Source organism: Equus asinus, chromosome 26 (genome assembly GCF_041296235.1).
Source record: "Equus asinus isolate D_3611 breed Donkey chromosome 26, EquAss-T2T_v2, whole genome shotgun sequence".
Taxonomy (NCBI): Eukaryota; Metazoa; Chordata; class Mammalia; order Perissodactyla; family Equidae; genus Equus; species Equus asinus.
The window spans coordinates 37,829,407-37,965,122 of record NC_091815.1 but is presented as its reverse complement, the minus strand read 5'-3'; the positions used below and the strand labels follow the sequence as shown (position 1 = coordinate 37,965,122).

The window sequence follows — 135,716 nt, the reverse complement described above, 5'->3', positions numbered from 1 at the left end:
CTACTTCAATGTTGTGGCACATTTTCAGTGAAATCACAAGACCAAAATTCCATCACGTTCAGGAGACATGCAAATAGAAACATGAAAATATTTGTTGTGAGAGAGAATAGTGAACACACAAAATTCTAATTCATTACTTGTAGGAGTGCAAAGTACATCCATCAATTTAGAGAGTAGATGATATTTATCTAGTTAAAGTAAGAGACATACAACTATGAGCTGTAAGTATATACCTTAGAGAAAATGTGTACATATGCACCACGGTCCATTCACAAGGACGTTGACAAGAGAGTTATTCACATTAGTCAAAATCATCTTAAGACTAGATGCACCAGCAAAGAGAGAATTTGGTGTTCTACATAGAAAATCAAATATTATGTCAGTGAAAATGAGTAAACTAAAATTCAAGTGGTTGTGTGTATCCATCTTCAAACAAGATAGTGAATAAATGTAAGAAGTTTCCAAAAACCACATCTTTAGGATTATCCCATTTACGTCATGTTAGAGGGAAACATCAAGTATTAATTAGGGATGTATACCTAAGATAGAATCTACAAATAAAGGAGGGAAGAGAGTTCCATCAAATCCATTATGGCAGTTACAAATAAGGTGAGGTTAGACAGTGTTGTTCAAGACTGAAACCATAGAACTTTCTGGAATACTGGAACTGTTCTTTTGGAAAGTCTACTTTCCATTGCTGGTGGATAGTTCATTTCCATACTAAAAAACTCTCTTTATTTTCCATACAATTTAGTGAGTTTGGTTGAAGTAGGTGGTGAGAGGCACATCCTATACTAGTGACTAATTCTTAACAAAGTGGCTGTTGACCCGTTATAGCAGATACTTCACATGTTGGCATTGTGTTTTCCTCAAAACGTGACCTCTCTCCCTGTCTGATCACCATCACCTGAATCTAGTGAGACAATGAACCTCTTTTCAGGTCAGAAACCGGGTCTGTGAAAAAACACTTTGGCAAATACTAGACCATATGTGATTAAGAATTTAAAGTGTGCCATGAGTTCCTGAACCCGTAATGGCCCAAATACCAGAATTGGTATGAATCCACCCATATGGACTTGGGGGTGATTTCACAGGTGTGATTTTAACCCCATCAGGTAGTGGTTTGGAGTCCCATCCCTGGGGTTGGTTCCAGACTGAACTACACTCAGAATGTGTACTCTTTTATTGGACTTCCATGAGGGGGAATCACATAGAGGTCCTGGGAGGGAAGAAGCTCCCATTTCCTACAGAAAACCTATGTCAGGGTTTCTCATGTGCTGTGTTCTGTCTGCTTCCCTCATCTGCACTGAACCAGGCAAGGTCACCTGGGGCAGTGCCTGGATCCTCACATGCTCACCTTGTGTTTCCAGGAATGGAAATGATATAGACTGCAGGGAAATCAGTTCAGCCCAGATTCTAGGACAAAATCTCCCCATGGAGCTCAGCAGCCATGACCCCTTCCAAATGGGGAGCTTTATCTACCCCTTTATCTATCTGCTTTCTTTTCCAGAAATTCTTAACATCCCTGTCCAGTTCAGCTAAGACTCTTTCACATCTTTCAGCTCTATCCTCTCATTTAGCCTCCTCACGCTTGACCTTCCATGATGCTCAGACTAGTTAGGATCCTCTATTATATACTCTCCAATCTCCAAAGATTTATTCCACATAACACATCAATTGTATGATTACATAATAGTTTGAAATTAATTATTTCGTGTCCATCACATCCCAAAGACTAATAGGGATCAGGAACAGGATCCATGACAGTTAAGCATATATTTTAGTTAAGCATATAGTCATGCTTGGTACATTGTGTGAATATAGTTGACATTTGTTGATAAACTTTGTCAGACTCCATGAGTTGTAAGTAATCTATCCTGTTCAGCTTGGGGAGCAGGGTGCACACAGGGCACATGACCCATTCAAGGGTAGTGGGACCTGAACCTCCACTCTGGATGCTGTGTTGAGTGTAAGCTGTCTTGCCCTCCATGACCTGTTTCTCCAGGCTCCAACTCTGAGATTAAACAGTGGAGAATCTCATCTGCCTGGGTATGTCTGAATTGATCCTGGTGGTGCTAGGGGTGTTGATATACTATGCGTGGCACAGTCAGAGCAAGTCCCTGGGCAAAAGCAAGAGGTAAACTGAGGATGGAGCCCTACACACTCTTCAGAGTTTGTAGAACCTTAGTACAAAATTGCAAGAGGGTATGATGACAAATAAGGTTCTGAAGAGCTGGAGCCATAAGAATGTGAATTCTGTGCTGAGGACCTAAAGGCAACGAAGCAGTATTTCTCAGTGCAGGAGGCAATGATGGAGGCTGAGAATGCTCCTCAGAGGAGGCTCCCTCACCATGAGCCTTTCCCCTTGCCATGCTGTCTCCTCAGAGTCTGGCTTCTCTTATTTCTTTCATCCTCATGACACAGCGCTTTGCCCACATGAAGTTTGTGTCCATAACTCCACTCTGTCTCATACCCTGCTCCAACATTGTGTATTACAAACGTCTTATTTATAACATGCACATTCCCTGATGTAAGTTGTTGCATCTCTGTGCCTCCAGCTGTGAGTGCAGAGACTCAGATAATGTGATTGAGTAACTGATTGAACGGACTAAAATTTATGTCCAGCCTGGAAGGTGCAAGACCAGAATGATACCCCAACATCCTGTCTGGATTCTGCAGGCTCCTCTCTCTTCACCAGGTGTTTCCCAAGGGGCTGCTGCCACAGCATCCACATCTGGAATCAGCAATATCTTGTGTGACCTCCTGTAAGTGACAGCCTATCTGTCAGCCTCTGTTGTCTTCCTGTGTCACTGGTAGTGATGGTGGCTCCTTCAGGACTGTGGTGCCGATTAAGTGAGGTTTGAATTTCAAGATGGTAGACGTGAGTTTGTCATTTGTTCATTTTAATTTCAAATCGCCTGTTGGAGAGGGGACAGAGCGAGTAGAATCTCACACTCTGATGGGATGTATACAACTTACTTCAGCCAATTTGAGGAGTAGCTTGGTATTTCTTGTGAAGAAATGCACAGCTATGACCAAGCAGTCTCACACTTAGGGATGCTCCCTAGGGAAATCTGTGCACATGTGCCCAAGAATATAGGCTCTGGACAGGAAGAGGAGCATTCTTCCAATTAGTCCAAAACTGTAAACAACAAAATTCCATCCACTTAAGAATTAATAACATTTTTGTTTTACTTTTATACAATGGAATATTATACAGCAGTTAAAAATGGATAAGCCAGGACTACAAACAAAAGTACAGATCCTGTAAACATAGTGGTGAGTGAAAGAAGGAAGCCAAAAAGAATGCATATGATGTCATTGTATTATTAAAAACCGACAATGGAAATTACTTAGGTAGGCAAAAACTGTGAAAAGGGGTGAAATGATTAACTTAAAATTATGATGATGGTTATCTATACAGATTATGAAGGAAACTTAAGAAGCTTCTGGAATGCTGTGCTTTTTTTTTTTTTACTTTCTTTTGGTTACCCTTATGTTCAATTTTGATTATTATTAATAATTAATTTTGTTTAATGCTCTTTCTGTAAGTTTTACTCTTCTCAATAAAAAAATTATAGAGAGATTTCAGCATAACCTCAGGGTATAAGAGCAGGATATTATTACAATAGTCGTTATTGCTGGAAATAGCATGGAAGTAACAGATCATCTGCAACCTCAACCAAAGTTCAGGTCTAGGGGGGGAATCCAGTGCCCTGGACCCTAAACGCCAGAAGGGATGGGCTTGCGTGGGGTAGACTTCCGACTTTAAAACTCTTTCAAGAAGGGTCAGTATTACACAGTGATCAAGCACTTCACCTCTGATGTTCCATTTTATTTTTACCTTAAAACTTTTTCGTGGAAATTACCTATTTACTATGTTTAATAAATAAAATACAAAATTGGAAAACTGGAAAGTAAGAGTGAGCTATAAAGAAATAAAACATATACAAAATAACCAACTACCTTATGTACATAAACCTCATATTAAATGTCAAAAACTAAAATGATTAGTTTAAAAAGTTGTGTACACACCCCTGAAAGGAATTTTATTTATAAGACAGAAGAAACTACAATAATGATGCCCAGAAAAATAATATAATTTAAAATATGAAGTAGTGCCATTAATCATTACATGATTGCAATTTGAAAGAAGCTGGGAAAATCACACATTTTTTCAACCCACTTTCTTACCCAGCATTTTATCATGAAATATTTCAAACATAAAATTGAATGACTTGTCTTCTCTCCTTGAAACCTTATAGCAATTTACAGAGAACTTGCAAAGAGAGAGCGAGAGGGAGAGAGACAGAGCAAGAGGGTTGGGGGGAGAGGGAGAGGGAGAGAATGAGGAGGAGGATAATGATGATGATGGTGATGGGGCCTCTCTCATCTGTCCTGTCACTTCTGGCCTGTCTTGAATGCACCAAGACCCTGAACCTCAGCTCCCCCTTCTCTTCTGGACTCTTGCTACATGGCGCAGACATGACTTTATTCCTTATTGAAGAACAGACTGAGTTCTTTTTGGAGACTGGATCTTCCTGCAGCTTGTGAAGCGCCTCCTCTGGGTATTCACACGACTCCTCTCAGGCTCCTTCTACTATTCACGAATCAACGTAAATGTCATCTCCAAGTCTCACCTTCACTGTGACATTGCTTAAAACAGACTTGCCTCCTTCCTACCTAATTTATTTAATGTAATTAACCCAATTTGTGCTGTGTGAATTAAATTACCTTCCTTTCTCACATACATATATGACCAATCCATCATGAATTGATCCTGGGTCTTCAGTTCTTGGATAAATAGAGGCTCTCATACCTAGAAGTTATCTTACATGGTTGGTATCCCAGAATGAACAGAGAGCATACAAGAACTCCATTATTTCTGTATTGGGAGACCATTTTTCTCATCAATCCTGAGAAGTCTTTGGGCACTTCAAAGCTCTGATCCAAAGAGACTCAGAAGCAAAGTCTAAATTCACAAAACAAACGGAGACTGAAAGAACCCATTGAGAAGAGAGGGAATCCTTCCACAGCAGAGAAAGGGTTCATGATGGGAATGCATAAGTTATGTCATGAAAACAAAGGAATTATAAGACCTCATATCCCAAGGGAAAGGGTTGAGTCTCATCAACCCCTCATCCATCCTCACTTTTTTTTGGCTCTAAGAAGGAGCTCACACCATCTGCCCATCATAAAACAAGTCAGACTCCAAGAGCAGCGAGAAGTTTTCAGTCGTGGAGGTGGCACAGAGGATCATATCCTCTTAAGGGGAGGTAAGTGCCCTGGGTGGACAACCAAGGATCTTGGGGTGATTTTGCTCTGCCCTGTCCTCTGTGAACTCTTTTCCCACGATTTCGAGCCTCACACCCCAAGATTACACAGTGGAGAATCTCATCCAGATGGGCATGGATGGTTTGATCATGGTTGTCTTTGGGATTCTGCTATTTCAGGTTCATCACAGACCACAAAGACCCTAAGATGCAGCCAGGAGAGAACAATACATTGTTCAGAGTGGTAGAGCCTTGTAAATAAATCTTGTGTGCAAAGAAGTTTCTGGAAGAGCTTTGGGGATGTATGCTGTGTGAACTGTCTGCAGGTCATTGCAAGGTGGAGGGACAATGTCTGGACTCTTCTTCCATTAAATTGTGGAACTTTCCTTTCTGACCACTGTTGGGTTTTCTTGACTGGCCCCTATCTTTCCCTCTTTTTGTGAAATAAGCATATATCTCACATGGCCTATTTTGGTCCACAACTCCTTACAATTTCATGCCCTTGGACACTTCCATGTAACACATTTTTCTTTGTTTCTAATTTCCACATGCTTTGATGTATAGTAAGGAGTCTCTATTTTTTCTTTCAGAGCATGCAATCTGTTTTAATAAATCAATAAATTGTAATAACAAAGACCCAGCCTAAAAGAGGTAAATCCAAAATGATGCCCTAACACCTTCTCTTGACTCCACAAGCTCTCTGCTTTTCATTGGATGTTACCTGTGTAGTTTCTTTGGAAATATCATGACTTGGAATAGAGACATTACTGTTTGAACTGGTAGTGCATTTCTTAATGTCCCTGAAAGGCCCATTGTTAAAAACACTGATTCAGGAATTTCCCAGTTTCTATGGTATATATACTCACTTCGTGGCCAACTTCAAGGTGCCAATGTGTAAAAAACATAGACTAAATCTTCATAAACATGACTTAACAATAGTTATTAGATATGACATTAAAAAGACAAGATGGAAATCAAAAAAATACATGAATTAAAATTCATCAAAATTTAAAATGTATATGCACTTAAAAAAACACTATCAAGAGTGTAGAAGTCAACTCACAAAGTTGGAAAAAATATTTGCAAATCATATATCTAAGAAGGGTCTAGTATCCACAATGTATAAAGAATGCCTTTCACTCAACAACAAAAATCAATCCAATTAAAGATATAGTCCAGAGGGTTGAATAGATATTTCTACAAAAAAAGAAATACAAGGGGACAGCAAACTTATGAAATAAGGTCAAATCATTAGTCATTAGGGAAGTTCAAATAAAACCACAATGAGATCCTACTTCACTCCCACTGTATTGGTTATAATTTGAAAAAAAGCAAAGAAGTGTTGGTGAGGATGTGGAGAAATCTGAACCCACATACACTGCTGGTGAGTGTGTGAAATGGTTCACCCACTGTGTAAAGCACTTTGGCAGTTCCTCAAAAAGTTAAACCCAGAATTACCATATGATCTTGAAATTCTCCTTGCAAGTGTAAGTTTCAGTTATTCAAGACTAATAAATTATAGAGATCTGCCATGGAACTATGTGCCTATAGTTAACAATTCCATAATGAGCCCAAAAACTTTGTAAAGAGGGTAAATCTCATGTTATGTTCTCTTACTTTAACAAAGAAAAGGAAAATAATTGCAAACTTATATGTGAACAAACACTTATTCAATTGTGTTCATAGAAGTACTGTTTGCAATAGATAAAAAGTGAAACAGCCCAAATATCCATCAACTGATGAACGGAAAAACAACAAAAACAAACCTCTGAATTGTCTATGGCTAGTGCATTTCCGAAAGCATGGAAACAGAATTCACAGTATCAGATGAAGAGTTATTGTCTGGAGGACAAGAGCTAGGGAGGAGGCAGGAATGACTCAGAGGTTTTGAAGGAGAGTGATGAAGAGAAGGTGCTGCTGCTTATAGAAACAAGAAAGTCAGAGAGAAGTGCTTTGGAAAAACAAAACCACAGACCCAGGACAGGAGGGAGGTGGTGATTCCCTCTGTGAGTCAGCTGACAGTATTATAAACATCTCCCCAAGCCTCCTTCTCCTCTTGGGGTCATCCACCCTGTGATAGCCCCATTGGCTCCTCCAGTCAAGTAAGACATAGAAGAGCCCTCAATTCTTCACTCTCCCCCACCTCACACACTATGAGTAAATTCAGCAGTTCTGCCCCTGAGCCCTTCTTTCCATGACCCTGGTCCATCACGGCAGTCAAGTTCAGTTAAAGACTCAAGATGCCTTGTTAGTGCCACATCATCAGCCTCCTTTCTGTCCTCTGCCTCTGGCCTTCGCTCCCTGATGAAGTGTTTTATTCTCATGGCCTCAAGCTTATCTGTCACTGACCCTCCCCTGCACAAAACACTTCCACAGGTCTTCTCCTTCCTTCAAGTGAATTCCAACAATCTCCACCTGACAATCCATGAAACTGATGATCCAACGGGGCTAAACTCTCCAGCCCGAGCAAAATCAGCTCCTCCCTACAAACCAAGCTCATCCCAGTTGACCACCTCCCCTCAGCAGACACACACACAACCTGAGTAATTACCACATTTGTGCCTTCTCATGGGCAGCTCCCTGAGCCAATTTCAACATAGCAGACTCCTTGCCAAACCTCGTAGACCATGGTAATGAGAAAATTTCTTCCTGCCTCACCACATTCAACTGTGAATGTATTTTTGTTGTAGGGTCTGTGTAAGGGTTACATGAGAAATCCTTGTAAAACACTTAGAATACCCATTGAGTCGTCACTAAATTAATGATAGAGTTTTATCACTGTTTAGGATCATTACGGTCCTCCTACAGAATAGTCCCTACAGAATGGTGCTCTTCTGAAAACAGAAAGCTGATCATATGTTCCCTTACTGAAAATTTTCCTGTTATCTGAAAGACAAAATCCAAGAATACTTTCAGGGTACACAAGACTCTGTGTGACCCGGATGCAGTGTTACCTGATTACTCACAGTTCTTTGACTAGTTGTCCCTCTTCCTGGTCAAGGATGTCAATCCCTCACCTCACTTGTGCTAACCCTACCTTGCCTTCATCTCTCCTTCTTCAGAAGCTCCCCACACTCCCATCACTAAGGTTGCTAGACATCCACCTGTTGCTGAACTTTTGCTTTCAGTTTTTCTTTTTCTCTATGACTTACCAAAACTATAGCCAAATTATCCATTGTCTAAATATCTGTATTGCCTGTTGTCACTAACCAGAGCTCCATGAGTCCACCGAAGGAATCGGTCGACTTTACCCACATATCTCATGCCTAGACATGGCAACTACTCAGTAAATACTGATTGATGCCTGGATGGTGAAAGGAAGAAAGAAAATTTGCATTTATGGAGTCTCAGGAAAGGGAGGTGATTTACATCAGGTCACAGAGGTTCTATAAAAGGCAGAGTGAGAGGTTGAACTGAAATGGGCTGGCTCCTAGGCCCTGCCTTGCACCTTCTACCCTCATGTTCTGGGACAAGTGTCACTCTCTGGATTTGGTTTGACACAAAATGGAGGCAGAGTATGTAGGGTCTGGGGAGATTAAGATGGTCTGGATGGCCCACAGTCCCTTCTGTCTCTTTGGCCCCATATTTCAGGGAGACCAGATTGAGTCCCTGGGAGGGGCTGTTCCTCTTCCCAGGAAACCACTGATGAGGAAACCATGACATGTCAAACACGGCCTAGACTTTTTCACTCCCTCTGTGTCTGTCTGCCTGTCGGGCTCTGTGTTCCTTATGCCATATGCACCAGTGGAGACCATTGAAGCCAATACAGAGATCCCCAACAGTCATTGCCCTTCTATGCCTCTATGAGTTTTTTTGAAAAGCAGGGGATAAGGTTTCCTCCTCTCCCAGATCCTGGTCACTGAGACCCCAGGACTCAGAAGTATCAGTGGGGGCAGAAATTCTTGAGGGAGGAGAGATGTGCTTAGCCTTAGATCTGACTCCAGCACTAATGACCCCAGACCAAGCTTGGAGCTTCTATGTGTGGGTGAGTGGATGTGCTCTCACAGGAACCTCACTTCCAGGTCTGTGGTGAGGCCTATGGGACCGGGTACAGGTGGTGAGTCCCCCACCACACCTCCTGCTTTAGACCAGTGAAGCCCCTGGGCATCTGATAGGAGTACAGAGGGTCTTGCTGGATGATGATCAGTCTGGCAGGGACCTTGGAGTGACAGCTGGGGAGCTGAGGTTGTAAAGGGCTCCCCTGACACTTCAGGTCTGATTCCTTTCCAGGACTTCCCCCCACAATCCTCCATCTGGGCTGATCCAGGCCCTATGGCCTCCTTGGGGAGCCCTGTGAGCATGTGGAGTGGGAAGTCTCTGCAGGCTCTACCTGTTTGCCTATATACAGATGTCTTCTATCTCTATGAAGACAGGGTCTCTGAACTCCAGGACACAGAGGCTTCAGAGGACTCCAGCAAAAGGACTGATTTCTTCATTGAATCTATGAACTCCCACCCTGCAGCGCTATTTTGGTGTGCATATTATATCAGCAGGAATGACTGGTGAAAGTAGAATGACCCCTCACCCCTGATGGTAACAGGTAAGGGAGGGAGCCGGGTCCCCTTGCACTGTGGGCTCCTCCTCACAGGCAGAAGGGAATGCACTGTGGCTTCAAGGGATGTCAGCCTTCACAGTCCACACCTGGGATACGTGGGCTGATGATCCCTCCTTTAAAAAGATCCCTCCTTTCTCAGGATTGTAGAGCACACCCTGCCACTCAGCCCAGCCAGGTCCTGTGGTGGCATCACGGGGGAAAGTATGGGGTCAGTATGAGAGGAAACGCACGAAGGAGAAGACCCTCAGGTGAGATGGGGAGGAAAGAGATCTCTGTCCGTGGTGCTGATTTCTAGAGGTCAATGAGAGTCACCTTGCAACCTTTGGAAGAGTAAAGAAAGCCTCTCAATTTCAGGTCTAGGAGGTTGGGGGATTCACTGGAAGTCGTAAGCTGAAGTTGAGTTTGCTCAGCCACTCTTGGTTGAGACATTGACAAAATTCTTCCCATATCTGAAACTTTATTCTCTCATCTATCAAAAGTAGAATCCTATCCTGGATTTCAAAAGGCTCAATTAATTCTGAAGTTCTCCGCCAGTGAATTTCTGTGGAAGAATATGCCAAAATCCTTTTCTTGGGACTTATACACTTCCTGTCTCCACCAGGGACCACAGTCACTAGGTAGAGGAAAGAAGAAAGGCAGGATTTATTCCCAATTTCCATGAGCACCAGGTTGTCAGCCAGATCAGGTCATCCTCCAAAACATCTCTCATAAGAACTCAAGTTTAGTATTCCCCTCCTCTCTCCCAGTGTTACCTGGAATTACTAGGTATTGTTTAGGTCAAATTATCAAAGCCTATTTTATATTTATATGTCCATGCATCCATCTAAATATTTTCTATCGTTTTTCTTTTTTGCTTGTTTCTTGTCAACCTTCCTACCTAGATTACAAACTGAAAGAATAATTAGAAGTTATGGTAAGTCTTTGGTTCAAGAAAAATTGTCTGATGTGTTATAGATAGTCCATCATTTATCTTCTAAAAGAATAGATTGATAGAGAAAAGTAAGGAAAATGATGTGAACTATATAATCCTGAACTAGAGTGACAACGAGCTGGTTAAAATGGAGGAACTAAATGGCAGACCCAACAAGTGACTCCTTCATATTCCTGATTCTCCCTTCAAAATGAAACCCATGATGTTCATCTTTGTATCATAATTAATTGGAAGGTGAGACAGTGGGAACACTCTCTTCAAGGTATTGAGATTGGCATTAGCTAGTTTTTGAGCTCAATTGTAGACCAGAAAAGACATAACCTAAGCTTGCCTAAGTCTCCTCACACAGATTCTCTATTTTTGGTTCTCAGGAGTAGCTGATACTTGCAGACCATCACAAAACAAGTCAGACTCCAAAAGGGATGAGTAAGGAGAAATTCTCAATGTGGGGCTTGGTACAGAAGGCGGGTGCTATGGATGGATGTACAGGAATCCTGGGGTCATTTCAGTCTGCCCTGATGACTATGATCTCTTTGTCCTCAATCTCTAGGCTCAAACAATGAAAATTACACAGTGGCGAATCTCATCGGGACCGGCATGTCTGCTTTGATCACGCTGGTTCTCAGGGTGCTGCTGTTTCAAACTAAGCACAGTCAGAGAAAGACCCAAAATTGCAGCCAAGAGATAAATACAAGAGAAAACAAACCTACCATTTAGTGAGGTAGAACTTTGGAAATAAATATCATGATATCAAGAGGTTCTGAGAGAAAATCTGGGGCATAAAATTGGGGGAACTGTCTGTTAGAATACTGAGAATGTAAACACAGGTCAGACGCAGGAAAATGTCCGGGTTGTTCTCTTAGGGGACTTTCTGTAATGAAACTGTGGCAATTTCCCTCCATACCGTGATTGATTGTCCTTATTTTCTCACCCCTGTGACGTGAGGCTACCTCCACATTGCAAGTTTATGTCCACACCTATATTCGCCTTCGTGCTCTGGTCCACTTTCATGTGATACATTTTTCTCTTTTTTTATTTACCACATTCCCTGATGTTTGCAACTTTTCAGCTCAGAACACAGAACCTCTTTTAAATAACTGAATAAATGGGTGAAAATTGGTTCCCGATTAGAACAGATAAATCCAAAATAATTCCCCGAAACCCTCACTGGAAGCTTTAAACCCTGCTTTCCTCGTCAGAAGATACCTGGTACAGATTCTCCAGAAATACCAACAGTTTTAATGACCACACTGGTGTTTGAACTGAAAGTCAGGTGGTGTACTGGTAAACCAGCTCTCTGAAAAAACCATTATTAAAAACGGTAGTATATTATAAAGAGATGTTGGAACATTTTGTTCAAGATGGAAACCACAGGGTCTTGTGGAACACTGAAAATGTTCTTCTTGACTTTCTTTTGTTGACTTACAAGCTTATTTTTTACTATTGGCAAATAACACAGTTCTAACTGTAACTTATGTTTATATTCCATACCACTTAGTGATCACTGAGTAAAAGGTTCTTGAGCTTCACATCAGGAAAACAGCTTAACTCATACTCAATATTATTTGAAGTCAAACCCATTAAAAGTCTATATTTTATCTATAGCACTATAGACCTATTCCTTTCAATTCATTTTCCTGATTCATTAGGGTCTTTTTGGTAATGCTTTCTTTTCCTGACTGTTGTACATCTCTTGCACAATTATCTTTCCTCTTTGATTTATAACTATGTGAGACACATTACAAAGGCCTCTTGATTTCAAACATTTGAGTATTAACCCAACTGAATAATGTTTATAATTCATTCACATTTTCTGAAATTTATAAGCTAATGCTCATTAGAATTTCTGCATTCATGTTTATAATTAGGGTTGGTCTCTGTGTTTCTTTTCTTTCTTTCTTTTTTTCTACCATCTTGGTTTTCATATCAAAACTGGGTAAGAAGGTCACATGATTTTCTGTTTTTGTGCTCACTCAATATTACAATTCCACTGATTTTCTCTGTTCCTTGAGATATGAAAACCAGAACTGTGGACTTCCCTGGTTCTGGTGCTTTGATAAAGAAGGTGTAGAGATTGTATTTTAAGATAAATATCAAATGACTAAGTACCTCTACTTAATACTTTATCAGACTTTCTGGAGTTTGTCCAAAAGGAGAATGATGATGATGGAGCCTCCCTCTTCTGGGAACCCCTCCCTGACCTGTCTCCAGAGCTATGACCATATAGTTTATACCCTACGTGGAAATGTGTATGTAAGAACAAGGTCGCATTCATAAAAACGTTGATAGGAGACACTCTTATTTCAAAAACATTAATAAAACACAAAAAATATACACATTAAAAAAGAAAGGTAGATGGCATATCCCCAACATGAAATATCATATGGAACTGCAAATTCACAGGTTAAATCTACAAATAGCAAATATATAGATTGTCAAATCTGGTGATGAGTAAATGAAAGATTGTCAAAAGGTGGCATGCAGGGCCTTTTTATTACATAAAGTTCAGAAAGAGACATCATTTGTCATTTAGGTAGGCATACCCAAGATAAGCCCAATAAATAAAAGAAGGGATAGAAACAAAAGTAACCCATTTAGTAATTAAATCTAACGTAATGTTGAAAATTTCTTCAAAATGGAAAACATAGGGACTGCTAGAAATCTGGTCACATCCTCTTTGACCTTCACTTGGTGACTCATAATTCTGGTTGCCGTACTAGTAAACCATGCATTTCTATTTGTAACATATTTTTATTTTTATAAATATTTTACTTTATCATATTTTATTTTATCATACAATGTAGTGAGCTGGAATTGCCATAAGGGGTGAAATCCACAGCCTGAACTAGGCATTGAACTTCCAACAAAGTGGCTGTTGTTGTGTTAGATAGCAAATATGTCACATCTTGGCAATCTGGTTGCCTAAAAACATGACCACCACTTGCCTGACTAGTCTTATAAAGTTCAGTCAAACAATAGGTCCCTGCCTGGAGAGACACTGAGCCTCTGAAGAGAAAACACCTTGCCTAGTATCACTTGACACGAAACTGAAAAATTTAAACACACATTAAAGTTTCTGATTCTACTTTGTTCAAACAATCCAAATTGGGATCGAGGCCACTAATATGGACTTGGGGGTAATTTCAGACATGGGGATAACCACATCATTCATAGTTTCTGGATCACACAGGGATTGGCTCCAGATTGAGCAATACTCAGGTGGTCTGGTCTCTTCTTGGACCCCAATAAGAGGGGGTCAGCAAAAAGCAGCTGTGTGCTGAGGGTGCCAGTTGTTGGGATCAGGCTTGTTTTGATTCCATTCCCAGAGGAAAACTCACTGGATGCTTGACCTTGAAAAACAGACACAGTATAGCTAAGACTTGGTGTCTTTGACAAATGTTGCTGGATAACTGAACGTGAAAAGAAAACATGAAAAAGAAGGAAGTTGGACACTCACCACACACCAAATTTACCTCAACATGGATCTGTATAGCAGCTAATATTATAAAACATGGACGAAAACATAGGGGTAGGTCTTCCAGACCTTGTGCTTCCAATGTTTTCCTAGAAAGAACATCAAAAGTACAATAAACCAAAAAACAAAAACATACATTGGACTTCATCAAAATTAAAAATGGGGGCTAGCCTGCTGGCCTAGTGATTGGTTGGGTTCCAATGCTCTGCTTTGGCAGCCCAGTGTTCATGGATTCAGATCCTGGGCACAGACGTACACACCGCTTGTCAAACAATGCTGTGGCAGCATCCCACACACAAAATAGAGAAGACACACGGAGAAGAGAGGAAGAAATGGACAAAGAGCTTATTCAAAGAAATAGTTGTTTAGAACTTCCAAAGCCTATAGAAGGAACTGGACACGCAAGTACATGAAGGTAAAAGAAATCCCAATTACATCAATGCAAAAAGACCTTCTCCAAAGCATATAATATTAAAACTGTCAAAAGTCAATGACAAAGAAAAAATATTAAGGGCAAGAAGACAGAATAAAATAACCTACAAAGGAACACCCATGAGGTTTTCAGGAGATTTCTTAGCAGAAAACCCACAGGCTGAGACTGGAATGATATATTCAAATACTGACACACAACAACTATCAGCCAAGAATACTCTATCTGGCAAAATTATGCTTCAGATATGACAGAGGAATAAAAGCATTCCAAGACAAACAAAAGCTGAAGGAGTTCATCACCACTAAACCTGACTTAGAAGAAACACTGAAAGGAGCCCTCCTACCTGAAATAGAAAGGTAAAGGTTTACCTTTGAGCAAGGAAATAAGTAGATAAGACAGAATCAGAAAATTGCAGGCCTATATCAGAATAGATTAGTAAACAATTTAATTGTAGCATAAAGAATAAAGGGAAATAAATTATCAAAAAATAACTATAACCAGGAGCCAGCCCTGTGGCCAAGTGCTTAAAGTTCCACACACTCTGCTTTGGGGGCCCGGGTTCATGGGTTCGGATCCTGGGCACAGACCTACACCACTCGTCAAGCCATGCTATGGCAGTGAACCACACACAAAGTAGAGGAAGCCTGCACAGATGTTAGCTCAGGGCTACTCTTCCTCAAGCAAGAAAAGAGGAGTATTGACAACAGATGTTAGTTCAAGGCCAATCTTTCTCAATAAATAAATAAATAAATAAAATAACTATAACCATATTGATCTACTCACAAACCCACAGCACAAAAAAAAGAGTAATTTGTGACAACAAAAACAAAGAAGGGGAAGAGGGAAGGGATGGAACCTACTTAAGCTAATGGAAATAAGAGGCTATCAAAAATGGACTATCTCACCTGAGATCTTTTATATAAGCTTTAGTAACCACAGTATAAAAAATCAGAACAGAGTTATAAATCATAAATAAAGAGAAAACTGAGAAAACCACCAAACTGAAATGTCAGTCAGAAATACAACGGAACTAAAACATAGATGAACCAGAAAACAAAGATAAAATGGCAATATTAAACCCTCATATATTAATAATCACTCTAAAGATAAATGGATTGAATTATCCAGTCAGAAGACATGGAGTGGCTGGATGAATTAAATTCAAAGCCCAACAATATGATGCCTCCAGGAAACACACATCAGCTCTAAAGACAAACATAGGCTTTGAATGAAAGGACGGAAGATGATACTCCAAGCAAACGGCAAGCAAAAGAAAGCAGCTGTAGCCATACTTAAATCAGACAAAGCAGATTTCAAGATGAAAAAGATAATGAGAGACAAAGATAGACATTATTTAATGAAAAAAAGGAAATTCCACCAAGAAGACATAATACTTATTATTATATATGCACCTAACACAAGAGTACCAAAGTATATAAAGCAAGTAACGACATAACTAAGGAGAGAAATTAACAGCAACACAATAACAGTAGAGGACCCCAAATCCAACTTACATCAATGGATAGATCGTCCAGACAGAAAATCAACAAGGAAATAGTGGTCTTAAACACTAGAAAAGATGAACTTAATAGACATATACAGAACATTCTATCCAAACAGAGAAAGATACACATTCTTCTCAAGTACACAAAGAACCTTCTCAAAGATAGACCATAGGCAGGAAAGCAATGCAAGCCTCAATAAATTTAAGAAGATTGAAATCATATCAAGCATCTTTTCTAACCACAAAGTATGAAATGAGAAGTGAATGACAAGGATTGTCACAAATATGTGGAGAGTAAACAACATGCTACTAAACAACCATTGGATCAGTGAAGAAACCAAAGGAGAAATTAAAAAATACCTGGACACAAAAGAAAATGAAAACAAAATACCAAAAATTATGAGACGCAGCAATAGTGGTACTAAGAGGGAAGTTTATAGCAATTCAGGCCTACCTCAAGAAACAAGAAAAATCTCAAATAAACAAGCTTACACTATACTTAAAAGAACTAGAAAAAGAAGAACAAACAAAGTCCAAAGTCAGTCAAAGGAAGGAAATAATAAAAATCAGAGTAGAAATAAACAAAATAGAGACTTAAAAACAATAGAAAGAATCAATGAAACTAAGAGCTGGTTCTTTGAGAAGATAAACGAAATTGACAAACCCTTAGTCAGACTCATTAAGAAAAAAAAGAGAAGATTAAAATAAATAAAATCAGAAATGAAAGAGGAGAAATTACAATGCACACCACAGAAATGCGAAAGATTATAGGAAAATATCATGAAAAGCTATATGCCAATGAATTAGATAGCATATTAGATAACCAGAAAGAAATGGATAGATTCTTAGAATCATACAGCCTCCAAAAACTGAATCAAGAAGAAATAGAGACTCTGAATAGACCAATCACAAGTAAAGAAATGGAAACAGTAATCGAAAACTCTCCCAAAAACCAAGAGTCCAACACCAGATGGCTTCTCTGGTGAATTCCACTAAACATTCAAAGAAAATTTAATATCTATCTTTCTAATACTTTTCCAAAAAATTTAAAAGAAGGGGACGCTTCTTGACTCATTCTAGGAGGCCAAAATTAAGCTGATAGCAAAACCAGACAATGACAACACAAACAAGGAAAATTACAGGTCAATATCACTGATAGAACATAGATGCAAAAATACTCAACAAAATATTAGCAAATCGAACACAACAATACATTAAAAGGATCATACATCACAATCAAGTGGGATTTATTTTAAGGGTGCAGGCTTGACTCAAAACCTGAAAATCAATCAATTAATATTTGCAGTTGACATAATTCTATATATAGAAAACCATAGGAATCCATCAGATAACTATTAGAAACAATCAACAAATACAGTAAAGTTGCAGGGAACAAAATCAACGCAACAAATCAGTTGAATTTCTAGAAATAATGAACCAGCAGAAAGAGAAATCAAGAATACAATCTCCGTTGCAATCACAACCAAAGGAATAACATACTTAGGAATAAATTTAACCAAGGAGGTGAAAACCTACACACTGAAAACTATAAGACATTACTGAGAGAAATTGAAGAAGATATAAAGAAATGGAAATATATTCCATGCTCATGAATTGGAAGAATAAACAAGGTTAAAATGTCCACATTACCTAAAGCAATCTACAGATTCAATGCAATCCCGATCACAATCCCAATGACGTTCCTCATGGAAATAGAACAAAGAATCCTAAAATGTATGTGGAACAACAAAAGACCCCGAATAGCCAAAGCAACCCTGAGAAAAGAGAATGAAGCTGGAGGCACCACACTCCCTGACTTCAAAATATACTTCAAACCTCCAGCAATCAAAACAGTATGGTATTGGCAGAAAAACAGATGCACAGATCAATGGAATAGAATTGAAAGCCCAGAAATATAACCACAATCTTCGACAAAGATGCCAAGAACATACAATGGAGAAAGGAAAGTCTCTTGAAGAAATGGTGTTGGGAAAACTGGACAGCCACGTGCAAAAGAATGAACGTAGACCATTATCTTACACCATACACAAAAATTAACTCAAAATGGATTAAAGACTTGAATGTAAAACCTGGAACCATAAAACTCCTAGTAGAAAATCCAAGCAGTACACTCTTTGACATCAGTCTTAGAAGTACATTTTCAAATACCATGTCTACTCAGGCAAGGGAAACAAAGAAAAAATACACAAAGGGGGCTAAATCAGACTAAAAAGCTTCTGCATGGCAAAGTAAATCATGAACAAAATAAAAAGACAACCCACCAACTGGGAGGAAATATGTGCAAATAATATGTCTGAAAAGGGGATAATATCCTACACATATAAAGAACTCATACTGTTACCAGAACAAATATGGGTCCTTTCTTTGGAGTTAAATCAAACTGCACCAGAAGTGGATGTTTCTCAAAGTAGCATTTTTATTTGCGGCATGCAGCAAAAAAGAATGGAGACCACAGGGAATAATTTCACAAAGCTATGACCTTCCGAGTACAGGGAGGTGGGTCCCTTTATTTGAGGTAGGAAATGAATGTTCAAAGAGGAAATTTCATCGTGGCATGTACAGATGGGCATAAGCTTTCACATGTGTGGTTTGAAATCAGGCTTCTATATACATCGCATGACCTAAAAATGGCTTCCTCACCCTTCCCAGAGGAGGGGAATTTACAATGTTATTGAGGACAGGTTACCTTAGTACAACTCTGCTTATCTCTGCAGGTGTCAGTCTTGTGGTTGTGGTCTAGCCCAGTCTGGTCAAGTTCATAGTAGCAGGGTCCAGGGTGGTCATCCCTTAGAGCTTCTTCTTGGAACATAGCTGAGAACCGCATAAGCTTAAGGCCCAAACGTGTTAGATAAAGGAACTCCTGAACCTTTCAAGAAGACAAGAGACTTAGGTCAAACACAAAGGTCAGAGTTTAGGCAAGACAAAAGTGGGTTAGGGTCCATGTCTGGTGACAAAATAATTCAACAACAAAAAGTAAACAATCCGATCAAAAAATGGGCAGAGCATATGAACAGACATTTTTCCAGAGAAGATAGACAGATGACCAACAGGCACATGAAAAGATGTTCAAGATCACTAATTATTAGGGGAATGCAAATCAAAACTACAATAAGATATCACCTTACACTCATCCAGAATGGCTATAATTAAGAAGACAAAGAGTAACATGTATTGCAGTGGCTGTGGAGAAAAGGGAACGCTTATGCTCTGCTGATGGGAATGCAAACTGGGGCAGCTACTATGGAAAACAGTATGGAGAATTCTCAAAAAATTAAAAATAGAAATACCATGTGATCCAGCCATCCACTACTGGGTACTTATCCAAATAACATGAAGTCAATCATTAAGAAAGATCTACACACCACTATGTTCATCGTAGCATTATTCGCAACAGCCAAGATGTGGAAGCAACCCAAGTGCCCATCAATGGATGAATGGATAAATAAGATGTGGTATATATATAATGGAATACTACTCAGCCATAAAAAAAACAAAATTGTGCCATTTGTGACAACGTGAATGGACGCTGAGGGTATTATGCTAAGCAAAATAAGTCTGACAGAGGAAAACACACCGTATGATTTCACTCATATCTGGAAGATAAACAAATGAGCATAAGTAGGGAGAACAGATTAGTGGTTACCAGAGGGGAAGGAGGAGGGGGTAAGGTGAAGAGGTTAAGGGAGCACATGGGTATGGCAATGGATAAACACTAGGCTATTGGTGATGAACACGATGCAGTCTACACAGAAACAGAAATATAATAATGCACACCTGAAATGAATACAATGTTATAAGACAATACGAACTCAATAAAATAATTTTTTAAAAATATCCAGATTACACTTTAAATATGTATGATTCTTATTTTTCAATAATACCCCAATAAAGCTGGGGGTAAAAGAAACAAAGTTTCTAGTTTACTGTCTTTTTTTTACAGAAGTAAAGAATTTGCAACTGCTATGAGTCCTAAAAATTATTAGTGGGGAACCCATTGGATATTCTTTCTGCAAAGAGTTTGTGTTCAGGGACGTGGCTCAATTCAGACCCTCAACACCAACCTTAGGGTGAGAAGAAGCTGGTCATCTTACAGCGTGACAGTCATCATGTGGACTGTACAAACTGTGGTGTGGGGACCCTGCCCACCACATCCTGTGAACTTGTCAGCTTTGCTCAGCTCCGCCTCCTGTCTGACAGAAGCGGCACCATGTCCCCCAAATTTCTCAGCCTCCTGGGTCTTGGTGAGTCCAAGGAAAGGGAGGAGAGAGTCATGGTGGAAATCTGGGCTTCTCCATGGTACATGACCAGGTTCCATGGATGGTGGTGCATGGAAGCCTGGGATCCACAGGGGATGAATCATCTCTGATGTGGTTTCCTTCCAGGATTCTGTCTGAGCCAGAGGATCTGGACACACATGAGTGAGTCTTCCCCATTCTGTCGTTACTGTGTGGACCAAACACAGTGTGTTTTACCCAGGGCTGTAGGGGATCAGAAGGATTGGAGCTGATGAGGATGACACTGGGGGATCTGTGGTGAGACTTCTGGAAATGCAAGGAGAGCAGCATGCCCTGTGGATCCTAGGTTCTTATTTCGTCTTGGAGGCTCTTCCCAGACTCTCTTCCCAGGCTCAGTCCAACTCTCTATCTTGTGAAGGAGGCTGTGAAGTTCTGAAGCTGTGACCTGGGGCAGATGAGTGTCATCTCTATAAGGAGAGGGAAAGGAAATGCTGGACCCTGCAGAACCTTCCTAAGACCACGTGGTTCATGCTTTCTCGAACCTGCCCTTGACAACAGGATCTACAGGGCCTCCCATTAGACCTACCTCAGGGGAAGGGACTCGTCAGCAGGCAGGGCCACCTGGACACCATGGCGCACTCTGATGTAGGAGAAGTTAACGAAAGATCAGGGTTCATATTTCACCTGATTTTTCGTCAAGTAGAACTCACTCTACTCTCCCATGTATAATTTTGTTGTTACAGAAAATTGTGTTTTAAGAGAACCTTAGTCAATATTTTATCAACACTCTAGGCAAAATTCTTATTCTGGGAAGACCTGTCACGTCTGTGTGGGGTAGGCTGTTTTCCTGACCCCTCAGCAGGTCTCCCTTGGCATCAGGAACTCAAGTTTGCAGGGGAAGCCTTGGAAGAATGTAACAGAGGAAAACCCCCATGAGGGCAGTAGGGGGCGGGAGAGGCTCCCAATTTTCCTCTCTAGGGCTGTGCCTCCTTCTCTCTCAGGTAGACATGACAAGCGCTCCCTGTCAGCCTGGCCGAGCCCGGTGGTTCCCCTAGGAGGGAAGGTGACTCTTCAGTGTCATTTCCATCTTCCATTTGTCATATTCAAAATATTCAAAATACATGTGATCTATGTCACTGAGCTCAAGAGAGGTCTTTTCAAGAACAATTTCACCATGAGCCCTGCGACCACAGCACAAGCTGGGTCCTCCAGATCTTCTGGATCTTACAGCCACAGCCCTGTGTGGTCAACACGCAGCGACTCCCTGAGGATCATGGTCACAGTTAGGAGAAACCCAGAGCAAACTAGCATGCAGACAACCCTACTCAGAGTCCAGATCCCAGTGGAGCCCAAGAGTTATCACAGGATCCCTAGTCAGGCCCTCCCCATGGAAAGGTAACCTGCTCTGAGAATGCAAAGACTGGGTGTTTAATACAGAGAATGGGGTGCCCAGGTGAAGGAGGAGGAGCTAATAAGCAGGAGAGCCAACCTAGGGATGAGCAACAGATGGATGCTGCTACAGCCTGCCAGAAGGACGGACCCAGGCAGGAGCGATGTCATCTGCTCCCAGCATCAGCATCCCACTAGGGAAGTTGTAGCCCTGTTTTGAAAGAGCAGGAGCCTCAGGTATGACACAGTCCCCTCAGGAGAGGTCTCCAGAGGCATGAGGTCTGCATGGATGAGGAAGTACCCCTTCCATCTTCCCCTCCTTCTACAACCTGAAAACAGTCATCCTCTTTGCTCTAGCAGACTCTGAAAGGGGCCTGGGAATGCATCCTGTAGAGTCAGCCTCACCCCACCACAAAATAGATCAGGGAAGAAAGAGAGTGAGAGTGGATCTAACCATCAGAGAGTTTGGAACTAACACAGAGGGGATTAGGGGTTCTTAGCCAAGAGAGTCAGAAAAGCACATGGAGGTTAGACAGTGAGATCCAGACTATAAAAGTCATGAGCCAGAGGATGCAGAATGAGGCTCAGAGAAAATTCAGTATGAAAGGCAAAGGAAGGAACTGAGACAGCTTTGGGCTTGAGAGAGGTAGGAATCACTGGCAGTCTCAGAAGTAGGAAGAGGGTGTGCATGGAAATTCACACTCTCTTTCTTCCCAGGTTTGTTCACAAAGCCCTCCATCTCAGCCCACCCAGGCTCCCTTGAGCATGCGGGAGGGACTGTGACCCTGTGCTGTCACTCAGAACTAGTGTTTGACACATTTATCCTTCTCAAGGAGGGGAACACAGGGCATTCTCAGCAATTTGTAGAGGACCTTCCTGATGGGTACACCCAAGCTCATTTCTCCATGGGCCCTGTGATGTCGGCCCATGTGGCACCTACAGATTCTCTCAGTCACTCTCCCAATGAGTGCTCAGCCCCCAGAGACCCCTGTGGGCATGTTGTTCACAGGTGAGTATGCCCAGCACAGCCCTTGTTCTCTTTGTGCCCTGGAGCCTCAGGGGGTGAAGTGGTGATGGGTACAATGTTAGTATAAGGGGAGAAAGACAGACATACAGAGATACTAACAAATGCATGAGAGAGAGAACATGTAAGAGTAAAGAGAAGAAAGACAGTACTTACAATAAGCTAAGGAGACAACATAGCCTGCGACAGAACAAAAAAGAAAGAATAAGAAAGAAGAATGCAGAAGGATGCCCCAGCACAGGGATGAAGGGTGTCCCCAGCTCAAGCACCAAGGGACAGTTCAGCGCTGGTTCTTAGTTTAACTCCACAGCCCCCCCCTCTGCCATGAGAACGACACACCAGATAGCCCTGCAGCCAGACCTGTGAAAGATCTGAGCAGAGATAAGTACATGGACAAGTTGATCAGCAATGTGGTTTAACACGTCCTGTAGCACAAGCAGGGGGTAGTGATCACTTCCAACCGTCACCACTCAGTGGTCCCTTCCAACACCTTGGGGCACAGGGACACACTGGCCAGTCCCTGCAGTATCAGCCTGTGAGGTTCTTGCAGTTCCTATGGAGATTTCAGCACATTCTGCTACAAGGGGTTGGGAAATAGAGAGACCCACAGTCTCTTAGTTCCTGTCTAGAGTGATGTTCTCTGAGTTTCTGACATGAATACTTATTTCCATGTTCATGGAGGACCCCACACCTCCCATAGCTTTGAGGACGAGTGTACCATGAAGGCATAGGAAGAAAGTAAGAGGATCAAGGCAGTGCAGAGGCCAGGAGGACACACACACACACTCACTGGGTGAGAGGTACAAAGACAAAATAGAGAAGCAGAGAGCCACAGGAAAAGAGACAGGAGTGACTATGATGAAAATAATCCTATATTCATGTCCTAAGATAATTGAGTAAGGTGTATGTTCTAAAATTAAGGTCACTTTTTATACCAGATCTGTACAAGAAACATTTTCTCTGACTCCCCCTTCCACTCACAGATGCTGCCATTATGGGTACAAACTAAGTCCTAAAGCCATATCTGAATGTAATTGAAGATGATAGTGAGGGAGGCCAGGGATTCTGGAGAGAGAGACAAACACTCAGAAATGGTGTCATAAAAAGTGAACTCATGGGGCCAGCCCGGTGCCACAGTGGTTAAGTTCGCACGTTCCACTTCAGCTACCCAGGGTTCACTGGTTTGGATCCCGGGTGCAGATCTACGCACCACTTGTCAAGCCATGCTATGGCAGGTGTCCCCCATATAAAGTAGAGGAAGATGGGCATGGATGTTAGCTCAGGGCCAGTCTTCCTCAGCAAAGAAGAGTAGGATTGGTGACAGATCTCAGTTCAGGGTCAATCTTCCTCAAAAAAAAAAAAAAGTGAACTCATGTAACACTCTGGATTCCCTATCTTCTCTTATGGAGGAAGGCAAAGAGGATCCCTACAAAACCCTTCTTCATGTCTTGTCTGAGGTCCTCCTTGGGTCTTATGTATCCGGGCAGATGGAGACCAGAGTCAGAACAGAAGAAGGAAAGGGAAAAGCCAGACCTTGTTTCAAGAGATCAGAAGTTACATCAGACCCTCACCATTATCCATTTCCCAGAATCTACTCATGACCTCGCCTGAGTGATTTCCAGCAGGTGAAAAGATACTTCTTGTCTCGAAGGGAGATAGTGTTTCTTGATTATGGAACTCTTTGCTCACCAGACATCTCGTAGTCCCCTCTACACTTTGCACTTCAGGGAAGAAGTTATCCCCCAAGGGATGATGGGGAAGGGGTACCAGGATCCCCAACAGTCCTTAGGAGGATGGCAGTGAGGGGTGTGCAGGGGATCAACCTTCCAGAGGAATGGTCCTACTTCAGTGTGCAAGGAAGGACACTGGCTCACCATTCTCTGTCCTTTTCCCTAGGATCTCCTGAAAGTAATTTCCCATTACCCACAGGAACAAACACCACAAAAGATGAGCAAGGAGGCCTCAATTTAATCCATGATGCCAGAGGAGAGAGAGGGCTTCTGTGTGAGTGTTCATTCTGCCACTTCCAAGCTCTGGCTTTGGGCTAGTCACCCTCACTCTCTCACCCCCATGTTCTCCATCAGCATTTGAGACTGTGGTCATCATGGGAATCTGAGGGGACATTTAGCCTCTCATGTTGTGGAACTGAGACCCCTTCCAAAAGGGAGGTAAGGGTCAGAGTGAACTTGACCACCGCCCAGGAGCCATGCTTATCCTCCCTCCATCAAGGTCTGCGGGGATGGGGATGATGGGGGATGGGAAGGATGGAAGAATGCACCATAACTATTGATTGCCCACTAGTAAAGTTCTATGAGTTATGCAACAGCTAAGCAGGAAGAGGCCTCTGTCCTCATGGTGATCATATTCCAGTGTTAGGTCAAAGAATGGGAGAAGGTAAAATAAATGCCTAACATGTAATTAAAATGTTCTGCATAAAACTACAGAAGTGTCACTTGAAAGAGTATTAAAATAGGCTAGCATTATAGAGAAAGCTTAAGTGGATAACCTAGAGTAGATGAATTCCTAAAATTTAAGGAGCTATGTTAATGACAGAGTTGTTCTTAACAAGATTGGTTGAGGGAGAGTATCAACAACTATATCCATGAGCACCATGAATCCAACCAGACCAGTGTGGCTGACGTGTGGGGGGGGAGGTGGAGTTAAGAGAGGTAGACAGGATCCAAATTATGTGAACGTTCATAAGCAGTTGGAAAGAGCTTGGATTTTATTCAGACTGAGATGTGAAGTGACTCACAATTTTTGATCTTAAATGTGTCATGATCTACATTCCATTTTAGAAATAACACATTGGCATAGTTGAAAAGAATTGATTTAGGGGAAGTGAGAGGAAGCCACGGTCCTAGTGAAAGGCTATGACAGTCCTTCTGGGGAAAAATCATGGAGGTCTAGACATGAAGGTAGTAAAGAAAGAACTGAGAAGGTGGATTCAAGATACACTCAGAGGTAGACTCATTAGGAGAGAAATTTAAGAACCTACTTGTAGTAATTTCCAGCTGTGTGATCTTGAACATACTCATTTTCCTCTGAGCCTCTGTTTCACCAGGTAGAAAGTCATACTTGGGGTGTTACAGGCATCTTCTGTCCCTAGGTATCCCTTACTCCCTCTCTACGACTTAATCTTGTCTTTCAGAGAATTGTCATAGAGGAAATTATAGTACTATGTGTGTGTGTGGGGGGGGGGGTGTACATACCACTGTCTCCAAGACCCAAATAAGCCTTCTAATACAGCATTCTACCTCTTATTTTGTGGTAGATGCAAGGACCAAAATGTTTTCCATTACCTAGTAGAGGATACTTCCATGAATCAGAGAAGACCCCCATAAGTTTCACTGACATTTTAGGTTATAAAATATTTATATTTATGTCAAAATTCTATAATCTACAGCACATATGTCTCATCACAGGATTCAGAGAACTTGTTACTTCCTGTTCCTCAAGTCCAATTAAAATCATGTTATCAGTAGAGTGGACAAGAGTAATGGTCTGTAGAATACCAAGATGATCATGGTCCCTTCAGACTATACTGTAACAGAGGACTGGGGGTGAGCAAAGCTCTGGGCATGATGGTGCATGCGTACTGTTGTCTTTATAAAGTGAATGTAGATATTTCTGATCACTCTTCCTGATATATTTTGGAAATAACATATTCAACAAATCAATGACTAAATAAAAATTGTGTTCTGATAAATAGACCCAACAAATACATCAATTAAATATATGCACCCATAATAGTAGCCATATTTGGAAATCTAGTTAAGTTTGTGGTGGTCCAGCATCACCTGCCACAATCCATCTTGATTTTTTAGATACTATGCAACTGAATTAAATGGAGGTCTGATGGTCCCAACATGATTAGCTGTCACTATGTGTGACTTCAAATTTCATCCCCTGCCCAGATCTTTTTCTCACATGCTAGCAAAAACCTTAATCCACTTGGGGAGGGTCAGAAAGAATCTGTCGACCTCAGATCCCAAGTAATGACCCATTGTGGCTGGAACAATGGTAAATTTTTAAAAACCCTCTTCCTCCAGGGGGAATGTAGGACACATGATCCTACACAGATACCATTAGAGATTTGCAGCTTCTGACTGAAGAATAGGAATTTCCACAAGGTTAGAAAAACATACAGGGTTGGGTTTGGCTGCCATGGAGAAGAGGGACAGAAACACTGAGCGAGCCCCATCCTCAAGGCCCAGGCACATAGATCCTGCCTAAAATTGATGTTGAATGAGGACAAGAGAAACCTCTACTTCCTACCATAAGCCTATCCCTGAGGCACTGGATTCTGGAAGTAGGACAACTGCCAGGACATGAGTATGATACCAAGAGAATGAAGACAACTGAACTGAGTACATGTTACTTGATAGGATTCAATTCCAGACTACAGTGTAGGAAGAGAATCTCAGACAGGATATAGTGGTCTCCTGTATACAGCAGATGGAGTTCAGAGTTCAGGACAGCTGAAGAATGTAGAATTTTATAGCCAATAACATGGGAGGAGGGGCTTCCAGATATCTGCATAAGGGTCCAATTGAGTCTGCTGCCAAATACTGGGCTACACAGGCTTAGAGTGAAACTCTACATTTCTGAGCAAAGAATATTTGGGTATTGGAAATCCGAAGACTTCTAAGAACTGAAGCTTCTCTGCAGGGTATCTGACCGCATGCCAAAAGGACGTAACACTCTTTAGAAGAAGACACCAAAATCTAGTACTCAACGACATAACGTTCATAATGTTCCAATCCCAATCAAAAATTGCTAGGTGTTCAAGGATCTTGGAAAAGTGTACATATGCAAAGGGAAGATGATACAATATAAGGGAGTCCATAAATTTAAAAAAATCTTGAAACTGGAAATTTCAATAAATAAATTTTATTATGGATATTATAAATATGTTTCAGCATCAAAGAGAAAATACAATATAATGTTTCAAAAGAATTTTTTAATATAAGAAAGAAATAATTAAGAAATTCTATGAGAAGGATATCAAAAATGAAAAACAATAATTCAGTGCATCACATTAAAAGCAGATTACATATTGCAAAATAAATGTCTAGTAAACTTGAAAATATAGCAATAGAAACTCTCCAAAATGAAAGACAGGTAGAAAAAAGTATTGGAACAAATGAACAGAGCTGCAGTGACCCATGGGCTGTAAGTATGTGGTGTTATATATGTGTAATTGGATTGGTGTTGCATATGTGTACAAAGATGGGAGGAGAAGACAGAAAAATATCTGAAGATATAATGGCCAGGGGCTGTCCCCAAGGCCAAGTGGTTAAGTTCACCCACTCCAATTCAGTGGCCCAGGGTTCCACTGGTTATGATCCTGGGCATGGACATGGCACCACTCATCAGGCCATGCTGAGGTGGTGTCCCTCATAGCACAACCAGAGGGACCTACAATTAGAATACACAACTATGTACTTGGGGCTTTGGAGAGCAGAAGAAAAAAAGAAGGTTGGTAACAGTTGTTAGCTCAGATGCCAATCATTAAAAAAAATAAAAAAGTTAAAATGGCCTAAATTTATTCATTTGCTTCCCATTTTTTTTCTTTTGCCACTCTTCTTCCTTTCATTAGGTTGTCGTGATGATGCACAACTCTAAACACTGTACTGCTAATAGTCAGTGAACTGTATTTGTAAAACAGGCTAATTTTACCATATGTAAAGGATACATCAAAAAAACTTTTAAAACTAAAAGAATGGAAGATTTTATCCATACAAACTCTAAAACCATGAAAGCTGAAGATATAAAAAGAAATGCTTCATAATGATAGAGCCAGATTCAAAAAAGCATATAACCATTCCAAATGCATATAGACCTGAATTTAGAACCTCAAAAGACACCAAAACAAAGACAGGATTGAAAGCAGAATTGATCACATCCAAATTATAGCTAGAGATATCAGCACTCCCCTCTAGGAAGATGACAGACCAAGTAGAGAGAATATCAGTAAGGATATAAAAATCATGAAAAGCAATTCAACCGTTTTTACCTAAATAATATTTAGAAAACCTTCCACCTTAAAGTGTCCTAATTAACAGTCCTTTCTAGTGAGCTTGGAAGATTCAGCAAGATCAATTTCAAAATATTGAATCATAGAGAATATGATTTATAGCAACAGCTGAATTAAAATTGAAATATTTGACCAAGAGATAGCTGACAAGTCATCAGATATTTGGAAATCAATGAACACACATCTAAATAACCAATGGGTCAGAAAAAAACATTGCAAAGAAAAGTAGGAAATATTTCATACTTAGCTAAAGTGAATACTTGCCATATCAAATGATAAGTGATCCAGATAAAAGAGTGCTTTAAGGGACATTACGCTTCATATGTTTGTGTTGAGAAGAAAGGTTTAAATAAAGATCTGAATCTCACTTTGAGACATTTTAAAAAAGAGTAAATTAATTCCAAAGTAAGTTGAAGTAAAGAAATAAATGGTAATCATCAAAAATACATACATACATATACACCTGCACACATGCATACATACATGACGGAGAAAAATAACATGAAACCAAAAGACTGTTCCTTGCAAAAAGCAATAAAATTGATAAACATTGCTCCTCTGATGACTTTTGCTCATATTGGAAGTATTTTGCACTATTTATTAAAGCTGAACATCAACTTGTTCAAAACCCAATAGTTTCACTTCTAGCTATGTATGCCAGTTAATCCTGTATATAGGTACAAGGGATTAAGTGCAAAAATCATCAGAAAGATGTGGGTCATAACAGGGAAAACCTAGAAACAACAAAATTGCCCATTATAAGTCTATATTGATATAATCATGCAAAGAATAGTATACAGAAATCCAAAAGAATGAAATGGAGCTATAAAAATCAGTATATGTGTCGGCAATATAAATGTGAGAACAAAACAGGAAGATTCGAAGTTTATATATTTTTTTAATTTCTAACAACTATGAATGTGGGTACGTAGGTGTGTGTATAAACACACACATACAATTTATAAAAATTAAAAGTTTTACAAATAGATATGAATGTTATATAACTCTATTTAGAACATATAAGGGAAAATTTTATCCAAATTTCAGAAGCTGTAAGGGTCCAACAAAGGACAGAATGAAGGCAAAAACACATAAACAGATTTGATTGTTTGGTTATTGCAATGGTTTTCAAGTAGGTATATATTATCAGGTTTTTTTCTAGAAATGTTATGCAGTTTTTTTTATAGCATTCGTAATTGGCTTTTGTAAAGTTGATTTTCTATAGTATTGTGTTAATGGATATTTATATATTCATATATAATTTAAAGTTAGAGAAAAAGAGAGAGCTAGAGAGAGAACAAGTTTGGATACTTGGGTAATAAGATGAATTCCAGATAAAACTACAATATCCAGAATTTACATGTTTTGTTTATTGCAAAAAAAATGGAACTCTGTGATTCCAAATAAATGCATAAACCTTCTCCTGAGAAATTCAATTATTTTTAACTAGTGCTGCTTCAATACTAGAAATATCAGTGTGGAAATAAATTTTGATTTGTATGTTACAATTGGTATAATATTAAGAATACCTATTAGATATTTTAGCTATCTAACACACACGAAGAGTTTGAAGCTCACATACAAATGACAAAAATACATCAAAGGCCTTTAATGTAAGTACAGTATTTGATCATTCAGCCTAGGAGGGACTGGATCCAAGATTTTATTTCAAGTCTGACCCTAGTAATTTCTCTGAAGTGATGGCTCTAGCCTGAACATTTTCCAGGAAGCTCGATTACGCCCTCAACCTGGCCCCCACCCCTGCCATATGTAGGGTCAGAAGAGCCTGTGTGCATCATCCTTCCACACTGTGGTCAACTTATAAGCTACATGAGCTGGGCTCTTCTTGCAAGATCCTGTGTACTCATCAGCTTTGCTGGGTCGCTGCTTTCTGTTCAGCAGAAGCTGCGCCATGTCGCCCATGATCATCAGCCTGGTGTATCTTGGTGAGTCCTGGAAGGAAACGAAGGGTCTTGAACACTATGATGGAAATATTGGCCTGGAGGTCTGGGTCTCCCCACAGTAGAGCACCCTGTGCATGTGGGGAGAGGTGGGCCTTTATGACTGAGTTTATCTTCTGCCGAGCACGGGCCTCACTGGTGGGGCTCCTAGGCCAGGCAAGGGCAGGAGTAGGAGGCAAGGTCTTGTGTGGAGATGGATCATCCATTATGAGTCTTTCTTTCCAGAGTTCTTCTTGGTTCAGAGGATCTGGGCACAAGTGGGTGAGTCCTCTCTCCAAATCTTGGGTTACCATCCATCCCAAATATGAAGATTTTCCTGTAACAGAAGGGTAGGAGGCACAGGACATTGGGTGATGGGTTGACTTCTGTAAGCCTTGTGGGTGAATCTCTTGTAAATCATAAAATAGGGTCCCTGGGAAATCTACCCCCAATTCTTGTCTAGAGACCCTCCCCAGACTCTTCCTCTTAGTTGAGCCAGGCTCTATGGGCACGTGGAGGAGACTGTGGTGCTCAGGGCTGGTGTGTCTGGAGATGAAATGGTGTCATCTGTAGAGTAAGGGAAGGAAGCAGTGCCAGGAATGACAGACCCTCTGAGGACAAGATGATAACTCAAGTTCTCCAGCATTTCCATGAGGGAAATGCAGGGCTGCAGAGTGGTGCTGCCATCCTTCTATCAGAAGAGGTGGAAGAACTGTATGCCATGACCCCCTGAAATTCCAGAATGTTCTGTTGCAGGATCAATGGTTTAATGTGCTTCATGTGTTAGCTGATGTGACTTCATTTACATAGTTTATTATTGTTCTGTTCAGTGTCTATTTTGTCTTCTTTTACATTTACGTTTTTTCATCATCAACACCTAGTAAGAGTCTTTTATTCAGTCAAAATTCTCAGTCAATACATGTTGTAGGAAGCTGCCATGTCTATGTGGTGCTGGGGAGTCTTCATGTAGCTCTGAGTACCCCCAGGTTTGGAAAGGAGCCTTAGAACTATGGGAAAGAGGAGGAACATCCCCATTTTCTCCTCTAAGGCTGTGCCTCTCTCTCCCCTAGGTGGTCAGGACAAGCCCTCCCTATCTGCTTGGCCAAGTCCTGTGGTTCCTCAAGGACAGCATGTGAATCTTTGGTGTCACTCTCATCTCGGGTTTGACACATTCAGACTGGACAAGGATGACGGAGCCCACATCCCTGAGCTCCAGGGCATAATATTCCAGAACACCTTCCTCATGGGCCCTGTGACGCCAGAATATGCAGGAATCTACAGATGTCATGGTTCTTACAGGCACTCCCCCTCTGTGTGGTCAGCACCCAGTGACCCCCTGGTGATTGTGGTCACAGGTCAGAGAGCTCTTACCCAGAGTGGCTATTCACTGTCCCAATCTGCCTAATCCCAGAATTTTCTCATGGGAGTGTCAGACAGATCCAGTCAGAAGTACAGGAACCCCTCAAAGTATTTTAGGGAAAACAAGATTTAATACAAGGAAGAGGGTACTGTGGTGGGCAGAATAATGACCCCTTGATGATGACTACATCTTAAGACTCCAAATATACCAATATGTTATGTTGCAATCCAAGGCCAATTCACACTTAAGATGGAATTAAGGTTGCTAATAAAGAGACCTTGAGATACGGAGATGATCCTGGATTATCTGGGTGGGCTCAAGGTCATCACAAGTGTCCATATAAGAGAATGAAGAAAGCAGGAGAGTATCAAGTCATGCAGCATGATAAAGACTTCACCAGCCATTGCTGGCTTTGAGGATGGAACGAGGTTATAAGGCATTCAGGTTACCTCTATAAACCAGAAAAGGCACAGAAACTAATTCACCCCTTGATCTTCCATAAGGATCATAATCCAAATAAAATTTGACATCTTTATTTTAGCCCAGTGAGACCCGTGTTGGGTTTCTGTCATCCAGAACTATATGATAATACATTTATGTCCTTTTCAGCCACAATGTTTGTGGCAATTTGTTACAGTATCAATAAGTAACCAATACAGATACCCAGGTGAAGCATAAATTAGGAAGCCCAACAGGGGAAGTGAGGCTACTCAGCAATAGGGAAGGACAGAATGCTGATGCCACCACTAGATTACAGTGACACAGGGAGGTGTCAGTGCTCATGGAACCAGCCCCAGGGGCCACCCTATGAAGCTTGGACCATGGGGAAGGCACAGACATGACAAGAGATGTGCCCCTCTCCCCGAGGCACAGATTGGGTGGACATTGGGAGGTACAGTGGTACCTGCCTTACTGCTTAACTTTTACCTTCTACCAGGAAACTCAATTCATCAAAAAAATGTATGACCAGGATGATAAGAGAGCCTGGAAATGCAAACTGCAGTGGTCACACTCCTGCCACCATCATGACGGCAGGAAAGGGCTCTGTGGAAAACAGATACAACAGCAAAAGTGCCAAAGACAGTGCAGTGGGAATGGAGTCTGGTGCTGCTAGAGACAGAGAAACAGAGAAAAGGAAAGAGAGAGAAAGAAGGGGGCATTCACATAGAAAGGGCACAGAGAGCAAGGAGAAAGACAAACATGAGGAGAAATTCTCGATCATTCCAAGTCCCATGGAATGGGGTGAGGAAGGATGGCTCCTTCTAAACTCACAACATCTACGTTCTTAGGAGTCTACAGAAAACCTTCCTTCTTGGCCCAGCCGAGTCCCCTGGTGCAATCAGGACAAAATGTGACCCTGCAGTGTTGCTCAGAGATCGTGTTTGACAGCTTCATTCTGCACAGAGAGGGGGTAATGGAGAGCCCCTTACACCTTGTTGGGCAGCTCCATGATGGGGGCTCCCAAGCCACCTTCCTCATGGGTCCTGTGACGACAGCCCATGCGGGGACCTACAGATGCTTTGGTTCTACCAATTACTCCTCCTATGAGTGGTCGACCCCCAGTGACCCACTGAACATCACGATCACAGGTGAGAGTTTCCAGACCTGCCCCTGTCCTCTTTGGGATGCAGATGGGATGTTCCAGGACTTGGAAGCTCCAGGTGGTGATGAAGGAGATATACATTGGTTTCTTATGAAGAGAGACAGACTTGGTGACAACTACACCAAGAGAGACAGTGAAAGAAGAGAAACAATATAGAGCATTTGTTACGATATAAAGGAAAGATATAGGGGCAGAGACGGGGGAGTCAGAAATGGACATAAAGAGTGAAGGGAGATATACAGACAGATATGCTTATATCAAAGGGAGGGTGCCCTTCCTCTCTGCATTTGTTCAGACACCTGGGACAGTTTAGAAGTTTGGTTTCCATTTTAAATCCGTATTCTCTTCCCTATCAGAAGAACTCAAAGGCACACCACGTACCTGACTCACATTTCAGGGCCAGGCTGACGTGTCTCAGGCTGATTCTCCATGAGTCCTGTGTCCTCTTCCCATGTGGCACCCAAAGATGCTGTGTTTACTCTGACATGACTTCATTCCATGTGGTTGAGCCATATGTGTCCCAGGATACCATGGTCCTGGGTGAAGGAGCCAAACACCAACCCCCTATATGTTGTATGTTTTATGGGTTCCCAAAGTTGTTTCTCAGGCACATGTTCTGAGGTCACCTCGATGTTGCAGGATTATTGATGTCAAAAGCCCACAGAGAGAAGTAGTCAGAGAGAAAGAAGAGTCAATGAAAATCAGAGACATAGAAACACACGTGTACATGTGCGCACGCATGCGCACACACACACACACAGAATGGGCCAGAAGGATGGAAGAGAGAGACAAACACTAGGTCAGAGATACATAAAAAGAAAAAAAGAGATGGAGAAAAACAAAAAGGGATAGACAAGTAGAGAGAAAGATGGGAGGAAGAAGATAAAAACCCTAAAAAGCAGAGACCTGAGTGGGGGACACAAAGATAGAGAAAAATGGTGATGGGGGGTGGATGATAGATTCCAAAAGAGAACTAGAGAGACAGAGAAGCAGAGAATGTCATGGAGATGGAGACAGGTAGGCAGGTAGATAGAGAGATAATGGATGGATGGTTGGATGAAAGGAAGGATGAATAGATACATACATACATATATACATAGACAGATAGACAGACGGATAGATAGATCTAGATACCCAGATAGATGCAAAAAGATAGGGTCAAGACATAAACAGAGACTCAGAATGAAAGAAAAAGATACAGATCAAACCAACCAATCCAAGGAGAGGCAGAAAGAGTAAAAAAACACAAAAAAGAAAACAAATAGGAGGGAGGCAAGGTCAGAGACATAGAGAGAGAGAGCAAGAGACAGAGAAAGTAGAAGGATAGAGATAGACATGAGAGCGAGAGGGAGAGAGAAAGACAAAGAGAAGTCATGAGAACAGGGAGAATGAATTCTCAGTTCAGGTCCTTCAGGTGTTAAGGATACGGTGCGTAAGGAAGAGCCTCTCTAATTAAACTGTCTCTTTTTCTCCCAGGTCTATACAAAAAACCTCTCTTAACCCAGTTGAGCCCAGTGGTGAAGTTAGGAGAGAATGTGACCTTGTTCTGCAGCTCCGAGAGCTCATTTGATGTGTACCATTTATCCAGGGATGGGGAGGCCCATGAACATTGGTTTGCTGGAGGGCAGAGCCATAATGGTGCATTCCAGGCCATCTTCCTTCTGGGCCCTGCGACCCCAGCCCACAATGGGACCTATAGATGCTATGGCTCTTTCAATGACTCTCCAGGTGTGTGGTCAGACCCAAGTGACCTACTTTACCTTTCTGTCACAGGTGAGGAAGCTCTAAACTTGCCCCATGTCTTGCGACTCAGACTAAATTTTAAAACTATATCTGAGAAGTATCCTTCTGATAATGAGGGGATGCTTGGGAATTCTGGAGAGAAAGAAGCATAGATAAAGTGGAAGGAAAAAAGAGACTGAGAATGCACCTCCAAGATCCTCCTTCATATCTTGCATGAATGCCCACATTGGGAGGGTCTGTGTATCCAGGCAGATGGAGAAAGGGGTCAGGGCAGAGTTAGGAAGAGGAGCAACGAGGCCCAGTTTGGGGAGATCAGAGCTTGCATCAGCCTCTTCCTATTATCCATCTCCCAGAAGCCCCTCCTGGCCTCTCACCCACAGAGTGATTTCTATGTGGTGCAGATGCCTTTAACGCAAGGTAAGAGACCTCCTTTTGAGTACAGGCATCTTTCATCATCAGCTTCTGCTCCCTCTCTGCAACTTTAAGGGAGGGAGTCAAGTCCCCAGGGACATGGGAAGGTGATCCCAGGACTCCCAGGAGCTCAGCGTTAGAAGACAAAGGATCTGCAGTGGGGTAGAGGATGGGCAGCTTCATTTCCTCATCTCTCTCCTGTCCTGTTTTCAACACTGGTGAGTACCCCAATGAGGGCTGTAGATCTCCATCATCACTCACCACTTGGGTTCAACATGGTTACACCATACAAAGAGAATAAAACCTACTAATTACCTTAATAACCAGTTAGGTAGCTTCAAGGCAAATTTTCCATTAGCTCTGAGACTCCAGAATACGCAGAAACCAATAGATACCTTGATTCTTATCATCTGTCTCTACACAGATACTTGGATCCCTGTGATTCCTGGAGCTCAATGGCTTCAAACTCCTTAGGTCATAGAATGGCTATTATAAGCCCTGTCCTATGGGGATTCCTGAGCAGTAGAGGTGGGAATATGAGGGCTATCTCAGTCAGGGTTTTCCAGAGAAACAGAACCAATAGGATGCATATAGACGTATATATAGATGTATAAATGGAGAGAGAGAGATTATAAGGAATTGGCTCATGTGATTATAGTACCTGAGAAGCCCCAAGATCTGCAGTCAGCAAGCTGGAGACCCAAGACCACTGATGTGTAGCTCCAGTCTGAGTCCAAAGACCTGAGAACCAGGAGAGTCTATGGTATAAGTACCAGTTTGAAAACCAGCAGGGTCAAGACCCAAGGAGAGCTGATGTTTCAGTTTGAGGCTGAGGACGAGAAAAGACTGATGGCCTAGCTCAAAGCAGTCAGGCAGAAGGAGTTCCCTCTTCCTCATGGGAGGGTCAGTCTTTTCATTCTATTCATGCTAAATAGATTAGATGAGGCTCACCCACATTGGGTGCTTTACTCAGTCTACTGATTTTAGACTGCTTTACTCAGTCTACTGATTCAAATGGTAATCTCACCCATAAAACCTTCACAGACACACTCAGGACTATGTTTAACCAAATATCTGGACACCCCATGCCCCAGTCAAGTTGACACATACAGATAACCATCACAGAAGCATATTACAAGCAGAGACAAAAATTCAAAATCAGGTAGAGAAACAGTAAGAGATAACATGATGCTCAGAGGAAGATAAAGGAAGACATATGCAGAGAGAATAAAGCAGAGAAAAAAAGACAGTAATAAACAAAAAATATGCAAAAAACACAGAAAGTGGGGACTAGGATCTCTGTTCAGATACCAAAGGACAATATGAAGAATGAGTGACACCGTTACTACATGGGCTTCTCTTTCCCAGGATTGAACACAAAACTCTTATCCTCCACCCAGGCGTGCAATATTGCAGCCCAAGGAGAAGATATTCCACTGGAATGTAACCCAGAAGCATGTTTGTCATGCTCATCTGGTGCCAGGATACAGCAACCCTAGCATCTTCCCTGGAGGATCTAAGACATGCTCTGAAGATGGACATTTTTCAGATGTTTAGCAATTGATTTTGTTTTGTTCCTTCTTAGCTGCAGGACCTTTGGCAAAGCCATTTTTCTTAAAGACTCATTTTCCTTATTTTTGAAATCAGGCTGTGACTGATGCCAGCAGAGGAGAGAACCACACCAAGTAGGAGTGTGGACGGTGATCTTGGTGCTAAATTTGGGTTCTTCCTCTGCTAGGAGGCAGAGTGGTACAAAAGAAGATCAAAGTCATTGGAGTCACAGTTCCTGCCTCCTTTTAAGGCATGATATCTTGAGAAGTCCCAGTTGCATCCTCCTTAATTTGGTGCCATTACCATCTCCCTCACAGGGGGCTTTATCAGAATCTAACGGGATCATAAAAGTTAAAAGGCCTCAGGAACAAAGCCTGGCACTTATTTGCTGCTAATGAAATAGTAGACTTCATAACCCTTCTCCTTCCCACTCCTAGAATATCTTTCCTCGGTCTGCCTTCCTCCCAACACGCAGACATCCTAGGGTCCCATACGACCCCTAGTAAGTGAAAGAAGGGTTTAATGAATAAGTAACTGATCTTCGCTGGAGGCATGAGGATAATATAAAGTCATCCAAGTACAAATCCAGTCATTTCTCAGAAGTCTCTGTCTAAGTGGTCCAAGAACCCATTTAGAGACAGACAATAAGAATCAAGGTATCTCAATTTAAATAAAAAATAATTCTTCCTATATGTATCCTTACAGAAGAAAAAAATCATCAACATTAAGGAAAAAAGGTAAAATAGCATCAACAGTAAGAGATGCAGACTAGTATGGAAACAATGTCAGTAAAACGTATGTGAGGAAATACTGTTTCATATACTGGCAGTGGTAATAACCGTAATTAACCGTGTATTCTTTCACTTGTTGGCCTAAGAAAACACTCTAAGAGGTGTATAATTTGTTTTGAAAAAGGAAAACACTTAGGAAAACTTTTCAAAATAATACAGTCCATATGTAAGGAAATTTCAAGAGAGAGCCACCTGCCCAAGACCACTAGTCATTTTTTTCCCCATTTATCATACTGAGAAATGTCAGAGCTGATCAAAATGTCTCTGATGGTATAAATATGGCCCTAAAAGCCAATCCACATGTGCACCTGATCCTTACCAAGACTGCAGTCACTTCTTTCCATGAGGCTGTGGAGGGACCAGTGTTCATTCAAACACCACAGCAGAAAACAACAGAGCCACTAACCGCCTATTGCAAATAAGTCCAATAAGATGGGCTTTGGAGAATGGAGCCAGCGATCTACAATGTACAGGCCAAATATGAACCCCTACGTATTTTTGAAAAAGAAGTTTTACTGGAATATGGTCGTGCTCATTCATGTAGTTATCAATGGTTAGGTATCATGTAGGTATCATGTGGTTATCAATTGATAACTTCCATGCTGCAACGTCACAATTGATTAGTTGTGACAGAGATTGTATGGTGTGCAAAGCCTATGATATTTATTTTCTGACCCTTTACAAAAAAAAAATTTCCTAACTCTTGGTACATAGCTTGGGGTTGAGTCTCGAATCCATCCTGAAGTCTGGGCCTACACTTAGGGCCCCACCTTTATTCATCTGGACTCAGGAGAGAAGAGAATCTAATGAAATTGAAATTAATGGGCCAAAATAGTTTTGAAAGAAAGAGCAAAGAAGCTGTGGGAAAGATTCTAGAACACTTTAAAATTCTTCTTCCACAAGAGGAAATTACGGAAGAACCCCCCGGCCCCCACCAAAGGTTGTGGTGAGTTAACACAATGTGTCCCTGCTCATTAATAGATGTGGCTCAGGCCAGTTTCTGGAAGTCAACCAATTAATATTCCCTTCCCCCTAGAAAGCCACTTCGTTTTCAAGCAATAACAATAGTATTTTTAATCAGGTCATTCTGCCTCTATAACCCGTGTATTTTCCCATTACTCCTCTATTCATTTTAAATACCCAACTGAGAGCACAAACATTATTTTTCCTCCACCCAATCCCATTCAAATGAGAGCAAAGAAGGAAAGAAGCCATAAACCACAAGAAAGAAAATTGGGTTGTGGGAAATTTTATGCAATCTATATCACTGAATTCACAGGTGACTGAAAGTGTATATATGGAAATGGATGAAAAGAGATACAACTGAAATTTTCACAAAATGAAATAGTTAATGCGGGAACTGATTTGCCTTCCAAAAGATGGGAGAGGCTCAGGACTTCAAAATAGTTGGAGTGTTGGAAGGCAAGCTTACTGGGGGCTAGGGAGTGGGGGAAATTGGGAGATGTTGATCAAAGGGCACAAACTTTCAGTTATGAATAAGTTCTTGGGATCTAATTTACAATATTGTAAGTATAATTAACAGTACTGTATTCTATACTTAAAGGTTGCTAAGACAGTAGATTTTCCGTGTTCTCACTACAAAAAGGAAATGGTAATTGTTTGAGGTGACAGAGGTGTTAACCAGGCTACAGTGGAAATCATTTTGCAATATATAAATGTGTCAAATCAACACATCGTATACCTTAAACTTACACAATGTTCCATGTCAATTATATCTCAATAAAGGTGGGGAAAAAGAGTGATGTATTGCAATGAAAGTGAGATAGTCAATAGAAAGTTTGATTCAAAATATTTGACTTCCCGTACTTGAAGAAGCAGTAATAGCCATAATAGCCAGGAGTCTATAACCAAATTATCTGTCTGTCTATCTATCTATCTAATTTATATTCTCTATCCATCCCTCATTTGTTGATATAAATATAGATAGATGTAGATATAGGATATTCTTTCTTTAGAAATGATGAATAGCTCCTGAGAAAATTCCTCTACGTGCTGGCACTGGGATAATCCGCAGCATAAGAGTATACTGCCTGCCTGATCAAGTCCAAGAGGATATACTTAGTCCATGAATTCCAGAGAGGACACATGGGTCTATAACAGAGAAGGCCATGTGGCTTTTTAATGATGGTCCAATGAAGAAAAATCTCTGTCTGCATGGCACCCATCTTATATTTTGTCCCGAGTCCTTCCATTTGGATGTGGGACCTTGTCCAAAGAAGGATTTGAGCCCCATTAGACGTTGGTTGAGGAAAATGCTCACTTCTGATATGAAACATAAACAGAAAGATTGGTCTCCTCTGGGACCCCACCCAAGAGCTACCCAGTACTACGTTCTTTGGATGAAGCCATTTCTTGTGAAGAAATAGGTGTAGAAATTCTCTGAGGAGGGGCTCTGATCTCATACTTCCTCTAGATCTTACTGTCTTATGAGAATCTTCCATCCTGCTAATATGCACCAACAAAAGGCAAACTGGACTGAGGCTATATCAGAATCATGACCCCAGAGATGGCACTCTCTTCTGTCTCAGTAAGTCCTGAAATGCAAGTGGAAAAGAGGGGAATATGGAAGAATCACAAAGTTGTCAGGGTCCCTCTTAACATGAGGACTTGGTGATTTTAGTGGCTGCCAACAAGATTCTGATCTCCTTAATGGAGAGATTGTCTTTACCCAGATATCTGTAGCTGCCTCTGCCCAAGTCCAAGCTATCTTGTGGGGCTCAGTAATCAGGTTTTCAAGTTGACCTTGAGGGGCTCATTCAACCCATGCCATGCTGTCTGGGGACACATGATGCTTTCAGAGTTCCTACAGATGAGAGCCTTAGAGACTGGAATCTAGAAGACAAAACTAAAAGATGAGCCTCGGAGCTATGTTCACTGTGGAAGAAGAAATGGCACCCTGTATGTCATTATGTAGAGTGATTTATAATAGAGATCGGAAACTGGAGGATTGCTTTTTCCAGACTCTCTCTCTTCCAGTGCTCGGTCTGAGCCAGAAGATTCAGGCACAAGAAGATAAGTGTTTCCCTAAGTCTTCCCAGCCTCCCTAAACCCTCATGGCAGCTCTGAGATAGAAGGGCTGAAGGGATAGTCTAAAGCCCAGATTAATTCCAATTATATTTCCCATTCTGATCGTCTCTGCTATGTCCCCCTTGCAGAATTTGTATTTCACTTTCTATCTCCAGACCCCTCAAATTCATCATGCTCAGACCTGGATTGAGTCTTTGCCTCTGTTAGGCTGTCTGTCCATCAAAGACGTGTGCACTACTGACTGTTCACAGCTGTGGGGATGAGGAAGTCAGGGGTCGTTTTTGATTGTCCAAATCTTTCTCCTGTGTTGCATCTACTTGCTTTCACAACCTCACTCTCCCCAGTCTCTCCTCTTTGCTTCAGTTAAAGGGACACTGCCTCAGCCCAATGCTACTGTAGGATCTGTGTATTCTGTACCAACTACAGTACAAAGCATTAAGCAGTACTAAATTACTGCCATATATTCTGTCCCTCCAGCTATTATTTGATCTCCTAACGGGTGTAACCCCATATCTATCCATCTAGACACTGTAACCTGTGTCTTTAAAATACGAATATCTTTATCTCTCTCTTAAAACTCCCAGTAGTCTATCTTCAGATAAACCTAGCTATTTCCCCAGGTCTCCCAAGCCCTTGTGTCTACTTCTCCAGCACATCTTCCATTCTCCCTCTGACTCCATGCTCTTCACCCACAGTGACCTTAATTTAGTTTCTCCTTCATCCATTCCACTTTATTACCTCAGGGTCTTGCCTCATTGTCCCTTCTATCTGAAATGCTCCAAACCTTACTATTCACATTGCCTAGGCAATTCCCACTCATCCTCATATACCAGTTGAATTCTTATGTCTGTTATAAGATCTCCAAATTCTCTATTTTTATACTGTAGGCCATATATCATGATCTACAATTATATAACTGTGTACTTTTTAAATTAATATCTGACATTTCCCACACCATCATTCCCTTAAAGGTATTAATCAAGTCTCTTTAGCTCAGGGTTTCTAGATCTCAGCACTATTGACATCTGGGACAATTCTTTGTTTAGAGGGTGGTCCTGTGTACTTTAGGATATTTAGCAGCATCCCTGGCCTCTATGCACTAGATGCAAATAGTACCTCCCACCCCAGTTGTGACAACCAAAAATGTCTCCAGACATTGCCAAATTTTCCCCTAAGAGGCAAAATTGTCCTCTGTTGAGAACCACTGGTTTATGTCTTGATAGTAGATAAACAATATGCCTGAGTTAGTGGAGGCATCATTTCATATGTTTTGGAACAACAAATGCATGATGTGAGTGAATGATACTGAATATAAGGAAGTCCTTCAGGGTTTGTCTTGCTTGAAAACAATCTTTGTGGGGATGGCAAACTCCCTTCTTATCCCCCTTCACAGAGCTGCAGTTGAGCACATCACTATCAAGGTGAAAATAATGATACACCTTAACAAATGGAACCAGCTGGTTTTGAATGTCCCACTCTCCCATTTGCTGGTTTCTGTGTCATGGTTAAAGCTGAAAGCAGAAGTCTTCAAAACGCAACATTACTTGCTCAAAGCCACTCAACATGAATGGATTGGTGCTAAGAAGCTAACCAGAACCTTCTTGTACCCCCAAAACTTTCTCAAATCCCTTTCTTTCCTAAATCCCACTCCTGGGGCTAGGACCCAAGTCTCCAAGAAACTCTTATTTTCCAACTCTTAGCTTCCTGGCTCTCTCTTATAGAACTAATCATCATATTTATCCAACACTTGTGTTAGTTGTCCCTCACGTTGCATTCTCTAACTTCTTCAGGACAGAGAGTAGTCTCCAGCTGCAGAGTAGAAAGCACAGAATCTAAGTGAGATATTTATAGTTTCCAAACCAGTCTGACAACCCTGTAATTTGTGGTCTTGTGTAATTGACACGGTTTCTCCAAACTTCAGCACCCTCACTTTAGAATGAAGAGCAGGAGTGCATGTTGATAAGAATTACATGGGAACAAAACACCAAGCTAACTTCATAGCAGACTAGAGGTTCCCAGGGCTGCAAGGAGGGTAGAATAGGAGTGACTGCTTGATGCATATGTAGTCTCCTTTGGGGATGATGAAGATGGAGCTGGATAGAGGTGGTGGTTGCACAACATTATAAATATACTAAATGCCACTGAATCAAACACTTTAAAAATGGTTAATTGTATGTTATGTGAATTTCACCTCAATAAAAATAAATAAATATATAAAAAGGAAGGAATTCAGTTCTTCAAAGATCACTTTGGTCCCTGACCCATCTACAATTTACCAAATCCTCAAGTCTTAGCTCCTCCTTCTCCTCTGCCCGCTCCCTACAACCTGCAGACAGGACTTTATTCAAGAGCAGACTGAGACTTCATCTTTCTCTGTCTCTCTTTCTCTCTCTTTATATATATATATAAAATGTATATATGTAGTCATACATACATCTGCTATATACATATAAACACAGTTATATATATTTATACACACATCTATGAATATATACCATATATTCATATGTATCTACAAGTGTTCATTTGGATGCCCACAGTTTTCACTGGATGTGTTTTCACACATTTATTATCTATTTTTCCACTTTGATTCACACTCCAAACAAGGAATAATAGTGTTTTAGAAATCTGGTGACTAAACATCACCTTTAGAAAATCTACGCTTGCATGTTTGCCTGTATAGGTCTGTCTGTCTACCATTGTAGGTATTCCTATCTGTATGAAGACTGAATTAATGAGAGAATAAATGGAGGAAAAAGTCAAAGTGATGATTAAAATGCAAATCTCAGAGAGTAAGGACCTGGGTGAGGTGGAGTGAGGGGGACACAGCCTCAGATTCTTACTCCTTTGCTTTCCTGACATCCAGGAGCTTCTGACTCCAATCCTCATCCATGGACCCTGGGACCTCAGGTATTGAGTAAGTAGAACTCTCAGCTATACAGAATAAGCCTATGAGGTCTTGTGTCCCAGACTAAACAGGGAACATACAAGGGCTCAATTGTTTTTGTACTGGGAGACCATTTTTCTCTCCAATCCTGAGCTCTTGGAGCACATCTGAACTCTGTTCCACTGTGACTCAGAAGCAGGTTTTGAGTTCAAAGAAAACAAAGAGCCTGAAAAAATCCATTGAGAAGATCAGAGGGAACTCTGCTACAGTAGACAAAGGTTTATTGAAGAAACTATGTATGAATTATGTCATGAGAAATGGGAGGATATAAAACCCAGAACGCAGAGGAAAGGCTGGACTCAGATTTCTCCAATTCCTCAGCCACGTGCTTTTTTCCCCTCAGGAGTAACTGATATCCCCAACCCATCACAAAACAAGTCAGACCCCAAGAGTGTTGATTAGGAGAAATTCCCATAATGGGGCTGATCTCAGATGGTCATGTCCTGTCAAAGGGAGGCAGGCGCCCTGGGGGGATATCCGGAGATCCTTGGTGATTTTGTTCTTCCCTGACCTTTTAATTCTTTGTCCACAATTCCTAGCCTCACGTCACCAAGATTACACAGTGGAGAATCTCATCCAGTTGGGCATGGCTGGCTTGATCCTGGTAGTCCTTGGGATTCTGCTATTTCAGGCTCAGCACACCCAGAGAAGAGCCCAAGATTCTGACAGGAGGTAAACAGAAGAAGGATAACTGCACCATTCAGAGTGCTTGAGCCTTGGAAGAAATCTGATGATCCCAGGAGGTTTAAAGAAACTCTGGACCATAAGTTTGGGGATCTGTCTGCTGAGAATGTTGAGGGGTCTAAACCTGATTTAGATGCAGGAAAACGTCTAGAGTGCTCCCTGTACAGGACTCTAAAGCCATTAAATGTGTATTTTTCTCTCCCTATCATTGTTGGCTTTCTTTGACTGGCTCCACCTTTTTTCTCACCCTTATGCCTTGAGGGTACATCCCACGTGGCCTGTGTAGGTCCACATGTAAAACATCATGTTCTCATCATCTACTTTTATGTAATATAATTTTCTTTATTTCTAATAACCACATGGCCAGATGTACATTGTTGCATCTCTATCTCTTCAGTTCACAGGACTTAACATTATTTCAATAACTGAATAAACTAGCAAAAATCAGATTCTAGTCTTGAAAAGATAAATCCAAAATAATACCTACCACCCTCTCTGGACCTCACAATCCTTTCTCTCTTCATTAGATGCCACCTGTGTCATTTTTCCAGAAATGTAATCACTTGGAATCAAGACAGTTCTGTTTGCAGAGACAGCCTAGTGGCGTGCTGCCCCTGAAATAGCACTTTTTAAAAATTCTTGATTCATGGCATTTTCCAGTTTCTGTGTTGTAAATCCCCCCTTCAACGCCAACACCAAGCTGCCTTTGTGACTTCACAGAATGCAGAATTGGGAAGAGATGAACAGAATCAAATGTGTAAGAGCCACCTGCTATACACCTCCTCACCAGCTTCACATAGACCTCTATTTCCTTCTCTTTTAGAGATAATGATAATTTCTACTGTCACGTTATGGCACAGTTTCAATGAAATTATGACACCATAATCTTAGCACATCAACATGAGAGGCAAAAGAAAAAAAAATACAATGTAGTAAATAACAGGGCTCACTTAGAATTCCACTATATTAGTGATGATAGTAAAAATTATTTCAGCACACTTGAGGAATATATTGGAATTATGACATAGAGCCACAACAATAAAATTTATACTCTAGAGGGAAATGTGTATGTAAGCTCAAGGTTACACTCACAAGAACTTCGATATAAGAGGTTCTTATTTAGAAAATATCCATGAAACACCCATAAATTAGTAAAAGAAAGATGGGTGGTCTATGTCCACCATGGAATATCATACAGCACTGAAAATGCACAGATTAAATCTACAAAGAGTGATGTATATTGATCTTCAAGCATGGTGGTGAGTAATTGAAAGATTGTCAGAGGAGGCATGCAGGGCCATTTCATTAGTCTTTTAGGTAGCCATACCTAAGACAAACCCAATAAATAAAACAAGAGAAGAAACCCCATGTAATCCATTTAGTGGTTAAATAAAATGCAATGTCCAAAGGTTAGTTCAAAATGGAAAACACAGGGACTGCTGGAAAGCAGGTGATGTTCTTTGTGAGCTTCATCTGGTGACTCATAAGTCTGGTTGTCATACTGGCAAACAGTGCATTTCTATTGTAACCTAGTTTTATTTTCCCAACAATTTAGTGAACTTGGGACTGAAACGTGAGTGGAATACACAGCCTGAACTGGGCATTGAACTTCCAGCAAAGTGGCTGTTGATGTGTTTGATAGCAAATATGTCACATCTTGGCAATGCGGTTGCCTAAAATCATGGTCATCACCTGCCTGATTAGCCTCACAAAGTCCTGCCAAACATGGGTCCCAGCCTGGGGGGGGGGGGGGAGGGGGAATTGGCCTCAGAGCAGAAAACACCTTGCCCAGTATCTCTTGAGATGCAGATGAAAAATTTAAATTGCTATTAGAATTTCTGATTCCATTTTGTTCAAATAATCTGAATTGTGATGGAATACAACAATATGGACTAGGGGGTATTTCAGAGATGTTGACAACCCTGTCATGTCATGGTTTAGGGATCACACAGGGATTGGTTCCAGATTGAACAATACTCAAGTGGCCTGGTCTCTTCTTGGACCCCAGTGAGGGAGAATCAGCGAAAGGCAGCTGTGTGCAGGGGGTACCAGTTGTTGGGATCAGGCTTGATTTCATTCCATTCCCGGATGGAAACTCACTGGATGCTTGACCTTGAAAAACAGACACAGAATAGCTAAGACTTGGAGTCTCTGACAAATGTTGCTGGATAACTGAATGCAAACAGAAAACATGCAAAAGAATGAAGTTGGACCCTCATCAGACACCCTACACTGAAATGACCTCAAAATAGGTCAGTATAGCAGCTAATATTATAAAACACAGAAGAAAACATGGGGTAAATCATCATGACCTTGGGTTTCCAATGTTTTCTTAGAAAGAATATCAAAAACACAATTTGCCAAAAAACAAAAAAGAAGTAGATACATAAGACTTCATCAAAATTAAAAATGTGAGTGAATCAAAGGGCACTATCAATAAAGTGGAAACACAACCTACAGAACTGGAGAAAACATTTGTATATTATATATAGGACAATGGTCTGGTCCAGAATATATAAAGAAAACATACAACTCAAAACCCAAAAAGAAAATCCAATTTAAAAAATTGGTCAAAGGACTTGAGGCGTCATTTCTACAGAAAAGATATTCTGCAGAGAGTGACGTCAGCATCATGATGGAGTGAACTTGCCTGGGACTTTTTCCCCTCCAACATACAACAAAAAGGAGCAACCATATTCCAACAGAAAATACCCTAAAAGCACAAAAATCCTTGGAAAGTCACAGCACCCACATGACAGAGGGTGGACAGGTGGAGTACCCCTCGGAGGAACTGGAATGGGGTAAGAGAGAACTTTGCTCCCACTCCTAAAGACTGCAGTCTCTGACACGGGAGGCTTAGTGAGGGAATGAGTGGGGGAGGGGTCGCACACCCATAGGCTCACCCAGGACTCCCTAGGGTTCCTTGCAGCCTAGAGGGAAGCCCTCTAGTGGGGCAAAAGCTTTCACACGGGTGACATCATCAAACCAAGACCCAAGGAGAGCAGATAGCAAGAGCTGATTGGGAAACCCAGGTCTGCACAGAGGAGAAAATGCCCCTCCCCCAAACCACGCCATGCCATCTCATCTGAAGGTGGAGGGCTCAGCATACGCACCTCTCGGCCCCCATCAAGTGGTGATAGGCTACAACTGCAACCAAATAATATCACAATGGGAAAGTCCCGTCCTTCCAACATCAGGCACTTCATCAAATCTCCAGACCAGAGAGAAAACGACAAGCACCCAGAACTCAGTCCTGAGGACACAGAAATATGTAAGGTAAAAAACAATGAATTCAAAATAGATATCATCAGAAAGTTCAGTGAGGTAAAAGAAAATATAGAGAAACAATTCAACGAGTTCAGGAGCTACTTCACAAAAGAGATTGCAACTATGAAGAAGAATCCATCAAAAATACTAAAGATGAAAGACACAATGAAAGAGATAAAGCAAAATACAGATTCCCTGAATGCTCGTGTGGACACCATAGAAGAGCGAATCAACATAATCGAAGATAGACATGTTGAAATGCTCCAGACAGAGGAGGAGAGACAACTAAGACTAAAAAGAAATGAAGAAAGTCTCCAAGAAATATCTGAATCAATGAGGAAATGCAACATAAGAATTATAGGTATTCAAGAAGGTGAAGAAAAGAGGAATGGAGCAGAAGGCATGTTCAAAGAAATAATAGCAGAGAACTGCCCAAATCTAGGGAATGAGAGGGAAATATGTGTGGAGCAAGCTTCCAGATCTCCTCGATTTGTCAATGTAAAAAGACTTACTACAAGGCATATAGCAGTGAAACTGGAAAAAAATGAATGACAAAGAAAGAATACTAAGGTCAGCAAGGCAGAAGAAAATAACCTACAAAGGAACCCCTATCATACTTTCAGCGGATTTCTCTGCAGAAACCTTACAAGCTAGGAGAGAATGGAATGACATATTCAAAACTTTAAAAGATAAAAATCTTCAGCCAAGAATACTCTATGCAGCAAAAATATCCTTCATATATGAGGGAAAAATTAAATAATTCCCAGACAAACAAAAGCTAAGGGACTTCGTAGCCATGAGAACCCTCCCCCGCAAGAAAACCTCAAGAAGGGCCTCATACCTGGAAAAAGGAAAAAAAAGGGAGAAAGGGGTCACAAAACACAGAATAAGGAGACAGATAGACAGAATCAGAATAGGATAGCAAATATTCAACTATAGCCTTAGGCTAAAGGGAAGGAAAACACCAAAAACAAAGAAAATCTCGTCAATTTAACAATAAACCCACAACACAAGTTGGAATAAGATATGAGAATAATAATGTAGGAGGAGGAAAGGGACTGAATCAGTTTAGATTAAGGAAATAAGAGGCCATCAGAAAATGGACTATGTTATATACGTGAATCTGAATACAAACTTCAAGGTAGCCACTAAACCAAAAACAGAACAGAGACACAAAAAATAAATAAGGAAAAAACAAAGAAATACATCATAGAAAATTACATAATTCAATGGGTAGACCAAAACACACAAGACGAGAAACAAAGGAAATGCAGGAAAACTGGAAAATGAGTGACATAAAGACAGCATTAAGCCCTCATACATCAATAATCACCCTCAATGTAAATGGATTGAACTCTCCAATAAAAAGACATAGAGTGGCAAGATGGATTAGAGAACAAGATCCAACAATTTATTGCCTCCAGGAAACACATCTCAGCTCCAATGACAAACACAGGCTCAGAGTGAAGGGGTAGAAGACGATATTCCAAGTTAATGGCAAAAAAAATAAAGCAGGTGTCGCAATACTTAGACAAAGTAGATTTCAAGATAAGGCAGGTAAAGAGGGGCAATATAAAATGATCAAAGGGACACTCCATCAAGAATAAATAACACTTATAAATATCTATGCACCTAACACAGGAGCTTCAAGTTCATAAAGCAACTATTAACAAACCTAAAAAAAGACCATACAAATAACACAATAATAGTAGGGAACTTCAACACCCCACTCACATCAATGGATACATCATCCAGACAGAAAATCAACGTGGAAACAGTGGAATTAAACGAAAAGCTAAAACAGTTGGGCTTAACAGACATATATAGAGAAACCCATCCAAAAACAGCAGAATACACATTCTTCTCAAGTGCACAGAGAACATTCTCAAGGATAGACCATATGTTGGGAAACAAGGCAAGCCTCTATAAATTTAAAAAATTGAAATAATAACAAGCATCTTCTCTGATCATAATGCTATAAAGCTAGAAAGTAATTACAAGAAAAAAAGCTGAGAAAGGGACAAAGATGTGGAGACTAAACAATATGCTATTGAACAAGCAATGGATCATTGAAGAAATTAAAGAAGAAATCAAAAAATATCTGGAGAGAGATGAAAATGATAACACGCCATACCAACTCTTATGGGATGCAGCAAAAGCTGTATTAAGAGGGAAATTCATCACAATACAGGCACACCTTAACAAACAAGAAAAATCCCAAATAAGCAATCTCAAATTACACCTAACTGAATTAGAAAAAGAGCAAACAAAGCCCAAAGTCAGCAGAAGGAGAGAAATAATAAAAATCAGAGCACAAATAAATTCTATTGAAAAAAAGGCAGTAGAAAGGATCAATGAAACAAAGAGCTGGTTCTTTGAGAAGATAAGTAAAATTGACAAACACCTAGCCAGACTTACAATGAAAAAAAGAGAGAAAGCTCGGATAAACAAAATCAGAAATGAAAGAGGAGAAATAACAACAGACTCCACAGAAATACAACAGATTATAAGAGAACACTACGAAAAACTATATGCCAACAAAATGGATAACCTAGAGGAAACGGATAAATCCTTAGACTCTCACTACCTCCCAAAGCTGAGTCAAGAAGAAACAGACAATCTGAACAGACCAATCAGAAGGAAAGAGATTGAAACAGCAATCAAAAGCATCCCAAAGAATAAAACCCCAGGACCAGATGGCTTTCCTGCAGAATTCTACAAAACTTTCAGAGAGGATTTAATACCTATCCTTCTCAAGCTATTCCAGAAAAAATTGGGGAAGACGAAACACTTCCTAACACATTCTACGAGGCCAACACCACTCTGATACTAAAGTCTGACAAGGACAGCACAAAAAAGGAGAACTGCAGCCCAATATCACTGATGAACATAGATGCAAAAATTCTCAACAAAATTTTTGCAACCTGAATTCAACAATGTATCAAAAGTATCATACACCATGATCAAGTGGGATTCATACCAGGGACACAGGGATGGTTCAACATCCACAAATCAATCAACGTGATACACCACATCAACAAATTGAGGAATAAAAACCACACCATCATCTCAATAGATGCAGAGAAAGCATTTGACAAGATCCAACAGCCATTTATGATAAAAACTCTTAACCAAATGGGGATAGAAGGAAATTACCTCAACATAATAAAGGCCATATATGACAAACCCACAGCCAACGTCATACTCAATGGGCAAAAATTGAGTGCCATCCCCCTGAGAACAGGAACGCGACAAGGATGCCCTCTATCACCACTCTTATTTAACATAGTACTGGAGGTTTTGGCCAGAGCAATTAATCAAGAGAAAGGAATAAAAGGAATCCAAATAGGGAGGGAAGAAGTAAACTCTCGCCGTTTGCAGATGACATGATCCTATATATAGAAAACCCCAAGGAATCCATTGGAAAACTTTTAGACATAATCAACAACTACAGCAAAGTTGCAGGGTATAAAATCAACTTACATAAATCAGTAGCATTTCTATACTTTAATAACGAACTAACAGAAAAAGAATTCAAGAACAAAATACAATTCACAATCGCAATGAAAAGAATAAAATACCTTTGGGTGAATTTAACCAAGGAAGTGAAAGACCTATACAATGAAAACTACAAGACTTTCCAGAAAGAAATTGGTGACAACATAAAGAGATGGAAAAACGTTCCACGCACGAAGGATAGGTATTGGATTGGAAGAACAAACACAGTTAAAATGTCCATACTACCTAAAGCAATCTACAGATTCAATGCAATCCCAATCAGGATCCCAATGACATCCTTTACAGAAATAGAACAAAGAATCCTAAAATTCATGTAGGGCAACAAAAGACTCAGAATTGCTAAAGCAATCCTGAGAAAGAAGAACAAAGGTGGAGGAATCACAATCCCTGACTTCAAAACATACTACAAAGCTAAAGTAATCAAAACAGCATAGTACTGGTACAAAAACAGGTGCACAGATCAATGGAACAGAATTGAAAGCCCAGAAATAAAAACACACATCTATGGACAGCTAATCTTCAACAAAGGAGCTGAGGGCATACAATGGAGAAAAGAAAGTCTCTTCAACAAATGGTGCTGGGAAAACTGCACAGCCACAAGCAAAAGAATGAAAATTGACCATTCTTTTCACCATTCACCAAAATAAACTCAAAATGAGTCAAACACCTAAGGATAAGACCTGAAACCATAAGGCTTCTGGAAGAAAATACAGGCAGTACACTCTTTGACATCAGTATTAAAAGGATCTTTTCAGACACCATGTCTTGTCAGACAAGGGAAACAATAGAAAGAACAAACAAATGGGACTTAATCAGACTACAGAGCTTCTTCAAGGCAAGGGAAAACAGGATTGACACAAAAAAACAACCCACCAATTGGGAAAAAGTATTTTCAGGTCATATATCTGACAAAGGGTTAATCTCCATTCTATATAAAGAACTCACACAACTCAACAACAAAAAATCAAACAACTCTATCAGAAAATGGGCTGGAGACATGAACAGATATTTCTCCAAAGAAGATATATGAATGGCCAATAGGTACATGAGAAGATGTTCATCATCACTGATCATCAGGGAAGTGCAAATCAAAACTACACTAAGATATCATTTTACACCCATTAGAATGGCAAAAATAACCAAAACAAAAAGTAACAAATGTTGGAGAGGTTCTGGAGAAAAAGGAACCCTCATACACTGCTGGTGGGAATGCAAACTGGTGCAGGCACTATGGAAAATAGTATGGAGATTTCTCAAAAAATTAAAAATAGAAATACCATATGACCCAGCCATCCCACCATTGGTTATCTATCGAAAGAACTTGAAATCAGCAATTCCAAAAGTCCCATGCACCCCTATGTTCATTGCAGCATTATTTACAATAGTCAAGACGTAGAAGCAACCTAAGTGCCCATCAACTGATGACTGGATAAAGATGATATGGTGTATACATATATACACAATGGAATACTTCTCAGCCATAAAAAAGAATAATATCATCCCATTCACAACAACATGGATGGACCTTGAGGGTATTATGCTAAGTGAAATAAGCCAGATAGAGAAAGACAATCTCTGTATGACTCCACTCACATGTGGAAGTTAAACATGTAGACAAAGAGAACAGATTAGTGGCTACCAAGGGAAAGAGGGGTTGGGGGTGGGCACAAAAGGTGAAGTGGTGCACCTACAACACGACTGACAAACAATAATGTACAAATGCAATTTCACAAGGTTGTAAATTATCATAAACTCAATAAAAATTTTTTAAAGTATGGCAGCATTTTTCTAGCAAAGTGAGGAGTAAATTCTAAACATAATGAGGATTTGCTCCTTGCATTAATTGATCATGTTAAGAGTTGGACATTCTTTTAATAAATATTGCTCAGCTCTATAAAAAAAATCGTATGCATGCAAAACCACAAATAATATAAAGATCTATTATTCTAATTTGGAAAGGATTGATCCAATGTCACTGGATACATCATCAATATATAAAAATCACTTGCATTTCAGACTTCCGGTTTTGGACCAAGTGGAAGTAGAAGCTTGGGTCCCTAACCACCCATAAGGCACAGTAAAAGTCTTGGACCTTAGAATACACCAAAAAACAGAGAGAAGGCAGCAGATGGACTAAGACTGTTCGGACCCCAGGAATGACACAGTCAATGCCCAAGGAGCCATGAGTGGGACCTGGACTTTACCCTTCACCTGGCAGCAATGAGTCATATCCCATGTGACATAAAAGGCCTTCTATAACAAAATATTTAAATAAGATACAAACTCACAACATGATAGCCAAAATGTCCATGATTCTACTTAAAGAGATCAGTCGTCATAACAAGAACCAGGAAAATCTCATCCTGAGAAAAGACCGTTGTCAACAGATGCTGACACCGAGATGACAGAAGTTGGAATCATCTGATTGTAAAGCAGCCATAATAAAAATGGTTTGATGAGCAATTACACTTATGGTTAAAATAAATCTAAAAAAAGGAAAGTCTCAACAAATAAAGAGAAGATACAAAGAAGAAACCATTGGTAATTTTAGATCTGAAGAATACAGAAAGCAAAACAAAAGGTTCCATGGATGAGCTCAACAGCAGAATGGAGAGAAAGTGGAAATAATGAATAGAACAATAGAAATAACTCAATATGAACAACAAGGAGCAAATGAACTGGAAAAGAAGGTGAACAGAGTCTTGGGACACATGAGACTCTAGCAAAAGATGTCACATCCTTATGATCTGAGTCCTAGAAGCAGAGGAAAAAGAGGATGAGACTGAAAAACTATTCAAGAAATCATGGCTGGAATTTCCCCAAACTTGAAAAAATCATAAACATACGTGAAACTCAGCAAACCCCAAACAGGATGAACTCAAAGAAAGCCATGCCAACTAATGAAACTAAAAATGAGTTCCTTGAAGGCAGTGAGGCAGAAATGCCACCTGACCATAGCGGGAAACCATTCAGATGACAACAGGCTTCCCATCAGAAACCATGAAGGCAGGAAGCAAGTGAACAACATTTTTCAGCTGCTAAAAGAAAAGAGCTGTCCATTCCGAACTCTACAGATGGTGACATTATCCTTCAGGGATGAAGGGGAAATAAAAACATTCTCAGGTGAAGGGAAAGCTAAGAGGATTGATCACAACCAGACCTCCCCTAAATGAATTGGAAAGGAAGTTCTTCACCCAGAAGAGAACTGATAATGGGGGGAATCTTGGAACATGAGGAAGGAAGAAAGGAGAAAGAGAATAAAACATGTGGACACTGGTACATGCAGATGACAGAAAGTCAAAACTCCCCAGTTATTTCCCTCCATGAGCACTTACCTCACATTATTTTCAAATTTTGAGGGACCAAAAGCAAATATGCATACATTAGCATGCAATGATGTTTGCATCTTGTGTTAATCAACATTATTTTAGAAAACAAGGATAAATTAAAGTTGTATTTAATTCCCTGAGCTCACGCAGTGAAGGGAGATGTTTGAATTCCATGCAGCCCAGGGAACCTGGGGAACATTTGGAGCCATCAACACACCCCCTGAAGAGCCAGGCCTTGGTAGTGAGACCAAATGAGCTGCAGGATACGCCTAAACACAGATTGTTGTTAAGCCTTGAAAGGCAAAAATAACCACAAAATTGTTTAATCAACTTTAAAAAACAGGGCGGGAAACAGAATCTGTATACTCAACAGTATAACTTTCATGTTCCCTATTATCAAAATCAAAAACAACCCTGCACTCAGGTGGACAGCAGAGGTTAGTGCCACCCTCAAAGGCTTAAAGGAGGCAGCAATGGGGCCACCATAATACACCAGCCCGGCCCCTGCAAAAACTGGATGGATCATGGGTGGTGGATGGTGGAGGGCACACACCTCGCCTCACCAAGTACTGACTCCTGTCACAGCTGCTCTGCAGGATGGACGCATTTACTAGGGCAGAATTCTGCAGCCTATGGTCACTTCTATGCAGCTGTGGATCTGGTAACTAAGCAGCAGCTCTTCTTCACCTGGGATGGACTGCAGTACACATTCACTGTGTCCAGGGATAAACTCACTCTCCCTCTTTCACAGCATCGTCCAAAGGGACTGTCAGCATTTGACATTGGGGAGAACATCACATTTGTCCACAATATCAGTGACATGGTGTCACTTTGACCTGAGGAGTAGAGGGTGGCAAGTACTCTGCATGCCCTGGTATGAACTCCAGATAGTGGGAGATTTAAAAAAAAATGAAAAAGAAGGTCAAAGACTCACGTTGGCAAACCAGTGTACTTTATAGAGGTGCTGCTCTCTGAGCCCTGCCAAGACATGAGATGTATTGCACCTCACAATGCCCCACACGAAGAAAGAGACACAATTCTAGGTATGAGAATTCAGATGGTGGAAGCAGCATATAACGTACTTGAAAAAAACAGATTGATCAATTATCAGATGACTGAGAAATCTGTGGGTTTGAGTGGAGCCCAAAGGAAGATAGGGCTCTGCAGTGTCGGGACCCTACATCCATGGCCATGTGATCTGCCAAGTCCCGTGGTGCTATAAGCACCCATGTGTACTGGGATGCTGTGTGAGGTCCCTCCTGTGCCCAATCATCAGATTTGAAGTTTATCCCCCTTATGTTCCTGCCATCACATCACATGCAATAGTGAGTAGATGCCATTTAAAAGCTGCTCCTGACATGCTACTGGTTCCCAATAGAAAGCGAATGACTGACAAGGAGACATCAGTTGTCTACGCAACTGGAACCATCCATGATGAGCTGGCTATTGTTGTTCCCATAAAATCATAAGATTGCAACCCATTGTTGGATGACAGTGGCAGCAAAGGGGCCATGGACAGGTCCAGAGGAGAAAGATGAGTCACACAAAGATGTGGGTTAGATGCACATGATGCCAGCATCTGTACCCATCATGATGGCGCCCCTCCTCAGCCGTCATCTACAGCTCTATGGCCTGGGCCATGCCTGGTTGGTGGGATGTTTTGGAGAAGCATCTCTCTACAGCTCCACTCAGGAGTCTCTGATGAGAGAAAATACATTCAGGAGACAGACATATGGGTGATAAAAAAGATAATGCATTTTTTGTGTAAAGAGATCCAACTAGATATAAAGGTGTACACGGACTCAAGGATAGTAGCAAATGCCTTTTCTATACGGTCAGGGGACTGGAAGGAGCATAACTGGATGGAAGAGACAAGGATATCCAGGAAGGATCCATACAGACAGATGTACAGGAGAGGGTACAAGGCACTGGATCTTTGAATCAGATATTAATGTCCCCAGAGAGCCCCACTGTAGACAAGGTCCTTAACAACCCAGGGGACAGGATGGGTCATTCAGAAGATATTAGGCAGCCTCTGCTCTTCATCATCCCAGTGCTTACATAGTGGCCTATGAAGGACAACCATGGTGGCAGAGATGGAGGCTCTTCATGAGCCTGGTGTCATGGACTGCCTTTCACTGAGAGTGATGCAACAACAGACGCTGATGGATGGCCATCGTTCCAGCAGCAGAGACCAACACAGAGTCCTTAATATTGTATCATTCCTTATGGAAGCATCAGACATGTGGCTGCAAGTTGATTTCAGCCCTGGTGGAATGGACACTATTTGAGCTTAACTAGTATGTATGTTTTGGAATATTGAGGCATAAAATGTACCTCCTTTAAGTGCATAGTTTGATCAGCTTTGGCAAATGGAGAGATTCATGTAACAACTACCACCACAATCAATATACAAAACATTGCCATCACTCCTAAAATTCCACAGTACCTTTTTAGACAATCTATTCCTCCCAAACTGAGACTGAAGTAAACAGCAATCAGGTTTCTTCACTACGTGTTAGTCTTGCCACATCTAGAATTTCATAAAAATGGAATCATACGGGATGTACTCTTCTGTGTCTGTCCTCTTTTGTGCAGTATAATGTTTCTTAAAATTTATCCATTTTATTGATATCTCATTTTAGTTTTACTTTCCTTTCTCCAAAGTTTATTGATGTTGAGCATTTTTTCATGTGCTCATTGGTCATTTAAGTATCTTCTTTTGAGAAATGTCTCTTCAAAGTATTCTGCTCACGGGGGAGGGTTTTATTATTATTTGTACACGTCCTTATTTATTCTACATTCAAATCTTCTATCATATACACACACAGTATATATATATTTTTTTCTCTTAGTCTGACTTCTTTCTTCCATTATCTAACACTGTCATTTAAAGAGCAAAAGTTTTTAATTTTATAAACTCCAATTACACTTGTTGTTGTTGTTTGTGCTTTCTGTATCTTTTGAAGGAATCTTTGTCTAATCTAAGATTGTAAAGATTTTCTTTAATGTGTTCTTCTAGACAGCTTATGGTTTGTACTTTGGCAATTACATCTATGATCCATTTCATATTACTTACTGTGTATGGTGTGAGGTAATGGTCAAGGTTCATTTTCTTCCAAACAGATATCCAGTTGTTCCAGCACTGTGGAGAAGATAATCTTTTCCTCAATGAAGTAATTCTGTCTTTTGTTAAAAATTGGTTGATCACCTACATGATCTCTACCTTTGGGATCTCCAGTCTGTTTATTTTTGTACCTCTTATCCTTATGCAAATACCACATTGCCCATAACATTTGTTCCTTCCATGGAAAGTCTTGGTTTAAGAAGTTGTCGAATTACATTCCTGTTCAAAATTGTTGTGCTATTCTTGCTCTTTTATATGTCCACATGTATTTTAATATCAGCCTGTCAATTGCTAAAATAGCTAGTTGGGATTTTGATTGGGGTGGCTTTGAATACACATCTGTTTACAGAGAGCCGAATTCTTAACAATGTTGAATTGACAATTAACAATACTGAATCTTTTAATCAATGAACATGGTATATTACTTCTTCTTTTTTTTAGTTCTTTAATTTCCTTTAGCTAAGTATCATAGTTTTCAGTCTTCAGATCTTACACATCTATATTTATATTTATTCCTACACGCTTATGGTTTTTGGAGCTATTGGAAATAGTATTGCATTTTCATTTTGCTTCCCAATTGTTCCTTGTTAATTTATAGAATGAAATTCAATTGATTTTTGAATACTGACCATATATTTTGAGACCTTGCTCCTTCACCTATTCGTTGTAGCAACTCCTTTGTAGATTCCTTGGGGTTTCCTCTATACATGATTATGAGGACTGGGAACAAAGACAGTTTTATTCCTTCCATTTCAGTCTGTATGCCTTTTATTCCTTTCACTTGTCTTATTGCACCAGCTAGTTCTGAATAGAAGTGGTGAGAGAATCGTTGACTTGTTCTCAATCATAGTGGAAAAATATTCAATATAATGTTAGCTAAATTTAGATCCTAGATGCTTTTAATCTGATTAAGGAAATTCCCTTCTATTCCTATACAGCTGAGCATTTTATTTATTTTATCAAATCTTTGTGTGAATGTATGTATGTAACAGTGTTTTTTCTTTGTTAGTCTCTTCAAATCGTAGATACCTCTATTGATTTTCAAATGCTGAACTAGCCTGGCATCTGAAGATAAATCCCATCTGGTTGTGGTGTATTGTCCTCTTCCTATGTTGCTGGCTTATATTTCCCAATATTTGCATCTATGTTCCTGAGGGACATTGGTCTACACCTTTCTTTCCTTGTACCATCTTTGTCTGATGAGTTTTTGGAGTAATCCTTGCCTCATAAAATTGTTACAAAGTGTTCTTTTCTCTTGTATTTTCTGGAAGAGACTATGAAAGATTGTATTAATTCTGCTCCAAATGTTTGGTGGTACATGCCAGTGAGACAACGGTGGCCAGGAGTTTTCTTTGTTGGAAAGCTGTTTGAACTACAAACGAATTTAATATTTTTCAAGAATATCAGATAATTTCTTTTGAGTGAGTTTTCATAGTTTGTGTCTTTCAAGAGTTGGTCCATTCCATTCAAATTGTCCAATTTATGGGCATTGTGTTGTTTGTAGTAGTATTCTATTATCTATTGATTATTCGTTAATCAAAAATAATCCTACTTGTAGTGATATCCCATCATTCATGCCAGATGTTGGCAAGTTGTGTCTTGTCTATTTTTTCTATGATTAGTCTGGCTAGTAGTTTGTCAAGTTTAATAGTGTTTTTAAAGAATCAACTTTGGGTTTCATTGATTTTTGTTCCTGTGTTTTGGTTTCCATTTCATTGATTTCCATCCTCTCTTATTATCGCATTATGCTAACTTTGGGGTGAGTTTGCTCTTTTTTTCCTTGTGTCTTTGATCTAAACCTAGGGTTGCGTTTGGAAACCATTCCCTGTTTAATATGAGCAATTGCTGCCCTTCCCTTCCTTCTAAAGTCTAATTTGGCTGCACCCCACTGATCACAGCCCCACCAGGGCTGTTAATGTTTCCAGATGTAACACACTGAACAGCTCCAGCATGAGGGGGTGAGGGTGAAAGGACCTATACGGGGGTAAGGCTTCTTCATTTCTCTTGAAGAAGTATAATGTTAACCCTCTGTGGACTCTGTGAAGTTAGGTGTGTATATTATAATACCTGCAACAGCCGTTTATTATGCTGTATTTTGATTCTCATTCAGTTAAAACTACTTTCCAATTTTCCTTGAGTCTCTCTTCAGCCCATAGAGTATTTACAAGTATATTACTTAATTTCCAAATAGTTGAAGATTTTCCAGATATCTTTCTACTAATAAATTTGTCCTTAAATTCAATTAGAGTAAGAAAAGAAATGATATATGATATTAATTCTTTTAAATATGTTAAACTTTGTTTTGTATCCAAGGATATGGACTATCTTGGCCAATATTCCATGTGCACTTCAAACGAATGTGTATTTTGCTGTAGGTTAAGTTTTCCCTGTGTGTCAATTACATCAAGTTGTTGATAGTGTTGTTCAGGTTTTCTGTGTTCTTCGTGCTTTGCCATTTGTTAGAAGTGTAAAATCCCAGACTGTAATTGTTAATTTACCTATTTATCCTTTCATTTCTGACTGTTTTTCCCTTACGCATTTTGATGCTCTTTGGTTTTGTGCATACACACTTAAGATTGCTATGTCTTCCTGGTGAGGTAAACTTTTTATCTTTATGCAATATCTTTCTTTATCCCTGATAAGTTTTTTGTTCAAAAACATATTTTATCTGACATCTTTTATTGTACTGTCTGATACAGTAGCCACTGTGGTAGATAGAGAAAGGCTGCTTCCTCCCCATTCCTGAAGATGTCTACATCCTGATCCCTGAAACCTGTGAATATGTTACCTTACGTGGCAAAAGGGACTTTGCAGATGGGACCAAATTAAGTATCTTGAGATGGAAACATTTTCCTGGGTTATATGGGTGAGCCCAAGGTATTCACAAGGTTTCCTGTAACAGAGAGACAAAAGGGTCAGACTCAGTGGCAGGAAATGCGATGATGGAACCAAGAGGTTGTCGTGACCAAAGGAAGGAGTTGGGAGCCAAGTATGGCAGGCAGTCTCTGGAAGATGGAAAAGGCCATGAAATTGATTTTATTCTTCCAACCTCTAGAATAGTAAGATGATAAATTTCTGTTGTTTAAATCCACTAAGTTTGTGGTAATTTGTTACAGCAGCAATGGATAACCTTGGCAACCACTAAAGCTTTCCTTTAATTAATTTTTTTTTAAAGATTTTATTTTTTCCTTTTTCTCCCCAAAGCCCCCCGGTACATAGTTGTGTATTCTTTGTTGTGGGTTCTTCTAGTTGTGGCATGTGGGACGCTGCCTCAGCGTGGTCTGATGAGCAGTGCCATGTCCGCGCCCAGGATTTGAACTAACGAAACACTGGGCCGCCTGGAGCGGAGTGCGCGAACTTAACCACTCGGCCACGGGGCCAGCCCCTCCTTTAATTAATTTTGCATAATATATTCATCCTCTTACTTTTAATGTATTTACATTATTGCATTAGGTGAACCTCTGGTAGAGGACATGGAGTTGGGTCCTGCTGTTGTTAATCCATCCTGTAATCTCTGCCATTTAAGCGTGCCTGTACCATGAAGTTTCCTTTCAGATTTACACTGTATTGTTTGTTTCTGCTTGTTGCCTCTATTGTTTTTTCTTCAGTTTCCCCTTTCCTGCCTTCTTTTGGCTTTTTGGAATACATTTTAGTATGCCATTTTAATTGATCTATTGGTTTTTTAACTGTAACTCTTTGCATGTTGTTTCCTGAGTGGCTGTTGTAGGTATTATAAAATACACACCTAAATTCACAGAGTCAACAGAGGGTTAACATTATACTTCTTCAAGAGAAGTGAAGAAGGCTTACCCCAGTATAGGTCCTTTCACCCTCATCCCCTCATGCTGGAGCTGTTCTGTGTGTTACATCTGCAAACATTAACAGCCCACCAGACAGTGTGATCAGTATTGCTTTTGACATCCAAACACACTTGAAGGAACATAAGAGGGAAAAATATGCTATGACATATATCTAGATATTTTCCGTTTTGTGTCCTTCCTTTATTCTTGAATGTTCACGTTTCCCTCTAGAATTATTTCCTTTCTGCCTGAAGAACATAGCTTATTTCTTTTATAGCAGGTCTGCTGGCAACAAACTCTCTGTTTCCTTCCTCTCAGGATTACTTCATTTCAGTTTCATTCCCGAAGGATGCATCCAGAAGAATTCCAGGTGGCTCTTCTTGTCACTCAGAACTTTAAAATCTTCTGACCTGGATGTTTTCCGATGTGAAATCTGTCATCATTCAAGTTATTGTTCCTCTCTGTGTTTTGCACTGTTTTTCTCAGGATGCTCTCAGTTTTTTTGGTTTCTTTCTGGTTTTCACTAGTTTGATTATGCATTAGGATGTGTGGGCATGGTTTTAAAGCTCATCCTCTTTTGCATTTACTGAGAATCTTGGACATGTAAATTTATAACTTTCAAAAATTCATGAAATTGTAAGCTATTTATTTCTTAAAGTATTTTTTCTTCATTAATGTCGATCTCTTTTTGATGGGAGATCAACGATGTAAATTGTTTCAGTGATCCCTGAGTCTGTGTTCATTTTTAAAAATCAGTTTTTGCTCAACCCGTGCTTTCCCCCAGTGCCTGAGAAAGAATCCACAGTGTGAGAAGAAGAGCTCTGCCCAGGGGAGGGAGGAGCACTGAAGAGGGAGAAATGACTCAGAGTTTTTGAAGGAAGATGATGAAGAAAAAGATGATGCTGACTTTAGAAACAAGGAAGTTCATGACGGGAAGTGTTTGGGGGAAAGAAAACCCACAGCCCCAGGTCAGGAGGCAGGACCATGGTTTCTTCCGAGAAATGGTGATTAGTCTTCTAAGCATCTTCCCAAGCCTCCTTCTCCCCCAGAGTCATCCTCCCTGTGAGGGCCCCACTGGCTCCTCCAGGCACCAAGGCAGAGAGAGGAACAGCCCACAGTAACTCTCTCTCTTTCACTTCACATCCAATCATAACATCCACACCACTATGCCCCTTGATCCCTAAGTTCTTAACAATATTCCTCACATTTTGAAAGACTCAGAGCATCTCGTCTGTGTCATCACATCAGCTTCCTTCCTGGTCTTCCCATCCAGGCCCCCATTCCTTTCTCCAATTCACTCCTTTCACTGAATCAAAAGGACTCATCTAATAACCCTGTCTGGTCTGATCCTGCCCTGCTCAGAACCCTTCCAACAGTTTCCATCTTCAAGACACATCCAAGTTGTACCATCTGATGTTCAGGGCTGTGAATGATCAGGCCTGAGCTAAACTCACCAGCCCCAGCAAACACAACTCTCCTCCTCAACCAAACTCATCACGGTTAACCACACCCCCCCAAGTACATGCACAAACTGAGCTACTTAACAATTCTGCACCTTCCTTGGGCTGCTCCCTCAGCCATCTGAACCTAGTCAACTCCTTTCCAACTTGAGGGACAAAGAGTCTATCCTGTCTCATTCCACTCAACTGTAAATGTATTTTGTGTTATAGGTTTGTGCAAGGGTTATACGAGAAAACCACATAAATGACTTAACATACTGATCAACACGCCATCCAGAGGCCAGATTAATGTTGGAGTTTTATTTTATCAGTACAGCCTTCCTGCATTACATTTCTACATGGTGACCTTCTTTTAAAACAGAAATATGTTCACACTGTCTGTTGCTTTAAATCTTCCCATTGTCTTAAAGATAAAATCTAAAATACTCGCAATACTTGCTCAAGGTCCTGTGTGACAAGGCCCAGCCTTCCCCTGATTGCTCTCAATTCTGAAAACAGCTCAGGTCTTTCTGGTCAAAGATGCGCCACCACCACCACCTCTAGGCTAACCGCTGCTCATACCTTGGGTCACTCCATCCCCAGAAGGACCTCTCACAACCAGGACCCAGGTTGCATGATGTCTACCTGTTATTGAATCTCGTCGTCCCCTATTTTCTTTTTTCTACCAAATTGTAACAATCTCATAAGAAGATTATACTTGAATTTTGTGCCACCTAAATATTTGCAACGTCTGTCTTCACTCCTCTGAGCCCCATGAGTCCAGGGAAACACTCTGTCAGCTTCACCAATGACTCTCCAGCTCCTGGCGCTGTGACTGGACATGGGAACTGCTCAAGAAATATTGACTGATTGCCTGGCTGATTAAAGGAAGGTATAAAAATTGCATTTCCAGAAGCTCAGCAAAGGGAAGTGATTGGCCCCAGGTCACAAAGCCTCTATAAGAGGCAGACTCAGAGTTGGAATGGAATTTGGGCTGATCCTCTCCTGCCTTCTCCAAGCCTCATGCTCTGGGAGAAGTGTCACTCTCTGGATTTAGGTTTTGGAATGGGGTAGAGGCAGTGTTTGGGGTGTGCAGAGATTCAGAGCTGGTCTACAGGGTCCCCAGAGCCTGCCATCTCCTTGGCTCCATCCTTCAGGCAGAGCAGAGCGAGGCCCTAGGAGGGGCTGTTTTCCTTCCTGTGAGGCCAGAGATGAGGAACCTGTCAAATGTCACACAGACCCTGTCACATCCCCTGCATCTGGCTGTCCTGTCAGGTTCTGTGGAACTTATTATAGTCGTCCACACAGGGAGGGATGATGGGAAGCAGTACCAGGGCCGCAATCCTCACTGCTCTTCTCTGCCTTGGTGAGTTTCGGGGAAAGAGGAGGGATGGAGTCCCCTCCTCCTCCAGGTCTTGGTCCCTGAAAGACCTCAGGACTGAGGAGGCTCAGTGGGGGCAGAACTTTGGGGGTAGTAGAAATCTGCTGATCCCCAGATCTGACCCCACACGCAGGGGCCTAGACCAAGCATGGAGCATCTATGTGTGGGTGGGAGTACCGGCACTGACAGGGAACTCTCTTCCAGGGCTGTGTCATGTCCTGTGGAACCAGGTGCAGGCAGGTGAGTCCTCCCCACACCTCCTGCTTCAGCCCAGTAAACTCCCTGAGCAACTGGAAGGAGCTCAGAGGGTCTGGGCTGATGGTGACCAGTCTGGAAGGGGCCTTGAGTGACAGCTGGGGAAGCTGAGGGGAGATGGGCTCCCACAACACTTCAGGTCTGATTCCTTTCCAGGAACCCCACCTAAACCGTCCATCTGGGCTGACCCAAGCCCCATGGTCACCAAGGGGAGCCCTGTGACCATCTGGTGTCAGGGGTCTCTGCAGGCTAATGTCTACCATCTATATAAACAGAACATCTCTAAACCTGTGGAGACAGAGGCCCCACAGGACTCCAGCAACAAGACCAGTTTCTCCATCGAATCTATGAGCACACACACTGCAGGGCCGTATCAGTGCATGTACAACACCAGCATGAACAGCTCATCAGAGCTCAGTGACCCCCTGCCACTGGTGGTGACAGGTAAGGGGGAGGAGCCGGGTGCCCTCCCACTGTGGGCTCCTCCTCGCAGGCAGAAGGGAAAAGAGTGTGGGCTCAGGGGACCTCAGCCCTCACAGTCCACACCTGGGGTACGTGAGCTGATAGTCCCCCCTTTAACACAGCTCCCTCCTTCTCCCTCAGGAGCCTACAGTGCGCCCTCCCTCTCAGCCCATCCAGGCCCTGTGGTGGCATCAGGAGGGAATGTGTCCCTCTCATGCAGCTCCAACTTGACATCTGGCACTTTCTGTCTGCTGAAGGAGGGAGGAGCTGACCCTCCCAGAAACATGGAATCAAGGACCTCTCATGGGAGGGGGCAGGCTGTCTTCCCTGTGGGCCCCGTGAACACCTCCCATGTGGGGACCTACAGATGCTATGTTTCTCACAGCTCCTATCCCTATGCATGGTCAGACCCCAGCGACCCTCTGCATCTCGAGGTCACAGGTGGGTGCTCCCCTGATGCATCCATTTCCTGGGACCCCAAAATGACTGACCTAAGCTGTGTGCCCAGTGGAGCCCTTGGGGTGATGGGGGTCAGTGACATGGCATCCTGGGGCCTGAACCACAGAGCAGGAGGCTTGGGGAAGGACCCATGAGAACTCTTACTGCAGACCCAGTGGGTAATGTGGGGTGTGCATCCCCTTCGAAGCCACTGTCCCCTTCTCTCCAGGTGTGTACAGGGAGCCCTCCCTCTCAGCCCAGCCTGGCTCACGGGTGCTCTCTGGACACAACCTGACTCTCCAGTGTCTCTGAGAGGCCTGGCTGTGTTTAGGGCTCAGGAAGGACAGACCTCCCTCCTGCCCTTCCCAGATGCACATGCTCCATGTGCACTCAGGTCCCACGTAGGGGTGCCAGACCTCTGCAGAGTAGGGGACGGGTCTGGGCTGGGAGGAGGAGGAGGGGGAGGGATTACGTTTGATGGACAGGTCTCTGCACTCATGTTCTCCCTGGAGGGTAACGGGACAGAATAAAAAATAATAGTAATAAAAAACCCCAAGGAAACTCACATTCTGGGTTCCAGTCCCAGCTCTGCCACTTCAGGCTGGGGGACCTGGGGCACATGATTTACCTCTATGTGCCTCGGTTTCTTCAAGTGGGAAACAAGTGTGCTGGGGACGGCAGTTTCCTCTGTGTTAGAGAAGATGAATCCACAGACCCCAGCACGTGTGTGGCCCAAATAGGTGTTCCCTTAAGTAGCATTATTGGCTCATTCATGATGTCACTCATGCCCAAGGTTTCAAATGGTACCTGAAGGTTCTGATTGGAGTCTCTGTGGCCTTCATCCTGCTGTTCCTCCTCCTCCTCCTCCTCCTCCTCCTCCTCCTCCTCATCCGACACCGGCGTCAGGGCAAATACAGGAAGTCAGGTGAGTAGGGAACAGGGCAACCTGGGTCACAGGAGGAGGTGGGTTTAGGGCACCAGCCGGAGGGAAACCCAATAGATGGGAAGGTCAGCCTGTAAGAGACTTTTCCAGAATCTCAAGTCAGAAAACCGTAAAGGAAACACTTAATAACACACAGGTACACATTTACGGAGTCCTTTCAACTATTTCAGTCTTATGAAACGTTGAAACATACAGGCAAGTATGTATTAAGCTTTCCTTTTTTCCTCCAAAATCACATTTGGAGGGTGAGTGGTCATAACCTCCCAGGGCTGAGACTCTGTCTGTCTTGACCCAGCCCAGAGACAGGCTGATCTCCAACTTCCTGCAGGGGCTGCAGACCCACAGCCCAAGGACAGAGGCCTGCAGATCAGGTCATTCCCGCCCCAAAGACCCCAGAATCCCACCCCGCCCTGGGCCCCCTCTCTGCCCCTAACACTCCCGTCTCCTTCCCCAGCTCCAGCCCAGCTGCAGATGCCCAGGAAGAGACCCTCTGTGAGAGGAAGAAGGGACCGCCCTGGGATTTGAGGGGGCACACAGATTTCAGTGGGCCATGGGGGGACAGGATGGGAGGGTCTGGGGATTCAGAGTGAGAAGGACTGAAATCCCCTTAGTGATCTCGGGCCATCTCCTCACCCCTGGACCTCAGTGGTCCATCTGGGAGCAGAGGAGGGGCCGCAGCCCTCAGAGACCTCAGGGAATCCTGACAAGAGACACACCCCCTGTTCTGCCCCAGCAGATGCTGCCGTGAAAGACACCCAGCCTGAGGAGGGGGTGGAGCTGCACCATCAGGTGAGACCCCTGCCCTGTCCAGGCCACCAGGGACCTTCCTGTTGCCAAACTTGATCCAATGGACATTTGGCTGTCCTCACATCACCCAGCTCTCAGCAGCATCCCACACTGACCTCTTGTCTCGGGCACCTGGGGCGTCCTGCTGTGGCTTCATTCCTCCTGGTTTCGGTGACCTCATGGCCCCCACTAAGTGATCCCCTTTCCTGGTTCCTCATCCTCTGTCTGACCCTCTGGTTGTTGGGTTCATCCCCAGGCCTCAAGAGGATGCATGAATAAGTGAATCACCTATAAGTCCCCTAGGCCCCCCTTCATTCATTCACTCAACAATGTGCACAGGGAGCTCGCTGTTTACCTGGCTCCATTCAGGTGCTGTGGGTACAGCAGTGAGCAATACTGTCTCCACGCTCCTTGAGCTCAGCTCGTGGGGGAGAGAGACAACATGCAAATACATGGGTAGGGTGGTAGAGTGCAAAGTGCTGTTAGGGAAAATAAAGTAAGGAAAGGGGTAGAGTGCATGGTGGGGGCAGAGGGAACAGCAGGTGCAAAGGTGCTGAGGCAGCAACATGCTTTTTCACAAAGACAGGACATGTGACTGGAGCCAAATGAGCAAGAGAAAACATGTTAGGATAAGAATCAGAACCATAGACAGCATCAGATGCCCAAGGCTTAGGAATTCCCTGAAGATTCCATCAGGAAAGTGACCTCACTCTGTAACAGTGTGAACAATTGACTGGAGGAAGTCAGCAGTGGGATCAAGGAGACCCTGTTTCTGTCCCTCTGTCTCCCTCCAGCAGGGTCCCCATGATGAAGACCCCCAGGGAGTGATGTATGCCCCGGTGAGCCACTCAAGAGCAAGACTCAGGCAGGGGGTGGCCACCTCTCCTTCCCCCCGTCAGAGGAATTGCTGGATGTAAAGTACAGGCAGAGGGACAGTCAGGTGGCTCCCATCCTCCCCAAGCTCCCAGGCCTCCCCCATAGCAATGACATTTCTTTCCCTCCACTGTCCCCCTTCTCCAGGCTGCTGCATCTGAAGCCCCCCAGGACGTGACCTACGCCCAGCTTAACCACTCTACCCTCAGACGGGAGACGACACCTCCTCCCTCCCAGTCAGAGGATCCCCCAGCAGAGCTCAGCATGTACGCTGCTCTGGCCATCCACTAGCCCAGGAAGGTCCCAGACCCCATCCTCCAGGGAGGGAGATGGCAGGGATCCTGGAAGACACAGGAGCTGCCCCCAGAGGACAATCTAATGACCTCCAGCCAGCCTGGACTCCTAACGTGGACCACCAGGAGCTTCTGCAACACTTTGGGAGTCACCTGATTCTGCAATCAAAGATAACTGATATCCTCACATTTTGGACATAAAGCTGCAGACTTCTCAATAATCCATGAGTGAAATGGGAAAACCCACACAGAAGGGAGAGAATGTTTAAATTGGATGATAATGTAAACATTACATCAAACCTACGAAATGGGAAAACTAAGAACCATGAACGAATATATTAGAAAACAAAAAGTCTTAGAAAAAATCAATGACCTACGCTGTCGTACCAAGAATTTAGAAAAAGAATAAGAAATTATTCCAAATGAAGATAACAGGAGGGAAACAATAATGATGAGAGTAACTAGTAATGAGGACAAACAGAAAGTCAAGTCAATAAACCCGAAAAACATCATCTCTGAAAACAGTAACCGTGCTCTTGAATCCCAGCCACACGCTCAAGGAAAAAGGAGGGAAGGCTCCCGTTACAGTATGAAGACCGCATCACAGATCCTATAGACTTTAAATAGGTGACAGATCCTTATGAAGCATTTTATGTCAATATATTAAAAGTGTAGATGAAATGGACAATATCCTCAAAAATGCAATTTACCAAAATGAGGGTCATAAAAACAAATAGAATGTCTGATTTATCTTATATATTAAAACTGTTGAATCTGTAATTAAAATTTTCCCAAAAAGTGAACTCTGGGTCTGGAAATCTTCACTGGTGAATGCTTCAGAACACTTATGCACTTGTGGAATACACACATACACACACGTGCACACACACACACACGGACGTGCAGGGATGCATACATACATACACAAAGACACACACACGTGCACAAATGACCACACACATGCAGACAGACACACACACACATATACACCTACCAGACTTACGCTTCCTCCGAAAGTAAAGGAGGCAACATTCCTCCCAACACCTTTCATCAGGCCAGAAAAATAATTGATACCGAAACCTGACAAGGAAACTACAAAATGGGAAAATCACAGGAAGCTCTCTCACAGGATCTCAGCTGTAGATTCCTACACAAAATATTCCCAAACCAGAGTCAGTGATATATAAAATGGATAATATAGCATGACCACGCTGGTATGTCCTTTTCAGGAAGGCATGGTTGGTTCCATATTCAAAAATCAATCAATATATTTCAAACATAAAAGAATAAATAGAAAAATGACCACAGCAACAGGTTCAAAGCTCCTGAAAAAATACATCCCTGGACTGTAATTAGTCTTTGGTTGGTGAACATGTTGTAATCTACACAGAAATCAAAATATATGATGATGTACACCTGAAAAAAAAAGGAATCTGTTAGGGAATATGCTGGTATGTGAAGAAGAACTTCCTACCCATTCTCACAAAAGCAGACCCTGTAGGATAATTGTGGGATAAAATGAGATGTTAAATTAAAAAAGAATATATAAATAATTCTCAAAACGCAGCAGTAAAAAGACAACCTTTTTTTGGTGAGGAAGATTGTCTGTGAGCTACCCTCTGTTACCAATCTTCCTCTATTTTGTACGTGGGATGCAGCCACAGCATGGCTTGATGAGCGGTGTGCAGGTTTCCACCCAGGATCCAATTCCATGAACCTTGAGATGCCGAAGCAGAACACACAAACTTAACCACTACACCACTGGGCTGGCCCCAAAAACAACCAATTTTTTTTTTGAGGAAGATTAGCCCCGAGCTAACATTCACTGCCAATACTCCTCTTTTTGCTGTGGAAGATTGGCCCTGAGCTAACATCCATGCCCATCTTCCTCTACTTTATATGTGGGATGCCTGCCACAGCAGGGCTTGATAAACAGTGTGTAGGTCCATGCCCAGGATCTGCACCAGTGTCCCTCAGGCTGCTGAAATGGTGCACATGAACTTAACTGCTACGCCACTGGGCTGGCCCCCCAATTTTTTTTTTTTTTTTTGATGAGCAAAACATTTGAATAAACACCTCACCAAAGAGAATAAGCAAATAAGCACATGAGATGATGTTTAGCATCATTAGCCCTTAGGAAGATAAAAAAAATTAAAGCCACAATAAGACACCAAGACATACCTATTAGAATGGCTTAAAGAAAAAATACTCACAAGGCCTAGTAGTGGCAGAGGTGGAAGCATCTGAATCTCTTATGCACTGCTGGTGTCTCAGCCTGTCCTGGTGGCTATAACAAAACACCATAGACAGGGTGGCTTATAAACCACAGAAATTTATTTCTCACCATTCTTGAGGCTGGAAATCTGAGATGAGGTCCCTCTGTGTTTGGGTGAGGTCCTTCTTCTAGGTGGCAGACTCTGTTTGTCTCTGAACAGGGTGGAAGGGGTGTTAGCTCTACGGGGTCTCTTTGATCAGGGCACTCATCCACCCATGAGGGCTTCGCCTCCCTCTCATGACACAGTCATCTCCCAAAGGCCCCCCTCCTAATGCCATCCCCTTGGGCCTTAGATTTCAACGTAAGATTTTGGAGGGACACAAACATTCACACGATAACAGTGGTAGAAATGCAAAATTGTGAGTGACTCTGGAAAACAGGCACTTTCTTACAGAGTTTGTCATCTTAATAAATCAAGTCCCAGCATCATCTTTGTGTCTGGCTTCCTTTGCTCATCATTAGGCTCATGAGGTTGAGAGTCATGTGCAGTATTTCATTGGGCAAATGCCCCAAAACTTATTTTATCCATTGTGTTGTCGATGGGTGTTGGGAAAGTTTCTGTTTGGGGCTTATAATCCTGGACGCGCCTGTGAATGTGTCTTTTTGTGTGTCTCTTGGGGAACATTTCTGTTGTATATACACCGAGGACTGGAATTGCCAAATCTTAAGTTGTGTGTGTGTGAGAATTTAGTAGCTGCTGCCAACCATTTGCCAAAGGAGTTCTTCAAATTAAAATTCTCACCAGTCATGGTTCCAAATCCTGGCAAAATTAGCATTTTCATGCTGTTTGGTTTTAGCCTTAAATTATACTAATGGAAACAAACAAACAAAATACATCACCATCTATAATGAAAAAAAAATCTCAGAAATAAAAGGGAACTTCCTATCATTTATGAAAGCACCTTTAAAAATCTACAATGGAAATAATTTTTACAGGTATAAACTTGAAATCTTTCTGCCTGTGGCTGAGAATAAGACAAGAATGTTCACTATGACCTCTTCTATCCAGGACAACTGTAAGAATCAACCAAACAAAAAAGGCAAAAAAAAAAATGTGATAAGCAGTGAAGGGATGGAATAAATGTGTATTACTCACAGATTACACAACTGTGTACATGGAAAACCCAAAATGATATAAAGATCTATTATTCTAATTTGGAAAGAATTGATCCAATGTCACTGGATACATCATCAGTGTATAAAAGTCACTTGCTTTTCAGACTTCCAGTTGACACCAAGAGGAAGTAGTGGTATGTCGCTCTAACCCCCTATAAGGCACAGTAAAACTCCTGGACCTCGTACATACAAGAAACATGAGAATACTCCAACAGTGGAGAGAAGGCAGCAGATGGGCTAAGGCTGTTAGGACCCCAGGAGTGACACAGTGGGTGTCAAGGGAGCCACGTGGGAGACCTGGACTGTAGCCTCCACCTGACAATAATGAGTCAGTAAGAGCGAGACAAAAGGACCAGAGTCAGTGGTAGGAAACACAATGATGGAACCAAGAGGTTGCGGTGATGGAAGGCAGGGCTCAGGAGCCACGTACAGCAGGCAGTCTCTGGACGCTGGAAATGGACAGGAAGCTGATTTTCACAGCAGAGTCTCCAAAATCAAGCACCACTGTGCCATCTCAACTTTAGCCCAGTGAGACTGACGTTTTTACTTCTGACCTCCAGAACAGTAAGATGATAAATTTGTGTTCTTTAAATCCACTAAATCTGTGGTAATTTGTTACAGCAGCAATGGGAAACTTAGGCAGCCATTTATGTTCTTTTAATTAATGTTTCCATAACATATCCTCTCACTTTTACCCTACCTACCTCATTGTATTAAAGTGAACCTCTGGTAGACCGCCTGGAGTGGGGTCATAGTTCTTGTTATTCCAGTCCTACAATCTCTGCCATTTAATTGTACTTGCACTGTTTATATTTAACGTAATTATTGAAGGTTCTTTTTGGGGTTTACCATCGTATTGTCTCTTTTATGCTTGTTGCCTCTATTGGTGTTTCTTCAGTTTTCCTTTCCCTGTCTTATTTTGGCTTTTTGGAATACTTTTTAGTATTCCATTTTTAATTTATTTATTGCTATTCCAGCTGTAACTCTTTACATGTTGTTTCTTAAGTGGCTGTTGTAGGTATTATAATGTACACACCTAATTTCGCAGAGTCCACAGACTTAACATTTCACCTCTTCAAGAGAAACGTAGAAGTCTTATCAGCACCATATAGGTCCTTTCACCCTCACCCCTTTGTGCTGTAGCTGTTGTGTGTTACACCTACAAACATAAAAAATCTCACCGCGCAAGGTGATCAGTTTTGCTTTCAACAGCCCAACACATTTTAAAGAATTGAGATGACAAAAATATGCTATGACATTTACCTAAATATTTACCATATTTTTCTCTTTCTTTGTTCTTGAATTTACAAATTTCCCTCAAAATTATTTTTTTTCTTCCTGATAAATTTACCTTATTTCTTTTAGGACAGGTCTGAGGACAAATTCTCTCGGTTTCCTTTGTCTCAGAATGACTTCATTTTGCTTTCATTCCTCAGGACACATCCAGAAGAATTCCAGGTGGCTCTTCATGTCTCTCAGAACTTTAGCATCTTCTGACCTGGATGGTTTCTGATGTGAAATCTGTAATCATTCAGATCATTTTTCCTCTGTGCGTTTTGTGGCATGTTTCTCTGGATGTTCTCAACTTTTGTGGGGTTTTTTTATTTCCACCAACTGGATTATGATTATGAGATGTGTGGGCATGGTTTTTAAAGCTTATCCTATTGTATTTGCAGAGCATATTGAATGGGTATATTTATGACTTTCAACAAATCTCTGAAATGGTCAGCTACATATTTCTTCAAATGTATTTTCCTTCATTAGTATCATTTTCTTTTGCTGGGAGATCAACTATATAAATTGTCTTACACATTCCTGGGTCTGTGTTCATTATTTAAATTTTTTTGCCTCCAACAAGTGCTCTCCCCCAGTGCCTGAGAAAGAATCCACAGTGTGAGACGAAGAGCTCTGCCCAGGGGCAGAAGGGGCACTGAGGAGGTAGAAATGACTTAGAGGTTTGAAGGAAGTTGATGAAGAAAAAGGTAGTGCTGACTTATGGAAGCAAGGGAGTCACTGAAAGTAAGGGTTTGGAAGGAAGAAAATCCACCATCCTAGATCAAGAGGAAGGGCTCTGTTTCTACTGAGAAATGATGGTCAGTCTTCTAAGCATCTCCTCAAGCCTGATTCTCCCCCAGGGTCATCCTCCCCATGAGGGCCCCACTGGCTCCTCCAGGCACCAAAGCACAGAGAGGAACAGCCCTCAGTAACTCACTCTCTTGCACTTCACATCCAGTCATCACATCCACACCACTACGCCCCTTGAGTCCTTCTTAACAATATCCCTGATCCACTGCAAGACTCAGGAGGTCTCATCTGTGTCATCATATGAGCCTCCTTCCTGGTCCTCCAATCCAGGCCCCCACTCCTTTCTCCAGCTCATTCCTCTCACTGGCTCCAAAGGACTCTTCCAATAACCCTATATGGTCTGATCCTGCCCTGCTTATAACCCTTCCAACAGTTTCCATCTCCAAAAAAGATACAAGTTACACCATCTGATGTTCGGGTCTGTGAATAATCAGGCCTGAGTTAAACTCACCAGCCCCAGCAAACACAACTCTCCTCCTCCACCAAACTCATCACACTTAACCACACACAACCCCAAACACACACAGAAACTGAGCTACTTAACAATTCTGAGCCTTCCTCTGGTTGCTCCCTCAGCCAGTCTGACCTAGACAACTCCTTTCCAACCTGAGGGATCAAGAAGCTGTCCTGTCTCGTTCCACTCAACTGTAAATGTATTTTGTGTTATAGGTTTGTGCAAGGGTTATACGAGAAAATCAGGGAATGACTTAAAACAATGATCAACACACCACCCATGGGCCAGATAATGTCGGAGTTTTATTTCAATAGAGTTAATTATCAGCAGAGCCTTCTAGCATCACATTTCTTCTTGGTGGTACTCTTTTTAAAACAGAAATCTGTTCAAACTGTCTGTTGCTTAAAATATTCCCATTGCCTTAAAGGTAAAATCCAAAATAGTTGCATGGTGCTCAAGATCCTGTGTGACAAGGCCCAACCTTCTCCTGATGCTCTCAATTCTGAGAAGAGCTCAGATCTTTCTGGCCGAGGATGCCTACCACCACCACCTCTGGGCTAATCCCTGCTCATGCCTTGGGTCACTCCTTTCCAGAAGAACCCCTCACAACAAGGATCCAGGCTGCAGGATGACTACCTATTACTGAATCTCACTGTCGCCTGTTTTCTTTTTTATGTCAACTTGTATTAAAACAAGGCTGTAACTGAATTCTTTGCCACCTAAATATTTGTAATGTCTGTCTTCATTTATCTGAGCCCACGAGTCCAGGGAAAGAATCTGTCAGCTTCACCAATGACCCTCCAGCGCCTGGCTCCATGATTGGACATGGTAACTGCTCAGTAAATATGGACTGACTGCCTGACTGAGGAAGAAAAGGAAGAAAATTTGCATTTACAGAAGCTCAGCAAAGGGAAGTGATTGGCCCCAGGTCACAAAGCCTCTGTAAGTGGCAGAGTCAGAATTGGAACAGAGCTTGTGCTGGCTCCTCTCCAAACCTCATGTTCTGGGACACGTGTCACTCTCAGGATTTGGGTTTGGTATGAACTGGAGGCAGAGTGTTTGGGGTATGCAGAGACTCAGAGCTGGTCTGGAGGGTCCCCAGAGCCTGCCATCTCCTCGGCTCCATCCTTCAGAGAGAGCAGAGTGAGGCCCTGGGAGAAACTGTTCCCCTTCCTGTGAGGCCACAGATGAGGAACCCATGACGTGTCACACAGAGCGTGGACCTTGCCCACCCTCTCCGTCTGTCTGTCCTGCCGGGCTCTGTGGACTTTCTCAGTTGTCTGCACCACTGGGGACCATGGGAGGCAGGGCCAGCACACCTGTTCTCACTGTCCTCCTCTGCCTGGGTGAGTTTGGGGAAAAGAGGAGGGACAGTGTCTCCTCCAACCCCAGGTCCTGATCCCTGAGACCCCAGGACTCAGGAGGCTCAGAAGGGGCAGAACTTCTATGGGGAGGAGAGTGTGCTCAGTGCCCTGAACAGACCCCAGTGCTCAGGGGCCTAGACCAGGCCTGGACCTTCTCTGTGTGGGTGAGTAGACGTGCCCTCACAGGGAATTCTCTTCCAGGGTTGTGTTGGAGTCTGTGGAACCAGGTACAAGCAGGTGAGTCCTCACACACACCTCCTGCTTTAGCCCTATAAACCTCCCTTGCCTCCTGGGAAAAACAGAGAGTCTGGGCTGATGGTGACCACTCTGGGTGGGGTCTTGAGTGACAGCTGGGGAAGCTGAGGGGAGAAGGGTCCCCCAAACACTTCAATTATGATTCCTTTCCAGGAACCCCCCCTAAACCCTCTATCTGGGCTGAGCCAGGCCCTGTGGTCACCAAGGGGAGCCCTGTGACCATCTGGTGTCAGGGGTCTCTGAGGGCTGAAGTCTACCATCTGTATAAAGAGAGGGTTTCTATACCCGTGGAGACAGAGACCCCACAGGACTCCAGCAACAAGACCAGTTTCTCCATCGAATCTATGAGCTCACACACTGCAGGGCTGTATCAGTGTGCGTACAACACCAGCATGAACAGCTCATCAGAGCGCAGTGACCCCCTGCCCCTGGTGGTGACAGGTGAGGGGGAGGAGCTGGGTGCCCTCCCACTGTGGGCTCCTCCTCATCCGCGGAAGGGACCAGAGTGTGGGCTCAGGGGACCTCAGCCCTCACAGTCCACACCTGGGGTACGTGAGCTGACGGTCCCCCCTTTAACACAGCTCCCTCCTTCTCCCTCAGGAGCCTACAGTGTACCCTCCCTCTCAGCCCACCCAGGCCCTGTGGTGGCTTCAGGAGGAAATGTGTCCCTCTGGTGCAGCTCAGAGGTCACATCTAGCACTTTCCATCTGCTGAAGGAGGGAGGAGCTAACTCACCCCAACAAATGGAGCTGAGGATCCATAATGGCAGGTAGCAGGCTGTCTTCCCTGTGGTCCCCGTGAACACCTCCCATGGGGGCACCTACAGATGCTATGGTTCTCACAGCTCCTACCCCTATGTGTGGTCACAGCCCAGCAACCCTCTGCACCTCGAGGTCACAGGTGAGGGCTCCCCTGACCCATCACTTTCCTGGGACCCCAAAATGACTGAGCCAAGCTGTGTGCCCCGAAAAGCCCTAGGGTGGTGGGGGCCAGTGATTTGACCTCCTGGGTCCTGAACCACAGAGCAGAATATTTGGGGATCAACCAGTGAGAACTAGCTCACTGCAGGCCCCAGTTGGCAATATGGGGTGTGCTTCCCCTTCAATACCACTGTCCCTTCTCTCCAGGCGTGTACAGGGAGCCCTCCCTCTCAGCCCAGCCAGGCTCGCTGGTGCTCTCTGGAGACGACCTGACCCTCCAGTGTCTCTCAGAGGCCGGTGTTGACAGATTCGCTCTGACCAGGGATGAGGGGCTCACACCCCTCCAGCATCTTCATGGGCAGCACAGCCCTGACTTCCCCCTGGGCCATGTGGACCACACCCACGGGGGCCAGTACAGATGCTACGGTGGATACAACCTCTCCCATGTGTGGTCAGCCCCCAGTGCACCCCTGGACATCCTGATTGCGGGTGAGGAGCCCCATGTCCTTATTTTCAGCTCAGGGTCCTGGATCCAGCGTCATTCCTAGTGGTGATGGGTTCCAGGGAGAGGGCTCTGGAGCAAAGGCTGAGATGGAACAGTGGTCCAGGAAAAGGGAGCAAGAAAGGGCGAGTGAGGGTCCAGGATAGAAAAGAGACCCACCCAGAGGGACTGAGAGGAGCTGAGAGGGGGTCACAGACAGAGTCCCTGGAGAGAGGATGGTGGCCCCTCAGCTCAGGGTTAAGGCTGTGTGGGGAGGGGGCAGCTCTCTACATATCACAACCTTCCCTTCACTCAGGAATGTACAAGAAACCCTCCCTCACAGCCCAGCCGGGGCCCTCGGTGTCCAGGGGAGAGAACGTGACCCTGCAGTGTCGCTCTGAGATCTGGTCGGATACCTTCCATCTGTCCAAGGAGGGGTCACCTGCTCCTCCCCAGCTCCTTCGTCTGCAGGACACGGCCGCCCCCTTTCAGGCCAACTTCACCATCGGTCCTCTGACCTCAGACCATGAGGGGACCTACAGGTGCTACGGCTCACACAGCACCTCCCCCCACCTGTTGTCACTCCCCAGTGACCCCCTGGAGCTCCGGGTCTCAGGTGAGGAGCCCCAGCCCTGTCCCCTCTGTCCCTATGACCTATTTGGGGTCCTGTCCTCCAAGAGAGCTCAGGGCTGTGATGGGAGAAAGGGGGCTCTGAGTGAGGGTCATCCAGAAGGGATCTTCCCCTCAGAGACCCTCCCACCCCTGCACACCCGCTTCCCCCTCACCTGGGTCTACGAGGTGCGTGCTGGGCTGAAGGGTCTTGGGTCCCACAGGGCAGATGTGGGAGAAGAGTGTGAATGAGGTGGGGACTCCAGGGTCAGCCCCAACCCCTCTCCTTCATCAACTGGTGAGTCACCGAGGCCCTTTGCTCAGAGGGAGCACGGACCACCCCCAGGCACTTCTGAGAGTCTCTCAGAGGATGCGATGTCCCCTTGATGCTCGAGGACGGGCTTGTGTCCAGGGGAGCAGGGATGGGGCAGGCATGCAGCGGAGCCACGGGCCTCCAGGAAAGAGGCAGCTCTTGCCTACAGAAATTTACACATTTAGGTTATAAAGATTTATGTCTTAAAAATAGGCAATTCTATTCCTGTTTTCATGGGGTTAGGGTAAATCTATACATTCATTGTGGAGAATAATTTCTTATTCATATCAAGTTTTCTTATAAATGACACTTAAAAGGGAGGTTTATTAATGACTTCAGCCCCCTTTTGAAGGTTTATTCATATAGTCATCTACACTCGTAGCTTAAGAATTGTTCAAGCACTTTATTTATAAGTAAGATCTTTGATTTCTTTATAATTTCTAAATTACAATTAAGTACAGATAACAATGATACTGGTTTGGTTACATTAATTTTATACCCTATTATCTTACTACAAATTCTCCACATTTCAATTGTTTTTCAGTTGATCTCCTCTGATTCACTGACAATAAATATATTAACCTCAAGAAAACTGAATTTCTACTTCTTTGTTTCAAGATTGTACACATTGTTTTTGCATCAAATACCTTATCATGATGATGACAAAGTAACATGTTAAGATGTACCTGAGTATCACTTCAACAAAACATCTTCATTTCTTGCCCAAACTTTTTTATGTCAGACGTATCAAAAATCTGTATTTTATATATATTTAACACTATCGACCTACCCATGTCAATCCTTTTTTTTTGTTACATTCAGGTTTTATTTGGAAAAAATATTCTTTTCTTAATAGAAGTTAGGAATTTTTCTAGGCTTTTGTATTATCTTCTGTATTTTTTCTCTTTGCTTTCAACCATGGTGACATACATTTAAAAAACTTTTTAGTATCAACATCTTGATATTAACCGCACTGAATGGCCTCTATTGTTCATTCATGCTTTCTGATTTGTATAAGCTTATTTAGAATTTTTACATGGAAATGTATAATTAGAATTGATCAATTTGTTTTTCTCAATGTTATTTTAATTTCAAAACTGGTTCTAATAGATTTGCAGGATGACCTATTTTTGGGCTCACCCAATTTTGCAATCCCACTGATTTTCTCTTTTCCCCTAAAGCATGGAAGACCAGAACTGTGGACTTCCTTGGTTCTGGGTATTGTTTATGCAGAGGGTAGAGGTTATCTTTTTTCATTCACTTTTTGTTTATTGAGTGCTATTAACTACTACATGATTTTAATTTCAATGAATCTGGGAGACCCACACAGACTTACAACATTGTTTATTACCCAGCATTTTAGCATGAAAATTTCAAATATAAAATTGAATGAATAATCTTCTCTTCTCGAAACCTTATAGCAGTTTCCAGAGTTCTTCCAAGGAGAGAGGAAGAGTGAGACAGAGAAAGAGAGAATGATGATGATGATGATGATGATGATGATGATGATGATGATGATGGTGATGGTAATGATAGTGATGGAGCTTCCCTGTTCTGTCCTTTCTGGTGTGTCTCGAATACACCAAGCCCCTGAAACTGAACTCTCCCTTCTCCTCTGTACCCTCCCTACATCCCACAGCCGTGACTTATTCCTTATTGAAGAATAGACTGAGATTTTTCCGGGCACCTGCTCTTCCTGCAGCCTGAGACGCACCTCGTCTGGGTCTTCACACGGCCCTCTCAGCCTCCTTTTTCTATTCAGGAATCAGCTTAAAGGTCATCTTCAAGTGTGATCTGCACTGTGAAACTGTTCATAACAGCTCTGCCTCATTCTTATCTAATTTATTTCACGTAATTCTCCAACTTAAGCTGAAGGGTTGGAATTTTCTCTTTCTCTCCTTCTGTGTGTGTGTGTGTGTGTGTGTGTCCAACCAACACTCCGTCCTCAATTGTCGAATAAATAGCTCTCATATCTAGAAGTTATCTTACATGGTCTGTGTCCCAGAATGAACAGAGACCATACAATAACCAAATTATTTCTGTATTGCAAGATCATTTTTCTCATCAATCTGACCTTTTGAAGCACATCCAAACTCTGTTCTACAGTGACTCAGAAGCACGTTCTAAACTCAAAAAAACAAAAGGAAACAAAAAAATCCAATGAGAACAGAGGGAATCCTTCTATAGCATAGAAAGTGTTCATTAAGGGACTGCATAACAGTTATGGCATGAGAACAGAGGGAATTGAAGACAGAGCCCAGGTAAAGGCTTGAGTTACATCAACCCCTCATCCATTCCTCCCCTTTTTTTGGTTCTTGGAAGGAGCTGACACCATCAGCCCATCACAAAACAAGTCAGACTCCAAGAGTGGTGAGCAGGAGAAATTCTCAGTTATGGAGCTGGTGTAGATAGTCATGCCCTTTCAGGAGGAAGCAGGTGCCCTAGGGGGATGTCCAGGGGTTCTTGGGTCATTTTGGTCCCTTCTAACCACTGTACCTTCTGTCCACAATCCCTAGCCTCACATTCCAAAGACTACACAGTAGAGAACCTCATCCGGATGGGCGTGGCTTGCATGATCCTGCTGATCCTCGGGATTCTGCTATTTGAGGCTTGGCACAACCCAACAAGATCCTAATATCAAGCCAGGAGGTACACACAAGAGAGACTAATGCACTGTTCGGAGCAGTAGAGTCTTGGAAATAAATTTTGTGTGCCCAGAAGGTTCTGGAAGAGCATCTGGGGCTTATGCTGTGTGAACTGTCTGCAGGTCATTGTGAGATGGAGGAATCATTGCTCATGTGCAGGGACAATGTTGAGATTCTTCTGCCATTTGACTGTGGAACAATCCTTCCTGATAACTGTTAAGTTATGCTGACTGGCTCCTATCGTTCCCCATTTCTGTGAAATCAGTGTATAACACATATGGCAGATTTGGATCCACACCTCCTTACACTTTCATGCTCTACTACACTGTCATGTAATACATTCTTCTTTATTTGTATTCACAACGTACCTTGATGTATATTAAAGAGTCTCCACCTCTTCAGTCAGAGTATGCAGTCTCAATAAATCAGTAAACTGCCATAACAAAGACGCAGCCTGAAAGAGATAAATCCAAGATGATGCCCTAACACCCTCTCTGGACTCCTCAAGACCTTCACTTTTCATCAGATGCTACCTGTGTAGTTTCTTCAGAAATATCGTCACTTGGATTCAAGACATTGCTGTTTGAAGTGATAGCACGGTTCTTACTTTCCCTGAAAAATCCATTGTTAAAAACGCTGATTCAAGCCTTTCTCCAGTTTGTCCAGTGTTACACTCCCTTCATGGCCAACTTCCACGTGCCAATGTGAGGCCCCTGATGCAGAGCTGGTAAGTGATGCACATTACTGACATTCACAAAACACTCCAAGCCAATAGGACAACTTGAATTACACTCCAAAATGCACTTAAGTGTCCCTGTATTTTACATGTAATTATCATGCCTATGTCAATGTTGTGACACAGTTTCAGTGAAATCACAAGTCCAAAATTGCAGCACATCCACATGAGATGCAAGGAGAAAAATGGTAATATCAGTTGTGGTAGAAAATAGTGAGCATATAGAATTCTGATTCATTACTTGCAAGAGTGAAAACTACATCAATTAATTAAGAGAGTAGATGATACCTATCAAGTTAAAATAAGAAACACACAGCTATAATGTTTAATTACATACTTTAGAGAAAATGTGTACATATGCGGCAGGATCCATTCACAGTGCATTGACAAGAGAGTTATTCATACTAGCCAAAAATCATGTTTATTGGCAAGAGAGTTATTCATATTAGTCAAAAATCACTTTAACATTACATGCACCAAAAAAGACAGAATTTGGTGTTCTTTGTAGAAACTTTAATATTAAATAAACATCAGTGAAAATGAGTAAACTAAAATCCAAAATGGTCATGTGTATCCATCTTCAAACATGATAATGAATAAATGTAAGAAGATTATAAAAACTGTGTGTTTAAGATTATCCCATTTAGCTAAAGTCAGTAAGGAAATATCATATAATATATACATAGGATAAACTCTACAAACAAAGGAAAGGAAAGAATTCCTTGAAATCTATGATGGTGGTTACAAGTAAGGCAATGTTAGATGGTTTTGTTCAAGATGGAAATGATAGACTCTTCTGGCAGTGTTTTTCTGGACTTTCATCTGGTGACTCATAAGTCTACTTATCATTACTCGTAGATAGTGCATTTCTATTCTGTAAACTATGTTTATTTTCCATACAATTTAGTGAGGTGGTGTTGAAGTAGGGTGGTGATGGCCATATCCTACAATAATGACTAATTTCTAATAAAGTGGCTTTTGATCAGTCATAGCAAATAGTTCACAGGTTGGCATTGGGTTTTCCTCAAAATATGATCTCCTGCCTGATCAACCTCACCTGAACTAGTCAGACAACGAGCTGCTTTCCAGGTGAGAAACTGGGTCTCTGAACAGACACTTTGCTCAAGAGCAGACAATATGCAATTACAATTTAAAGTGGGTTCATGTGAGTTCCTGGACCAATAATGGCCCAAGAATCTGAACTGGGATGGAGCCCATGATATTTACTTGGGGGCTACTTTGGAGATGGTGTTCAACCCCATCAGGGAATGAATTTGGTCACACTTGAAGGGTTGGCTCCAGACTGAACCACACTCAGAATGTCTGGTCATTTCTTGGACACCAATGAGGGGGAATCAGAGGTCATGGGAGACAAGCAACTCTCCTTTCCGATAGTAAACATATGTCAGAGGTTATCATATGCCCTGTTCTGTCTGATTCTGTCTGCTTCATCATTTGCACTGAACCAGAGAAGTTGGGCTGGCACAGTGCCTGGGTCCCCACATGCCCACCCTGTATGTACAGGGATGGAAGTGGTGTGGACTGTGGGGAAATAAGCCCAGACCTGATATTAGACAAAAGGATCCACATGGCGCTCAGCAACCATGATCCCTTTCAAAGGGACCTCTATCTATACACTTTCTTCCTCCTGGAATTCGTAACACTCCCAGCCACTTCAGCTATGACTCCTCCACATCTCTCAGCTCTCTCCTCTATTTCACCTTCTCTAAGTTGACCTTCCATGATGCCCAGACTAGTTATGACTCTCTGTTATGTATCTCCAAGCTCCAAATATTTATTCTACACAACACATGCCACAGTGTATAGTTACATATAGTTTGTAATTAATTATTTTATGTCCATCACATCCCCAAGACTAGTAGGAATCAGGTACTTGAATACTGCTGTCATAATAAAGATGAAATCATCCCATTTGCAATGACATGGATGGACCTTGAGGGTATTATGTTAAGCGAAATAAGTCAGACAAAAAAAAGCAAACACCACATGATTTCACTCCTAACTGTAAGATAAACAAACACACGAATAAAGGGAACAGATTAGTGGTTACCAGAGGGGAAGGGGGTTCTGGGGTTGCTAAAGGGGTAAAGGGGCACATATATATATGGTGACTGACAAAAATTAGACTATTGGTGGTTAGCACGATGCAGTCTATACAGAAACTGACAAATAAAAATATACACATGAAATTACACAATGTTGTAAACAATTATGACCTCAATAAAAGAACTGGCAAAAAATAAAGCAAAATGGAAATTTATTCTCTTATAATTCTGGAGACTAAAAGTCTACAATCAAGTTGTCAGCAAGGCCATGCTCATTTTATAGGTTCTAGGGAAGCATCTTTCCTCTTCTAAAAATGACATCAGAAATATTGGAATGAAGACTGACCCTAATTCAGTATAATCTTAATCAATTTTATTACATCTGCAAAGACTTTACTTTCCAAAAAAGTCGCATTCACAGGTTCTGGCCATGAGAACTTCAACATATCATTTTTGGTGACACAATTCGACTCATAACAGCATCCTAAAGAAAACATACATAGGAATGAATACATCAAGGGAAGTGTGACACATACACTGTAGTTTAGTTTTGGGGTTTTTTTTAATCTGCTCAAAAAAAATTTGAAGACCTAAATCAATGGAAAAACATTCCAGGATCATGGCCTGGAAGATTTAACATTGTAAAGATGACAATACTCTCCAAGGCAATCTACAAAATCAATGCAATCCCAAGGCCATTTCCACAGAATAAAAAAAAGGCATTTCTTTAAGTCAAGATAATTGTAAAAGACCCACGAGTCAAAATATCAGGAAAAAGAAGAACAAACATGGAGAACTCACACTTCCTGATTTCAAACCTACTAGAAATCTCCAGCAATCAAAGTAATATGCCTGCTTGCATGAGGACAGATGTATACTTGCATGGAATAAAATCGAAGGATGAGATATAAACCTAGACATATGAGTAGTTGACTTTTGATGGTGATGCCAAGACCACTGAATGGGGAAAGAATAGACTCTTCACAAATCGTGTTCAGAAAACGGGATATCCACAAGCAAAAGAATGAAGCTGGATGGTTACACACCCCACATTCAAAGATTAGGTCGAAATTAATCAATAGAAGAGCAAAGATATATAAAACTCAGAGAAAAACAGAGAGTAAATCTTCATAACCTTGGACTTGAAAAGTTTTTCAGATATGACACTAAAAGCACAAGGAGCAAAAAAAAAAGATACATTAATTGAACTTCGTGAAAATTTAACTAGCATGTCCAATAAAAAAACAGAATCGAGTGTAAAAGACAACCTAGAAAATTAGAAAGATATTAACAATTCATATATATAATAAGAATCTAGTATCCACAAAACATAAGAAATACCTTTAACTCAACAACAACAACAAACTCAATTAAAATATAGCCAAATGGGACATCAGCATCATGGCAGAGTGAACTTGCCCAGGACTCTTCCCTCCAACACACAACAAAAAGGGACATCCATACTCCAACAGAAGAAATCCTAACAACACAAAAACCTTGGTGAGACACATAGACACACGATGGAGGGTGGAGAGGCTGGAGCCCCCCTCAGAGGAGCTGGAACAGGGTAAGAGAGAACTTTGGTCCCTCCCCTAAAGGCTGCGATTGCTGCAGTGGGAGCATCCATGAGGGAAGGAGCACAGGAGGGGTCACTCATTCACAGGGTCACCCAGGGACTCCCATGGGCCCTTTCAGCTTAGAGGGAAGCCCTCTAATGGGGTGAAACATTTTGTGCTGGGTGACCTCATCAAGCCAAGACCCCAGGAGACCAGATAGTGAGAGGTGATCGAGAAATCCCCAACAGCATGCAGCATAAAGAGCCCCACTGCTCACCCACTCAGTGTGGCTCCAGCCCCTGGGATCTCGGCTGAAGACAGAGGGCTCAGAATATGCAGCTCTTGACACCCACACAGTGGCAACAGGCTGTAACTGTAACCAAATTTTATCAGAATGAGAAAGAGCTGACCTTCCAACATCAGACACTACATCAAATCTCCAGACCAGAGAGAAAACGACAAGCATCCAGAACTCAGTCCTGAGGACACAGAAATATATAAGCTAAACAACAATGAATTCAAAATAGCTATCGTCAAAAAACTCAACAAGGTAAAAGAGAATGTAGAGAAACAATTCAATGAGTTCAGGAGCTACTTCACAAAAGAGATTGAAACTATACAGAAGAATCAATCAGAAATATTAGAGATGAAAGACACAATGGAAGAGATGAAACAAAATACAGATTCCCTGAATGCTCAAGGGGACATCATAGAGGAGTGAATCAGCATAATCGAAGATAGACATAGTGAAATGCTCCAGACAGAGGAGGAGAGAGAACTAAGACTAAAAGGAAGTGAAGAAACTCTCCGAGAAATATCCAACTCAATGAGGAAATGCAACACAAGAATTACAGGTATTCAAGAAGGTGAAGCAAAAGAGAATGGAGCAGAAAGCATGTTCAAAGAAATAATAGCAGAGAACTTCCCAAATCTAGGGAATGAGGGGGAAATATGTGTGGAGGAAGGTTCCAGGTCTCCTCGATTTGTCAATGTAAAAAGACTTACTGCAAGGCATATAGTAGTAAAACTGGCAAAAATGAATGACAAGGAAAGAATACTCTGGGCGGCAAGGCAGAAGAAAATAATCTACAAAGGAACCCCTATCAGACTTTCTGCGGATTTCTCTGCAGAAAACTTACAAGCTAGGAGAGAATGGAACGACATATTGAAAACTTTAAAAGACAAGAATCTTCAGCCAAGAATACTCTATCCAGCAAAAATATTCCTCAGATATCAGGGAGAAATTAAATCTTTCCAAGACAAACAGAAGCTAAGGGACTTCGTAGCCAGAAGATGCCCCCTACAAGAAATCCTCAAGAAGGCCCTCATACCTGAAAGAAGAAAAAAATGGAGAAAGAGGTCACAAAACACAGAGTAAGGAGATAAATAGGTAGACATAATCAAAATAGGATAGCAAATATTCAACTATAGCATTAGCGTAAAGGGAAAGAAAACACCAAAAACAAAGACAATCTTGTCCCTTTAACCACAAACTCACAACACAAGTTGAAGTAAGATATGAGAAGAACAACCCAGGAGGGGAGGAAGAAAGGAACTGAATCGGTTTAGACTAAGGAAATAAGAGGCCATCACAAAATGGACTATCTTATACATGAGATTCTGAATACAAACTTCAGGGTAACTGCCAAACAAAAAAAGCAGAACAGAGACACCAAAATAAATAAGGAAAAAACAAAGAAACACATCATAAAAAGCTATATAATTCAACGGGTAGGCCAAAACACACGGGACAAGAAACAAAGGAAATAAGGGAAACAGGAAAACAAGTGATATAATGACAGCATTAAACCCTCATACGTCAATAATCACCCTAAATGTAAATAGATTGAATTCTCCAATAGAAAGACACAGAGTGGCAAGGTGGACTAAAGAACAAGACTCAACAATTTGCTGCCTCCAGGAAACACATCTCAGCTCCAATGACAAGAACAAGCTCAGAGTGAAGGGGTGGAAGGCAATACTCCAAGCTAATGGCAAACAAAAGAAAGCAGATGTCACAATACTTATATCAGACAGGGTAGACTTCAAGATAAGGCAGGTACAGAGAGACACAGAGGGTCAGTATATAATGATCAAAGGGATGCTCAATCAAGAAGAAATAGCACTTATAAATATCTATGCACCCAACACAGGAGCACCAAAGTTCATAAAGCAACTATTAACAAACATAAAAGAAGATATTAAAAATGACACAATAGTAAGGGACCTCAACACCCCACTCACATCAATGGATACATCATTCAGACAGAAAATCAACAAGGAAACAGTGGAATTAAATGAAAAGCTAAACCAATTGGACTTCAGGGACATATACAGAACACTCCACCCAAAAACAGCAGAACACACATTCTTCTCAAGTGCACATGGAATATTCTCAAGGATAGACCATATGTTGGGAAACAAGGCAAGCCTCTATAAATTTTAAAAAGTTTAAATAATAAAAAGCATCTTTTCTGATCACAATGCTATACAGCTAGACACTAACTACAAGATAAAAGCTGAGAAAGGGACAAAGATGTGGAGACTAAACATCATGCTATTGAACAAGAAGTGGATGATTGAAGAAATTGAAGGAGAAATCAAAAGGTATCTGGAGACAAATGAAAAGGATAACATACTGTACCAACTCATACAGGACACAGCAAAAGCCATATTAAGAGGGAAATTCATCACAATACAGGCACACCTTAACAAACAAGAAAAATCCCAAACAAACAATCTCAAACACCTAACTACACCTAACTGAATTAGAAAAAGAAAAACAAACAAAGCCCAAAGTCAGCAGAAGGAGAGAAATAATAAAAATCAGAGCACAAATAAATTCTATTGAAAAAAAGGCAGTAGAAAGGATCAATGAAACAAAGAGCTGGTTCTTTGAGAAGATAAACAAAATTGACAAACCCCTAGCCAAACTTACAATGAAAAAAAGAGAGAAAGCTCAGATAAACAAAATCAGAAATGAAAGAGGAGAAATAACAACAGACTCCACAGAAATACAACAGACTATAAGAGAATATAAAAGAGCCAACAAAATGGATAATCTAGAGGAAATGGATAAATTCTTGGATTCTTACAACCTCGCAAAGCTGAGGCAAGAAGAAACAGACAATCTGAACAGACCAATCAGAAGGAAAGAGATTGAAACAGCAATCAAAAGCATCCCAAAGAATAAAACCCAAGGACCAGATGGCTTTCCTGCGGAATTCTACCAAACTTTCAGAGAGGATTTAATACCTATCCTTCTCAAGCTATTCCAAAAATTTAGGGAAGATGGGACACTTCCTAACACATTCTACAAGGGCAACATCATGCTGATACCAAAGCCTGACAAGGACAGAACAAAAAAGGAGAACTACAGCCCAATATCTCTGGTGAACATAGATGCAAAAATCCTCAATATAATTTTGGCAACCCGAATTCAGCAATACATTAAAAGGATCACATATCATGATCAAGTGGGATTCATACCAGGGACACAGGGATGGTTGAACATCCACAAATCAATCAACGTGATACACCACATCAACAAATTGAGGAATAAAAACCACACAATCATCTCAATAGATGCAGAGAAAGCATTTGACAACATCCAAAAGCCACTTATGATTAAAAAAAAAAAACTCTTAACAAAATGGGGATAGAAGGAAATTATCTCAACATAATAAAGGCCATATATGACAAACCCACAGCCAACATCATACTCAAATGGGCAAAAACTGAGCACCATCTCTCTGAGAACAGGAACAAGAAAATGATGCCCACTATCACCACTCCTATTCAACATAGTACTGGAGGTTTTGGCCAGAGCAATTAGGCAAGAGAAAAGAATAAAGGGAATCCAAATAGGGAGTGAAGAAGTGAAACTATCGCTGTTTGCAGACAACATGATCATATATACAGAAAACCCAAAAAAATCCATCAGAAAACTAACAGAAATAATTAACAACTACAGGAAAGTTGCAGGGTATAGAATCAACTTACAAAAATCAGTTGTTTTTCTATACCCCAATAACAAACTTACAGAAAGAGAACTCAAGAATACAATTCCATTTGCAATCGCAACTAAAAGAATAAAGTACTTAGGAATAAATTTAACCAAGGAGGTGAGGGACTTATACAATGAAAACTATAAGACACTACTGAAAGAAACTGATAATGACATAAAGAGATTCCTTGCTCATGGATTGAAAGAATAAACATAGTTAAAATGTCCATACTACCTAAAGCAATCTACAGATTCAATGAAATCCCTATCAGAATCCCAATGACATTCTTCACAGAAATAGAGCAAAGAATCCTAAAATTCATATGGGGCAACCAAAGACCCTGAATTGCTAAAGGAATCCTGAGAAAAAAGAACAAAACTGGAGGCATCACAATCTCTGACTTCAAAACATACTACAAAGCCGTAGTGATCAAAACCTCATGATACTGATACAAAAACAGGCACACAGATCAATGGAACAGAACTGAAAGCCAAGAAATAAAACCACACATCTACGGACAGCTAATCTTCAACAAAGTTGCCAAGAACATACAATGGAGAAAAGATAGTCTCTTCAACAAATGGTGTTGGGGAAACTGGACAGCCACATGCAAAAGAATGAAGGTAGACCACTGTCTCACGCTATACACAAAAATAAACTCAAAATGGATCAAAGACTTGAAGATACATCCTGAAACTACAAAACTCCTGGAAGATAATATTGGTAGTACACTCTTTGACATCCAACTAAAAAGCATCTTTTCAAACACCATGTCCTCTCAGACAAAGAAAACAAAAGAAAAGATAAACAAGTGGAAATTCATCAGACTAAAGAGTTTCTGCAAGGCAAAAGAAACTAGAATCAAAACAAAGAGACAACTCAACAATTGGGAGAAAATATTTGCAGATCATCTATCTGACAAAGGGTTAATCTCCATAATATATAAGGAACTCACACAATTGAACAATAAAAAACACTAACAACCTGATCAAAAAATGGGCAGAGAAGATGAACAGACATTTTTCCAAAGAAGATATACAGATGGCCAATAAACACATGAAAAGATGTTCAACATCACTAATCATCAGGGAAATGCAAATCAAAACGACACTATGATATCACCTTATGCCTGTTAAAATGGCTATAATCACTAAGACTAAAAATAACTAATGTTGGAGAGGGTGTGGAGAGAAGGGAACCCTCATACAGTGCTGGTGGGAATGCAAACTGATGCAGCCACTATGGAAAACAGTACAGAGATTCCTCAAAAAACTAAAAATAGAACTGCCATACGACCCAGCTATCCCACTACTGTGTAGCTATCCAACAATTTGAAATCAACAATCCAAAGTAGCATATGCACCCCTACGTTCATCGCAGCACTATTCACAATAGCCAAGACATGAAAGCAACCCAAGTGCCCACTGACTGATGATTGGATAAAGAAGATGTGGTATATAGATATATACAATAGAATACTACTCAACCAGAAAAAATAAAGATAAATTCATCCCATTTGCAATGACATGGAAGGACCTGAGGGAATTATGCTAAGAGAAATAAGCCAGTCTGAGAAAGACAAACCCCAGATGATTTCACTCATATGTGGAATATAAACAAATACAAGGACAAAGAAAACAGTTCAGTGGTTACCAGGAGGAGGGAATAGGGGGCGGCACAGGGGGTGAAGGGGAGCACTTGTGTGGTGACAGACAAGAAATAATGTACAATGGAAATCTCACATTGATATAAACTATTATGAACTCAATAAATATATATATATAGTCAATGGTTTAAATAGACATTTCTAGAAAAGAGATATACAAATGGACAGCAAATACACGAAAGATGTTCAACACATTAGTCATTATGGAAATGCACATAAACCCACAGTAAGATACCACTTCACACCCACTAGATTGGCCATAATTTGAAAAAAATAAGTGCTGATGAGAATGTGGAGAATCTGAACCCAAATACATGGCTGATGGGAATGTGAAATGGTTCAGCCACCATGGAAAGCAGTTTGGCAGTTCCCTAAAAACTTAAACCCAGAATTACAATATGACCTAGAAATGCTTCTAGATCTCAGTTTCAGTTATGCAATATTAACACATTCTAGAGACTTGACAAACAACTATGTGCCTATACATAACAATACCATACCAAGCATGAAAATGTGTAGAGAGAATAGATCTCATGTTAAGTGCTCTTATCACAATAAAGAGAAGAAAAGAAAAAGAATTGCAAACAGGTATTTGAACAAACTCTTATGCAAATTTGTTCATAACAGAACTATTCACAATAGACAAAAAGCGACAACAACCCAAATGTCCATCAACTGATGAATGGAAAAACAACAGCAAACCTGTGAATTGTCTCCAACTGGCACATTTGCCCAGAGCATGGAGACAGAATCCACAGTATCAGATGAAGAGTTATAGTCTGGGGGGCAAGAGGTGGTGAGGAGGCAGAAATGACTCAGAGCTTTTGATGAAGAGTGATGAAGAGAAGGTGCTGCTGCTTATAGAAACAAGGAAGTCAGAGAGAGGAAGTGGTTGGAGAAACAAAACCACAGAGCCAGGTCAGGAGGGAGATGTGATCCCCACCGTGAGTCAGTTGAGAGTTGTATAAACATCTCCCCAAGCTTCCTTCTCCTCTTGGGGTCACTCATCCTGACAACCCCACTGGCTCCTCTAGTCAAGCAAAGCAGAGAGTGGAAGAGCCCTCAGTTCCTCACTCTCTTCTACCTCGTATACAATGAACAAGTTTAGCAGTTCTGCCCCTGACCTCTTCCTTCCATGACCCCTGTCCATCACCTTAGTTAAGCTCAGTTGAAGACTCAAAACATCTTGTTGATGCCACTTCATAAGCCTCCTTCTTGTTCCCTAACCCAACTCCCTTGTCCCTCACTCCCTGATGGAGTCTTTTATTCTCATAGCCCCAAGCTTATCTGTCACTGACCCTCCCCTGCACAAAATCCTCCCACAGGTCACCTTCTTCCTTCAAGTAAATTCCAACTATCTCCACCTGATAATACATGAGGACAATGATCAGGCTGAGGGGAACTCTCCAACCCTGCAAATCCAGCTCCTCCCTACAAACAAACTCATCCCAGTTGACCATCTCCCCTCCCCAGACACACCCACAACTTGAGGAATTACCACATTTGTGTGTTCTCATGGGCAGCTCCCTGAGCCAACTTGAACATAGCAGACTCCTTTCCAAACCTCCTAAACCACCACAACGACAATGAAATCTTCCTGCCTCATCCCACTCAACTGTGAATGCATTTTTCTTGTAGGATTTGTGTAAGGGATACATGAGAAATCCTCATAAACCAGATTACTGATGGACTCATTATCTAGGAGTTGGATGAATGATGGAGTTTTATCACTGCTTATATCAACACAGTCCTCCTACAGAATAGCCCATACAGAGTGGTGCTCTTCTCAAAAGAGCAATCTGTTCATACGTTCTTTTTCTGAAAATGTTTCTGTTGCCTGGAAGATAAAATCCAAGAATACTTGCAAGGTGCACAAGAGCCTTGTGACCAGGACGCAGCAATATCTGACTACCCAAGACTAGCTCACCCTCTTCCTGGTTGGAGGTGCTTGCCCCTCACCCGACTTATGTAAACCCTGATTTGTCTTGGTCTCTCCTTCTCCAGAAGGTCCCCATACTCCTGTGTCAATGAAATTGTGATGTCAAAATACTAAAACATCCATATTAGAGTCAAAATAGGGCAAAATCAATTGTGGGAGAAAATCTTGAGTACTTATAATCTGCAGATATTTCTGGGAGGAGTAAAAATTGCTTCAGTCAATTTGGGGGAATAGATAGTTAAATTCAGTCAATTTGGAGAGTAGATAACAATTATCAGATAAAAGGAAGAGGCACAAAGCTGTGCATGTCTTCCTCTTTTTTTGTGAGAAAATTGGCCCCGAGCTAACATCTGTTGGCAATCTTCCTCTATTTTGTGTGGGATGCTGTCACAGCATGGCTTGATGAGCAGTGCTAGGTCTGCGCCTGGCATCTGAAACTGCATGCGAACCTGGGCCACCAAAGTTGAGTGTGTGAACTTAACCATTAAACCACTAGGCTGGGCCCATACATCTCTTACTTTTAACTAAAAATTGTATATATATATACACACTTATTTTGAGGAAAACTCAATGTCAACATTTGAAGTATTTGCTATAAGAGATCAAGAGCAACTTTGGCTGATATTCAGTGTCTAGTGAAGAAAAATTGTATATATATATACACACACATATATATGCACATATGTATACACTTTAGATTAAAATGTGTACATATAAACAATGACATATTTATGAGAATGTTTACAGGGTATAATTCATTTTATGTAAAACTACAGAAATAAATCCCACAAATAATGAATATTTGTGTTATATATATGCAATTTAATATTATACAGCAGTAAAATGCACAAACTAAAACTACAGTTAATATAATATGTCAGTTACATCTCAGTAAAAAATAAAATGTCTGAATGTAGAAAAAACGCAACAGTAATACAGATCAATTTTCAAACATCATAGTGTATACACAAAGGGAAATTTTAGGACACATGAGTGTAAGATTATTCAAGTGCATACAAGAAGTGCAAAAGGAGATATTTATTTTTTTAGGGAAAAGTTTGACTTGGGGCTGTCCCAGTGGTGTAGTGGTTAAGTTCATGAACTCTGCTTCAGTGGCCCAGGGTTCCTCAGTTCAGATCCTGGGCACAGACCTACACACCACTCATTAAGCCATGCTGTGGCGGCATCCCACATACAAAACAGAGGACGACTGGCATAGATCTTATCTCCAGGACAATGTTCCTCAAGAAAAAACAAGAAGATTGGCAACAGATGTTAGCTCAGGTCAAATCTTCCCCACCAAAAAAGAAAATTGAGTTTTAACTCTATAAACAAAGAAAGGAACAGAATCTCATGGAACCCAAAATGATGGTAAAGTACAGGTAATCTAGAAGGATTTTTCAAGACAGAAACCACAATCTGGAATATCAACAATGTTCTTCTTGACTTTCACTTGTTGACTCAGAAGTCCATTTGTTCTTACTGGTAAGTAAGACATTTCTGTTCATAACCTATGTTTGGTTTCCATACAATTTAGTGAGGTGGGATTAAGTAGGATGGAGAAAGCCATAGTCTTCACTAGACACTGAATATCAGCCAAAGTTGCTCTTGATCTCTTATAGCAAATACTTCAAATGTCGACATTGAGTTTTCCTCAAAATAAGTCACCATCTACCTGTTCAGACTCATTCGAGTCCGATCAGACAGTGAGTCACTTTCTTCGTGAGAAACCAGGTCTCAGAAAAAACACTTTGCCCAATATCACAGGATATGGAATTAATGGTTTAAAATGGATTCATGTGAGTTTTAGAACCCATCATGTCCAATGAATCTGAATTGGGATGGAGGCCAACAATACAGCCTTGGGGGTTATTTCACTGATGGAGTTCAACCCGATTAATTAGTAGTGTGGGGATCACACATGGTCTCGATTCCAGATGGAACCACAATTAGGATGCCTGGTCTTATCTTGGTCCCCAGTGAGGGGGAATTGGAGAAAGTGCAAGAAGGAGGAGTGGCTCCTTTTTCCTGTGAAATTTGTACATCAGAAGTTCTCATTGGGGCCTGTCCTGGTGGCATAGTCGTCCAGTTCACGTGCTCCACTTTGGCAGCCTGGGGTTCTCAGGATCTGATCCTGGGCTTGGCCCTAGCACCACTCCTCAAGCCACTCTGTGGCAGCATCCCACATAAAATAAAGGAAGACTGGCACAGATGTTAGCTCAGTGACTATCTTTCTCAAGCAAAAGAACACTTTGTTTTGGCATCATTTATCTGTTGTGGTTCCTTCTCAATCCTAGGAACTTTCATTTCTCCTTTTCTGAATTTTGCTGTGGCCACATAGTTCAGAACTATTATAAATAGCATTTTTCAGTGTCTAGGACCCGACGAGGGCTCTTGGGTGGGCACAACAATCATCCACTTTGACCTTGGAGACCGACACCATGATCCTCTTGTGCACCAATTCTCGTACATCTTAATCTGGCCTGGAAATTAACAATGATTGAGCCCTGCCCATGAAGTGGGCTACACTGACCCCCACAACTACTCTGAGCAGTGGGGTTCATGATAAATCATTCCAAATGAGGAAGCTGAGGCTCAGAGATTGGATGTTACTGCCCAAAGTCGCATAGGCAGTGGATGATGGATGAACATGTAAGTAAAAGCCAGTTTTCCCTTCGAATTCAGAGCCCCAACCCAACTCACTGACCCCTAATGCTGGAAGGCAGGATGACAGGATGAGAAGATATCTGATAAAGGAAACAAGAGACACTGGGAGACAGAAATGACTGAGAGGTTTGTTTCCAGGAGGATGGAGTGGATGGTGCTGCAAAATTCAAAGGGAAATCAATGAAGGGGCATGTTTGGTAGAAAGAAAGCTCCCCATCCGGGGCCCAAGGAAGACTCATGTTTTCTCCCCATGTTTCACTGTTTTTCTCCTTTGTGCTCACTGTCACAATGAAGCTGTTCTTGACCTGTACAGTTAGATGTTAAAGGTGTGGCTACTGATCTGACCTCTGCCAAGCATGCAACACAGCACATGGGTTACTGTATTTTTCTTCTCGTGGGAGGAGCAACTTAGGACACCAACAAGGACAAGAAACAACCAACATTCCTTTTCTTAAATGTATTTTCGTAAAGGATATTTTTGGGGGTCAAATACTTACTGCTTTGCAGATATAAAATAAACACAACTTAAGATTTTATTTAACTCATCATTAATGAGGGAACTAGAAAGAAGTTACAACCAATTTACAGCAGAACCCAAAGAGTAGACACATTGATAGATCAAGACTATTGAATGGAATTCCCAAGTCCAGCAGAAAGGTTCCTCCCACGTGCTATGGTCTCCTCCTGGAATTCTCTCTCTCTCTCTCCCATTCACCTTAGGCAGGAAATCCCTCTCAACCTTCAGTTCTGTCCTCAAATGTCACTTCATCAAATCAAGGTCTTCGATCATATCCCAGACGAGTTTTCATCTCCCGTCATCTCTTGTCCTACCTCCATGGGGTGTACCTCCTAACATATAGCTTAATGTGTAATTATGTACTTGTTAATTATAAGGTTACTATATGGATAATCCCCAAATCATCATTTCTGGAAGGCAAGATCAATACCTATTTTTTTTATGCTTTTTGGTGAGGAAGATTGGTCCTGAGCTAAAATCTGCTGCCAATCTTTGTTTTTCTTTTTTTCTCCCCAAAGCCCCAGTACATAGTTGTATATCTTAGTTGTATATCATTCTAGTTCTTCTATGTTGGATGCCACCACAGGATGGCTTAATGAGCAGTGTGTAGGTCTGTGCCCAGGATCCGAAGTGGAAAACCCCAGGCCATCAAAGCAAAGGACGCAAACTTAATCACTTGGCCACGGGGCCAGGCCCCAAGATCAATGCCATTTTATCACATATTCCTGAATTTTTTAAATTACTTTGTTGTGTTCAGGACACTTAACATGAGATCTAACCTCTTAAGAAAATGTTAAGTGCTCAGTACAGCCTGGGTAACTATGCACACAACGTTGTACTGAAAAACCACATCTAAGAAAATAACACAGAAGAGGTGAACACAAGATTGAGAATGCTGTTTATCTTACATAATGTGAAGTTCACGGATGGATAAGAGGTCACACATGAGTTGATATTATTATTATTGTGAATATCCTGGTTTCAAGTTTAGTGATAATTTTACATTTTTATTCTTGAAATAACTTAATTTTTCCGAGAATACTATTTGGCTATTTTAAAATACGTTCATCTTGGTGCAGGTCCAGTGGCGTAGCGGTTAAGTTTGCGTGCCCTGCTTTGGTGGCCAGGGGTTCGTAGGTTCAGATCCTGGGCACAGACCTGGCACCACTGGTCAAGCCAAGCTGTGGCGGCATCCCCCATAAAATAGAGGAAGATTGGCACAGATGTTAGCTCAGCGACAATCTTCCTCAAGCAAAAAAAAGGAGGATTGGCAACAGTTGTTAGCTCAGGGCCAATCTTCCTCACAAATAAATAAATAAATAAATAAAATACATTCACCATTGTGTATACATCTATATGTGTATTCCTGTGCTGTATGTGCATGTGTGTACAAAGTCACATGCTGCACAATGACGTTTTGGTCAAAGATGGCCTGAGCATATGATGGTGGTTCCGTGAGATTGGTATCATATAGCCTAGCTCTGCAGTAGACTATGCCATCTAGGTTTGTGGGAGTATATTCTATGATGTTCACACAATGATGAAATTGCCTAACGACACAGTTCTCAAATGTGCTCCCTATCGTTAAGTGACACATGATGGTATATGTATTATTAGGGTTGTTTTGAAGTGAGAGAGAGAACTTCTAAGTTTGACTCATGAGTCAAGAGGAATTTTAAATAGAACTTCAATAGCCAGAATTTGCGTGTTCTGTTCTGTGATAATAGTGCAGATAAAGTTTGCTTGACGCTTTGTGGGAAAATTTTAAAATTTGCAAATATTTCTCAATTTGCAATTTGCAATTAATAAAGTTTTGAAAATAATAGAATAAGTACTTTATTTTATCTTAAAATATTTTATAACATTAGCAATAAATATATGTTAATTTGGCAGAAGGATGATGCTTATTGTAAATCGAATGAAGCGTGTATCTCAAAAAATGCAGTAAGAGGTGTTACATATCTTTATATGGTTTTATAGGTAGGAAAATTAAATTTGAACTTATGTATGAGGGATTAGTCAGTTATGAGGTTTATGTCAGGCCTTCATTAGGGCCTGTAATGAACCATGAACGTTTTCTGTAATTTATCTACAGCACCTCCCGTATTAGGGTGACAAGAATCTGGTCATCTTCCTGTGTGGTGGGTCACCTGTAAACCCTGCAAATTGTGAAGTTGGGACCATGGCAACCACATCCTGTTTATTTTCCAATTTAGCTCAGCTCCTGCACCCTGTCCAACAGAGGTAGTGCCATGTCCCCCAAATTTGTCAGCCTCCTGTGTCTCTGTAACTCCTGACGGGAAGGGAGGAGACAATTATGATCGAAAACCCTGTCCTGAAGATGTGGGCTCTTCACAGCCCAAGGCTCAAGTTAAGAGCCTGTGGGAAGCAGAGTTCATCTGCTGTCTGAGTCCAGGCTGACTGGTCAAGGCTAGTGTCCAAGATAGGGCATCATTCCTAGGAGGGTGTGATTCTTATGGGACAAGCCATCTCTGATGGGGTTTCCTTCCGGGATCCTCTCTGGTCCAGAGGATCTGGGCATTTATGGATGAGTCCTTCCCCAGTCCCAGGTGGCTGTGTTGGTTGGATACAGATGATTGTCCCAGGTGGGAGGGGTTGAGCACAGGAGTTGGTGATGCAGGTGACCTGGGAAGGCTGGACAGGAATCACCTGGCAGCACAAGAAGTGGAGCTATCTGGCATACCCAGCCTCTGATTTTGTCCTAGAGATCCTCTATGGACACCCTCTGTGGGCTAAGCCAATCTCCTGAAGGAGCCTGTGGTGTTCAGAATCTGGAGTCTCTGGGGATGGTTACATGGAGAACCAAGAACTGACTCAGATTCTCCAGCCCATCCAGGATGCTGAGATAAAGGGTGTTCCAGCTCCCAGAGTCTGAGAAGGGACTGTTCAGGAGGCAGTGTCTTCATGGACCTTGTGCCACATCCTGGTCAAGGAAAACATTTTTATTAAGTTTCATGGCTTTTTCTTGCATTTCTTAAATCCTTTAGATTTCTCCATTCTCAATGCATGTTTTTTGTTATTACAGAGAAATGTTAAGAGAAAATTTGCTCTACATTTTCTCAACATTCTCAGCAAAATTCTTGTTCTGGGAAGAACTGTCATGCCCGTGCAGGGGTGGGCTGTGTCCCTGCCCCCCCCCCCCAGGTCTCCCTGGGCATCAGGGATGCCAGTTCGGGGGAAAAGCCTTGGAAGAACGTAAGGAGGAAAGGCACCTTGAGGGTACTGAGGGGAGGGGGCGGCTCCCCATTTTCCTCTCTAAGGCTGTGCCTCCTTCTCTCCCAGTTGGACACAACAAGCCATCCCTGTCAGCCTGGCCGAGCCCTGTGGTTCCCCTAGGAGGGAATGTGACACTTCAGTGTCATTTCCATCTTCCATTTGTCATATTCAAAATACTCAGATGGACTCACATCCCTGAGCTCCAGAGAGGAATTTTCAACAGCTTTACTGTGAGCCCTGTGACCACAGCACATGGAGGGATCTATGAATGTTCCAGAACTTACAACCACATCCCCTCTGTGTGGTCAGGACACAGTGACCCCTGGAGATCATGGTCACAGGTAGGAAAAGCCCAGCCCTGGCAGTGTTCACCCTGTGTCCAGATGGCCCTACCCAGAGTCCAGATCCCAGTGGGACCCAGACAGTGAGCAGTGGATCTAAAGGTCACAGAGCTTAGAACCAACACGGAGAATGATGGGGGCCTCTGGCCAGAAGAAACAAAAAAGCAGATGGAGATGAGGCAGTGAGATTCAGGCTATAAAAGTCATGAGCCAGAGGATGGAGAACGAGGCTCAGAGAAAATGCAGTAAGAAAGGCATAGGAAGGAACTGAGACAGCTTTGGGCTTGAGGGAGGTAGGAATCACTCTGAAAATATCAAAAGAAGGGTGAGAAGGGTCCACATGGAAATTCACACTCTCTTTCTTCCCTGGTGTGTTCACCAAGCCCACCTCTCAGCCCACCCAGGCATCTTTGTGCAGGTAGAGGGGACTGTGACCCTGCCCTGTCCCTCAGAACTAGCATTTGAAACATTTTTCCTTCCCAAGGAAGGGGACACACGGCATTCTCAGCAATTTGTAGAGGACCTTCCTGATGGGCACGCCCAAGATCATTTCTCCATGGGCCCTGTGACACCTGCTCATGCAGGGACCTACAGGTACTATGGCTCACTCAGTCACTCTCCCCATGAGTGATCAGCCCCCAGTGAGCTTGGAGATGTAATCACCCAGTCACTGCGATTTCAGGAGAGTGCGGCTGGCTCAACCTCTGTTCTCTTCATGCCCTGGAGCCTCAAGGGGGATGTAGTGTCAAGTACAGTCTTAGCACTGGAGGAGAAAACAGACATTCAGAAGTACTAGCAAACTCAGGAGAGAGAGCAGGTTGAGGGGTGAGGGAAAAGGAGAAGAAACAGAGAACTTTTATTGTAATCCAAAGAAAAAACAAATTCGAAAGTGGCAGAGGATGAGACAGAGAATGAGAAAGATGGACCAAGAACGATTCCTGAGCACAGGGATGAAGAGTGTCTCCAGCTCAGGCACAGAGTGACAGTGGGAGTTGGCTCCCGCTTTACCACCACAGCCCCTTCCTCTGCTGTGAGGACACAGTGACACACAAGACAGTCCTGCAGCCAAGCCCTGAATGATCTGAATAGAGTTTGGGACCCTGAGGTATTAATCAGCAATGTAGTTTGCCACATCCTCCTGCACAAGAGGGAGTAGTGGTCACCTGCAATCTTCACCACCTAGTGGTCGCTTCCCATACCTTGGGGCACAGGGTCCTGCTGGGCATTCTACATAAGAAGATTCTCAAAGATCCTATGGATACTTCGACACTTTCCACTCCATAATCTGTACTGTGTCAGGGAGCCTAAGGCCAACAGCATGTATTCTGAGAATCCTCAAAGTGTCCAGTTGGTTGCATTATTCAAGAGAACCCCACATCTCTTATGGCTTCCTGCAGCAGTAAGACATGGAGGTTTACAGTCAGAAAGCAATAGAGAATCAGGCAAAAGCAGGGTCCTAGAAGGACGCACACACACAATCACTCAGCACTGCAGAGATAAAGGTGAGGTTGACAGGCACTAGAAGACACACACAGTGGGTGCCCCAGAATGGGAACAGAGAACACTTTGTCATAACCAAGCACAGTGTGATAAGACTTGTGCTCTCAGAAAAGCTCTCTTTTTCTCCTGGGAATACACAAGAAACCTTCTCTCTCTGCCCAGTTGGGCCCCGAGGTGATATCAGGAGAGAACGTGGCTTTGTTCTGTGAGTCCAAGTGCTCTTTGTCCTGGGCCATCTATCCAGGGAGGGGGAGGCCCATGAACGCTGGTTCCCAGGAGGGCAGAGCCACAATGGTGCATTCCAGGCCATCTTCCCTCTGTGCCCTGCGACGCCAGCCCATGGCGGGACCTATAGGTACTATGGCTCTTTCAATCACTCTCCCTGTGACTGTTCAGAACTGAGGACCCACTGCACCTTTCTGTCACAGGTGAGGGACCTCATCCTGTGCAGTGTCATATGATACACTAAATCATGGAGCTATAGGTGAGGGCGCCCTGTTGGTGATGAGAAATCTTAGGGATTCTGGAGAAATGGAAGCAAGGAGAAATACAAAGAGTAAAAGAGAGGATGGCAGTCAGGGCACCTCCAAACCCTCCTCACCTGCTGTGTGGATGCCCACATCGGGGTCCCACATATCAAGGAGAAGGAAGAAAGGGGTCAGGCAGATCCAAGAGGAGGAGGAGAGGCTGGAGGCAGTTTGGGGAGATCAGAGGCTGCAACAGGTCCTCACCCTTATTTGTCTCCCAGGAGCCCCTCTGATCCACAAGTGATTTCCCAGTTGCGGAACACAGATACTTATCACCCAAGAGGACTTACTGTCTCTTTTCATAGCTGTCTTTCATCACCAGGCATATCCTAATGCCTCTTTACACCATCACATCTCAGGGAGGCAGCATCTTCTCAAGGCACTCAGGTGGATGGACCAGAAGGCCCCCATCAGTCCTTAGGGGGATGGTAGAGTGAGAGGTGGATAGAGGACCAACCTTCCAGAAGGAACAGTCCTACTTCAGGGGGCGAGGAAGGACACTGGCTCATCCTTTGCTGTCCTTTTTCCTAGGAATTCCTACAAATACTTGCCCATCACCCCAAAAAATAAGCATCACAAAAGATGAGCAAGGAAGTCTCTTAATTTAATCAATAAATGACCCAGAGGGATCCTGTGTGAGTGCTGACTCTGCCACCTACCAGCTCTGTGACATTAGGTTAGTCAGCTTCCAATCTGATCCCCAAATTCTCCATCAGCCTTTGAGAGTGTGGTCAGTATGGGAATCAGAAGAGGCAAATAGGGTCTCATGTTCTGGAACTGAGGCCTTTACCAATAGAAATGAAGGGATCATAGGGACCCTGACCCCACGCTCAAGAGGGATGCTTATCCTCCCTCCATCAGGGTCTGTGAAGATGAGGATGATGGATGATAAGGATTTAGGGGAACACTTTAAATATGTACTGTCCATCTGTTAATACTCTATTAGCTGGATGTGAAAAAGTTAACAAGGAAAAAGATCCTGCCTTCATGAGGATCATATTCCAGATGTGTGTGAAGGGAGGAGAAAAGGTATGAGTAAATGAATGGAAATTCATTAAGATTCATTAATTCATACACATTAAGATAGGGTCATGTGATAGAGAAAGCTTAAGTGGATAACAGAGTGAGTGGTAGGCAAGAACATACTGAGGGTGACATTTCAGATGTGATCTAACAACGAGGAAAGCCACTCCTGAGAAGCTTAGTCTAAGGATATTCCCAACGGATGGAACCATGAGTGCCATGAATCCAATGAAGCAATGAGCTTGGAGGGTTCAAACCACCGGTGAGCCTGACATGTGTTGAGTGAGATGGAGTTGAGAGAGGTAGACTGGAGCCAAATTAGGTAAAGGTAGATAAGCAAGGACGAGGAGCTTAGATATTATTCTGTTTTAAATGGGAAGCCATTAAAATACGTATCTTGGAAAAGTGGCTTTAAGTGCATGATATTTTCGAAGGAACAGATTGGAAGGTGTGAACATAATTTATTTAAAGGAAATGAGTGGAAGCCATGAGCCTGGTGGGAGGTTATGACAGTCCCTGTAGAGAAAAGTCGTGGCAACCTGACCATGAAGATGCTGGGGAAGGAGTTAAGTGGATAGCTTCATGACATACTCAGACGTAGATTCATTAGGAAAGAGATTCCTGAACAGTTTTTGTATTTCTCAGCTGAGCCACCTTCAGCATCCTCATTATCTAAGTTGTAAAATTTCTTGGCATAAATTTGTTTGTAGTAATTCTTTAGTACCCTTTTATTGTCTGTAGGACTGGTAGTGATGCTCCTCTTATTCTTGATATTGGTAATTTACGTCCTCTTTCTTCCTCTCTTGCTGTTTTTCTTTACATCCTACAAGCTTTCATATGTTGTAATTTCATTTACCCTTTTTCACTAATATTTGGTAAATTCAATTTTGTGTGATTCTATAATCCATAAATATTGAGATTTTGTTCCCAAAGTATTGGGGTTTCTTCTTAATGTTTTCTTATTGTTGATGCTTATTTAATTGCACTCTAATCAGGAAACATGATATGTATGGTAACAGTTTGGAGAAACATAGATACTTACTTTGTTGTCTAGTAAGAAATCAATATTTTCTGTTCAATATGTGCTTTAAAAATGAGCATTCCCACTTTGTTGTAAGATGTATGTCGCAAAAATATTGCTATAAAATTATGCATACTGTATACACAATCAAAAACTTCATCGTGTGCACATCAGATTGCACATTCGTTTGTGATTCAACGCTTATGTAAATTTTTTGCCTGCTTAACCCGTCAGATATTATATATTATTCGGATAAATGTTTGTTCAAATCCTCCATTATGTATCAACTTATGTTTTACATATTTCAAGGATATGTGATTGGTTGAGTGAAACTTCGTAATCATCTCTTCATAGTAGATAGTTGATTTAAAAATATAAAATATCAATTGTTGGTCTTTTAAAAGTATTTTTATGTTTGTATTAGTTTCCTCTTGCTGCCACAACAAATTACTACAAATTTAGCAGCTTAACACAAATTTATCATCTTACAGATCTGTAGTCAGAATTCTGAACGGGTCTCACCAGGCTGAAATCAATGTGCTGACATGGCTTAGTCCCTTTATGGAGGCTCCAGAGAGGATAATCCATTTCCTTGCTCATTCAGATTATTGGCAGAATTATATACACTTGCCTATACGCATAGCTTTATGCACATATCAAATGCTTATTAATACTTCTATCTACTATTGGTCTCTTTTGTTCTCAATACCATCCCATTTTCTCCATTTTGGTTCATTACTCTCACTGATTTATATCATTTAGTATTGCTTTTAGGGAGGGTATAGACACAAAAACATCTACATGCTTCTATCTCTAAATGCCTGATTCATATTAATGTTCTGTCTATATATCACAGTACTTGGTAAAGGATAAGACTCACCTTGTCAGAGTGGAAAACATCTTGTATTTAAGAGATTTGTCCACCAACGCCCTCCTTATCCCTCACAGAGATGCAGCCGGATGTAGTGGGTTTAACGTGTAGGACATGAGTCCCAATATATCAGATATTCCTCCAGTCTCTTTGTCTTTAAGGATTTGCCCACTGCTGACAGTTCAGCTTTGCTCCTTAATAATAACTAGGCTCAGTATACAACTCTGTACTCACAATTAATGCCTGGAAGGTATTTCTCCAGTATTTTCTGTCACCTGTTTTTGCTCTTTAGAAATCCAATTGCAATGAACTTGTCATTCACTTGAAGGTCACTTGCATTTTCTCCATTAGTTTTAGAATTATTTTTTAACTTATTCTCAATGTTCTTTACCAGGGCCAAGATAAGATTTTCATTTTTAAATTCATGAAGTTTAAAGCCATGTTCTTTCTTCATTTCTGTAAAAATTTCAACCACTCTCTCTTCAAGCTTGCCTAAAACCATTCTCGCTTCTTTCATCCTGAAACTGTGATAGAAATCTGTTTAACTCGTCTCATTCTATTTCCTCTGTATATTCATTATATTTTCTATTTTTCCACTTCTGGTCTCATGGTGATCCATTCTAGCAACTTTAAACCCTATTCTATTCCAGTGATATCACCAGGATGGCAGAATAGGAAGTCCCAGCCCTCGTCCCTCCACAGAAACACTGATGAAACAATGATATTTGGGCAAAAACAGCTTTATGAGAATTCTGGAATCCAGGTAGTAAGTTGCAATTACTCAGAAGAGCATAAAACCAAAAAAAAAATTAGAACCGGATAAAAAGAGCAGTTTCACTTTTCCTGTGTTGCTCCTGCCCCAAGCCACTGAGAGACCAGCTCACTCCGGGATTTCTCCCTCAGAGAAAAGAGTGAGTGAAGCTGCATCTGAGGGCGCTGCCCCAGAGACCGATTGATGTCTCACCTCTCTCAGAGCACAAGGTGAGAGGGGCACCTGGGGGCAGCCAAGGACAGAGGAAAGGGGCTCCCAGTGCTGGCACAGCCCTGAGACTGCTCCCCCAGGACGGAGGGAGACTAGTAGAGCTTGCGCATCCACAGAAAATGCTGGAGAGGCTCCCCAAAATTCTAATAGGACTTATTTGTGGTCATTTCCTGCTAGAACCAGACCATAAAGACTGAAAGAGGTTGCTGCTTCTCCCAGTGGGCAGACACCAAAGCAAAGCTACAAGAAACATGGAGAATCAGGGAAATAGGACACTACAAAAGGAAAAAGATAAATCTCCATTAACTGACTTTAAAAAGTGATCTATACGTTGCCGGACAAATTATTCAAAATAATTATCTTAATTATTTTACGTGAAATAATCTTCCAGAAGGGTGTCAAGAAGACAATTGAGAAAGTACAGTCTCTTCAATAAATGGTGTTTTGGGGAAGCTGGCCCCATGGCCTAGTGGTTCAGTTCAGTGTGCTCCTCTTCAACCGCCCAGGTTCAGTTCCTGGGCAAGGACCTACACCACTTGTCAGCCACCATGCTGTGGTGGCGTCCCACATACAAAATAGAGGAAGACTGGCACAGATGTTACCTCAGGGTTAATCTTCCTAAGCAAAAAAAAAAATAAAATTTATAAAATTAAAAAATAAAGAAATAGATGAATAGTGTTGGTAAAACTAGATATCCATATGCAGAGGAATGAAATTGGACTCTGAGTTCACACCACATACAAAAATCAACTCAAAATGGAGTAAAGACTTAAATGTAAGACCCAAAACAATAAAACTGCTCGAAGAAAACGAAGGTGAGAACCGTCTTACAACAGTTTAGGCAAAGACATTTTTTTGGATATGACACCAAAAGCACAGGCAACAAAGCAAAAATAGACAAGTAGGATTGCATCATGTTTCCTTCCCTTATTTCACTGCATTTCTCCTTTGTGCTCATTGTCACAATGACACGCTCCTGAACTGTACAGTTAGATGTTGAGCGTGTGTGTCTACTGATCTGAGCTCTGCAGGCAGCAGGAAACTGCGTCTTCCCTGAAGCATCTCCAGGGCCTGGATGACCACTGTCCATGGTGAGGACCCCACAGGGATGTGCTGATGGATGGGCTGAGGATGAAGGAGACCCCATGGGGGAGGCTCTGAGACGGAAGGACATACCCAGGGTCACCTCACCTGGAAGGGGCATCTCAGGAAGGCACCACATCTATTGTTGTGAAGTCTTGCCCATCGGTGAGATGAGTGCAGATCAGGCAGACAGTGGGGGTCAGGAGAGACCATCTTTCATCTGAAATGTCTCCAGAGCGCCTGGAACATCTGCCCCAGCTCTGGGGAGGGCAGTTCCCCTTTCTGTGGGGCTGCTGACATGAGAAACCCGTGACAAAGGACCAGCCTCCAAGTGGCCACACCCTGTGCATCCGTCTGTCCTTCCAGGCATTGTAGTCTCTTTCATCTTCACAGCTGGGGCCAGAGGGAGGAGACGCCATGAGCCTTACCCTCACAGCCCTGCTCTGCCTTGGTGAGATTTGGGGAGGGGGAGGAGAAGCCCTGGAGCCCTGGTCTGGGAAGGGCCCCACCCCACAGCCAGACCCTGATCTGTCAGGAGAGCCCAGGACTCAGGAGGCTCATGGGAAGGAGGGTTCTGCTCAGATTCAGGGCAAATCTCTCACAGGGAATTCTCTTCCAGGGCTGAGTGTGGGCCCGAGGACCCCAGTGCAGGCAGGTAAGTGTGTCTCCAGGTGTCCCAGGTCCCACCTTCTCTCTGGGGACAAAGAGCCCCCACCAGGCAGCTGGGATTGGAGAACAGTAGTTCTGGGTTGAGGGATGTGGGACGTGTGGGGGGTCCAGGGCTAAGAGCTGGGGAACTGGGGTGGGGAATGTCTTTTGACCCAGCCTCTGATTTCCTTCTAGGGACCCTCCCCAAACCCACCATCTGGGCTGAGCCAGGCTCTGTGATCCCCTGGGGGAGTCCTGTGACCATCTGGTGTCAGGGGACCAAGGAGACTCAGGAGTTCCGACTGTATAAAGAGGGAAGCTCACTGCCCTGGAGCAGACAGAACCCACTGAAGCCTGGGGACAAGGCCACGTTCTTCATCCCACACATGACAGAGCAATATGCAGGGCGATATCGCTGTTACTATCTCAGCCCCACTGGCTGGTCAGAGCTCAGTGACCCCCTGGAGCTGGTGGTGACAGGTGAGAGGACACTCAGGGATCCCAGCCTCAGGCTCTGCCCTCAGGAAGGGGGTCTGCTCTCAGGGGTGTGTCCCCTCTCACAGCCCAGCCCCAGGGGATATGAGGGAGGTATGAGCCCCATTTTACGTGCTGCCTCCTCCTCTCCTAGGAATCTACAGCAAACCCTCCCTCTCAGCCCTGCCGAGCCCTGTGGTGAAAGCAGGAGGGAACGTCACCCTCCAGTGTGGCTCATGGCTGAGATTTGACAGGTTCATTCTGACTAAGGAAGGAGAACATCAGCCCTCATGGACCCTGGACTCACAGCGACACCCCAGTGGGCAGCCCCAGGCCCTGTTCCCTGTGGGCCCCGTGACCTCCAGCCACAGGTGGACGTTCACATGCTATGGCTATGACAGTAAAAACCCTCAGGTGTGGTCACACCCCAGTGACCCCCTGGAGCTCCTGGTCCCAGGTGAGGAAGTCCCATCCTGGTCCCACCCGTGATTTGAGGCACCAGACAGGGTCTTTACTCTCAGGGACCCCCAGGTGAGTGGGTGGGGTGAGAGGATAAGGGGGCTCCTGGGGAAGAGGCACAAAGAGTGAGAGACAGTGAGACCTGGGTTCCAGGATGGAGAAGGGGGTTTATGGGAGGAATCAGCCCCTGCAATCCACAGGTGGTCCTTCTCCCAGGTGTGTCTGGGAAGCCCTTCCTCCTGAACCAGCAGGGCTCCATCGTGGCCTCTGGACAGAGCCTGACCCTCCAGTGTCTCTCTGATGTCGGCTATGCCAGATTCGCTCTGTCCAAGGAGGGGGGACATGACCTCCCCCAGCGCCTTGGACGGCAGCCCCAGGCTGGACACTCTCAGGCTGATTTCCCCCTGGGCCCTGTGAAACCCTCCCACGGGGGCCAATACAGATGCTACGGTGGACACAACCTCTCTTCTGAGTGGTCAGCACCCAGTGACCCCTTGGATATCTTGGTGGCAGGTGAGGAGCCAGGGAATTCAGTCAGGAGCCCAGACTATGCACAGGCCCTGCCAGGGAGCCCCACAGGGTCATGCCTGGAAGAGGGGTGTGAGGTCCTCAGGGAGGGAGAGAGACAGAGAGACAGGGGATGGGCAGTGAGAGGGAGAAACTCAGAGAAAACAAGACAGACAGAGATGGGGCTCCTCAGAGAGAGGCCTGGGGACTCTTGGTTCCAAACAAGGTGGGCGGGCAGCCCCTCACCCACCCTTCCTCTCTCTAGGACAGCTCCCTGACACACCCTCCCTCTTGGTGCAGCCAGGCCCCACGGCGGCCTCAGGAGAGAATGTGACCCTGCTGTGTCAGTCATGGGGGCCAGTGGACACGTTCCTTCTGTTCAAGGAGGGGGCAGCCGATCCCCCACTGCGTCTGAGATCAAAGTACCAAGCTCGGCAGTACAAGGCCCAATTCTACATGAGTCCTGTGACCCCAGCCCACGGGGGGACCTACAGGTGTTACAGCTCATACAGCACCACCCCCTACAAGTTGTCACACCCCAGTGACCCCCTGGAGCTCGTGGTCTCAGGTGAGGGAACCTGACCCTTTCCTTTCTGAGTCACTCAGCTCAGGGCCTTGTCCCCCAGAGAACTCTGGGCTGGGATAGAATCGGGGGGGGGGGGCTATGAGGAAGGGTCACCCAGAGAGGGATCTGCCCCTCAGAGTATAGGAAGGAAACAGGGCCCTCTCGTGCCTGCCCCTTCCCACGTCCCCATCACCAGAATCCTCCATGTGGGTGGAGAGAGAGATTTGGGGACCACAGGGCAGATGAAGGATAATTGTGTGAGCAGAGACGGGGTCTCTGGGGGAACCTCCAGCCCCTCATCTCCTCTTGTCCTTTCTGCTAGGATCCTCTGGGGAGCCCACCTCCCCACCCCCAGGGCTCCATTTAACATCTGGTGAGAACAGGGGCCTCTGTCCAGAGAGCTCACAGTTTCTCCAGGCCTGTCTCTCGAGATTCAGCTGATCTGACTCCTAGCTCCTCTCTCAGCACATCTTGTCTCCAGGGGCTAGGAGTCGGGCAGAGATGGGGGATCCACAGGGTTCCAGCAAACTGAGGCTGTTGGAGCGTGGGTGGGGCAGTCATGGCAGAGGGAGACATTGGGGCCCAGCCTGCGAGAGGGGCAGCCGGGCTGAAGTGGGGAGAAGCAGCCCCCTCACCTCCATCCTGATCCCCAGGGGGCTCTGAGGACCGACTGCCCCGCACAGAGTCAGGCGCCACGAGGGGTAAGTGAGGGTCTCTGTGAGGAGTGGTGGGTGGGTCCATGGGGGCGCGGGCTGAGTTAAGACATCAGGAGACTCTGACTTGGACACGCCTTCCCCTGTCTGGGCCTCAGTTTCTCGAAGTGTTAAGGAGAGAATTGTGGCCCAGAGCTTAGACTCCCTGTCAGTTCTGACAGTGGTTCTGACCTTCTGAGAGAGGAGGCCTCACAGGGAAGCCCCCCAGGATGTGATTTTATGGGGTCTTGTCCCCTCTGCATCAGTGACAGTGACATTGTACGGGGGAGGGAGGGGCAGGACAAGAGTCCATGGGGTTCAGGCCCTTTCCCTTCAGCTCAGGGTGCTCAGCTGGAGTGGAAAGAGCAAGGAAGGCAGTCGGCAATCCCAGTTCAGTTCCCAGCTCAGTTACTTCCAACTGGGCGACCTGAAACATGTGACTTACCTCTCCGTGTCTCAGTTTCCTCATCTGTGAAATGGATGGATGGGAGTGGCAGTCTCCCGTTGCAGGATTGTCATGAGTTAGAGGAGATGACTGCACTGACCCCAGCACATGCCTGGCACATAGTAGGTGCTCAATTAAATGGCATCAAGGGCTCGTACATGGCATCACTTGTGCCCAAGGTGTCCAGTGGTACCTGAAGGCTGTGATCGGGATCTCCGTGGCCTTCATCCTGCTGCTGCTCTCCCTCCTCCTCCTCTTCCTCCTCATGCGACACCGGCGTCAGGGAAAATGCAGGATGTCAGGTGAGTAGGGAACGGGGCAACCCAGGTCACAGGAGGACGTGGGCTTAGGGCACCAGCTGCAGGAAAACCAAATAGAAGGGAAAAGCAGCCTAGAAAAAGACTTTTTCAGAATCTCAAATGAGAAAATCCTGAAGAAAACACTTAATACAGCACACATGCACACATTTAAGGTACTTTTTACCTTTTTAATCTCATGAAATATTGAAACATGCACACAGTATGTGTTAAGATTTCCTTCTTGTCTCCTGAATCGCATGTGGAGGGCGGGTGCTCATTACCTCCCAGGGCTGAGACTCTGTCCGTCTTGACCCAGCCCAGAGACAGGCTGATCTCCAATTTCCTGCAGGGGCTGCAGACCCACAGCCCAAGGACTTACGCCTGAAGATCAGGTAATTGCCGCCCCGAAGATCCCAGACTCCCACCCTGCCCTCAGCCCTCTCTCTGCCACTAACACTCCTGTCTCCTCCCCAGCTCCAGCCCAGCTGCTGACGCCCAGGAAGAGAACCTCTGTGAGAGGAAAAAGGGGCCCCCATGGCGGGTGTGGACACAGATTTCAGTGGGCCATGGGGGGATGGGCTGGAAGGGCCTCAGGATTTGGGGTGAGAAGGACTGAAATCCCCCCTGAGCGACCTCGGGCCATCTCCTCACACCTGGACCTCAGTGGCCCATCTGGGAGCAGAGGGGCTGCAGCCCTGAGAGACCTCAGGGAATCCTGACAAGAGACACACCCCCTGTTCTGCCCCAGCAGATGCTGCCGTGAAGGACACACAGCCTGAGGAGGGCGTGGAGCTGCACCCTCAGGTGAGACCCCTGCCCTGTCCAGGCTGCCAGGGACCATCCTGTTGCCGTGCTTAAACCTATGGACACTTTGCTGTCCTCACGTCACCCAGCTCTCAGCAGTGTCCCACACTGACCTCTCCTCTTGGGCACCTGGGGTGTCCTGCTGTGACTTTACTCCTGGTTTCTGTGACCTCATGGCCCCCCCTATGTGGTTGCCTTTCCTGGTTCCTGTCCTCTGTCTGACCCTCTGGTTGATGGATGCACCCCCAGGTCTCAAGAGGATGCACGAATAAGTGAATCACCCACAAGTCCCCTAGGCTCCCCTTCATTCATTCACCCAACAGCGTGCACAGGGAGTTCCCTGTTTACCTGGCTCCATTGAGGTGCTGCAGGTACAGCAGTGAGCAATACTGTCTCCACACTCCTTAAACTCACATCATGGGTGAGAGAGACAACATGTAAATAAATGGGTCGCGTCCTAGAGTGCAAAGTGCTGTTAAGGAAAATAAAGTAAGGAAAGGGGGTAGAGTGTAGGGCATGGGGGCAAAGGAAACAGCAGTTTCAAAGGTCCTGAGGGAGCAACATTCTTTTTCAGGAAGATGGGCTGTGTGACTGGAGCCAAATGAGCGAGAGACAGCATGTTAGGATAAGAATCAGAATCATAGAAAGCATCCAGATGTCCAAGGCTTAGGAAGTTCCTGAAGATTCCATCAGGAAAGTAACCTCACTCTGTAACAGTGTGGACAATTGACTGGAGGAGGTCAGCAGTGGGATCAAGGAGACACTGTTTCTGTCCCTCTGTCTCCCTCTAGCAGGACCCCCATGATGAAGACCCCCAGGGAGTGACATATGCCCCGGTGAGCCACTCAAGATCAAGACTCAGGCAGGGGGTGGCCACCTCTCCTTCCCCCGTCAGAGGAATTGCTGGATGTTAAGTACAGGCAGAGGGACAGTCAGGTGGCTTCCATCCTCCCCAAGCTCCCAGGCCTCCCCCATCGCAATGATATTTCTATCTCCCCACTCTCTCCCTGCTCCAGGCTACTGCATCTGAAGACCCCCAGGACGTGACCTATGCCCAGCTGAACCACTTGACCCTCAGACAGGAGATGACATCCGCTTCCTCCCAGTCAGAGGAGCCACCAGCAGAGCCCAGCGTGTACGCTGCTCTGGCCATCCACTAGCCCAGGAAGGACCCGGACCCCACCCTCCAGGGAGGGAGACTGCAGGGACCCCAGAAGGCACAGGAGCTGCCCCCAGGGGACACTCAGCTAATGACTTCCAGCCAGCCTGGAATCCTAACGTGGACCACCAGGAGCTTCTGGGACTCATTGGGAGTCACCTGATTCTGCAATCAAAGATAACTGATATCCCCACATTTTGGACATAAAGCAACAGACTTCTCAGTAATGCATGAGTGAAATGAGAAATCCAAAACAGAAGGGAGAGAATGTTTTAAATTGAATGATAATGTAAACATTACACATCAAACCTATGAAATAGGAAAATTAAGAACCATGAGTGAATATATCAGAAAAGAAAAGCCTAAAAGATCAATGACCTAAGCTATTAAATCAAGAATTTGGAAAAATAATAGAAAATTATCCCAGATTAAGGTAGAAGGAGGGAAATGATGATGAAAGTAGCTACTAATGAGGACAAATAAAAACTAGAGCCAAAAAGTTTCATTCTCGAAAACATCAATCACACTTACAAATCCCAGCCACAATGCTCAAGGAAAAAAGAGAGAAAGCACATATTACATCATCAGGACAGCATCACAGATCCCACAGACTTTAAATACACAACAGATCATTATGATCAATTTTATGCCACTACATTAGAAAATGTAGACGAAATGGACAAAATCCTCAAAAACACAATATACCAAAATGATGGATAAAAATAAATAGAAAATCTGAATTGACATATATATTGAATATGTTGAACATGTAAATAAAATTTTCCCAAAAAATGAACTCTGGGTCTGGAAATCTTCCCTGGTGAATGCCTCCAAACACTAACGCACTCATGAAATACACATACACACACACACGGACACACAAACACACACACACATGCAAGCACATACCAGACTTAAATAAGCCTCTTCCCAAAAATAGAGAAGGAGGTAATATTCCTCCCAACACATTCTATGAGTCCAGGAAAAACTGATACCAAAACCCGACAAGGAAACTACAAAATGGGGAAAATCATAGGAAGCTATCTCACAGGAACTTGCCTGTAGATTCCTACACAAAATATTCCCAAACAACACTCGGCAATATATAAAACGAATAACACAGCACAACAATGTTGGTATGTTTTTTTCAGGAATGCATGATTGGTTTCATATTCAAAAATCAATCGATATATTTCAAACATAAAAGAACAAATAGAAAAAAATGATCATATCAAGAGATTGAAAGCTGCCGATAAAACACATCACCATTTATAATGGGAAAAAACTCCCTCAGATATAAAAGGGGATTTCCTATCATTTATCAAAGCATCCTTAAAAATTGGGAAGAGAAATAATTTTTAAAGGTACAAAATTGAAATCTTTCTGCCTGTGACTGAGAAGGAGACAAGAATATTCACTATGACCTCTTCTATTCAGCAGGGCACTGAAAGAAACAATCAAATAAAGTAAAAATAAAAACATGATAAGCACTGAATGGATGGAATAAAACTGTATTACTCAAAAATTACAAAATTGTGTGCATGGAAAACCACAAATAATAGAAACATCTATTATTCTAATTTGAAAAGCATTGATCCAATGTCGCTGGATACCACATCAATATATAAAAATCAGTTGCATTGCAGACTCCCAGTTTTGGACCAAGAGGAAGTAGAGCTATGTCTCCCTAACCCCCATGAGGCACAGTAGAACTCCTGGACCTTGTACACACAACATCATGAGAACACGCCAAACAGTGCAGAGAAGGCAGCACATGGGCTAAGACTGTTAGGACCCCAGGAGTGACACAGCGGGTGTCCAAGGAGTCACATGGGGGACCTGGACTGTAACCTCCTCCTGGCAGTAATGAGTCAGTACCCCAGCCAGGTGTCAGAAAAGGCTTTCTGTAACAGAAGATTTAAATACTATCCAGATTCTCACAATATTTTATCCAAAATGTCCAGGTTTCAATTTAAAAAACCACTCATCATAACAAGAACCAGGAAAATCTCATCTTGCATGAGAGAAGACCATTGTCAACAGATGCTGACACTGACATAACGCAGAGGTTGGAATCATCTGAGGAGGACTGTAAAGCACCATAATAAAAATGCTTTGATGGGCAATTACACAAATGCTTAAATTAAATCTAAAAAAAAACTCTCAACGAGGAAATAGAAGATACAAAGAAGAAAGTAATGGAAATTTTAGATCTGAAAAATACAATAATCTAAATAAAAGGCTGCAAGGATGTTCTCAACAGCAGAATGGAGAGGACAGAGGAAATAATGAGCATGAAGACAAAACAACAGAAATTACTCAGTCTGAACAACAAGGACAAAATAAACCAGAAAAGAAGATGAACAGAGCCTCAGGACTTGTGGGGCTCTAACAAAAGATCTCACATCTATGTGATCTCAGTCTTAGAAGCAGAGGAGAAGAGGAGGAGACTGGAAAACTATTCAGCAAATCATGGCTGGAATTTCTCCAAACTTGGCAAAAGTCATAAACCTGCATATTCATGACACTCAGTGAATGCCTAAGAGGATAAGAAATCCACGCCAAGACTCAACATGATCCAACTAAGGAACAAAAGACAAGTTTCTTTTTTCTTGATGAGGAAGATTGGGCCTGAATTAACATCTGTGCCCAGCTTCCTCTATTTTGTATGTGAGATGCCGCCACAGCATGGCTTGATGAGCAGTGTATAGGTCCATGCCCGGGGTCTGAACCCGCAAGCACACGAACTTAACCACTACACCACCAGGCCAGCCCCAAAGACAAGTTTCTGGAATGCAGTGAGACAGAAATGCCACCTGACCATAGAGGGAAGCTATTCAGATGACAACAGGCTTCCCATCAGAAACCGGGAAGGCAGGAAGCAAGTGGAACATTTTGCAGGTACAGAAAAGAAAGAACTGTTGACCCTGATTCTACAGATGGTGAAGTTATCCTTCAGGGATGAAGGGGAAATAAAAACATCCTCAGGTGGAGGAAGCTAAGAGGATTGATCACAAGCAGGCCTCCCCTAAATGGATGGAAAAGGAAGTTCTTGACCCAGAAAGGAACTGATAAAGGGAGGAAGCCTGGAACAAGAGGAAGGAAGAAGAATGAGAAGAAAAAACGTGGACACTGGGACAGCGCAGAGGCAAGAAAGTCAAAACTTCCCAGTTATTTTCCCTCCATGAGCACTCACCTCACATTATTTTCAAATTTTGAGGCAGCAAAAACAAGCATACATGCATTGATGCAATGATGTTTGCAGCCTTTCTTGATGGGCTAATACTTTAGGAAGTAAGCATAAATTAAAGTTGTATTTAACTCCCTGAGCTCACACAGTGATGGGAGATGTTTGAATTCCACACAGCCCAGGGAACCTGTGGAACACTTGGAGCCATCAACACACCCCCTGAAGAGCCAGGCCTTGGTAGTGAGGGCAAATGAGCTGTAAGATTTGCCTAAACAGACTGTTGTTGAAGCCTTGAAAGGAAAAGCTGAACCACCAAGTCATTTAATCAACTTCCAAAACAAAGATACATACTCTTTAAAGAAAGGAAGCAGAATCTGTGTACTCAACAGCATAACTTTTCATGTTGCCTGGCATCAAGATCGAAAACAATCCTGCATTAGATGGACGAGCAGAGGGTAGGGCCACCCTCAAAGGCTTAAAGGAAGCAGTGGTGGTCCCGTCGTATCCCTGCTTAGGACACTAGCCCGGCCCCTGCGAAACAGGATGGATCATGTGTCATGGATGGTGGAGGGCCACAGTCCTCACCTGTACTGACTCCTGTCACAGCAGCTCTGCACGATGGACGCATTTACTAGAAGAGAATTCTGTAGCCTCTGGTCACTTCTATTCAGCTGTGGATCTGGTAACTAAGCAGCAGCTCTTCTTCACCTGGGATGGACTGCAGTACACGTTCACAGTGTCCAGGGATAAACTAACGCTCCCTCTTTCACAGTATCGTCCAAAGGGACCCTCAGCACCTTGACATTTGGGAGAACATCACATTTGTTCACAATATTGGTGACATCGTGTTACTCTGACTTGATGAGTAGAGAGTGGTGAGTACTCTGGTAGCTCTGGTATGTACTCCAGAGGGTGGGAGATTTAAAACAAAAAAGGGAAAAAGAAAAAAGAAAACCAAAGATTCAGGACCTGCCAATGCAGTGAACTTTATAGAAGTGCTGCTCTCTGAGCCCTGCCATGACATACCCTGTATTGCACGTTTCAACGCGTCACACTAAGAAAGAGACACACTTAAGGTATGAGGCTTTGGATGGTGGAAGTAGCAAATACCATACTTGAGAAAACAAATTTCTCCCTTACCAGGTGACTGAGAAGTCTGCCAGTTTGGAGCACAGAGGAAGATAGGGCTATGCAGCGCCAGGACCCTACAGCCATGGCCCTGTGATCTGACAGATCCCGTGGTGCCTTAGGTACCTGTGTGCACCGGGGTGCTGTGTGAATTCAAAGCTGAGCCCCAGCAGCAGAGTTAAAAGTTAGCTCCCTTGGGTTCATGCCATCACATCACCTGCGACAGACAGTGGATGCCACTTAAAAAACTGCTCCTGAACAAAGAGAACAGATTAGTGGTCACCAGGGGAAAGGGGGATGGGGGGGTGGGCACAAAGGGTGAAGTGGTGCACACACAATATGATTGGCAAATAATAATGTACAACTGAAATTTCACAAGGTTGTAAACTATCATAACCTCAATAAAAAATAAAATAGAAAAAAACCTGCTCCTGATACGGTACTGGTTCCGAATAGAAACTGAATGACTGACAAGGAGACATCAGGTGTCTATGCAACTGGAACCATCCATCATGAGCTGGCTATTGTCATTCCCACCAAGCCCTAAGGTTGCAATCCATTGTTGGATGAGAGTGGTACACCGAGGGTCATGGACAGGTCCAGAGGACAAACGTGAGTCACACAAAGATGTGGGTTAGGTACACATGACACCCACATCTGTACCCATAACAATGGCTCCTCTCCTCAGACGTCATCTACAGCTCTGTGGCCTGGGTCCTGCCTGGGTGGTGGGATGTTTTGGTGTAGTGTTGCTCTACAGCCCCACACAGGGGACTCTGAGAGAGAAAATGCCTTCAGGGGGCAGATATTCGAAAAGGATATCTTTTTGAAAAGGATAATGCACTTTTTGTGGAAAGAGAACCAGCTAGATCTAAAGGTGTACGCGGACTCCAGGAGAGCAGCAAATGCCTTTTCTACATGGTCAAGGGGCTGGAAAGAGCAAAACTGAATGGAGGAGACAAGGATATCCAGGAAGCAGCCACGTATATGGACGGATGTACAGGAGTGGGCTCAAAGCACTGGATCTTTGAATCAGATATTAATGTCCCTAGAGAGCCCCACTGTAGACAAGGTCCTTAACAACCAAGGGGACAGGGTAGCTCATTCAGCAGATATTAGCCAGCCTCTGCTCTTCATTGTTCCAGAGTTTACACCGTTGCCTATGAAGGACAGCCATGGTGGCAGAGACGGAAGCTCTTCATGAGCCTGGTGTCATGGACTGCCTTTCACTGAGACTGATCCAGCTACAGACACTGATGGATGGCCATCGTTTCAGCAGCAAAGATAGACACCAAGTCCTTAATATGGTATCATTCCTTATGGAAGCATCAGACATGTGGCTGCAAGTTGATTTCAGCCCTGGTGGAATGGACACTGATTGAGCCTAACTAGTATGTATGTGTGGGAATATTGAGGCATAAAATGTGTCCCCTTTAAGTGCATAGTTTCATCAGCTTTGGCAAATGTAGAAATTCATGTAACTATCACCCCCATCAGTACACAAACCACTGCCACCACTCCTAAAATTCCACTGTGACCTTCTTAGTCAACCTACACCCCCAAAACCCAGACTGAAGCAAACAGCAATCAGCTTTATTCATTAGGTGTTAGTCAGGCCAGATCTAGAATTTGATAAAAGAGGAATCATAAAGCATGTACTTTTCTGTATCTGCCCTCTTCTGCACAGTATAATTTTTTTTAATTCATCCATTTGCTTGATATATCATTGTAGTTTTACTTTCATTTCTCCAGTGATTATTGATGTTGTGTATTTTTTCACATCTTTGTTGGTCATTTAAATATCTTCTTTTGAGAAATGTCTGTTCAAACTGTTTTGCTCATGTGGGAGGATTTTATTATTATTTGTAAAAACTCTTACTTATTCTACATACAAATGTCATATCAGATACACTCACAATAAGTATATTTTTTCTCTTAGTCTGGCTTGTTTCTTCCATTACCTAACACTGTCTTTAGAAGAGCAGAAGTTTTTAATTTTATAAACTCCAATTAATTTTTCCTTTATTGTGCTTTATAATTTTGTATCTTTCTGAGGAATCTTTGTCTAATCTAAGGTTGTAAAGATTTTCTTTAATGGTTTCTTTTAGACACCTTATGATTTTGACTTTTGCAATTAGATCTATGATCCATTTCATGTGAATTATTGTGTATAGTGTGAGGTAATGGTCAAGGTTCATCTATTCCAAACAGACATCCAGTTGTCCTAGTACCATTTGTGGAGAAAGTGATGTTTTCCTCAAGGAAGAACTTCTGTCCTCTGCTAAAAGTCAATGGATCATCTGTGTGATCTCTACATCTGGGATCTCTATTCTGTTTATTTTTTTACCTCCTATCCTTATGCAAATGCCACACTACTCATTACATTTTTTCCTTCCATAGAAAGTCTTAGTGTAAGAAAATGTCCTACTTTCTCCCTTTTCAAAATTCTTGCACTACTATTGCGCTTTTGTATGTCCACATATATTTTAGTATCCGCCTGTTAATTGCTAAAAAAGCTAGCTGGGACTTTGGGGGGATGTGAATACCTATGGGTTTAGAGAAAGTTGAAGTCCTAACAATATTGAGTCTTTCAATCAATGAACATGGAATATTGCTTCTTTGTTTTGTTGTTGTTGTTGTGCTTAATTTCTCTTAGCCAAATATCATAGTTTTCAGTCTTCAGATCTTACGCATCTGTACTTATATATACCCCGACATGCTTACAGTTTTAGGGTTAATGGAAACAGTATTGTATTTTACTTTTGCTTTCCAATTTTCCTTGTTAATTTATAGAATAAAATTTAACTGATTTTTGAATATTGATCTTATATCTTGAGAACTTGCTCCTTCACCTATTTGTTGTAGACACTTCTTTGTAGACTCCTCAGGATTTCCTCCACAAGATTATCTGGATTGGGAATAAAGACAGTTTTGTTCTTTCCATTTTAATCTGGATGCCTTCTATTCCCTTTCACTTATCTTACTGCACTGGCCAGTTCTGATAGAAGTGGTCAGAGCATCATTGCCTTGTTCCCCATCACAGGGGGAAAATATTCAGCATAATGTTAGCTAAACAGAGATCATAGATACTGTCTGATTAAGGAAATTCCCTTCTATTCCCGTATGGCTGAGCATTTTATTTATTTTATCAAATCCTTGTGTGCATGTTTGTTAGTCTCTTAACACAGTGGTGTACCTTTATTGATTTTCAAGCGCTGAACTAGCTTGGCACCTGAGGATGAATCCCACTTGGTTGTGATGTCTTGTCCTTTTCCTATATTGCTGGCTTATACTTACCAATATTTTGGTGAGGATGTTTGCATCTATGTTCTCGGGGGACGTTGGTCTGTGCCTTTCTTTCCTTAGACTGTCTTTGTCTGGTTTGTGTTTGGAGTAACCCTTGCCTGATAAAATTGTTGCAAAGTGTTCCTTTCTCTCCTATTCTCTTGATGAGATTGTGAAGGAGTGTATCAATTCTTCCCCAAATGTTTGGTGGTACATTCCAGTGAGAACACTGTGGCCAGGAGTTTTCTTTGTTGGAAAGTTGTTTTAACTACAAATGCAATTTAATGTTTTTCAACAATATCACATGATTTTTTCTTGAGTGAGTTTTGGTAGTTTGTGTCTTTCAAGAGTTGGGCCATTCCATTTAAGTTGTCAAATTTATGGTCACAATGTTGTTTGTAGTACTATTATCTTATTATCTTATTGATTAATAATTAATTAAAAGTAATCCTTTTTGTAGTGACATCCCATCATTCATGCTAGATGTTGGCAAGTCGTGTCTTGTCTCTTTTTTCCATGATTAGTCTGGCTAGTGGTTTGTCAACTTTACTGGTCTTTTTAAAGAATCAGCTTTGGGTTTCATTCATTTTTGTTCCTGTGTTTCTGTGTATAGTTTCATTGATTTCTGCCCTCTATAATTATTGCATTATGCTTACCTTGGGGTGAGTTTGCTCTTCTTTTCCTTGTGTCTTGGATGGAAGCTTGGGTTAGTGATTGGAAACCATTCTTTGTTCACTATGAACACTTGCTGCTCTTACCTTCCTTCTAAATACTGCTGTGGCTGCACCATACAATGTTTAGTATTCTGGATTTTCGTTTCATCCAGTTTAAACTATTTTTCAGTCGTCCTTGAGCTTCTCTTCACTCATGGATTATTTAGAAGTGTGTTGCTTACAAAAAGAATAAAATACCTAGGAATAAACTTAACCAAAGAGGTGAAAGGCCTGTACACCAAAAACTATAAAACATTGTTGAAAGAAATCGAAGAAGACACAAAGAAATGGAATGATATTCCATGTTCTTGGATTAGAAGAAGTAACATTGTTAAAATGTCCATACTTCCTATAGCAATCTATAGATTCAACGCAATTCCTATCAAAGTTCCAACAACGTTTTTCACAGAAATAGAGCAAAGAATCCTAAAATTTATATGCAACAACAAAAGACCCTGAATAGCCAGAGAAATCCTGAGAAAAAAGAACAAAGCTGGAGGTATCACAGTCCCTGATGTCAAAATATCCTACAAAGCCATAGTAACCAAAACAGCATGGTACTGGCACAAAAACAGACACACAAATCAATGGAACAGAATCGAGAGCCCAGAAATAAACCCACACATTTATGGACAGCTAATATTCGACAAGGGAGCCAAGAGCAAACGATGGAGAAAGGAGGGTCTCTTCAATAAATGATGTTAGGAAAACTGGACAGCCACATGCAAAAGAATGAAAGTAGACCATTCCCTTACACAATGCACAAAAATCAACTCAAAATGGATTAAAGACTTGAATGTAAGACCCGAAAACATGAAAATTCTAGAAGAAAACATAGGCAGTACGCTCTTTGACATTGGTCCTAGCAGCATATTTTCAAGTCCCATGTCTGACTGGGCAAGGGAAACAAAAGAAAAAATGAAAAAATCAGACTACATCAAACTAAATAGCTTCTGCACAGCAAAGGAAACCATCAACAAAACGAAAAGACAACCTAACAATTGGGAGACGATATTTGCAAACCATATATGAGATAAGGGGTTAATATCCAAAATATACAAAGAAGTCATACACCTCAACAGCAAAAAACTAACAACCCAGTTAAAAAATAAGCAAAAGATCTGAACAGAGATTTCTCCAAAGAAGATATACAGATGACCAGTAGGCATATGAAAAGATGTTCAACATCATTAGCTATCAGGAAAATGCAAATCAAAACTACAATGAGGTATCACCTCACTCCGGTCAGAATGGTTATAATTAACAAAACAGGAAACAGTAAGTGTTGGAAAGGATGTGGAGAGAAGGGAACCCTTGTACACTGCTGGTGGGAATGCAAACTGGTGCAGCCACTATGGAAAACAGTATGGAGATTCCTCAGAAAATTGAGGATAGATCTACCATATGATCCAGCTATTCCACTGCTGGGTATTTATCCAAAGAACTTGATAACACAAAGGCATAAAGATACTTGCACCCCTATGTTCATCGCAGCATTATTCACAATAGCCAAGACTTGGAAGCAACCTAGGTGCCCATCAAGGGACAAATGGATAAAGAAGATGTGGTATATATACACAATGGAATACTAGTCAGCCATAAAAAATTATGAAATCTGGCTATTTGTGACAACATGAATGGACCTGGAGGGTATCATACTAAGTGAAATAAGTCAGAGGGAGAAAGTCAAATACCATACAATCTCACTCATAAGTAGAAGATTAAAACAATGACAAACAAACACAGAAACAGAGATTGGAAGGAGGAGTGGGAAGGGAAGAGGACGAAAGGGGTGATTAGGCACATGTGTGCGGTGATGGATTGTAATTAGTCTTTGGGTGGTGAACATGCTGTAATCTACACGGAATTCAAAATATACAATGATGTACACCTGAAATGTATATATTGTTATAAACCAGTGTTACCACAATAAAAAAAAAAGAAATCATATTGAGCATCTCTTATGACCACAAGGCTATGAAACTAGAAATTAATTACAAGAAAAAAGCTGAGAAAGTCACAAACATGTGGAGAGTAAGCAACATACAATGGAACAACCATTAGATCAATGAAGAAATCAAAAAATACCTGGAGACAATTGAAAATGAAAACACAACATACCAACTCTTGTGGGATGCAGCAAAAGTGGTACTAAGAGGAAAATTTACAGCAATACAGGTCTCCCTCAAGAAACAAGGAAAATCTAAAATAAGTAATCATAAACTACACCTAACAGAAGTAGAAAAAGAACAGAGCCCAAAGTCAACAGAAAGAGGAAAATAATAAAAACTAGAGCAGAAATAAATGAAATAGAGACTCAAAAAACAATGGAAGGAATCAATGAAACTAACAGCTGGTTCTTGAAGAGATAAACAAAATTGACGAACCCTTAGCCAGACTCACTAAGAAAAACAGAGAGAAGACTCAGATAAATAAAATTAGAAATGAATGAGGAGAAATTACAACAGATACTGCAGAAATACAAAGTATTATAAGAGAATACTATGAGAAGCTATACACCAACAAATTGGATAACCTAGAAGAAATGGATAAATTAGAATCATACAACTTCCCAAAACTGATCAAGAAGATACAGAGAATCTGAATAGACCAATCACAAGTAAAGAGATTGAAGCAGTAATCAAAAATCTCCAAAAACACTAAAGTCCAGGACCAGATGACTTCTCTGGTGAATTCTACCAAACAGTCAAAAAAGATTTAATACCTATCCTTCTCAAAATTCTCTGAAATATTGAAGAAAACAGGATGCTTCCTAACTCATTCTATGAAGCCAATGATACCCTGATACCAAAACCAGAGAAGGACAACACAAAAACAGAAAATTACAGGCTAATATCACTGTTGAAGATAGAAGCAAAAATCCTCAGCAAAATATTAGCAAATCAAATACAGCAATACATTTAAAGGATCATACAGCATGATCAAGTGGGATTTATACCAGGGACGCATGGATGATTCAACATCCACAAATCAATCAATGTGATACACCACATTAAGTAACTGAGGAATAAAAAGCACATGATCGTCTCAATAGATGCAGTGAAAGCATTTGATAAGATCAAATGTCCATTTATGATAAAAAAAAAAAACTCTCAATAAAATGAGTAAAGAAGGAAAGTATCTCAACACAGTATAAAGGCCATATATGACAAACCCACAGCCAACATCATATTCAATGGGCAAAAACTGAAAACCATCCCTCTGAGAACAGGAACAAGACAAGGGGCCCCACTCTTGCCACTGTTATTCAACATAGTACTGGAGGTCTTGGCCAGAGCAATTAGGCAAGAAAAAGGAATCCAAATTGGAAAGGAAGAAATGAAACTCTCACTGTTTGCAGATGACATGATTTTATATAGAGAAAACTTGTTAAAAATCCATCAGAAAACTATTAGAAATACTCAGCAATTACAGCAATCTTGCAGGGTACAAAATCAACTTACAAAATTCAGTTGCATTTCTATACTCTAATAACAAACTAGCAGAAAGAGAAGTCAAGAATACAATCCCATTTACAATCGCAACAAAAAGAATAAAATATCTAGGAATAAATTTAACCAAGGAGGTGAAAGACGTATACAATGAAAATTATAAAAGATTACTGAAAGAAATTGAAGACGACATAAAGAAATGAAAGATATCCCATGCTCATGGATTGGAAGAACAAACATATTTAAAATGTCCATATTAAATAACACAATATACAGCTTCAATACAATCCCAATCAGAATCCCAATGACATTCTTCATGGAAATGGAATAAAGAATCCTAAAATTTATACAGAACAACAAAAGACTCCAGTAGTGAAAGCAATCCTGAGAAAAAAGAATAAAGCTGGAGCCATCACAATCCCGGACTTCAAAATGTACTACAAAGCTATAGTATTCAAAACAGCATTGTATTGGCACAAAAACAGACACACAGATTAATGGAACAGAATTGAAAGCCCAGAAATAAAACCACACATCTATGGACAGTTAGTCTTTGACAAAGGAGCCAAGAACATACGATGGAGAAAGGAAAGTCTCTTCAATAAATATTGTTGGGAAAACTGGACAGCCACATGTGAAAGAATGAAAGTAGACCATTATCTTACACCATACACAAAAATTAACTTGAAATGGATTAAAGATTTGAATATGAGACCTGAAACCACGAAACTCCTAGAAGAAAATACAGGCAGTACCCTCTTTCACATCAGTCTTAGCAGCATCTTTTGAATACAATGTCTACTTGGGCAAGGGAAACAAAAGGAAAAATAAACAAATGGGACCACATCATGCTAAAACGCTCCTGCAAGCCAAAGGAAACCATGAACAAAATGAAAAGACAACCCACCAACTGGGAGAAAATATTTCCATATCACATATCCCACAAGGGGTTAATTTCCAAAATATATAAAGAACTCATACAGCTCAACAACAAAAAATAAACAACCCAATCAAAAAATGGGCAGAGGATATGAACAGACATTTTTCCAAGGAAGACACACAGATGGAAAACAGGTATATGAAAAGATGTTCACCATCACCATTTATTAGGGAAATGCAAATCAAAATTACAATCAGATATCACCTTATACTCATCAGAATGGCTATAATTACCAAGACAAGAAAAAAAAACAAATGTTGGAAAGGATGTGGAGAAAAGGGAACCCTCTTACACTGCTGGTGGGAATGCAAACTGGTGCAGCCACCATGGAAAACAGTATGAATGTTTCCCAAAAAATTGAAAATAGAAATACTGTATGATCCAGTTATCCCACTACTGGGTATTTATCCAAAGACCATGAAATCAACAATACAAAGAGATTTACGCATTTCTATGTTCATTGCAGCATTATTCACAATGGCCAAGTTGTGGAAGCAACCCAAGTTCCCATCAACAGACGGATAGACAAAGAATATGGGGCATATGTGTACAATGGAATACTACCCAGCCATAAAAAAAGACAAAATTGTGCCATTTGCAAAAACATCAATGGACCTTCAGGGTATTATGCTAAGTAAAGTAAGCCAGACAGAGAAAGACAAACACTGTATAATTCACTCATATGTGGAAGATAAACAAACACAAGGATAAGGACAATAGATTAAGTGGTTCCCAGAAGGGAAGGGGAGAGGGGAGGGTGAGAGGGGTAAGGAGCACATATGTATGGTGACAGATGAAAACTGGACTGTTGGAGGTGAACACGATGCAGTCTAATCAGAAACTGAAATATAATAACGTACACCTGAAATTGCACAATGTTATAAACCAACATGACCTCAATAAAACAATTCAGAAAAAAAGGAGTTCTTCCTGGAGAAGTAAAGGGCACTGAGGAGGGAAAGATGACTCAGAGGTTTTGAAGGAGGATGATGAAGAAAAAGATGGTGCTGACTTTAGAAACAAGGAAGTCAGTGAAGGGAAGTGTTTGGAAGGAAGAAAACCGACAATCCGAGGTCAGGAGGGAGGGTTCTGTTTCTTCTGAAAATGGTCATCAGCCTTCTAAGCATCTCCCCACGCCTCCTTCTCCCACAGGGTCATCCTCCCTGTGAGGGCCCCACTGGCTCCTCCAGGTACCAAGGCAGAGAGTGGAACAGCCTTCAGTTCCTCACTCTATGGCACTTCACATCCAATCATCACATCCACACCACCACGCCCCTTGAGTCCTTATTAACAATATCACAATCCATCACGAGACTCAGGAGGTCTCATCTGTATCATCACATCAGCCTGCTTCTTGGTCCTCCAGGACAGGCCCCCACTCCTTTCTCCACTTCATTTCTCTCTCTGCCTCCAAAAGACTCTGCTAATAACCCTGTCTGGTCTGATCCTGCCCTTCCCAAAACCCTTCCAACAGTTTCCATCTTCAAAACACATCCAAGTTGCACCATCTGATGTTCAGGGCTGTTAATGATCAGGCCTGAGCTAAACTCACCAGCCCCAGCAAACACAACTCTCCTCCTCAACCAAACTCATCACAGGTAACCACACACAACCCCAAGCACACACACAAACTGAGCTACTTAACAATTCTGTGCCTTCCTCTGGCTTCTCCCTCAGCAAGTCTGCACCTAGCTGACTCCTTTCCAACCTGAGGGACAAAGAAACCACCCTGTCTCATTCCACTCAATTGTAAATGTATTTTGTGTTACAGATTTGTGCAAGGGTTATACGATAAAAACCACATAAATGGCTTAAAGTACTGATAACACGCCATCCAGGAGCCAGATTAATGTTGGCCCCTGGATAACTAATAACAATTCTATTATTAATAGAATTAATTATCAATAGAGGCTTCCAGCATTACATTTTCTACATGGTGGTAGTCTTTTTAAAACAGAAATATGTTCATACTCTCTGTTGCTTAAAATCTTCCCATTGCCTTAAAGACAAAATCCAAAACACTTGCACGGTGCTCAAGATCCTGTGTGACAAGGCCCGGCCTTCTCCTGATGCTCTCAATTCTGAGAACAGCTCAGATCTTTGTGGGTGAGGATGCCCCATCACCATCACCACCTCTGGGCTAACCCCTGCTCATGCTTTGGGTCACTGCTTCCCCAGAAGGACCCCTCACAACCAGGACCCAGGATGCAGGATGACTACCTGTTACTGAATCTCATTGTCCCTTGTTTTCTTTTTTCTTCCAACTTGTATTAAAACAAGACTATAACTGAATTGTTAGCCACCTAAATATTCGTAATCTCTGTCTTCATTCACCTGAGCCCATGAGTCCAGGGAAAGACTCTGTCAGCTTCACCAATGACCCTCCAGCTCTTGGCACCATGACGGGACATGGGAACTGCTCAATAAATACTGACTGCCTGGCTGGTGAAAGAAAATCTGCATTTACAGAAGCTCAGCAAAGGGAAGTGATTTGCCCCAGGTCACAAAACCTCTACAAGAGACAGAGTCAGAATTAGAACAGAGATTGTACTGGCTCCTCTCCTGTCCTCTGCAAGCCTCATGTTCTGAGATATGTGTCACTCTCAGGATTTGGGGTTGGCATGAGCTGGAGGCAGAGTGTTTGGCATGTGCAGAGACTCAGAGCTGGTCTGGAAGGTCCCCTGGGCCTGCTGTCTCTGCAGCCCCACACATCAGGGAGAGCAGAGCAAGGCCCTGGGAGGGGCTGTTCCCCTTCCTGTGAGGCCACAGATGAGGAACCCGTGACGTGTCACACGGAGCCTGGACCTTGTCACACTGTCTCTGTCTGTCTGTCCTGCCAGGCTCCATGGACTTTCTCAGTTGTCTGCACAACTGGGGACCATGGGAGGCAGGGCCAGGACACCTGTCCTCACTGCCCTTCTCTGCCTGGGTGAGTTTGGGGAAAAGAAGAGGGACATTGTCTCCTCCAACCCCAGGTCCTGATTCCTGAGAGACCCCAGGACTCAGGAGGCTCAGTGGGGGCAGAACTTCTGGGGTCAGGACAGACGTGCTCAGTACCCAGATCTGACCCCAGTGCTCAGGGGCCTAGACCAGGCCTGGAGCTTCTCTGTGTGGGTGAGTAGACGTGCCCTCACAGGGAACTCTCTTCCAGTGCTGTGTCCGGGCCTGTGGAACCAGGTACAGGCGGGTGAGTCCTCCCCACACCTCCTGCTTCAGCCCAATGAACCCAGTGGGCAGGTGGAAGGAGCACAGAGGGTCTGGGTTGATGGTAACCAGTCTGGGAGGGGCCTTGAGTGACAGCTGGGCCAGCTGAGGGGAGAAGGGCTCTCCTGACACTTCAGCTCTGATTCCTTTCCAGGAGCTGCCCCCAAACCCTCCATCTGGGCTGACCCCGCCCCCATGGTCACCAAGGGGAGCTCTGTGACCATCTGGTGTCAGGGGTCTTTGCAGGCTGAAGTCTACCATCTGTATAAAGAGAGGGTCTCTATACCCGTGAAGACAGAGACCCCACAGGACTCCAGCAACAAGACCAGTTTCTCCATCGAATCTATGAGCTCACACACTGCAGGGCTGTATCAGTGTGCGTACAACACCAGCATGAACAGCTCATCAGAGCGCAGTGACGCCCTGCCCCTGCTGGTGACAGGTAAGGGGGAGGAGCCGGGTCCCCTCCCACTGTGGGCTCCTCCTCGCAGGCAGAAGGGAAGGAGTGTGGGCTCAGGGGACCTCAGCCCTCACAGTCCACACCTGGAGTGTGTGGGCTGACGATCGCCCCTTTAACACTGCTCCCTCCTTCTCCCTCAGGAGTGTACAACGCACCCTCCCTCTCAGCCCACCCAGGCCCTGTGGTGGCTTCAGGAGAGAATGTGTCCCTCTTGTGCAGCTCAGAGAACACATCTGTCACTTTCCATCTGCTGAAGGAGGGAGGAGCTGACCCTCCCAGACACATGGAATCAAGGACCCATCATAGGAGGGGGCAGGCCCTCTTCCCTGTGGGCCCTGTGAACACCTCCCATGGGGGGACCTACAGATGCTATGGTTCTCACAGCTCCTACCCCTATGTGTGGTCACACCCCAGCAACCCTCTGCATCTCGAAGTCACAGGTGAGTGCCCCCTGATCCGTCACTTTCCTGGAACCCAAAAATGACAGAACTAAGCGCCCAGTGGAGCCCTGGAGGTGGTTGGGGTCGGTGACATGGCCTCCTGGGGCCTGAACCACAGAGCAGGAGGCTGGGGAGAGACTAGTGAGAGCTCTCACTGCAGGCCCAGTAGACAATGTGGGGTGTGCGTCCCTTCTCTCCAGGTGTGTACAGGGAGCCCTCCCTCTCAGCCCAATCTGGCTCGCTGGTGCTCTCTGGAGACAACCTGACCCTCCAGTGTCGCTCAGAGGCCGGCTTTGACAAATTCGCTCTTACCAGGGATGAGGCGCTCACACCCCCCCAGCATCTTCATGGGCAGCACAGCGCCAACTTCCCCCTGGGCCATGTGGACCACACCCACAGGGGCCAGTACAGATGCTATGGTAGACACAACCTCTCCTATGCATGGTCAGCCCCCAGCGCACCCCTGGACATCCTGGTCGCAGGTGAAGAGCCCCATGTCCTGACTGTCTGCTCAGGATGCTGGGCCTAGTGTCACCCCTGGTGGTGATGGGGTCCAGAGACAGGGTCCTGGAGCAGGGACTGAGATGGGGCCGTGGTCTAGGGAGAGGGAGTGAGAAAGGCAGAGTGAGGCGCCAGGAGATAAAAGACAGAGAGGAGCTGAGAGGGGGTCACAGACAGAGTCCTTGAAGAGAGGTCAGTGGTCAACGGCATGTGGGGAGGGGGCAGCTCTCTACACACTACAACATTCTCTCCCCAGGGATGTATGAGAAACCCTTTCTCTCAGCCCAGCTGGGGAGAGTGTCCTGGGGAGACAATGTGACCCTGCAGTGTGGCTCTGAGATCTGGTTCGATACCTTCCATCTGTCCAAGGAGGGGTCACCTGCTCCTCCCCAGCTCCTTCGTCTGCAGGACACGGCCGCCCCCTTTCAGGCCAACTTCACCATCGGTCCTGTGACCTCAGACCATGAGGGGACCTACAGGTGCTACGGCTCACACAGCACCTCCCCCCACCTGTTGTCACTGCCCAGTGACCCCCTGGAGCTCCGGGTCTCAGGTGAGGAGCCCCAGTCGTGCCCCTTGTGTCCTCACGGTCAGTTCAGGGTCCTGTTCCCAGGGGACCTCTGGGCTGGGATGGGAGTGAGGGGGTCACAGAAGGCAAGTCAGCCAGAGGGGAACCTCACCTCTCAGAGGGATGGAAAAAGCCAGAGCAATTCCCAGCCGGCCTCATCCTCATCCTCATCCTCATCCCTGAGGTCCAGAGACATTTGCGGTGAGTGGAGACAGCTGGGGAGGACTCAGGGCTGACAAAAGGAGAAAAGGCCAGAGGCACCGCCTCCTGATCCTTCTCCAGTGTCCAGTCCTAGAAGTCCCTCACCCAGAGACACAAGAGCGCTGACTAGAAGAGGCTGATGCCCAGAGGGACCAGGATCACTCACTCGGGCATGGCCTGTCTCCCAGGGGAGTTGGGCAGAGATGTCAGAGGACACGGGGCTTCAGGAGTTCTGAGGCTGGGCAGACGGCGGATGGGGCGTCATGGCAGAGGGAGGAGATGTTGAGACCCATCTCGGGGGAGGGGCAGCCAGGCTGAAGTGGGGAGAATGGCAGCCACCCCCTCACTTCCCATCCTGATCCCCAGGAGACTCTGAGGATCCACTCTCCCCCGGGGAGTCAGGCACAAGGTGGGGTAAGCGAGGGTCTCTGTGGGGAAGCGGTGCGTGGGAGGGGCTCAGGTCTGGTCTTGGCTCAGTCCCTTCCTGAGATGGTGACCTGAGGAATGCTCGTCTTTCTCCGTGAGACCAGTTTCACTGATTGCATGGTCCAAGAAGGCTGCGTGGACACTGAGTGTGGGGACACGTGTGGTGTCTGAGCTCTCCTCCACACGCTCAGGGGCGCAGCCCGTCCAGGAGGAGCCGTGGAGTTGGGGCAAGGACACCCCTGGGTTCAAACCCCAGGGCTGCTACTGCCCACCTGTGGGACCCTGGACGAGGCACGCTCCTCTCCGAGCCTGAGGGTCCTCTCTGCACAACAGGCCTCCGCCATGCCCCTCAGAGAGAGAGCCCTCAGCCTGGGGCCTGGCCCCGAGAGCTCAGGGAGGACAGCCCTCCCTCCTGCCCTTCCCAGATGCACACGCTCCATGTGCACACAGGCCCCCATTGGGGGTGCCAGCCCTCTGCAGAGTAGGGGACGGACGTGGGCTGGGAGATGGGGGTGGGGGAGGGATTGTGTTTGCTGGTCAGGTCTCTGCCTCGTGTTCTGCCTGGAGAGTAAGGGCACAGCATAAAAAATGATAATAGAAAACAAGGGAACCCACCGTTCTGGGTTCCAGTCCCAGCTCCGCCACTTCAGGCTGGGTGACCTGGGCACATGATTTACCTCTCTGTGCCTCAGTCTCCTCATCTGTGAAATGGGTGGGTGGAGGATGGCAGTGTTTTGGTGCATGATTGTTGGGAGTTAGAGGAGGTGAGTGCACAGACCCCAGCACGTGTGTGGCACACAGTAGGTGCTCAGTTAAATAGCGTCATTGGCTCATTCATGACATCACATGTGCCCAAGGTCTCACATGGTATCTGAACGTTCTGATTGGAGTCACGGTGGCCTTCGTCCTGCTCCTCTCCCTCCTCCTCCTCTTCCTCCTTACCCGACACCAGCGTCAGGACAAACGCAGGACACCAGGTGAGTAGGGAACAGGGTGACCCGGCTCACAGGAGGACGTGGGCTTAGGGCACCAGCCAAAGGGGAAAAAAAGTAGATGGGAAAGTCAACCAGAAAAAGACTTTTCCAGAATCTCAAATCAGAAAATCCAAAAGAAAACACTTAATCCAACACATATGTACACATTGAAGGAATTCTTTCACCTTTTCAGTCTCATGAAATATTGAAACATACACACAAGCAAGGGTTACGGTTTTCTTCTTTTCTCCCGAATCACATGTGGAGGGCGGGTGGTCATCACCTCCCAGGGCTGAGACTCTGTCCATCTTGACCCAGCCCAGACACAGGCTGATCTCCAATTTCCTGCAGGGGCTGCAGACCCACAGCCCAAGCACAGAGGCCTGCAGATCAGGTAATTCCTGCCCTGAAGACCCCAGACTCCCACCCCACCCTCGGCCCCCTCTCTGCCCCTTACACTCCCATCTCCTCCCCCAGCTCCAGTCCAGCTGCTGACACCCAGGAACAGACCCTCTGTGAGAGGAAAAAGGGGCCCCCATGGGGGGTGGGGGCACAGATTTCAGTGGGCCATGGGGGCATCGGCTGGAAGGGTCTGGGGATTTGGGGTGAAAAGGACTGAAATTCCCCTGAGTGACCTTGGGCCCATCTCCTCACCCCTGGATCTCAGTGGCCCATCTGGGAGCAGAGGAGGGGCTGCAGCCCTGAGAGACCTCAGGGAATCCTGACAAGAGACACACCCCCTGATCTGCCCCAGCAGATGCCGCCGTGAAGGACACACAGCCTGAGGAGGGCGTGGAGCTGGGCCATCAGGTGAGACCCCAGCCATGTCCAGGCCACCAGGGACCTTCCTGTTGTCAAACTTGACCCAATGGACACTTGGCTGTCCTCACGTCACCCAGCTCTCAGCAGCGTCCCACACTTATCCCTCCTCTCAGGCACCTGGGGCGTCCTGCTGTGACTTCACTCTTCCTGGTTTCTGTGACCTCAGTGCTCCTCCTCTGTGGTTCCCTTTTCTGGTTCCTGTCCACTGTCTGACCTTCTGGTTGTTGGATGCACCCCAGGTCTCAAGAGGATGCACGAATAAGTGAATCACCCACAAGTCCCCTAGGCTCCCCTTCATTCTTTCACCCCACATTGTGAAAAGGGAGCTCCCTGTTTACCTGGCTCCATTCAGGTGCTGTAGGTACAGCAGTGAGCAATACTGTCTCCACATTCCTTGAGCTCACCTCGTGGGTAAGAGACCACATGCAAATATGAGAGTAGCTTCCTAGAGTGTAAAGTGCTGTTAAGGAAAATAAAGTAAGGAAAGGGGGTAGAGTGCAGGGTGGGGGCAGAGGAAACAGCAGGGGCAAAGGTCCTGAGGCAGCAACATGCTTTTTCAGGAGGATGGGCCGTGTGGCTGGATTCAAAAGACCAAGAGATAGCATGTTAGGATAAGAATCAGAACTGTAGGAAGCAACCAGATGTCACAGGCTTAGTATGTACCTGAAGATTCCATCAGGAAAGTGAGCTCACTCTGTAGCAGTGTGGACAATTGACTGGAGGAGGTCAGCAGTGGGATCAAGGAGACACTGTTTCTGTCCCTCTGTCTCCCTCCAGCAGAGCCTCCATGATGAAGACCCCCAAGGAGCGACATACGCCCAGGTGAACCACTCAAGAGCAAGACTCAGGCAGGGAGTGGCCACCTCTCCTGCCCCACTGTCAGAGGAACTGTTGAACGCTAAGCACAGACAAGCAGAAGAGGACAGACAGATGCACAGACAGGTGGGTCCCATGCTCTCCCAGACCCCAGGCTGCCCCCACCCCAACCACATACCTATCCCTCACTTTCCCCTGTTCTAGGCTGCTGCATCTGAAGACCCCCAGGACGTGACCTATGCCCAGCTGAACCACTTGATCCTCAGACGGGAGATGACACCCCCTTCCTCCCAGTCAGAGGAGCCCCCAGCAGAGCCCAGCGTGTACGCTGCTCTGGCCATCCATTAGCCCAGGAAGGACCCGGACCCCATCCTCCAGCGAGGGAGACTGCAGCGACCCCAGAAGGCACAGAAGCTGCCCCCACTAGACACTCAGCTAATAACCCCCAGCCAGCCTGGAATCCTAATGTGGACCACCAGGAGCTTCTGGGACTCATTGGGAGTCACCTGGTTCTGCAGTCTGATAACTGATATCCCCACATTTTGGAAATAAAGCCACAGACTTCTCAGTAATGCATGAGTGAAATGAGAAATCCAAAACAGAAGGGAGAGAATGTTTTAAGCTGAATAATAACGTAAACATTACACATCAAACCTACAAAACGGGGAAATTAAGAACCATGAATGAATGAATGAATATCTTAGAAAAGCCTAAAAAAATCAGTTACCTGAACTATCACACCAAGAATTTAGAAAAAGAATAGAGAATTATTCCAAATGAAGGTGGAGGGAGGGAAATAATATGACAAGATTAGCTACTAACGAGGACAAATAAAAAACTGAGAAAAGTCAATAAAGACTTTTCGCTCTTGAGAACATTATTCACTCTTGCAGATCCCAGCCACAACGCCCAAGGGAAAACGAGAGGAGGCACATTACATCATCAGGACAGCATCACAGACCCTACAGACTTTCAGTAGATGACAGAGCATTAGGAACAACTTTATGCCAATATACTAGAAAATCTAGATGAAATGGACAAAATCCTCAAAAATACAATTCACCAAAATGGTGGAAATAAACATAAACAGGAAATCTGAATTGTCATATATATCAAATATGTTGAAGGTATAACTAAAAATTTTCCCACAAAGTGAACTCTGACTCTAAAAAGATTCACTGATGAGTGCTTCCAAATAATGATGAAATACACACATGAACGCCTGGACACACACACGGACACACACACATATATACACATACCAAATAGTGATGACATACACACATGGACGCCCAGACACACACACGGACACACACACATACATACACATACCAAATAGTGATGACATACACACATGGACGCCCAGACACACACACATACATACACATACCAAATTTAAATCAGTTTCTCCCAAAAAT

General features: G+C 43.0%; 4 protein-coding genes across 53 annotated transcripts; all 4 read left to right on the top strand.

Moving 5' to 3' along the window:
* Positions 1-30,675: 30,675 nt before the first annotated feature.
* LOC139042199 (killer cell immunoglobulin-like receptor 3DL3) lies at positions 30,676-45,118 on the top strand. Its single transcript, XM_070499281.1, has 8 exons — positions 30,676-30,826; positions 31,067-31,102; positions 31,891-32,175; positions 33,470-33,769; positions 35,260-35,300; positions 35,986-36,155; positions 44,194-44,244; positions 44,814-45,118. Exons 1-6 carry the CDS (start codon positions 30,793-30,795, stop codon positions 36,046-36,048), a joined length of 759 nt encoding a protein of 252 aa, XP_070355382.1. The 5' UTR covers positions 30,676-30,792; the 3' UTR covers positions 36,049-36,155; positions 44,194-44,244; positions 44,814-45,118.
* A 19,594-nt stretch (positions 45,119-64,712) lies between these two features.
* Positions 64,713-69,671, top strand: LOC106840953 (leukocyte immunoglobulin-like receptor subfamily B member 4). Its single transcript, XM_070499253.1, has 7 exons — positions 64,713-64,805; positions 65,025-65,060; positions 65,232-65,519; positions 65,679-65,978; positions 66,769-66,900; positions 67,655-67,707; positions 68,725-69,671. Exons 1-7 carry the CDS (start codon positions 64,754-64,756, stop codon positions 68,866-68,868), a joined length of 1,005 nt encoding a protein of 334 aa, XP_070355354.1. The 5' UTR covers positions 64,713-64,753; the 3' UTR covers positions 68,869-69,671.
* A 6,059-nt stretch (positions 69,672-75,730) lies between these two features.
* On the top strand, positions 75,731-82,737 carry LOC106840880 (leukocyte immunoglobulin-like receptor subfamily A member 6). The gene is made up of 7 exons (XM_070499241.1): positions 75,731-76,146; positions 76,366-76,401; positions 76,573-76,860; positions 77,020-77,184; positions 77,547-77,828; positions 78,137-78,436; positions 81,259-82,737. Exons 1-7 carry the CDS (start codon positions 75,999-76,001, stop codon positions 81,375-81,377), a joined length of 1,338 nt encoding a protein of 445 aa, XP_070355342.1. The 5' UTR covers positions 75,731-75,998; the 3' UTR covers positions 81,378-82,737.
* Positions 82,738-106,980: 24,243 nt separating this feature from the next.
* LOC106840877 (leukocyte immunoglobulin-like receptor subfamily B member 3) lies at positions 106,981-134,870 on the top strand. 50 transcript variants are annotated; one of them, XR_011498644.1, is made up of 14 exons: positions 106,996-107,134; positions 107,493-107,577; positions 107,746-107,781; positions 107,970-108,254; positions 108,403-108,705; positions 108,924-109,220; positions 109,480-109,782; positions 110,433-110,480; positions 111,096-111,218; positions 111,565-111,607; positions 111,690-111,727; positions 111,967-112,019; positions 112,594-112,855; positions 113,036-113,974. XR_011498644.1 is itself a non-coding variant. In XM_014856522.3 (14 exons), the coding sequence occupies exons 2-14, from the start codon at positions 107,544-107,546 to the stop codon at positions 134,644-134,646; spliced, it is 1,908 nt and encodes a 635-aa protein (XP_014712008.3). In that variant the 5' UTR covers positions 106,996-107,134; positions 107,493-107,543; the 3' UTR covers positions 134,647-134,870. The 50 variants fall into 50 exon arrangements, 38 of the variants coding, with proteins under 38 accessions (XP_014712021.3, XP_014712008.3, XP_070355329.1 ...); XM_014856522.3 differs by lacking the exons at positions 111,690-111,727; positions 111,967-112,019; positions 112,594-112,855; positions 113,036-113,974 and adding exons at positions 133,138-133,175; positions 133,415-133,470; positions 134,260-134,424; positions 134,503-134,870 and having other exon boundaries at positions 111,532-111,607; XR_011498643.1 differs by having other exon boundaries at positions 106,999-107,134; positions 107,520-107,577.
* Positions 134,871-135,716: the final 846 nt, after the last annotated feature.

Coding starts and splice junctions, on each gene's coding strand:
- LOC139042199 (XM_070499281.1), top strand. CDS start 30,793: ATGTCGCCCATGATCATCAGCCTGGTGTATCTTG. Junction 30,827..31,066: donor CATCAGCCTGGTGTATCTTG/GTGAGTCCTGGA, acceptor CTTTCTTTCCAG/AGTTCTTCTTGGTTCAGAGG. Junction 31,103..31,890: donor GAGGATCTGGGCACAAGTGG/GTGAGTCCTCTC, acceptor TCTCTCCCCTAG/GTGGTCAGGACAAGCCCTCC.
- LOC106840953 (XM_070499253.1), top strand. CDS start 64,754: ATGATGGGAAGCAGTACCAGGGCCGCAATCCTCACTGCTCTTCTCTGC. Junction 64,806..65,024: donor CACTGCTCTTCTCTGCCTTG/GTGAGTTTCGGG, acceptor ACTCTCTTCCAG/GGCTGTGTCATGTCCTGTGG. Junction 65,979..66,768: donor TCTGCATCTCGAGGTCACAG/GTGGGTGCTCCC, acceptor CTCATGCCCAAG/GTTTCAAATGGTACCTGAAG.
- LOC106840880 (XM_070499241.1), top strand. CDS start 75,999: ATGACGTGTCACACAGAGCGTGGACCTTGCCCACCCTCTCCGTCTGTC. Junction 76,402..76,572: donor GTGGAACCAGGTACAAGCAG/GTGAGTCCTCAC, acceptor ATTCCTTTCCAG/GAACCCCCCCTAAACCCTCT. Junction 76,861..77,019: donor CCTGCCCCTGGTGGTGACAG/GTGAGGGGGAGG, acceptor CTTCTCCCTCAG/GAGCCTACAGTGTACCCTCC.
- LOC106840877 (XM_014856521.3), top strand. Junction 108,255..108,402: donor CCTGGAGCTGGTGGTGACAG/GTGAGAGGACAC, acceptor CTCCTCTCCTAG/GAATCTACAGCAAACCCTCC. Junction 133,176..133,414: donor CACCCAGGAACAGACCCTCT/GTGAGAGGAAAA, acceptor GATCTGCCCCAG/CAGATGCCGCCGTGAAGGAC.